The sequence below is a fragment of the Pinus tabuliformis genome, chromosome 2_1 (genome assembly GCF_031772625.1).
Source record: "Pinus tabuliformis cultivar Carrire ecotype Pingquan chromosome 2_1, CPIR1, whole genome shotgun sequence".
NCBI classification, from domain to species: Eukaryota; Viridiplantae; Streptophyta; class Pinopsida; order Pinales; family Pinaceae; genus Pinus; species Pinus tabuliformis.
In genome coordinates this window covers 619534613-619678791 of record NC_142299.1, presented here as the reverse complement: position 1 = coordinate 619678791, position 144179 = coordinate 619534613, and the positions used below count along the sequence as shown (strand labels likewise).

The 144179-nt window shown below is 36.0% G+C and overlaps 1 protein-coding gene across 1 annotated transcript; it reads right to left on the bottom strand.

The window, feature by feature from the left end:
* Window positions 1–50244: 50244 nt before the first annotated feature.
* Window positions 50245–133271, bottom strand: KINESIN-13A (P-loop containing nucleoside triphosphate hydrolases superfamily protein). Its single transcript, XM_089403075.1, has 15 exons — window positions 133000–133271; window positions 132665–132869; window positions 132127–132371; window positions 131698–131919; window positions 102882–103061; window positions 90835–90939; window positions 87829–87906; window positions 87459–87544; window positions 87114–87272; window positions 69617–69919; window positions 69283–69501; window positions 68532–69141; window positions 66094–66159; window positions 50801–51070; window positions 50245–50692 (listed from the first exon to the last, which is right to left on the bottom strand). Exons 3-14 carry the CDS (start codon window positions 132307–132309, stop codon window positions 50882–50884), a joined length of 2400 nt encoding a protein of 799 aa, XP_089259201.1. The 5' UTR covers window positions 132310–132371; window positions 132665–132869; window positions 133000–133271; the 3' UTR covers window positions 50245–50692; window positions 50801–50881.
* Window positions 133272–144179: the final 10908 nt, after the last annotated feature.

The window sequence follows — 144179 nt, the reverse complement described above, 5'->3', positions numbered from 1 at the left end:
TTTCTCTTTGGATCCGATTGAAAACCACTTTACCATCCAGCCTTGAGATCTGAAGTAACTTTGCTATCTTTCCCTGTAGACACTGTTTTTAGAACTTGATCCAGTCCTGTTTGCTTGACATTTGACCCCATAGCCCAATGGTAAAAGACACCCTTCTTTTCATCTAAGTAAGTGATCCCACCACCAAATCCAAATCAAAACCCAAGTATAATCATAACTAGCCTAAAATCAAATAATTAAACAAAGTTAAATCATAAAGAGAGAGCCCTCTCTGAGAATTAGGAAGGCTAGATCCTAATCTCCAAAGTAGGTTTGTAGTTACCTCTAATCATTTCTTTCTAATCAACTCTTGAGAAATATTGGAGAGATAACATATTGGCGACTATAATAGGGACTTCGATCCTCAGAGTAATAAAACTTTAACGAAACCTCAAATTTCATCTTTTTCCCCTTAAGGTCATTTTAAAGAGTTGATGTTAAAAAGTTTCAAAAGACAATTAAAAAATTAAAATTTTGGCTCCCAAAAGGCTCACTATACCAGGGAAAATCCAGATCCAAACATTGCTACAATAGTTGATGACCCTGACAGGATTTTAAAAAAACCAAAAAGGGTAGAAACTCAAGCAAGTAGCAGCCAATTAGTTAAAGCAAATTCACTCCCCAAGGAATTGTCAACTTTAGAGGAAAATCCATGTGATTTTTTGTTTGACCTCATTGTTTAGAACTAAATCAGAAAATGCAATTCATGAAACTGTGTTAGACCCTAATTTTATTCAATTCATTGAGTCAAAAAAGGTGCCTATACATCTAGATTTAGATAAACTTGTATTGGATACTTTTGACAAGCTAGAAGCTTTAACCTCTACATTGATAAGCCATATAGATGATGCCTACCTTCAACAATTAGTTGAATTAGCTGCCCTCACTGCTACTGCCTCTGAAATTTCTGCACAATCTTCAAATATTGTAAATACACCTTCATTTACTACCACCTCACCTATAATATCCACCACAGTTCATTCCCCTAAACTAGTTGTTCATCAGCTTCCTATCCCACCAAACTCATCAACCTCATCTAGTTCATCTCCATCCATTTCAAGCCCTTCCTCAAGCACCAACACTTTGCCCCCTAGTCAAGCCAAAATCTCAGCCATGGCAGATAGATATGCACCTTTGGTTTTACCAGCTCAGCTCCATGCCATGCCCCAAGATTATCAAAGCAAAATCTTTTTGTTTGATGCTACTGGTCAGTATACTTCCCAACAACATGTGAACAAAATGACTGACTATTTTGAGTTGCATGAGATTGATGAATCTGATGTCCAAATGAGGTTGTTTGCCCAAACATTAACTAGGGATGTTAAGAAATGGTTCAAATATTTACCTACTAATCACATTGCAGACTTAGTTTCTTTTCATATATTATTCATTGATAGATGGGAGAGAAAGAAAAACCCTATGCAAATACTTTCTGAATATGATAACATTAGAAGAGCTCCTAATGAGTCAGTTCAGGATTATTGTACTACATTCAATAGCATCTACAATGCAATCCCTGCTAATATTAAGCCTCCACCAGACCTAGCACTAATAAAATTCCCTAATGGTTTTGACACTGACATGTCATACCAATTAAGGGAAAGAAACCCTAAAACATTGGAACAAATGAAAAGTAATGTTGTTTGTGTAGAAGCCAATATATTAGCTAAGAAAGCTAGAATGGGAAATGAAAAAAGAGTTGTCATTAAAGAGGAAACTTCCACTTCTGATGGTAAAATAGATAGTTTAGAAAAGAATGTAGAAAGAATAATGGGTAGATTAGAAAACATGGAAAGAAAAACTCAGTGGGAGAATCAACAGCCACCCCCAATAAGAAACTCCAACTTCAGGAAGAATCCTAACACTGGAAAGAATGGTATACCAGATCAGCAAATTATACCACCCTTCCAGGAAAACTATCATTGCTGGGGGTTCACAAAACCATGAGGGAGAGGTTGACACCCATATAAATCTATTAGGGATAAAAAATGAAAATGTTGCTTTTCTTACTCAAGAAGAATAGGAATTTTACATGCTGCAACAATTGCAATCAGAATTTGGAGAGTCATTTGACTTTAAACAAGGCTATATATTTGCCATATATGAGGTTCACAAACAGTATAGACTAAGAATTAAAAAGAATAATGAAATTCCCACTAAGAGATCAATCCAAATCCAAACCAAAAATATAACAGAAGCTCTTGTCATCAAAATTCTACAAATCCTCCCCAGGGGAACTTAGGAGACTTCCAGCCCAAAAATTGTAGATATAACTTCATTTGAAACTCAAACTAAAACTGTTACTCAAAATACTCCAAATAAGACAATTCAAAACAAAACTGTTGAAACACAGACCGAAGTGCCTAATACAGAAAAAGAAGATAAAAACACACAGACCACATTTTCTAAGGAAGATTCATTCAGTCAAACAAAACTCAATTGCCATTCAACATTAAGACTGAGATAGAAAAATTGAAAATATCAGTTCCTTTGACTGAGCTAGTGAAAAATGAATCCTATAGATCACAGATCACTGAAACATTAAATATAGGTGAAGGAGAGGATGCTGTGAATTTGAATGATGATCAACCTGAGTTATTGTTTGGTCCTGAAGTAAATGGTACCCACCAACAAGGGGGTATCCCTCCTTTCTACATTAGCTTGAACATTCATGACAAAATATTACATAATGCTATGCTAGACTCAGGGGCATCCCATAACTTAATGCCAAAAGCAATCATGGAGAGACTAAACTTAGATATCACCAGACCATATAAGGACCTCTTTTCCTTTGACTCTAGCCAAGTTAAATGCCTCGGCCTGATCAAGGATTTGTGTGTAACTCTAGTCCAATGCCCAGCAAAGAGTATTGTCATGGACATAGTAGTTGTTGACATCCCACCCAAATATGGAATGTTGTTATCTCACTCATGGGGAGAAAAATTGCAGGGATCTTTACAATTAGATATGTCATATGCCACCATCTCTGTTTTTGGTCAACAAAGAAAAATTTATAAAGAGACCTTGATGAAATACATGGTGAGTAGTGCAGAAAAACCACAGAATTTCCCTATATACTCCATGCATTCTAATATGGACTCTTTCATCTTGTACAATTCAGAACATGACAAAAAGTAAATCACAACTGTAGAAGAAAAATACAAAACACCTGATAGTGAAAACATGTTTTATGAGTCTCTATGGCATTTGGATTTTGATGGATCTGTGAATAAACTAGGAGTGGGTGCAGGAGTGTGGATTCACAACATGGAAAACAATCATTCTGAGGGTCATGCATTTAGATTAAACTTTAAATGCACAAATAACATGGTAGAATATGAAACTCTAATCTTAGGAGTACAAATGGTTAGAAAACTTGGAGCCAAGAGAGTTTATATAATGGGAGACTCAGAATTGATTATTAAACAAATCAAAAGCGAATACTCTGTAAATAATCTGAGACTGAGCCAATATAGAGAGATTGTCCTAGATTTGATTAAAGACCTTCTGGAAACAGACTTTGTTTCCATTCCTAGAAAACAGAATATGCATGCCCATAGTCTAGCCACTTTTGCTAGTACGTGCAAATTGCCTTTTCAACCCAACCACCAATACATTGCAGAAGTGAGACATAGGCCTGTCATACCTGAGAATTTGAAATATTGGCAGATTTTCTCACAGGATTCTCAAATTTATGATTTCATGAATGCTGAAGGTGAGTTTCAAAATTGTAATATAGATACAAATTGTACAATAGACAATGACATAGATAGTGGGATAGATGTAAATATTTTAGATATAGGTAAACCCACTAATTTCAATAAACTAGAAATATATAACTTAGAAAATGTAGAAATAGAAGAAATAATGAATGATGATCCTGAAATTTTGAACCTTAAAAATAACTTTTTGCGTAAGGGATTAGTCCCCTTAGAGGATTTGTTTGATTCAAATGATGTAGCTAGGAAACCAAAAATGGAGCCTTTAAGAGCAGATATAGAAGAATGTAACATAGGAACTGAAGAAAGACCTAAGTTCATTAAAATATCAAAAGCCTTACCTCCAGATGAAAAGGTTAAATATATAAGTTTGTTCAAAGAGTTTCAAGATGTCTTTGCCTGGAGTTATGAAGACCTAAAGTCTTATGACACCAACATAATTCAACACAAGATACCTATCAAAGAAGATCATAAACCTTTTAAATAGAAACTTAGGAGAATTAATCCAATTCTTATGCCATCAATTGAAAATGAAGTCAAAAGGATGTATGATGCCCAGATCATAGCTCCCATTAGATATTCAGATTGGGTCTCAAACTTAGTCACTACTAGGAAGAAAACAAGAGAAATCAGACTCTGTGTTGATTTCAGAAATCTAAACAAAGTCTCATTAAAAGATAACTATCCTCTCCCAAAGATGGACCATATTCTTCAGAGGGTAGTAGGATCATCCAGAATTTCATTGCTTGATGGATTTTTTGCATACAACCAAATCTTAGTCTAACCAGAGGAACAAGCAAAGACTGCATTTACTACTCCTTGGGGTACTTTCATGTGTTTGGAAATGCCTTTTGGATTAATGAACGTAGGAGAAAAATTTCAAAGATCTATGGATATAGCTTTTGCCAAAGATATCCATGACTTCCTAGTTGTTTACCAAGATGATATCACAGTCTTTTCCAAATCTGATAATGACCATTTAGATCACCTGAGAAGAGTTTTCATTAAATGCAGAAAATTTGGTATTTCTTTAAATCCCAAAAAGACACTCTTTGGTCTAGAAGAAGGTAAACTCTTGGGACATATAATATCCAAAGATGGAATTAGAATAGATCCTGCTAGAATAGAGGCTATATTGACCATCACTCATCCTAGAAACATCAAAGAATTATAGTCATTTTTAGGCAAAATAAATTTTCTTAGGAGATTCATTTCAAACTTAGCAGAAATATTTAGAGAACCTAATAACATGTTAAGAAAATATTCAACACTTAAATGGACAGTGGAGGTAAAACATACTTTGAGGCCATCAAACAAGCCCTTACCAAAACTCTAGTCCTCATAATTCCTGACTTGCAAAAAGATTTCATAATTTTTTCTTTTGCTTCAGAACATAGTATTGCAGCAGTCTTGTTGCAAAAGAATGATCAAGGCTATGAACAACCCATTTCATTTTTCAGTAAATCTTTAAGAGATGCAACACTAAAGTACAACATAATGGAAAAACAAGCACTGGCTTTAGTGAAAGCTATTAAAGATTTCAAAGTGTACATCTTGTATTCACACATCATTGCTTATGTTCCAAATTCAGTAGTAAAGGACATTTTGACACAAAATGGGCCTGAAGGAAAGAGAGGAAAATGGATTTCCACTATTTTGGAATATGACATAGAAATAAAGCCTACAAAACTTATCAAAGGCCAAGGTTTAGCCAAACTCATGTCTGAATCAAACTATCAGGCCTTAGATAGAAATTTCATTGGTGCCTTAGATGATCAAGAAGAGATGGCGACTCCATAGATCAGTGAACCTTTTACAGATTCACCTTGGTATGCAGATATCATATTTGTTTTACTAAACTTACAAGCTCCTCCTGGTTTATCTATAATTAAAGCTAAATTTTTGAAAATGAAACCAATGAGATATTGTATCATAGATAATGCTTTATTTTGGAAAGATAATGGTGGCATTCTATTAAATTGTTTGCTAAAAGATGAAGCTAATAAAATTATGCAATAATTTCATGCAGAAGATTGTGGAGGACACTTGTATCGGAAAACAACTGCCGACAAGATTTTGAGGGCTGGTTTTTACTGGCCCACTCTTTTTGTAGATCTTAAGAAACGTGTGACCTCTTGTCATAAGTTTCAAATATTTGAGGGAAAGAGGAAGCTTTTACCTTTACCACTCAAACATATATCCACAGAAATGCCATTTCAACAATGGGGTTTAGACTTCACTGGGGAAATTCACCTAACCTCCTCAGCTCAACATAAATGGATTTTGACAGCCACTGATTACTTTACCAAATGGATAGAAGCCATCCCTTCTAGACAAGCCATAGACTCTATCATTATCTCATTCCTTGGAAACAATATCCTATCAAGATTTGGATGCCCCCGAAAGCTCATTACTGATAATGAAACTACTTTTAAATCCAAGAAAATGGTATAATTTTGTAACATATATCACATTACCCTGGGCCATTCCATTGCCTATTACCCTCAAGGTAATTGATTTGCAGAATCCTCTAACAAAATCCTTGTCAATATTCATTAAGAAACTGTTGGAAGACAACAAGAAGGCATGGAATAAAAAGCTGGTCAATGCCTTATGGGCAAACAGACTAACTACCAAAAATTCCATTGGTACATCTCCTTATCAGTTAGTATATGGTATGGATGTTGTTTTCCATCCTCTTTAGGAGTACCAGTGATGAAGATCATCCAGGAGTTGCAGGTAGAACCAAATGATATCCAGAGGAGGATAAATCAAACAATACACTTGCAACAAACCAGAGAAGAAGTCTATGTCAAATCACAAGTAATCCAGGATAAAATCAAAAATATTTTTGACAAAAAGACTAAAGCTGATGATTTTTACATAGGTGACAAAGTACTTAAATGGGATTCTAGAAGAGAAGATAAGGGCAAACATGGAAAATTTGATTTTCTGTGGCAAGGCCCTTATGTCATTTATGGTTACAGAGGTAACAATGCATTTTTCTTGAGAGAATTAGATGGAACAGATCTACCAGGAGGACCTGTCAATGGTAGAATGTTGAAGCATTACTTATCCATAGATTAACAGTAGTTCACTTTACTTTACTCACCATCATAAGTATGAATAACGCAGAATCACAGAAGAGCAGTTTAAAAGTTAACTTCAGTCACAATTTCAAAGGCTACTGGTCTTAAAGTTCTAGACATTTCACCAGGAAATTCCATCCCTGTGTGGAGCCACTATTAGGGTCCTATAATAATAGGATTCATAATTTTGAATTGGCTATGGTTAGTCTTGTAATATTGTACATACTTTTTCTTTCTGCAAAATGTTTTCCATATTAAAAATTAAAAAATGTAAACAGGGTATGTCCTAAAAGAATAATCAAAGGACAAAAAGAAAGAAAAAGATCAAAAAAGTGAAAAATATGAAACCCAAAAAGAGATTAAGCAAATCATGACAGTGTACAAATTCAAATGCCACTACTTTTTACCTTTTTATGCAAAATAAGGTTGTGTGCAACTTGTTAGAAATGCCACAATCCATGATGGTCAAATAGCTTAATCTTGACTTATTCATGATTTAAATTTTATGTTGATAGATAGAGAATAAAGATCTAGCCAAACTGTTTAACCTTAGCAGATAAATACTTAGGTAGAGAATAAAAATGAGCTCATCAGCCTAATCTGAGCCATTGGAAGTTATAAGGTTAGAATTAGATAATTTTCTTGTCAAAAGAAAAGCAAATAAAGGGTCAGCAAGCTCAAATGCACCCAATAAAATGAAGAAAAAATGTTAAGATAAATAAAGGGTAGGTAGAAGAAAGGTTACAAATGTACAAGGTTGCTGAGTCAAAAGCACATTTATCATGCTTAATCCTATGTTTCATGTGCAGGAGAATTTATGAGAAAGAAAAGATGTTCACAAGCCAGTTTAACTAATTTCCCCTCATTTCACTATGCCACCACATGCTTATTTGTTAATTTCCCCATTATCCCTTTGTCATTTATATATCCCCTTTTCCTTTGATTTCAACCCTTACCCCTTGGTTTCACACATTTCCCTAGTAATTACCCTTCAAAAATCACCCCCCTACCCAAAACCCATTTTCCCTAGTGTGAAATCCATTTCCCATTGCAAATATTACCTTCCCCCCTTATTAACTTCCATTTTTCCCTTCAAACACCCATAAAACCCCCTTATCCTAAGTTGTTATCCCACCGCATTATCTAATTAATTTCCCCGCTTTATATTTCCCCGACAAACCCTTTTTTAACCCACCAACCCTTGGTACAGTTAAAAAACCCCACCACATAACCCCTGGTCCCACTTTATTAACCCGCTACTTATATTTAATCCCGACCTTATACACTAATTAATTACAATTTGCTGTAATTAAACCCTGGGCCCCGCAAATCCCTTTCCTGATTCCCTCCGTGCAGCTTAACCATGCGACAGCCATCCGATCTCCTACCCCCAGATCCAATGGTGCGCATCCATATCGCGCGGGTTCACTGTCCGACCGATAGCAACTCGAGAGCACGCGAGGTTCGCAGTTTTTTGGGCATTGTTCTGCTATGTGGCGGCCTCGGGCTAGATTGCGTGCTCACGAAAAATACCACCTGTCCTCCAAAAGCGGTAACATGGCCTAGAAAACCACCTCCCTGCCCAAGCCAAAAAACTGCCCACTGTTCATTTATATTTTTCGTGCCAAAATGTGACCGTTACACATTAAAAATCCGGAAAAGCCCCAATTCACTCTTTTCGCTTGTTTTTTACTGCAACTGCTTCTCAAGCCATTTTGTGACACCCTGAACCTCTGCGACCAAATTGACCACCGTCTGCCACCTGAAGAAGCTCCAAACACCTAATTCAAGCAACCAGTTCACAGTTGAAGCCACCGTACCCTCTGCATTCACCATTGAACCCAATTTGCAAGCCAGACCGCCAAATTCCAGGTATTCTTGAGAAAAACCAGAACGACCCTCTCAATTTGAAAACGCACAGTTTAATTGAACCGTTAATTAATTAAAATTAATTAAGAAACGTGCCTGAATTGAGGAGAAATTTATTTCTACGTCCCAAACCCTGTTTGTAAACTGTAATTACCCTCCCATTGTTCCAAGGCTTCCAAACCTCACTTCTACAACCACTACAAGCCTAATTCATATCTCTACACCCAATTATGGCTTCCCAAACCTCTCTAGACGTGAGACCTCTACAAACTCCTCACCTGGACATCGACCACCTTGCATTAGCAGACAGAGATTTTAAAATAAAGGATTCCCCTGCTTACCTTCTAAAGCTCCACTGCTGGAGTAAGGATAGATTCTTAAACCAGAACGATGACATCCACCTTTAGGAATCTAATTTGTCCAAATATTTGTTTCCAGAAGTACACCCATTCCCAGACATTATTCATTTCTATCATGCTTGCTACATTCCTAGCCAAAGGGCTATTATCACCCCTAACCAGCAAGTGTTATTTACCATCACTGCAGAATCTATCAACCAAATGCTTCAGGTCCAACCAAGCCCTAATGAGACCCCATTGTCTATTAGAGACTTGCTAGACCTATATGTCAAGTTAGACCTGGCCAAAATAGCCCAAATTTTCAAAACTTTCATCATAGTGGAATGCCATACTCCCATAAGATAGTCCCCCTTATGCTACCACCATCTTTTCAGAGAGGGGAAGACAGATTATTACCATGCTCTCTTTCATCTTAGGATATACCATAGATGAGCATGTGGATGAGGTTGTCCTGACCTTTCTTTCCATATTTAGCCCAGGCAAGCCTCCTGTTGTTATTTATAACTATGCTCAGTTCATTGCAGACAAGATGCATGAACAGTTCACCAGACTACCAACTGAGAGAGTTTTCAAGTATTCTTCTGTATTATTTCACATGTTTTTATATTATCAATCAGATAAATTCCCTGTCAACATCCAAAAGCTGGATACCAAAGGAAATCCAAGGTCAGTTATTTATTGGACACCCTTGATCCAGAAATACTCCATTGCATTCACCTATAAGGACTTCATTGATTCATTTGTCCATCCAGTCATGAACATGCTAACCAGTAGTCCTCAGCCCAGAATCAGCCAAGAGATCAAGAGGGTCTTACAGTTGGCCAAGAATAGCAAGGTGGGAGACTGGTATCTGTACCAGAACCACACAGAGATTAGAATTTATGGATGCCAACTTGCCCCTTACAAATTGCCCAAATACCTCCCTATGAGGATATTTGCACTAGAATATTTTAGGCAGATCATCAATTCTGATGAAGTCAACTTCCTAGCAACTAGGAAGAAAACCCAATTTAAAATGAAAAATCAATTGGGCCCCTTCATTTGTAATAACAGAGAAGCTGGACCAGAGGCAAATAAGATTCTGCAACAAATGAAATTTGGAAACAACTTTATGTGGAAGTATGACCCTTATGGGGTCATAAATAAGTTGAGGATCAAGGTCAAATTGGGACCTTTCATCCATCATCCCATACCAGACATTGAGAGGTTTGCCAACCAATCAGAATGGTTGGAAAACACTCTAATTGACATGGATAACACAATAGTGGATGTAGAAAATACATTGATTAATGTAGAGAAACAAATTGATGAAAGTTCTTTCCTGCAGGTTCCAGAACTAGGGGAACCCATGAATATTCCTCCTGTTTTACAGACCCCGGCAAATGAGGAGAGAAACCCAAAGAGAAATAGGGAGGAGGATTCCCATTCTGCTATGTAAACCACATATGAGCACTTTGAGCTCAAAAAAAGACCCAAGCTGAATCCTGTAACTGAATAGGAGGACACCATTGAATCAGTGAAATAACTGACACTGATACAATGGTGGAAAGAAGCAAAGGCACAATAGCTTTAGGAGAAACACAGTAGCCCTCAACATCTAACACTTAGCTGATTGAGAGACAACTCAGTGTTGAGGTTTCTTCTTTTTCCAAGCGAGCAGATAAGGAAAAAGATATCAAGGACAGGTACAAGGAGATCAAGTTGAGAAATGAGAAATTGAAGGCTGAAACATATGCCCAATACTTCAAACACATACCAGCAAATCAAAGTAGGTTGATGTCAGCTTTTGACATCAAAGCAGGAAAAATGTAGATGTCCTTCATGCAGCCTACTGTTCAGCAGCTAAAAACATCAGCTGACTACCGAAAAACTAACTTCGAGGTGTTGGCTAGGGATGTTCATCCCATTGACCAGATTTAATTCCACAAGCAGGCAGGAGAAATGATCTACCCCACTTTGAAAAGAAAGGCCATGGCTGCACATAAGCTACAAATCTCCTTGGATAACATTACAGCCCAATATAAATTGGAAAAGGCCTCCTCACAGGCCAAGGACAACAGGATCAAGTCATTGGAGGACTTGGTAATTGAGCTGGGACATGATCCCAATGACATCAAAGTTGCTGAGAAATTGATCAAGAAGAAGAATGAGGACATTGCAGCTCTTAAAAAACAGTTGAAACTTCCTCATTCAGAGCACCCACAAACAAAATAGGTCCTGGAGAGCCAAACACATCAGGAGGAGATGATGGACCTGGTTCTACAACTGAATGATCAACTAAAGGAAATGGAAAAGGAGTTAGATAGCTTGATACAGGTAAAACAAGCTAGTCTAGAGACTGCCCCTGCCATTGTTATCCCAACAGTTACTACAGCAGTACCTTCCACTTTGGCAACATCATTAGCTCCTATAGCTCCAATGGCTACAACACTACCAGCTTCTACAACGTCTACATCAGCAATAGGGTCAACAGTAGCAGCTCAGCTAGGTGATGAGGCTAGTAGATTGGTCAAGGCAATGGAAGACATGTCCATTCAGACCACTAAAATGAACAAGCTCAAGGAAAAGGTAACCAATCTAGAGACTAACTATAAGCTTGCACAGATTATGCATAAAGAGAAGTGTAGAAAGCAACGAGGATGAATGAAATAATAAAAAAATTGGAGAAGGAATTGACTTTAAAATAACCCCTTGGACAGGCTAAGGAATAATTATGGGCCAATATCATTGACTATGTCAATGATATTTGGCCATCCATTCAAGTAATTTTTGAACTGATTGACTTGGTGAAGTAGGCTACAGAAGCCATACAGAGATTGAAAACAGACGTGGGAGATATGCCAGAGGAAGCAACAAGGATCATTCACTTCCTTAACTCCAAAAATAGGTATGAATTGCAGGAATTAGAGATACTTGATAGGACAGGTACAATACTGGAAGTAAAAAGGGTCCTCACCAAGAGGAGTTTAATGCTCAACCTTGAAGATAAGTGCCAAACCATGCAACTGGCTATAGACCGGTTCATCGTTAAATTTGAAGTTTTGAGGCAAAACGGTCTGCCCAATCCCTTGGTAATAAATTATAAGTTAATGACATAAGAGGACTACAATAAAAGAATTAGAGAAGTGGCCAGGGATCAAGTGAACACTTCATCTATGAAGGGGATGTCAACTGGAAAGGTCCTATACCAAACTTTTAGGAACTTGTTTTACCTCCAGCGTGAGGTAAAACACCTTTTTGTGAATAATCCCACTTTTGCCAAGGACACGGAGGCAGATGAGATTTATCGGAAAATGATAAATATCCAATTACCATATGCAGAAACATGGGAGAAATTGAATGACTTACTGTAGAAATACACAGTCAAAATGTAAAAATGTACAGTAAGGGTAAAAGGCACAGTAAAAGTATAATAATAGGTGAGCCAGATGAAAGAGTATCAGATAAAATTGTATCAGTTGAAAGATCAGAGTAAAAAGGGCATTCGGTGTGAAGACCAACAGCGAAGCAGAGATTAAAAGGAAAAATATCAGAGCTTAAAGACAGCACAACCTAATAAATAGGGACATCAAGCATCAGTTCAATAACTGTCTCTATCTTCTTGGATGAAGATATTTCTTTCTCCTAGATTAATTCCCCAGACAGTTTGGGATATTTTGTAAATTATTTTTGTATAAATACTTCATAATTCGAAGTATTGAGGGTGGATTTCTATACATTTGTAGAGTTATTTTGATCATAAACCTAAGGGTTATTGTACCAATTTTTCAAGTCAACAGACTAGACCAAGTAATAAAGAGATTGCATTATAGGATTCATGTGTTGAGATATTACAGTGAAGTATTTTCTTTGTCAAATTTGTTCTCTTCTTTTGTTTTTCACAAACTTGAATGCTATCTAAAGTTGAATGAATTAACTAGAAATTTATCTCAGAATTTGTTTAAGTACACTCTATTTTGAATAGCTAATCATTTACATGTTTTCTTCTGATATCCGGATCTGAGAATCCTTAATTGCTCTCCAATCCTGGTTGACCTCTTTCACTTTCTTCATAATCCGGCCTAAGGAACCCTTAATTGCTTTTTGGATAAGATTGAAAAACCACTTCACCATCCAGCCTTGAGATCTGAAGTAACTTTGCTATCTTGCCCTATAGACATTGTTTTTAGAACTTGATCCAGTCTTGTTTGCTTGGCATTTGACCCCATAGCCCAATGGTAAAAGACACCCCTCTTTTCATCTAAGTAAGTGATCCCACCACCAAATCCAAATCAAAACCCAAGTACAATCATAACTAGCCTAAAATCAAATAACTAAACAAAGTTAAATCATAAAGAGAGAGCCCTCTCTAAGAATTAGGAAGGCTAGATCCTAATCTCCAAAGTAGGTTTGTGGTTACCTCTAATCATTTCTTTCTAATCAACTCTTGAGAAATATTGGAGAGATAACAGGGACTACGAGACTGCCTTGAAAGTTATAAAGAAAAATGAAAGAGAAATAACAATGTCTAAAGAAAATGCTGACAAATACAGGAATGAATTTCAATCTGCTTCTCAAAAAATCAAGGAATTAAAAGAGAAGGTGAAAGGGAATATGTCCCTTGTTCAGGCCAGAGAAATCCTATGGAATGACATCATTCATAATGTTAGAAACATCTTGGAGTCATTTTCCATAGTAGAAGAAGAAAATATCATCATAAGATATTTAGAAAAACTAATTATGGAAAATAAACAAAAATGACAACAAAGAGCTCAATTTAGAAAGATAATGATTGATTTCCTTAATTCAAGAAATTCTCAGCAATTAAGGGAATTAGGAGTTGAATATAGAACTGAATATGTGTTTGAAATAAACAAAATGATTGTGAAGGACCTCTAAAGGAAGACAACAGAGACAAAATTATCAGAGGTTAAAGAAGTTGTAATGAAGTTCAATGTTGATTTTAATAAGAGGAATAGAGTAGGTTTGCCTTCATGTTGGGACCAACAAGGTAATTTATTACCCTGGGAAACTTATGAAACTTTGCTGGTTGAGACAAAAAGCAAAATTGGATCAACTCATGAAAGAACAACGGTGTTGAAGGGAGCTACTATTGTAAACTATTTGCAAAGGTATTTTCAACTATTATGGTTAATGAGAACTCTTTTTGTGGACAAACCAACTTATAGCAGAATCACTAACTTCGGGATGACACACACAATGCTTGTCAAGGGTCCTAGTTCAGATGGAGCCATGTGGAAAAAATGCAGAGAGTGGATGTCACCAACAACAACAAGTGCAGAAGCAGGACCTTCATCTGCAACTCAATCTCAGATCACCAAATGAAGTAGTGCCACCTATCATACAAAAGTTTTGTCATATATTTTGAATGATGTATTAATTTTTTCTCTTTTCATGATGTAAAGTTCGAAAGAACTATTAATTTTGAAGTAGTTTAGGAAGTTATGCAATTTTGGTAGTTGACAGTTTCTTAATTGTCCTTTTGAAATTTTGTATAAATCTAATTCAGAAAGAGAAATGAGGGTTCCGAGTTTTGGACCTCAGAAGCAGAAACTACTTGTATCTTTCAATCTTCATGTGGATTTGAATAAAGTATTTGAAGTGATTCCAGACACCTGTTGAGTACAAATGTGTTTCCTGTTATCTTCATTTTATGTTTTTCTTCATAGAAATGAGTAATGAAGTTGTTGGCCTTTAATTTTACAGTTCTGCAAAATTAGTTTCCTGTAAGTTAAAGTTAAAAGTTCCTTAATCATGCACTCCTCTTTTCTATATATCATCTCCTACTAATTCCATATTTCTTCTAAGGTTGAAAACAAAGATTATGCATTAAGCAACCTGTGTTGGAGACTTTCCACCGTCTTTTCTAACTGTTCTTTCATTAAATTTGTATTTAACATCAGAAGGCCACTTTAAATAATTGTTCCTATCCATTGAAGATCAAGAAGCATTGTCATTTAATCATAATTTTTGGGGTTTGAACAATGGGACAACAAACTCATATTTTCACAGTTTTAAACAAATGTCTTGGGCACTAACCTCTCTTCAGCCGGAGGTTGTCTTCCAAGGTACAACAACACCATCCGACTCAAACTGCCTAGATACCCTGACATTATTTTGCATGATGTTCTCCACCTCCCAAAGACACGGAGAAACCTGTTGTCCCTTGTTCACTGGCAAGGACATTCCATTAACATATTTGATGGCAAAGTTGAGGTTATAAAAAGTGTCAAACAATACAATTTCCATGACTGGAATAGAGGAAGAAAGATTATTGAAACTACAAGGGACATCTACTCGTGCACAAAACTCTACATACAGTTCTAAGTATAATGAAGGTTCATTTCCATCTAGTCTTTTATGGCATGGAAAATTTAGACATCTGAATTATGATAGTCTTCATTTATTGAAAATAAATGGTGTTTCTAGTTTTCCAACAATTCCAATGAAATTGAAGCAATATAGTGCATGTATCCTAGGAAAACATAACAAATAACCATTTCATGTTTCTGTTTCCAGAGCACGTAGAAAGATTACACTGATTCATTCTGATTTGTGTGGCCATATGCTTGTTCCTTATGCAAATGAAAATAAATATATGATGACTTTTATTGATGATTACACTAGGATGTGCTAGGTATATTTATTGAAAAGAAAATCTAAAGTTTTTGAAACTTTCAAAAAAATTCATGCATTGATTGAAAATGATGCACAATCTCATATTGATTCTATTTGTGCTAAAAATGGAAAAGAATATACTTCAAATGAATTTGATTAAAACTATCGTCGCCAACATGGCATTCAACATCAAAAAATTGTGTCATACAATCCTCAACAAAATGGTGTAGCTCAAAGAATGAACAAGCCAATCTTAAATATTGTTCGTTCAATGATGTTTTTCAAGAATTTAAAGATGATGTTTTGGGCTAATGTAATTCTATGTGAAATATATATTAAAAACATATGTCCATATCATGCTCTCAGAAACAATACTCCTTATGAAATGTGGTATGTCCACATTCCTTTGGTAAGGCATCTCAGGATATTTGGTTCCACTTGCTATGCCTTGATTCCTAAGGAAAAAGAAGCAAAATTGGTGCGAGTAGAAACTGTATATTCTTAGGTTACTCAGATACATCCAAATCATATCATCTCTACGATGAGGTAAATAAGAACTGTATATTGTTTAGAGATGTGATTTTTCTTGAATCTTCCAAGACTGACAATACTATTGAGTGGCAGCTTGATCGTTTAGACATATTTAGTCATGCAAAAAACCTTTAGGAATTTGATAATGAGATTCCACGTCTTGAAGGGGGGATCCCTATCCTTGATCAATATGTGGAATCTCCTTCTGAAGCACTCTCTTCCCCTCATGAAGTTCCAACCATTCTTCAGATCAAGAAGACACTTTGAGTGATGTGATTGAGGGGATTGGAAGGATCAAACTTGATGCAGTCCTATCTTATTCAACTAAGCAACCCAAACCATATCAAAAAATTCCTCCAAATTCGCTCACTAAAACACTTGAAAGTATTCATCTTGATGTTGTTGGAAAGACAGGAACTATAAGTTCCACTAGACAAAATGGAGGTGATGTAGATGATCCTGATTCAATTGATGATATGCATGTTTCTTATGATTATGAATTAAATTTATCTTCTAATTTTTAACCAAATTCCTTTAAATAATCCACTTCTCATGATGAATGGAAAGAGTATGATGCTCTCATAAAGAATGGAACTTGGAAGTTGGTGGACCCTCAATTTGGAACCAAACAAATTAACTGCAAGTGGGTATTTAAGAACAAGTATAAATCAAATGGCTCACTTGAAAAGCACAAAGAAAGGCTCATGGAAAAAGGATTTGCACAAAAAGGATGGGTTGATTATGGGGATACTTTTCCCCCACAGCAAATGGGTCACCATCTAGACTCTCTTTCCCTTGGCATATTAGAATGGATAGAAAGTTCATCAAACTTATGTAAAAACTACTTTCTTGATGTGGACTTGAAAGAAAATGTTTTTATGTCTCAACAAGAAGGTTTTGTTGTGAAGGGACAATAACATAAATCATGTAAACTCATCAAATCCTTGTATGGCCTAAAATAAGCACCATGAGCATGGTACAAAAAATTGACTTAGCATCTTCTAAAACTGAATTTCCAACACTTCAATCTTGATGATGCAACTTTATTTGTCAAGAAAGATGGAAAAATTGTTGTCTATCTTGTGGTATATGTAGATGATCTGTTTATGTCAGGGAACAATGAAAATGATATTGCATCCATAAAGAAATAACTGAAGAGAGGATTTGAGATGACATATTTGGGACATATTCATTACTATTTGGGCATTAAATTGATTCAACATACAAAATAAATATATTCTTCACTCAAAAGAAGTACATTGGAGAAATGTTGAATAAATTTGGTATCATTGAATGCAATCCTTTGTCCACTCCAGAGGAACAAAATTTAAAGTTCACATCCAAAGAAGGAAATGAATTTGAGGATGCAACTAAGTATAAACAACTTGTAGGAAGTCTTATCTACCTCACCACTACTAGACTAGACATTTCAATTGTTGTTGGAATCCTTTCCAGGTTTTTATGAAAAATCCCTATGAGGGACATTGGTATGTTGCAAAAAGAGTTCTAAAGTACATGAAAGGATCTCAAGAATTTGAACTCAAATATTCAGATGTGGGTGACTTCAACTTGATTGGATATTCTGATTCAAACTTTGATGGAAATAAGGAAAATGGAGTATCTACTTCAGGTTATGTTATGAGTCTTGGATTAGAAATCATCTCTTGGAGATCATGCAAATAATCAGTTCTAGCAGACTCCACAACAGAGGTAGAATATGTGGCAGCTACATAAGCAACCAAGAATATTATGTGGCTTGTGTAAATTCTTGAATATTTGCAGGAGAAACAAGTAAAATCTACTCCTATTTTGATTGAAAATACTTCTGCAATTAAATTGGCCAAGATACCCATATTCCATTGTCAAACCAAATACATCATTACAAAGTATCATTTGATTTGACATCATGTAGTGGCCAAGGCTATTCACCTATGACATTGTTCTACAAATTAGTAAATAGCAGACATCACCAAAGTGATTAGAGGAGAAAAGCTTGAAAGATTTAGAATGATGCTTGGACTCACAAAAACCCCTTCAGATTAAGGGGGAGTGTTAGACACCTAATCCTATGGGATTGGATGAAATTATGTAAATATGTAAATAGAAGGCTTAGAATAGGAAAAGACTCTAGAATGTGAATCCCAGGGGTCACCATTCTAATTGCATATAATGATGTTTATCTTAATGGAATTCATTCATTCAGGAGTTACCATCCTCGCCTGATGTTATTTGTGCTCCATTCGCTCATGCTTTAGTAGGTCGTGGATTTTATACATAATTGGTATTAATTTCACTAATATGTGTGCCAATCCATTTGCACCCCATTAGTTGATACTTTAGCTATTCATTTTTTAATTTTTTTTGTTAGCTAAACCCATAAGGTTTTGAACAACCATTACGCGAGGAGTGTTTTAAAATACACTATATCATTAATTGTTCTATGTCCCGTGGGTAATACTTTAGCAATTCATTAATTTGATAAGTTGATGGTATTAAATTTTCTATGATGCTTTAGTATGTTATGGATTTGATACGTGAGTTATATTAAATTTTCACTCCTATATGCACCAATTCATGTATTTCATTTACCAATACTTTAACAATTCATTGATTTGATAAGTTAGTGTATTAAATTTTCTTTGATGTTTTAATAAATCATGGATTTGATAGATAAGTAGTAATAAATTTTCACTAATAAGAGTGTCAATTCACTTGTGCTCCATCCCTTGACACTTCAACAATTTATTTGTTATTGTAAGTGGTCTCTTTTGTAAAAGGATTACTTGCCTTATTATAGTAATTAATGTTAAAAATTTGATTTTGAATGAAATCCCATCTTGTCTAAAGCTAATATTTGGTTAAAGGAGGGAAATATGGGATTTTTTATGCAAGAGCATTCAACCCAAGAGAAAATCATTGTAATTAAGTAGACATAGGGGGTCATGTATTTTTAGGAAGTTGGATTCCTAAGTGATGAATTAATGTAATATTAGGCTTTTGAGTGCATAGAATAGGAATTAAATTAGATAATGTGAGATGTTTGTAGATGCTCTCAAATAAATGAGAACATGAGTGGGCAATAATGACAAAAGAATCTAAAGTCAATTAGGACTCTTTAAAAAGTTCCATGATTCGAGGAACTAAGGAGAGCTATTAGGAATTAAATGGAGATTAGAAGTGGGCGTAGAGGATATAGGATTTAGGAGTCAGTTCAATAGATTTAGGAGTCGAATCAGGATTAGTTCAACGAACCTTTCTGGTATAAATTTAAGCCTACAAGAAGAGTGCAAGGGGAGGCCACGACATTGAAGAATAGTCCTGTGAGAGACAGAGAGATCTCGATTTTAATCAGTTGTTCATATTTATATATATAGAGGTTCATTTGGGAACTGTGTAAGTGTGTGAATGAATATCGAATGATTGAATTACATGTAAACTATGAATTTGTAGGTTCTGTGACAGGGTTGTAGGCAGAGTTCTGAAGAAATATGCAGAGGAGAAGAATGATTCGGAGGAATCATAAGGGATCATTGAATCCACTTGGGTGATCAGAGTGAAGCTCTGAAGAGAAGGCGATGTAAGAATTCGCAGAAGACAAGCTCAGGAAGAGTGCGCAGTGAAATAGCAGAAGACCCAGAACCTTTGAAGAAACCCGAACCACAAAGGGAAATTGAAGAAATAGCGTAAAAACATAAGTAAATGGAGAAACGAGAAGTGAAGAAATGATGAACAGCGACCGTTGGATCTTGAAGATCAACGGCCAGGAGCCAATCATAGAGGAGACGGAGGAATATCGCATCGGCGGTTTTGTAACAGTGAAAGTGGATTTTGGGCAGCCTCAAAACCGTAAGCGGTATTGAAGGACGAGCATCGATTCCACTCATCAAATGATGCGTGGTAGCGAGAGGAGAGAGGAAACCACTTTATCAGGTGGTTAATCCTCGTGCTTGTTATCTACCCGATATCAACAACAGCCGTCGGATCTGTTGGGTGCAGATCGACAGTGGAGAATAGGCGTGCAAGTTTAAATGGTCGGGAGTAATGTCAACCGTTGGATCGGAGGATACAACGGATGGTCAAGATTTGATCGGAGATCAGAGGAGGAGCAGCGCAATAGAAGTTTTTATATGGAAGGGCAGACCCGACGATAAATGTAAACGTAGGCTTATAAACTTTGAAGTCCAGCCTTATGTGTTTGGGTCGGAATATCAATGTATTCCTTTGTATTCCTATAAAGTGTTGTGTGAGTCTTTTAATGAAAAGGTGTGATTTAAACGTTCTGATAGTCGAATATCGGAGTCGGAAGGGGTGATGAGGCATATATGTGGTGTGACTGCAAGGACTGCGATACCCGATTGTGATAAAGGTGACCTCAGGAAGTGTGTAGAGGCCGTATAAAGGCAAAAAGGTATGTTTTGTGGCATTTCCTTTGTAAAGGGTTATAAAGGGAAATAGCACCAATGAGAAAGTTTATACGTTAAAACATATTTAACCAACGTTAAGAGAGGGAAAAGGTTGCATATGTGTGGTATAAGGGTTAATGAAGGTTATGGAGGGTTTTAAGTTCCGATAGAAAGGATTAATGAAAGGCTTTAATAAAGTCTTATATGAAGGCTCAAGGATTGATTAAAGTCCCGATAGAAGGTTTAAAGCGGGGTGATTGAGTTCCGATATAAAGGAACTGATGAATAGGGCCTTGACCATTGATAGATGAAGACTTGACTCCTTTGAGAGTTAAATACCTGGGACTAATGTGTTTATGCATTGTAGATGCATACTGTGGGGTAAGGGGGGGTAACCCTGGCATCAACTTTAGTGGGTGCAATATAGTCCAAATTGAGATATATTATTGTAAGTAGTGTTTTTTTTCTTTTCTACTTAGACCCACTTTAAAATTGAATAAGCTATATGCATTTGTACTTGTATGTAATAGTGTATGATTTATTTGATACTTGCAGTATTTTTTCTAGTGTAACACATTTAATTTGGAAAGCAATACACACATGGTATAACAAGGCATAACAAAATATTTTTTTATCAAAAGTGAGATCAAAATCAATCATCTATAAAGCAATAAGAATCTCATGTAAAAGCCTAGAATAAAATGGATTGGTTCCTCTAATGTTCATGGAACATTGCTTCATGATAAATTCAATAGTTTATCAAACAAGTTTGAGTCATCAATAAGGATAGAGTTGCAAAATCCTTTGTGCACATTGTTATAAAAAATAGCCTAAAATTTAATAAATAGGTCATTATGTTTTGTTATACGCTATATCAAAGTCAAAATCATACCCTAAACATTGTATGATTGGTAGTACCCAATGCCCTAAATGTAAAATAAGAACAAGAAATCAATATATAAAGAAAAAATACAAGCAAGTGTGACACAATTAAAAATTAAAATTGGGCAAAGGTGTGAAGGTAGGAGTGTTTGTAACACTTCAATCAGGAAATCAAAAAATTATGAGACTCCTTATATGAATCAGATAAATGGTTCAAGTACAAACAAATGCGACACGATTAAACACCAAAAATAGGTAATGTTTGTGAAAAAAATTAAAGAACCCTTAAATGAATTGGATAAACGGGTTGTTGATTTTCACAAGTAAATTAATCTCAAAGATGGAATGATTGAAGCAATTCAACTAAAATGAGCAACAAATTGAGACCATGATTAATGCAACATATGCAATAACTAAACTCATACAAAAGTTTGATGCAACTTGTGACAGAAAAGACCTTTGATGTTGTGACACAAAATACCTAATGGTTGATACAATTACAACAAAATATATTGTTGATAGTTATTAACTAGTCATGCGAAGGAATCATGTAGCAAATTGATGAAGATAAGTATTGTTAACTATGAGTCACAAGCAAAAGCATGATAGAAACAACAATAAATTTGAATTTGAAGAACATCAAGAATTACAAAAATATCTTTCCAAGATGATTGTCAAACTCTAAAATAAATTTTTATTGAACAATAATTGACATAGCTTAGGATATGACAAATGTAGTTGCTTTCATATTCCGGATTACTCTAAACTAGTTCAATTTGTGAGTGCCAGATAAAAAATTGAAGACTTCATAAATTAATGCAAAAGTTAATGAAAAAAGCTGTTAATGTTAATAATATACTTGACAAAAAACTTGAGTGCAACAATATCATCAAGTTGGCCATAAGGAGACACGGTGTTTTGATCTCCATCCTTGTCTTTATTTCGGGAAGAGAAATCATCTTTTTAGATAAATGTTAGGATAAGAAGAAGGTTAAGAAAATAGGTCATTAACAAAGTTACTAACTTAACGAGAATTGAGACATCAAAATGAGAAATATGCCCTTAAAAGCTCATATTTTTGCCTTAAAACATGAAAAAACACTCAAAAATTCAAAACTAGTGATGCAACATCACCCTTTTTCCATTTCAAGGTTAAAACTAAAAAAAAAATAAAAAAAAATAATAATAATAATAATAAAAAAAATTAAAAAAAATCAAACATGACATTACAAACCAAATATCAAGACTATGAAAGATATTAACTAAAAACAAAATGCAAAAGTGGTGATACAATATTACTTTTTTTTTATATTAAAATCTCAACATTTTTCAACCATGATATTAAAAACTAAATATCATGATTATGAAAAACCTTAAAATTCAGCACCTAAATTAGAGAATGGTTCAACTACGATTTTTCTATCTTCTTTTGAGATTAATATTATACCTCATTGGAAATCCTAGTATAAGACACCATGACTCACTTATCAATGAGGCATTAAAATTACAACATTATTTTAACTATAATCTATAAAATAATATTTTTATATATATAAAATCATTAAAAACACCATTTTTTTATTTAAAAATAAAAAAATAAAAAAAATTGTATATAAAATCATTAAAAACACCATTCTTCCTCTTTAAAAAAAAAAAAACAACATAATGTCAAAATTTTAAATTTTATAATAAAAAAATGAAAATCACAATTTTTAAAAGAAAATTCTAATTAAATATTTAAAAATAATAGTAATAATAAAAAACTACTACTATTCAGAGAAAAAAAAATTAAAGAAAGAATTTAAAAATATAATAACATCATTAAATTTTAAAAACGAAAAAAACAAAATGCAATAATCTAAAATCTATATTAAAAAAAAAACAATTTAAAAAAATAAAAAATAAAAATAATTACTATATATATTAATTAAAAAAAAACAATTTAAAAAAATAAAAAATAAAAATAATTACTATATATATTAATTAAAAAAATAGAGGAAAAAAGTTATTTAAAAAAAAAAAAAAAACAAATTAGAATAAATTTAAATATATAGAGAGAGAATTTAAACACCAAAATTTCTCTCTAAACACCACACAGCTTGCCTAACGTCGCTACACAAACAACACAATGGCTTGGCTAATGTGGCTGCACAGACAAGATAGAGGTCTTATTTGCCAAGAGCAATTGCACTCACAGCATGGGGCACCCTTTTCATTTGTGTGTGTGTGTGTGTGTGTATATATATATATTTTTTTCTAGAATTTTGTGTGATGTCATTGTGTTTGATATTTCAAGTGAATTTTACTCATTTTCTAGGATAGAAAATTCAAATTCATCTTTATGAGCTTTTTGTCTTTAAACATAAATGAAATGTTTGCCCAAAATATGACACCTCAACGAGATCACACAATATTCCGTAAGTTCTCAACATCATCATATTGTTCACTGTAAAAACCTAGATCTTGAAAACCTTTTAAAATCATTATTAGTATTATTATTAATCTTTAAATATGTATTTTTAAGGTTTTTTTATTTGTTTTTTTACCTTTTTTTTAATTCAAATCTCCATACTTTCTCTTGAAAATCACTTCTACACTAATTTCTTATACTCTTAACTAAAAAAAATGTTTTCAATTTTTTAATAATAAAAAAGTTGTTTTTACCTTTTTATATTGATTTCTCCCCAAAAATAAATAAATAAAATATTTATATTCTTTCTTAATTTATTTTTTAAAGTAAAATATTGAAAAAATAATCAATTAATAATTTAAAAAAACATATCAAACTATTTTTAAATTTGTTGTTTTATGTTTTATGTTTTATTTTTATTTTTAGGGGTAAATGTGGTTAAGGTCATAATGTCAATTAATTTGTAATTTTAATCATAGGAATAAAATAAATATTAAACGAACTTGAAAAGTTCTTTAAAAAAATTGAAAAAAAGAAAAGAAAAAAAGATAGACAAACTGTAGGTGATAATTATTAAGGTTTTTCACAGTCATTTATGCATGGTTGAAAAATGTTGGAATTTTAACCCTAAAAATATGGTAATGTTGCATCACCACTTTTTCATTAGAAGGTGTATTTTCATGTCTTTTATAGTCATGATATTTGGTTTTAATGTCATGGTTGAAAATGTTGGAATTTTAACTCTAAAATTACCAAAATGCGAGGTTGCATCACCACTTTTCAAAACAAATATAAAAAGCAATGTTAAATATAATATATAAAAAACAAGAACTGGGTTAGGTTCTCTTTAAGTTGGTAACTTTGTTCATTATGGTTGGATTAATTCTTACATTGGAATCAAGAAGTCAAGCAGTTGCATAAATCTTACTATTCATTTAAAACATAGGTAAAGACATTTCCATGGAGAAATCACAAAAGCATAAGGCTTTCAAATAGTTATCTTAGATGAAGATATTGGGCATAATTAAGGCCCAATTCTAAATGTTTTTTAAATTGAAACATAAGTCAAACATAAAGGTACTCTTTTGCACTCAAGTGAGAGTGCACATTGATTAAATCAAAATGGTTAATGATCAACCAAAACCACCACATTAATCTACTCAACATGGTTAATGTTCAACCAACAAAACCACGAGATGTAGTGACAAGTATTGAAGAATAAAGGAATCCAAAAGCTCAAGCTTGGATCCCTTCCACATATGTATAACCTTACATTTAACAGGGAGGATATCAATGACGATAGTAAGGCTCCAAGATTTGAAGTCCTATCAATGAATATTGTATTAGATTTTTGGAATCTTAGTAATTAGTATCCTCAACAAGACGCCTAAAATTCAATCAATAAATCTCATTAAACTTGAAGGGAACACTCTTCAAGATAAACAACAAATTGATAAGAATGAGATACTTTATTACTCAAATGGTACACAAGTTAATACATTTCCAATGACCGTTGGATTCAACTTCCAAGGTCTATTGGACTCCTCATGATGGTTCACATTCCTCCACACCAACCCTAATGGATTAGGTGTCTAGCATCCCCCCTCTTAATCCGAAGGGGTGATGTGAGTCTAAGAATAGAGCTAAATTACAAAGGTGTATAACAACCAATGGCTAGATGTGCTCTCTAAAATGGTGGTTTAAGGAAGACCAAAAACTAAATGAAGTAACATAAGCCAAAGTCTTCTACTAATGGTGATTTAAGGTTGTCACCAACTCTGGAACTTGGCTCGAAGCAATTCCTGAAACAATTATGAATTTGGCTAGAAGATTAATTCTTTAATAGAATGAAAATTCTCATTGAGGATGGTTTAAAGATGACTACAAATTGTCGAAATGGTAGCAGAAGCTGAAGTCTTCTTATAGTGGTGGTTTAAGGCTAGCCACCAACCAAATCATGCTCATGGAACATGAGTTTATCTCTAGCTACAACTCTTACTTTGGCACTAGTTGACTCTATTGTTGGAAGAATTATTTAAAGTGATGCCATAGGAAACACTTGCTCAAGAAGTCAGTCACATAAGAATGTAGAGGACTTCAATCCCTTTCCAATGAGTACTTACTCACCTTCTAACTCCTACTTGTTGATGAGATATTGCATTTACAAGTTGGGAAACCCATATTCTTGTCTCTCTTTAATTCAGCTTCCATGAGCCTACATGAACTCTAGTCGGCCCCTCTCCAAACAATGTGTCTATTCAAACATGAACACATTAGTATAAATATGGCCTCATTCGTCCTCATTTAAGAATCCAACTCATCCAAGACAAGGAAGATAAAAAAGAGTTCGGTCTAAGGTGAAGAAAACAAGTTCATAGCTCATGAATTTGGTGACAAGCAAGAGGAAAGAGTTCATTGTTGGATCTGGCTTTTGAAATATTTTTTTGGTGGATCTCTATTTGGTTTTTGGAGCATCTTGTGCTGGATTCGTAGCCCTATTTTGAAGAAGTTTCAGTGATTTTGAGCAGACATTTAGGAGCAAACATTTCAGCCCTGAGGTGAGACCTCAACCTTGAAGCATACTCCTGCAAATCTCGGCCCTGAGAAAGTGAGTTCCAACCCGTAGCAGACCTCTGTAATTTCGGCCCTATGGAGACCTATAAAAAGGCAGTTTCGACCCTCAATTACATACCTGTGAGAAGGCATACTCAGGCCTATGGAAGAGGTATACTTCATATCTGTGGGCACTTTGGGCTAGACTTCAATCCTTGAAAGAAGCCTTGAACTTGTGACATGACATTCAGACCTGTGGAAATATTTTGAATTTTGGCCTCTAAAAGTGTTCCTTATTTTGCATACTTGTTGACACTTCTTTGAAGACCATCATTGAAGTTGAGTTGAAGACCACTATTGAACACGCTTTTGAATTCTTTTTGGAGCAAATTGTGGAGGACCTATTGTGCAAACCTTGAAGCCAGACTTATACTCAATTTTTTTTGGAGCAACCCCTCTAGTATTCTTTGGAGTAGAATTGAAGACATTAAAGCCATCATTGGAGTAGTTATTGAAGATACTTTTGTTCGGACCTGAGACCCTTGTTGAAGCAACCTTATTGAAGTCTTGTTGAGCTGATATAGATCTCTTAATGGAACAAACATCCTTGCCTATACCTGAAGCATTATTGAAGAAATTTTGGAGAATTATTCAAGACATCCTAGGAGAATTGTTGAAGATATTTTGGAGCTTTTTTGAAGTAAGTATTCCTTGTAAAGTTATGGTTTGACCAAGTTGGACCTTGGAGTTGTTGAGAGGATTGGAGTCCTCATTTTGACCAAGTTGGAGTTTGGAGTTGTTGAAAGGATTGGAGTCCTCATTTTGACCAAGTTGGAGTTTGGAGTTGTTGAAAGGATTGGAGTCCTCATTTTGACCAAGTTGGAGCTTGGATTCATTCAAGGTTGGAGCCTTGAAAAAGTCAGAGATTTTGTTGTATAGGTTGGAGCCTAAAATTGTTGTAAAAGAGGATTAGAGTCCTCACTATTTTTTATCAATAAAATTATTTTTTTCTATCTCTTGTGTTCTGGTTTATTTTGTGATAAAAATATTAAATAACATAATATAACAATTGAAAGAAATATTGATTCAGCCCCCTCTCAATATTTCCAACAATTGGTATCAGAGTTAGCTTCTTCAATATTAGCCTAATAATTGGAAGAATGATTTTTGAATCACAATGGCCAGTAAATATGGTAAGGTCCCCCAATTTGATGGAACCAATTTTACCTTCTGGAAAAGTTAGAATGGAGTTCTACTTAATGTCTCTTGGATTTGAAGTTTGGAAATCTATCGCAGATGGATACAAGATCTCATCTCCTCTTCCAACAGATCCAGATGAGAAGAATGCATATGTAGAAAATGAAAAGGATTTTAATTCTATAGAAATTGGTTTGTCAGATTCAGAATTCACTAAAGTTTTTCATATTAAAACACGTAAAGAGATGTGGGACAAGGTCATTAGAATCTATGAAGGAGTTGAAAATGTTAAAAAGGCAACGCTCCAAACCTTTAGAAGGTAGTTTTTGTTAGAGTCCTATGTTATAGTACTCCATATCAAGCTTGGTCATTAAATTTTGTCAGTTTGTAGCTATGTCAAACCTTGTGACATCATTTGCAAATGCAAAGGTGTAAAACCTGTTGTGTTTCTTCCTTACACTGCACTTAAGGATTTTGAACTTCAAAAGGTCATGATTATACTCAAGAAAATTTATATATCACATGGAGTGTTTTAAAAGCTCAATTTTGCTTCCAACAAGTCATTGAGTTTATCACCTATTCTCTTGAGGCGCTCTAGATGTCAATAGGAAACTTGCTTCATTTTCACAGTTGCTATGGTTTCTTGTACCTTGACGACCTCTAGGATCTAAAAGTTTGCTTTTCTTGTTAATTTTGTGTTTAATACCTCAAAATTCATCTCAAAATGTTCAAGAGCATGCTCAACTAGTCAGTTTCACATATATTCCTTCATTGTTGCACTATTGTCAAAGGATATTAAATGGAAGCAATAGTAGTGTTATTTCTCTTCTTTTCACATGTAAGGGTTCAAAGGAATTTTATGAGGCTGTAAACATAATCAATCATCCATTTTTTCTCAGCCAATGTCTAAGCATGTGATCAAAGCCATGCAAAGACAACTCGTTGCACAAGTTCATTGTGCAAACGTATTTTGGCCATATCTCTTAAACCTTGTACCCGTTTGGCACAAAATATTTACACGTGATACATGGGGGTGAGATGAATAAACACATTTAATTTTGGGTCAAAATTCTTGACATTTTTCGAGAAATGAACACCATCATCTATAAACTTTTTTGTATTTTCTCAAAATTCGTGAGTCAGATTTAGCCCAAAATTTTTGTGGAGAAGAATTAAAATTATATTAAACCGTTCAAAAAAATGGCTCAATCCAGTTCATAGTTTAGGAGATATTTGAAAAAATATCAGTTGCAGAATTGTGTTGTGCGAATTTGCTGTGTTGCTATCAAAGGCATAAAAAATTGGTAGAAGATCAAAGTCTTGGCACTTTTTCCTACGTATGGGGGTTCAAAGAAGGATTTATAAGAATGTCATCATCATCCTTCAGCCATTTGACTCACTCAAAGGATGATCTGAAATATGTAAAGAGAGAATTTGTTGCACTTTGCTTAAGGAAAGAGAAAACACAACAAATGTGTTGCGCTTTTGCACACTAATCAATTTCGACTCAAAAACCTTTGGAAGTTGTTTTATTGGTCATGACAAGTATCTTTATCATTTTAGAGATTCAAGCCTCATTTTTTTAAGGAATTTAATGCATTTTGTTGAGAATATTCAATGTAATTAATGAGTCAAAACAATTCTCTATCTTTTAGGAAAGCAATTTTTAACCATTTCTATTTTGATGTATCTAGTTCTATCTCCTAGGGATGGTTGAGCTCGACTCCCTAAGTCCAAGGATGAGCTAATTGTATATATTTCATGAATTTTAGTGTAAAAGGGTGGATTGGCGAGTGTGATAGAGAAAAAATTGGTGTATGCTATAGTTTTCTATCTTCTATACTTAGTGATTAATGGAGAAGGTCAGAGTTGTTTCTTTCAAGGATTCTTGTGTCAACAATTTTTGGTGATGTGTTCTCTACTGTGATTATGTGTTTTCTTTCCTTTCAATTATCCATGAATCCGTTTTCTTCATTATTTGAATGAAATTCATATGAATACAAAATTCATCCAAGATAGGTGCTTTGTTTCATTCCTTTCAAATAATATCAATGTTTTCATCTGAAGCTAAGTGTAAAATTCATCCCTGCTAGATGCTTTATGCTTAGGGGACTGTAATTCTCAATTCCTCCACCATATACTATAATGAATTTAAAGATCCAGAAGTGTTGGCTATCTTTCCCTTGGTATAGAACTGCTCATTATCCCATCTTGATTACTGAGATTTATTAAAACAAATGACTCCATGCCCAATGGATGTCTTTATCGCTCTGCCATTAAACTTTTAAAAACATATTCCTGTCTGATCTTAATACCTAGCCTAAAACCTAAGCCAACCAGTATTCTAAGTGACTGAAGATTCATATAGGGAGAGCCTCTCTAAAGCTGGAAGGGCTAGATTCCAGTTTTAAAGTGGTTTGAGGTGACCTTTGGGTTCCTCTCCTTAGCTTGGAGGAATTACAAATGCTAACAGTTTGAAAGTATCAAAATGAATGAAGAAGAAGATATTGTTGCTTATTTTCTCTGGGTAGATGAACTTGTCAACCCTCTCAAAGGACTAGGTGAAGACATCAAATAAAAGAGAATTGTCCAAAAAAAATTGAGATCACTTCCAGGCTACTTTGATGCCCATTTAGTGCCATAGAAGAATTGAAATACTTGGACACCTTGTCCATGAATGAGATTCATGGAATTTTTATTGCATATGGAATGAGAACAAGAAACTCAACTCATGAAGAAGTCGTTTTCAAGGCATCAAAAACATCAAGAAAGGGGAAGAGGTGTGACTACAAAAGTGATGATTCTGATAGTAAAACAGAATTAACAACGTAAACTTTGAAACGGGAACTGATACGATTACCCGTTTTGTTGAGGTAGCAAAAAAATCAACCGATTTTGAAAAATGGTGATGCAGAATACATATATATTATTTTTTAGCATAGTTTTTGACACTTTAAAGTTTTTTTTTGTACATTAGTTTTTAGAATATTAGTGATTTGCATGCTGATTTTAAAAAGTGTTGATTCTACATAGACCCTTTTTTTTAAAAGGCTTTTTTTTTACTTTAAATTTTCTAATGTATTAAATGTGAATAATTATTTTCTAAATTTTACAATTTTTGAAATGGTCTTCTTCATATTTTCTTGTTTTTCTTTTAATTTTTTTTTGTAGTGAAGTCTTTTTTTTTTTTGCATAGTTAAAGAAAAAGGTTGATATTAATATTTATAATTATAGCATCTAATTTTATAATAATCTTTTATTTTTCTTATTATGGTTTTGTTACATAGTATTTAAACCATTTTTTATTTTTCTGATTGTAGTTTGGCTATATAGTATTTATAGTGTTTTAGATCAAAAAGTACTTCTATTTCTCCTTCTAATTTTATAGTAAGGTTTTTTTTATGGGAAATAATAATAATACAATAATATTATAATAATTATTATTATTAATTTTAATAATTAAAGAATATTTTCGGAAAAAATCACATTGCCAATATTTAGTCGACGCGTTTCGAACCAGCCAGTGTGGTTCATCTTGAGGACAAGATGAAGAGACAGATCTCAGGTTAATGAATTTCATGTCAAATAATAATAATAATCACAGTTTTTTTCAAAAAATAATGATTCACATAAAAATCAAGGCGAAAATCACATAATACAAATATTGAACATATAACAACATTAATTGAATACTTATTCTTCTCATAAAATGTCAAAGTCAAAACATTACAAGTATGACTAATTAATAGTTACAAAAAATGAGCTTGATTTCCAAGCATAACTTAAATTTAATCAACAATATCATGTAATCCAAACTCTTCATCCTCTAGAGTTTCATCATTGTCTTCTTCCACAATATTTTCTGTTTCATTTTGTTCATTTTGCTCTTCTGGTGGATCTTTGATGTCTGTGAATCTACCAATGTATGTCTGTCCAATCATTTCATCTAATAGTGGTTGAGGTTCCTTTATCTTTTTTTCCACACGTAATTCATTAAAATCATCTTTCCTCAACCCAATTTATTGCATCGCATCTAGAAGAAATTGAATAGCATTAATTATTTGCTGAATAAATTTTCACTGTACTGGGTCTTTTTCAATGGCAATACAATTTCTTCTTTTTTGTAGGCAACATGCTAGTGTTGTACCTAATTATCAAGCACAAAAGAAATAATGAAGTAAATTAGTATAATTCCATATAAATTAAGAAAGATGATATTGAAATTCAATTCTATATAATAAAACTTAGCTAAGCCTGAAAATAAATCCAAAACCCAATCTCTTTCATTTGAACATAAGTCTATAAGATAGTTAATCAATGACTGTGGTTTTTTTATAAATGTTAACTATCTCTCATTTTTCTTCTTTATCTTCATATGTTAGTTTTTTTCACAACATCATAAACCAGTACTTGGTAATGACTCTTTCCATCTACCCGATTAAGAAGCATAGACTTATAGCTATCATCTTTTGTTCAACTATTAATATGGATGAACTCATTGTCATTTATAATTGATTGATCTCCACGATTAAGAAGATTTGACTTTTTCTTGTAACATGAAATAGTAAAAGTTCAATTACTTGTACATAAATGATTTTTTTAACATTAATCAAACATACAATTTCAACGTCTTACCATGTAAGATGCATCCTTGAGTTTGTTTTCCCCTTGAAGCTTGTCAATAACATTGTCAAAAGTGTGTCTGAATGAAATGTCACAAATCTCCATAATGGTGATGATGTGACTTCTACAAATCGCGCAACCACTTTACTAAGAGCTTGATAAGTATAAGGGTCAATATCATAGTCAATGTTTGGGATATTGAAACCATGGGGAATATCTGCAATAACTAGGGAATAATCCCTTTTAGGTATGAGTTTAGCAATGTCTTAATAGTCACCTTGTATTACTTGATATTGAATAGTGTCAAGTCCATTCCAAATGAAATGAGTAAGAGTTGGATCAAGGTCAACATTCCTAAGATGTTGCTTTCTCGATATTTCGATCTTAATTTTTTCAATAAAGCTTCTAAAACTATCTAGTGCTCCATTTGCATCCTTCTTCATCTTTAATGAAATAAACAAATATATGTATTAGTTATAAAATAAAATTAGTATACAGATGATTAAAAATGAATGTATAAATCAACATACCTCTTTAAATGCAAGATAAAAATATTTTAGTGTTGATGTAGAACTTGAATCTAGATAGTTGCGTACAATACCATCCCAACTATCTTCATTCATTTGTTCTTGTATTTTCATGTAAACTTTGTGACTAAATAGATAAAGTAAAAAAATTTAATATAATGATATGTATAACAAATACTACCAAGAACAATATGTTATATTTAAAATAAAATTATAATATAGAAATAAGTAAAAATAATTCAACAAACTTAATTTTGAAATTCCTCACACATTTCATCCAATGATAATTCCCCTTACTTCACACGAGATAATATTTCTTTGACAAGTTTTTCACCCTTCACTCCTTGCAATGCTCTCCAAGGTGTGATAGTCATATCTCTTAGAAGTTGCTTCATTTAAGGACCTGATTTACTGCTGCTACATATCAATGGTTTAGAATTTTTGACCTTCTGGATTTTAATGCCAATGTTCTCCCACGTGCTAAAAATCTCATTAATAAATTCTCATATCTCTCCCGTTCTAAATGCCAGCTGTAAAATGCTATCAATATTTCTGAATATATCAGAATCTACTTTGTTGCCTTTTGAATTGATTTTTTCCTCAATTTGATAGCCTATTTCCATACAACATTCCTTTCGAAATTCTAGAGTAACATTTATCTTGTCCCCACCACATTTTTCTTCAAATTCATTATGAATAAATCTAACCCTTTCAATGAAAGTCATAGACATGTTATACTCATCATCTGTATTATGATCCCATATCAATAACTTTTCTTTTGTATCTAATAAACCAACATAAACAGATACATTTCGTTGTTTCAAAACATGGGTTATTAGGGTACTCCTCCATCAATTGCCTTTGAGCTTCTACACAATGGTCCCCTCCAAGCACATAATAATTGTATTCAAAACATTTTGACTTATCAAATGCTTCTTTATTGGGAACTTGAACTGGATCAACAAGAAACACATAATTAACCCCATGAGCATATAGATTGTACATCATCAATGTCTTCAAGTTGTCAACATGCAAGTGTCGTGGCTTTGTAATTTGATATTTAAATTGTCCTTCACTTGGCTTATAGATTTGTCTCATATTAAGCTAAAATGTACGACCACCCTCAATTAATTTTGTATTTGTTAAGTTATGTCGAATGGCATTTTGTTTTGTTTTAATAAGGTCATCCTCTAAATCAGCTCTTGGTGTAATGATTTCTCTGCTTTCTTTTGAATTTTCACTAGGATCTTCACTGGTGGCATTGACTATTTGAGAATGTTCAACTTTCATTTTCTTCCTCCTTTTTTCTTCTATATAAGTAACATTTTCATCATTAACTAGAACAAAGACATTCTTGGGCATCTTTACTTTTGGTCTTTTATGGCTCTTCTCCTTTCTAACATTGGTTCTAATCTCATCCTCAGTAATGGAAACATATTCTTCAACGTTAGTTTCAAGTTCCTCATCTTCAAAAGAAACATGTCTACCTTTTCTAGATTTATCCACTATAGACATTCTTTGTTGATCTCTTAGATATAGTTTTGTAGCATCATGAATTACTATTTTTTGCTTGTTTACCATATCTTTTTCTGACCCTGAGTAGAAACTATTGACAAAATTCATAATATCTTTCTCTATGAAATGAATGCCTCCCAACATAATTGAAAGATTTTCAATAAAATTCTGTCAAACAAAATATCATATGTTAATAAAAACTAAGTTATAAAAATATAATGATACATTTACAATAACGCAAAACACATAAATAAAAATAAAAATACTTACCATATCTTGTGCAATCTCATTTATGATTTGTTTACACATCTTTGTAGATTCCTTTGTCATGTCATACATTGACAATGAAAACTGATATCTAATCTTGCCATGTGACTTGGGCAGTTTTGCAAGTACATAAACAACTTCAGTGTCCGATATCAAACAGATGTCTAGTACTTTTCCCAGCACTTCATAAAGTCCACTATCGTTAGGGATATCAACATATAAATATATCTACGTATGTTGTTCGCCTTCTCTATCTTTCAGATACCATAAAATTTTTGTATGCTTCACTTCTTTTGATTTCTTCCAGTATGAAATCATCTTCTTATTATTTGAGGCACTTCATAGATTTGTAATTATTAGCTTAGGTTTGGTTCATTCAGCAGTGCTTTTTTAGGATCCACCTTTAATTTTCTCAGTCTTTGGTTTAGAAAGGTTCACAGGAATCTTCCTTGATGCCATTTTCTTGCAAAAAATATGCACATATATATAAATCAGTAAATTACCCAAAAAAAAACTAAAAAAATAAAAAATAAAAATAAATAATCATAAATCATAAATAATTTTGTAAAGCATAACCTTTAAAATAAAAAATAAAAAATGGCCAGCCCCTCTCGCCCTACCCCCGCAGCCCAACAAGCCCGTGGGGGTGGAGTCCTAATTCACACAGCCCGCTCCCACCCCACCCTCGTGGCCCAACTAGCCCGTGGGGGTGGAGACTCGATTTTGGCCTCCACCACCATGGGCCCATTGGGCCGCGAGGTTGAGGCAGGAGGTGGCTACCCCTCCCGCTCTATCCCCACAGCCCAATGGGTCTATGGGGGTGGAGACTCAATTCTAAGAATCGACTCTCACCCTTGGCGGGTTGGGACGTGGGGGTGGGTGTCGCCGATAAGCATGACCGGGCCCACCACGCCCACTGCAGACGTAGTGGCGTTCTACCTACCGTGGGGCAGTCGGGTAAGCCTGACTCATCTAAATTTTTAATTTCTAAAAAAAATATAAATTTCATTAATAAAAAGTTAAATATTATTTTACTGGAATATGTTTTTGGTCTGGTATTTTACACAAAGATAACAACCCAACTGACACATAACTACTAGTAAACCTATTGGAATTTAAGACTTGCACACAACAAAAGGGAAATTAACCTTTCAAATTCGATAACTTTCTATTGAATATGTTATCGATAACAATGTAGTTGCTCCACAAAATCGCTCCAAGTCTTTTAACGAACCTCAAAAAGCCTTGATGTGATGTGAGGAATAATGATAATGAAATTTATGATATAGCGGAAATTACGGAATTGTTTTACTGCATGGTGAATGTGGGATTAATTTGTTTTTATAAAAACTTTAACATATAAATCTTGTTATGGCGATATAGTAAATTATGATAAAATGAACATTACATAATTTTTTTACCGCATGGTGAATGTGGTATTAATTTTTTTTATATAAAAACTTAACATATAAATCGTGTTATGGCGATATAGTTATTTATTTTAAATGTGTGATAGAAGATATAATAAAAATTAAAAGAAACATTCAGTTCTCTAGTAAATGCTATATAGTTTAAGTAAAAACTTAATTTAGGTAAAAGATTTTGTTTACAATTTTAATTTAAAGTTTTAGTTTAAAATATTAATTGCATAAGAAAATTCTAGTTGAAATTTTTTAATAAATTGTAAAAGAAAATTTTGGAGGAAAATACATGAAACAAAATTTTTGGAGGGAAAAATTTCGGCTAAAATTTTTAGAGGGAAATTTTGGAAGGCAATTTTCATTCTTTAAGCTATATATTATCATTAGGAGATAGTGCATTTGTATCATTCAACCTCTTATGTTTGAAAGGCATGGATTCTTCTAATAGTGAAGTTTCGCTTTGTGAAGCATCAACATCTTTGTCACGTAACAACTCTATTCATATTGATGAATATAACGGAAATTATTCCACTATGAATAGAGAGTCAAATCTTCCACTTAGTCCTAATCCTAAGGACTATGAGAGCAGTCCTGATGAAGGGCGTAATGAATTGCAAATAAATAAAGAGTCACGATTTCCACTTAGTCCTAATTCTATGGACTATGAGAGCAAAAGTGATGAAGATTTTCAAATAAATAAAGAGTCGCGGTTTCTACTTAGTCCTAATCCTATGGACTATGAGAGCAGTAGTGATGAAGAGAATGATGAAGAATTTCAAATGAATAGAGAGTGACGGTGTCCACTTAGTCCTAATCCTATGGACTATGAGAGCAACAGTGATGAAGAGCATGATAAAGAATTTCAAATAAATAAAGAGTCGTAGTTTCCACTTAGTCCTAATCCTACGACTATGAGAGCAACAATGATGAAAAGCATGATGAATAATTTCAAATGAATATAGAGTCACAGTTTCCACTTAGTCCTAATCCTATGGACTATGAGCACAGTAGTGATGAAGGCCAGGATGAAGAATTTCCAATAAATCGAGAGTCACATTTTCCACCTAGTCTTAATCCTAAGGACTATGAGAGTAGTAATGACGAAGGACATGATGAAGCACTTAATCACTAATCCTAAGGACTATGAGAGCAACAATGATGAAGGGCACGATGAAGCACTTAGTCCTAATCCTAAGGACTATGAGAGCAACAGTGACGAAGGGCAGGATGAAGAATTTCCAATAAGTAAAGAGTCACATTTTCCACGTAGTCCTAATCCTATGGACTATGAGAGCAACACTGACAATGCACATGATGAAGAATATCCAATAAACATCGAGTCAAATTTTCCATTTAGTCATAATTCTAAGGACTATGAGGGTAGCACTGAAGAAGGGAAAGATGAAGAATATCCTCCAAGTCAGTATTTCAAAAGCACAGATGATCATAGTGAGGATAATATTCCTCATAATGATGATGAAAATGCTTATACAGATGATGATCCAATGATGGAGATGTTGCCAGCAAATATTGTATCGAGGAGTAGGAGCAGACCTTTTCGTATCAATCCAAGATGTTCTAGTTATACAAGGGGTAGAGAAGAATATCTCATGAGAAGAAGTTCTATCAGTGCTCTCATTTCAAGTGAATGTTGTCAAAAGAATTGCTTGAAACATATGGATTTCAAGTTTTCATTAGAGAAAAGGAAGATATATTTGTCAATGAATAAAAGCATGCAAAATTCATATTTACTGGGGTGCATGCAATCTACATTGTCATGTTATGATTATCATATTGGGTCTTTATTTATCTGTAGAAATGCTTTCAAAATGTTTCATTCAATGGGTAATTTTTGTCTGTCAAGAATCCAAAAAAAATTGGAAAAGGATCCCACATTGTATTTAGAAGTACGTCATAAACGACAATTTGGGTCATTATCAAATACTGCAATGTCATGGATGAAAGCCTTATTTCAAAACATGGAGTGTATGCCAAATAAATAGACAATACATATATCAGATAACTTCTCAAGACGAGAAATCTACAACTTATACAAATAATATGTAGAAGGTGTTGAAGGAAATGGTCGATTTATTACATATCAATATTTTGTGAAGATATGGAAGAAAGAATTCAATGATGTCTGTATTCCTAAGAAGACAAGGATGGGGATTTGTAGTACATGTGCTTCTCTTAAATAAAAAGGGGATAAATGTGAAAGCACAGAAAGAGGTAAGCATTCATAACATTAATTTTTAAAATTGTATAGTCATCAACTATGAAAACATATTTATTAATGACTTTCTTTTATGTTGTGTAGATTCCATTGTCAAAGAGCTTCAAAAGCATCGCGAACAACAAACAAGTGAAAGGAAAAAGTTGTACAAACATCAAAAGAAGTGTTATGATAATCCAAATAAATATTTGGGTTTGATCATTGATGGTATGGACCAAAAGAAAACACTTCTACCACATTTTGTTCACACACCCAAAAATTACAGGAGGAAAATTTTATTGAGTATCACTTGGTCGGTTGTATGGTCTTTAATGGGAAAATGTTGCCAAGAGTATACTTCAAAACTCCAAATATTCATAATGATGGAACTCTGACAATAACCATAACTCATGATGTGCTTTCTCATTGGTCTGGTAATCTTCCTGAAGTTTTGTATCTAAAATTGGACAACACTTGTCGTGAAAACAAAAATCATATTGTTTTTGGATATCTAAACATGCTTGTTGAATTAAGAATTTTTCAGAAGGTAAAGGTTGGTTTCCTTATTTTTGGGCACACTCATGACCATATTGATCAGATGTTCAGTCGTTTTTCAGTCACATTGAGGAGGAAAGAAGTTGGGAGCTTGCCATCATTAATTGAATGTATTAAGAAATCATACATGCCAAAGCCTATTTTTGATGTGTTGGAAGAAACTATTGACATGGGAAGGTTTATTCTGGGATTGAATGGTGAGGAGAAATGCATTGAACAACTTAATGACATTAGTTTCCAACATCAATTTCGTATCAAAAAAATTGATGGGAAAACACTAATATGGGGCAAGAAGCATTCAACTACTGCAGAGTGGGCGTCGTCATCAGGTTTGGCATTTTTGAATTTCATTTCAGATCATCCAATATTTGCGTCAAATATATTGTTATTACAATTAGTTGTTGAAGTTCATAATGCACGCAGGCATAATAGAGATATAAATTATTCTGATTGCCTGGAAGAAATTAAAAAATGTATTAGATATACATATGAGTACTTTGATATCGATGATTCAGTTTGGTGGGAGTATTTTTTCAATAGTCAAAGTGATATCATTTCAAGAACAACGAATGAAGATATACCTTTGAAAACTCCATTTATTTGGCCACAAAATGTGTCAAATGAACATGAGGAAAGAAACATTGTTGAACAACAACAATCTCAAGGTATTATTAATTCTTCACAGGTAAAGGAAAGAGAAATGTATATTGGTTCCAGAAGATCTCATGCACAACGTGAAACCATGGAAGAACTTTACAGGGGTTCAATACATGATATTAAGGAGTGTTGCATGATCGCAGTGCTAGCAGATGGAGATCCCAATGGCTATCCATGCTGGGTTGCTAAGGTTATAAAGGTCATTAGAAAAAATGAAGATGTTTCAGGTGTTGAAGTACAATGGTATGCCACAAATACACACCCATTCAATGGTGTGTATAAGCCAGAGATGGTGGTTGATAAAAAAATTGGCCAAAAGAGAAAAACAAAGGGTACAAATATAAATCATCGCCGCACACACCTCTTAAAATTGGAGGATGCTGACATACTTGTTTATGACTTCAATTTAACAAAGGGATGAACTCTTCACTTCAAGACGATAGAGGTTCTAAAGAGGTTATTACCATAAGAAACAATGTTGAGATGGGAGTCTGTTGAAACTAGTCATAGATCCAGAAGAATTTTGAAACCTGAAATGGTGGGCATGCATGTGGACTCAGATAGGGCACTAGCTGATGAAAGATAATAATATGGAACATCTTCGTCTGCATCCAGTCATTCATATGAAGATGTGAATTCTGATGGTGTGCAAGAAAATACGAGTGATTTTGAATAATTGTCTAAGATAGTTTATATAACTGATGTTTGCATCGTATCTTGAAATAAAAATTTTGATTTACATATGGTGTTAAATGAAGTTATGAGTCATTTTTATGTTTGTTGGATTATATATTTTAATTGTGATGATTTTTATTGTTTAGAATATCTACAATGCAACAATAACTTAGAGATATAATTTATGTTTCATTCAATCTACAAATATTAACATTTTCATTAATTTAGTCATGTAATTTGTTCATAATGTCGTGGTTTAAATGTGTTGAAAACTTAGAGTTTTTTAATTCTATGGTTGAAATTTTTCAAAAAAAAATTATCTTTAATGTTATGGTTGAAAGCAATTAGAATTTTAGTGATCTTTAGTGTCATGTTATTATATGTTTAACAACATGGATGAAAATGAGTGGAATTTTAATGTGTTTCAGATTCCATTATTTTATCTTTATCATCATTATTAAAAAAATGTTGAAAATATATTTGGAAAGAAAAATGTCATTATACCAGAAACATTAATGTGTTTTTTTCCTAAAAAGAATTGTTTTTTATGCCAAAAAAAAATATATATTGGTTTTATTGCCATTTTTCAAATATGTTGAAAATTAACACTAAAAAAAATATCGTTCTAGTATACACACTTTTCGTTTTTAGCACTGTTTTTCATGTTTTTTTGGGTTTTTTGGCTAAAGTTCTCATTTTGAGTTCATAGTTCATGTTTAAAAGTTTACATTGTTAATTGGAACAATTTGTTAAGAAGTTGAAGAAAGGATCCAAACTCAAAGGTAAGTACCCTCTCATTTGTTTTAAATGTGGCAAAATATGACATCACATTGCAAAGTGTCCTTCCAAAGATGACAATGACAATGAGTATGAACCTAAAAGGACATTCAAAAAGAAAGGTTCAAACGAGAACGTATTCTCCAAACAAGACAGTGATGATTCTAATGAGGATGATGATTATGTGGGAAGCAAAGAAGTATTATTCATGGCCTTCATAGATGACATAGATAAACTTGAAGAACAAGAAGGAAATGTGGATGAATTACTCATTAGTGCCATTGAAGGGAATGAAAAACTAAGGAAAAAGAACAGAAAATTATCACAAGTAATCATCTCTCTCAAAACCAAAAAAGAAGAAACAAAGAGTATATAGGAAGTATTAAACAACAAGTTAAAGGAAAAGGAAGAGACCTGCGAGAAATTAGACGTTGAAGTTGTCTCTCTAAAAGGAGAATTGGACAAGGTCAACAAAATCTTGATATTCAGTTCTCAAACCCTAGATGTCATCCTTAACACTCAAATACCACAACATGACAAATCAAGCCTTGGCTATATAGGCGAATCATCTAATTCAAGGGAAAACAGTAATGTCCATCATGAAGAAGAACCAAGAAGTTATGTTGATGTTCTTCACAATCATCCAAGAAGTGAGAAGCAGTTCTATCCAAATGACACATCAAAAGGACCTCTTCATAATATTCAAAGGAATGAGAAGTTGTCTTATCCATAAAAGAATGTCACATCAAGCCAAGCTTATACCAAAAGGTATCAAACTATTTTCCTTGGTCATGTTTTCCTTTGTAAATTTTTTGGTCATTAGGTTAAGCATTGCAAGGCTTATGGAGGTAATAATGTTGACTCAAGAAAGTATGAGACTAATTACCAAAATAAGACTATTGATTCAAGGAGACAAAACCATATTAGAACTTACAATTCATTTGCTCCTTTTTTAAAATATAGTCTAGAATGCTCCAAAAGCAATAATCGAGGTCATGAAGCACAAAATTGTCCACTAGAACTAAGAGAAAGGGTATGGAGAAGGAAGACTAGAGAACCCACCCCTGAAAAATGTGGCCTAGCTTTGTGTGCACAAAATAAGGAAAACAAATGGTTTGTAGATAGTGGATGTTCTAGGCACGTGTCTGGTGACCAAAAGAAGTTCATCTCACTAAACAAGAAGGATGAAAATGTGACTTTTGGAAGTGGATATGCTAAAATTGCTAGAAAATGCACAGTAAGTCTCATAAATGGTAAAGGAAAAGCACAAAATGCATTATTTGTTGAAGGACTCAAGCATAATCTTCTAAGAATCAACCAAATATGTGACCAAGGACATGATATCATCTTTTGTACCAAGGATTGTGAAATAAGAAATTTTTCCTCAAGAAAACTTGTGGGAACATGAGAAGAACAACATACAATGTATCAATTCTCAGCGAGATACAAGAAAGATGTTATTTCAATCAAATAGATGAAATCTGGTTATGACACAAGTGATTGGGACATCTAAACTTTGATAATTTGGTGAAAATCAACAAAACTCAAGCAATGAGAGATATCCCCATAATTTCAAAACCTAAAAAGGTTATTTGTGCACCATGCCAACATGGAAAGCAAACAAGGACCAACTTCAAGACAAAGGAATGCTCATCATCAAAGCCTCTAGAAATCATTCATGCAGATTTGTGTGGGCAAACCAGAACTCCAACTCTACAAGGAGAAAGGTACTTTATATTATATATAGATGATTCTACTAGAACAATGTGGGTGTTTTTCATAAAAATTAAGTCAGAAGCACTAGAATGTTTTAAAACCTTCAAAGCCACTGTTGAAAATGAAAGTGAGCCAAAGATCAAATGTTTAAGGAAAGATAGAAGTGGATAATTTACCTCAAGGAAATTCAATGAATTCTGTGAAAAACATGAAATCAAAAGGGAACTATCTGTTTCCATGACTCCACAACAAAATGGAGTGGTTGAAAGAAAGATTTGTACAAGAGATAGCAAGAATAATGTTATTAGCAACTAATTTACAATCTAAATTTTAGAGAGAAGTAGTTAGGGCAACAATATATACTAAGAATAGAGCACAATTCATGGCAAATAGTGATAAAACTCCATATGAATTATGGGAAGAAAGACTTGCTTCAGTGAAATATTTTAGAATATTTGGAAGTGAGTGTTTTATGAAGATCAATGATGATTCACTAGGCAAGTTCAATTCTCAGGTTGATGAAGGAATCTTTCTTGGATACTCTACAAGAACTAAGGCCTACAAATGCTACAACAATCAGTCGCAAAAGATAGTTGAAACTATTAATGTAAATATTGATGAGATTATTCCTAATAAAGAAGTTGAAATCGATGGAGAATATCCTATCCTTGGAGATCCAGAAAAAGATGCTACAAGGGAATCAAATGAGTCGAAAAATCAAAAGGAACCATCTCAAACTCCATCAAAGGTAATGTTCGTTCAAAAACATCATCCAAAAGATCAATTTATTGGTGATGTAAATGGTGGTATACAAACTCAAAGAAAGATGACAAATACAAAAAAAAATGAATGATATTTCCTTTTTATTCACAATAGAACTAGAAAATTTCACTCAAACAAGGATCCTCAGTGGATAAAAGTAATGGAAGAAGAGATCCATAGAACATTAGAGAAATTTTTAGGTCTAAAATGTGCTTCAAAACAAAAATGTACAACCAAAATAAACTTTATAAGAACCAATAGGATTCAAGATGATGATGTCAACCATAGGGGATGATCTGCCATTTTTGGAGTAAAATAGTGAAAATATTTTAAAAAGTTTTTTCTTTAATTATTTTTTCAACTCGTATTTTCAACTTATCTCCCTACGGTTTTACTCAAATTTCGAGTGGGAACACTCATTGGATGTTGTAATCGCGTTTTTCATGTATTTCTCATTTGTCGTGTAGCGGGGTCTATCGAAAGTATGCAACATGGGTACTCCATGGATAAAAAATTAAATTATGCATCCAAAGAGTGCTCCCACTCGAAATTTGAGTAAAACCATAAGGAGATCAATTGAAAATACGAGTTAAAAAAAATAAAAATAAAAATAAATAAATATATTTCTTTTTTCCCTCTAAAATGTGATGATGTCATCTAATCTCATTTTATTACTTCCACTATTATTTTATAATATTCCTTAGGAGGTCTATTTTAGACCTCAAAATTTCTCTAATGTTGAAAAAAATGGAACATGGGAGCTAGTATGTCGTACAAAGGCTAAGAATGTCATAGAAACCAAGTGTGTGTATAAGAATAAAATAAATGAATATGGACAAATCATCATAAATAAGACAAAGTTGGTATGCAAGGGATACTCTCAAATTGAAGGAAGTGACTTTGAAGAAACCTTCACTCTTGTTGCCCTGTTAGAAGCTACGAGAATATTCTCGGCATTTTCTTCTTCTAAAGGCTTCAAAATTTATTAAATGGACATAAAATAATTTCTAAATAGTGACCAAAAGGAAGAAGTATACATGGTACAACCAAAAAGGTTTGACTTAGCAAAAGGAAAATAATTTGCTTGCAAATTGAAGAAGGTCTTGTATGGATTAAAACAAAGCTCTAAGAGTTTGATATGTTATACTTGATCACTATCTTCAACAACAAGGTTTCAAGAAAGGAGTCGCTGGAAGCAATCTTTATATGCAGATGGACAAAGACAATATGCTAATCACACTATTATACGCAGATGATCTGGTTTTTGGGAGCAACAATGATGAAATGAGTCATAAATTTGCTCAAAACATGTCAAAAGAATTTGAAATTTCGATGCTTGATGAGTTGTCTTACTTTCTTGGACTTCAAGTAACTCAAACAAAAGAAGGTATGTTCATATCGTATGCAAAATATCTCATTGGGATATGCTTAAGCGATTTGGGATGGAAGAATCTGCTATTATGAGCACACCTATGACTATAGGTTGCAAGCCAAGTAAGGATGATGAATATCCTATGGTGGATGTTACTCTCTACAAATTAATGATTAGAGGTCTTTTATATCTGACAACTTCACGACCATATATCATGCAGGCAGTAGGAATGGTAGCAAAATTCCAATAAGCCCCTACGGAATCTCATATGCTAGTCGTAAAGAGAATCCTAAGATACCTGAAAGGCACCCTTGATTTTGGGTTATGGTACCCTAAGAGCACAAATCTTACCTTGACAACATGTACTTATGCAAATTGCGGAGGAAGTGTTGATGATTGAAAGACTACCATTGGGAATGCTTGGGAGATTGTCTTGTATCTTAGCTTAGCAAAAAAATAATCATCTATATCTCTCTCCACAATTGAAGCCAAATATATAACAAAGGATTTTTGTACACGGATCCTATGGATAAAGGAATCCTTGAAGGATGTCAATATAGAAACAAATCATCCTATCACCATCTACTATGATAATACCAGTGCAATCAACCTCTCAAAGAATCTAGTCATGCATTCAAAGAAAAAAACATATCCCAATCACTTATCACTTCCTCCAAGAACAGGTTGCAGAACAAAACATCAAATGGAGTATGTCAACACTAAGGAGAAAATTGCAGATATCTTCACAAAACCCCTACCTCAAGAAGCATTTGAACATCTTCGTCAAAAGATGGGGGTCATCTCTCTTGCATCCCATTAGAGAATATCTTTGCTATTGATGTCAAAGGGCGAGAAAATGACAGGGGGAGTAGCACGATCACTGGGGAAGCAACATATGAGGAGATTGTTGCCATCAATAACAAAGGGGGAGATTATTGGAAGATTATTGTTATTGATGTCAAAGGGAACACTTACTCAAGAATTCAATCACATAAGAGTGTAGAAGACTTCAAGCCCTTTCCAACGAGTACTTACTCGCCTTCTAACTCCTACTCATTGATGAGATATTGAATTTACAATTTAGGAAACCCATATTATTGTCTCTCTTTCAGTCGACCTACATGAGCCTACATGAACTCAAGTCAACCCCTCTCCAAATGATGTGTATATTCAAACATGAACAAGCTAGTATTAATATGGCCTCATTTGTCCTCATTTGAGCATCCAACTCTGCGAAGGCAAAGAAGATACGAAAGAGTTTGATCCGAGGTGAAGAAAACAAGTTTGAGTCCAAGCTCCTAATTGAGTTTGAGTCCTGATTTTGACTAATTTGGAGCTTGGATTTGTTCAAGGTTGGAGCCTTGAAAAAATCAAAGATTTTTTTGTACACGTTGGAGCCTGAAATTGTTGTAAAAGAGGATTAGAGTACTCTATAAATTTATTTATTTTTCTCTCTCTTGTGTTCTGGTTTATTTTGTGATAAAAAAATTAACAAACATAATATAACAAATGAAAGAAACATTGATTCAACCCCCCTTCTCATGCTTTCCAGCGTTTAGCTCTAAAATTTGGTTGCAAGCTTTGGTTCTAGTTATGGGTCAGACTCAATATGACTTCAAAACTACTGACTAACTATCAATTTCCCCCATCAACCCCGTTAGATACAAGGTGAGAAGATGAAAATCTCTCTACTGCAAGACATGTCAATACTAGAAAACAAACTCTATTGTATGACTAATAAATCTTCTTGGTTGTTAAAGACCATTGCCAATATATCTTTGCTCTTGTAGGAGGCTTCTGTCTAGATCGTTTATCTAAATCATAAATATGTTTTCCACAAGACTCACAAGGGTGAAGATCAAAACATTGATCTTTCACGTGTCCAACTCAATCACAATGTTGGCATTTGATAATATGAAGTGGCTATGGAGCAGGGGAAGATAAATTGTCCTAGAAAAAGCCAACACTCTAAAACTAGAATGGAATGTGAAAAGTCACACTCTTTTCATATCCAACACTGACATCGCAACATTGCATTTGAGCCCCCTTCTCTTGATTCTGTGGGAAAATAGAAAGAAAATACCTTGTTTCAATTCTATACTTGTTATTGATGACTTCCTCCCAAAGTTCGAGGATGGGCTTGGAAAGTGCAAGCGAAACTTCTTTATCTTCTTTTCAATCTGCTCCTAAAGCGGTATCATCAAAATGATCATGTGTTGACTATTGGTGGGAGTCCATCTCTAAATCAAAAAGAGAATTGTTCTAAACAAGGACCAATTCAAATGTTGACTCTTTTGTTGTAATTCATGTTACAGTGAATCCCTTGACAATCACAAAATTTAAGATTACATTCTTTTGAGTTGTCATCCTTATCTTTTGATGAGAGTTGTCATTATCAACTTATTAGTTGTTAATGAGATTTAAATCTAGAGGTTGTCAAATATTTCCCACCAAAATCTTGTCTTTAATTAGCTTGAGTTCTATTTCATAATAAATAATTGTTCCAAACTTGTAGAGGAAATGTCACATTTCAATTTGGATGCCAAATCTAGATTAAAAGGAACAATTCCAAACAAATTGCAAGTATAAATAACAACACATCAAGATAGCTCCATAAACTTCAATTGCCCATAAGCGCTCAAGGAAATAGATGTTAGGCAAATGGGTGAGAGGGGGGGTGAGGGCGTCCTTGTATAATATTATTTCAAGGTTTAAGTAGGGTGGGAGATTAGATTTTTGTTGTCGTTTATTGTTTTATTCATTTTTTTAGCTACAAGTAGGCATGTGCTAGTTCAAAGCAACAACAATTACATTGATTCATTTATCTTGTTCCATATCAAACTACTCGGTTTAAAACACAACCAATCACTAAACCAATTTAAGAGCCAATTCATCATCCATTAAGGTCAAAACATCTATTTCTACCCTAGTTTGACCAATTTTTAAAACATTTTCTTGCATGGAATTACCACTACAACTATTCCAATAACTAAAAACAAAAAATAGTACATGTACACTCAAGGTTGGATTGTACTTGCATACAAGAGTAATGGAGCAAGGCTTTTACAATACACAGTGAAAATATTCAACAATAATGATATAAACACCCAAACAAAAACCTGACCTAAGGCTTAGTCATTAATGAAGTCGTCAAGATCTTATTATATGTAAAAAATGCATTTTTACAACATTACTACAAAATCATGAGCATTTATATAAAATAGCTCTCTACATTGAGGTCAGAGGATTTGTATCATCAATCATACACCTAAAAATGTGTCAACATAAGAATTTTGGTCAAATATATTTAAACAATGAAAAGGAAAATGACAACCTCCAATAAGCATTATAACTTTCACCTTGCTCAATGCTCAAGTATTTTCACATTCTATTCAATGATCTTTATCCTCACTTGAAATAGAGTCTCAAACCTACTAAAGACAATGGCATTCAATGTCCCAAATTCAATTTTTTTATCATATTTTCTACTTACCTAATCAATTTCCCTCAATTCTTACCTTTCTTAGATCATCTCACTTTTTCCTTACTCTATGTTAACCACGACCATTTTTTCATTCACATATATCTTAATTTTAATTTGTCATGTGTTTTAATCCTCTCCATGTCTCATGTTGTTCACATTTAATTCCTTTATTCTCTTTGTTTTGTTCAACTTTAAACTCCCCTGTGTCTTTCATATCCCTTCCTTTCCCATAGCTCAGTTTGTTTTCTTTTTTTGTCTATTTGTTGTCTTCAACTCTTCAATTTTCATCTTTCTTTGCTTTAATTATTAAGGCTTGTGTCAATATTCTTTCCTTAATGGTTAAGAACATGTTTCCTCCTAAATAATAGGTTCAAATCTAGAAAGATAGAGCACGTACACTTCCTTAAACTTTAGCAATCAAATAGTTGCGGAGGTGAGTCTCTCGCCACACAAAAAAGATCGAATACACTAATTTGATGTGTCAGTTGGCCATGTCCTTAAAATTAGATTATTACTATTGTTTTATATATCAGGGTCACATTAATATAATTCACTAAAGATTTCAACTATTAATCTTATTATTTTTATGCCAGTATTATTCTTTCCTCATACTTCACCTAAACCACATTCATTTAATTTACTAAATATTTTTAATCGTCTTTAAACATTGTTAAAATTTTTTGTTGATTGATTCTTTAGATTGTCTTATATAGGTATTGTATTTCTTATTCAGCAGCAATTCTATCTTTTCCTGTTTGTGCTCTAAACACAGCCAAATTTATACCTAAAAAGTATAATTCCGTTGCATCTTATATTGGCTAAAAGCAGAGAATTCGAGAATCCATGGACAAAAAGTTTCCGTCACATCTTATTTATAACTGATAAAAGTGAAATTAATTATAACTAATAAAGATAAAAATTCATTTATCACTATGTATTGCAAATACAAGGAGTCTGAATTAGCACAAATTAGTGTAAATAAGTAAATTAAATAACAAATCCAAGCATGACATTATAAGAGTAAATGGCATGGTACTAACTGCCCTTGACCACGTGCTGGTTCCCATTAAAGCTCTTCATTACATAAGAATGATAATAACAATCAAATGGTGAAGACATTAATATTTCGATTAAGACATTAAGTGAAAAGGAAAGTTTATTACTAAAACCTCATCATGCTATAAATTGATATTGATCACACAGTCGGCACAAGTTTACTTGGCTTACAGCAATTTATGTTGCAAAGGTATCATGAGAATCCAGCGCATCACAAAGGTGTCGATTGTTGTTAATAATGATCCTTCAGCATGCAGAAAGTTATTTAAATAACTTTGTCATTTGATTACACGTCCTGTGCAAGTCTTCCTCCTTGCTCCACACAAGCAATCCTTCGTGCATCAGTGTTGGTGTTTTATGCATCAGTGTTGGTGTTTTAGATCAATTTCCAACGGTATCAAGCTAAGAATGGAAATAAGAACCAAACTAAAGGAGTTTTATTTCTCATTTCAGATTTAGAATGACAATAAACCATGCCACGTAAAAGCATGTACAAGGTTGAAGCAACGTCCAACTTGAGAGAGGTCGACGGAAGGGGGGTTTACAATCAAGTTCATACTTCAAGAGAAATGGATGTTTTCCTAAATGGTTTAAAATTATAAATGTTTATTATTCATGTGTAATGATTATTATTCAATACTTTTACCACAGTGCAATCATTAATGAGAACTCACCTTCATGTACGATTTGGGAAGTTTAGTTATGTTTCAATGTTTTATGCAGTACTAAAGCCACTAGCTCGTCTCATTTTCCATGGATAAGATTACGAGGAGCAAATGTAAATCCCAATAGAATGTTTTACAGAATTTGCGCTTTAGTTCAGTCATAGACGACTAATCTAACCTCCCATAAACATTTTGACACAAAACGTTATATATGCAAAACTGAAGTTCTATATTCAAAATGAAAAAAGGAAAATATTTAATCGAAAATAAAAATTGCAACAAAGAATATATGCTAGAAATCTGTTCAAGGATGGCCACTCCTACAAGTTATCATTGACGATAAAATTTTCAATCCTTGGTTCCTTTATCATAGTAGTGTGCAGTTTCTACAGAAACATGTAAAAACAGTTACAAGGTTACAAGACATAATATGACGCTATAGTTTTCACCAGAGAAAAGCTCCTGGCATATTAATAAATTTGAATGGGAACATTGTAAAGTCATGAATCCAAGCACCTTAATTGGGGCTTCCACCTTTCTCTGAACAGATACATCTTGCATTCCCAGTAGAATAACAATAGGAAGCAATAAGATTAGGAAACACACCAAATTTCACAATTTAGTATACGCAGAAATATTGCATGACAAATCAACTCTAACAATCTGTTGTGTTGCAGCAAGAGATTTCATATACAGCTGGCCTTCAGAGATATGGATTCTCAGTCAACATCTCCATCTGACAAAAGAAATATAGATGTTAACATCATTCTATAAACTTACGATGTAAGTTTCAGAATGCGAAGACAGACCCTCCTTGAGGAAGCATCTTCAGTAATAAAATTACCTTGGGTATGATGCCAACTGCAAAATTTACCACCTAAGAAAAAATCAGAGCTGAAAGAATGGTTTCCAAATGTCTGATGGATCATCTCAAGGACATGTTCTTTTTCAGGCTAAGTATCTCTTGCTCCTTGAGACGGTTCTGAAACCTTGCGAGTCGAGCCTGCAAGCTCACCAGACTAGCCGCTTTCCGTGATAACACAATACTTAGTTTGGACACATAGTCATCTATGAGGCTGCCTGGTTGCTCAACTTCTGTTAAAATTTTCATTTCCTGAAATCAAAAAAGCCAAAAAAATAAACTTTTCATTTATATTCTTCATTGACATCAATCTCCTACCAAATAGATGACCTTCCATTGGTACATCATACATCTCAATATCCTGCCAATAAAATGAGCTTAAGGAATTCACATCTTGAAAATTCAGTAATATTAAATGCACGTGTAACTTTAAATCTCATCACATGTTTTTTTTCAATGCTATCCATAAGAATACAATGACATTCAATTTATCACATGCAATGATTAATCAATGTACATAATACAAAATAAATTACTTTGTTCACATCCCCACTCTAAACGATTCCATAGAATTCACTCTGGCTATGGTTAGCAACCGATTAATCAGAATAAGTTTACTCTGTCGACTTGAGGTGAAGGCACATTCCTGAAGATTATGAACGTGGAAATACAATAAATATTTAACAAACACAGTACTTTGAAAGGCTAGGTAAACTACGATATTTTGAAATAACAAAGGAGCTTTCAAGATCCTACCTCCCACAGAAATCTATAAAAATATCTGTTATTATATCAACACAAATCCCACTACAACAAAGTTAATACAAGCCTAAATTTTAAAATAGATACATTTGTACTTCAAAAAAATGAGGCAAATTTAACAAACTCCAACAGAAACCCCTTAACCAATTTAGAGCATTATACCATCCATTGAAATATGACCCTTCCCTAGAGTCTCAATATGGCAAGTACAAATTCTGTTTTGAAATCTAAAGCGCCAATTATATTCTTACTGTAAAAAAGACCCCAGATTATGGCACACACAAAATTGGCAAGCCTAGAAAGAGAACGTTTTTAACGTAGGCATAAAAGCAACTGCAAAATCCATTCACAACTGTTACATTTCACTTTCGAAATTGACTGGAGATCATTTTAGGGATCACTAATGTGTAGTTAAGCCCCTCCACATTCTTTCAATAGAACTCCAACCATTGAGAAAATTAAACAGGTGCCAGTCTACGACACATGAACACACAGATATGGTGTCCAACATGGGGCAGTTAGCCCCCAACATGGTGTGCGTGTGTGAGAGATACCTACAAATATTAAAATTAAAGAGATGAAAGATAGACATACATACGTAAATTTTATGAACATTTTGAAAATAAAAATAAATCAATCACATTGGAACATATTTATTAACAAGTCATGACACATCCACATTTTTTTGAATTTTTATTAGAAATTACAAAAATATTTGACATGTTGGGACACATCATTACATCATTAGTGTCCAACATGCATGGGAGATCTCATGATAGAACATGACGGCATCGTTCTGTCCTGCTTTATCAAACACATGGACATTACACATAGGACTATGAGGGCATGTGTTGTTTCCCAAGTGTCAGCATGGGAGTACAGCTGGTCCAACTCCCTTTAAGGATAGTACTAATAAAATATGTTCTCTCCTCTCTCCCAATGTCACTTTGTTATGTGTTATCTACACCCCTAAAGGGTGATTCAGAGAAATAGGCCAGCCAAAATCCTGTCGGCTATCAATAAGAAAGGGCCATGTGAAAATTTCAAGTCAGAAATCCTATTGTAGCAACTGAAATTTATTTTTCTAATTGTTAATTAATTTAATTTATCTATTACAGCGAATACTAAATAATTCACACTGCAACTTTCACAAATAAAACTACGAAAGAAAATAGCATTGGAAACTGAGAAAACCTAGCACACACAAAATTTATACGGATATTTTTGGACAAATGTCCCCAGAAAAACCCAACTTGGGAAAATCGGTGCAACAACTGAGGGTCTTATTATTATGTAGCAGTGAAAAACTATGAGTACAATAATTTGGATGCCCAAATCTGGCTATCTTGCAAAGAAAATAATGGCAATATCTAGAGGGAAATTACCCTCACTCTAGGCAATTTTGCCACTAGACTGCCTCTGAAAAGAAAGTCATCCAACTAGGTTTGTGCAGGCCCTGCGACAACTGCTGCCCAAATCGTTTGCTAATCAAGTCGTCATGCCTGTTGCTAGCTGGGAAAACGTATCACCGGCACTTTGTAACCTTTGTCCAGCCTCTGGAACTGAAAACATCTTCCCTCTTCAACGAATTGAAATGCCCTCTGAGGCTTCTACGCTAGGACTGCGCAACCTCCTGGAGAAACTTTGTTGGGTCCCTATAATACTAGTGATTACCCCATTACTATTGTAGTTATACCCCTTATTTATATTGTTGTGCCCCATAGAATCCCTCTATTGTTATTTTTGTGGCTTTATATTATTATTGTTAGGTCGGCTGGATTATATTGTGACTCCCTAGACTCCTATATATAGAAAGGAGGTTTTGTCATTTGTATCATCCAAGAATTGGTCATTTATGTAATGTAAAGGAGGTTGCCCCCTCGAAGAGGCTGAATTCTAAGGCGTTGATCTATCTTTTCTATCTTTTCTTGAGCTGGTTTCATAACATTTGGTATCAGAGCTTGGGATTCTAGGGTTTCGCTGCTCCAAACAGGTCATCGTGGCAATTTTCGCTATAACCTTTTTTCTGTGACGTTTCAGAAGTCGCAAAAAAAACCCATTTGAGAAGAAATCGCGCTGAACCTTGGGTCCGAATTTCAGAGCTTTTCGCGCGATATTTGCGGAGATATGATCTGAGGAAGTTGGTCTTTTTGCAGACTCCTGAATTACTTTCAAAAAAGGTGACCTGGGGAAAATCGTCATAACTTTCTCTCTGGGGATCGGATTGAAATTTCGTAAGAAGGTACAGAAAGAGGACGGACTGTAGTTTCTTGTGTGTGTGTTTTAGATTCAAAGGTTGAAACAGTGACTCGTGGCACGTCGTACAAGTTCGCTGTACTGAACCAGTCTAAAAACAAGTCACTGTGGGAGATTTCACATAACTCTTCCTTGGAGAATCCAATTTGGCTCAGACTTGTGGCATTGGAAAGAAGACGCAGAAGGCTACTACAGGTAGCAATTTCAGAATTGGATGATCTGAAATTACAAAGATACATCAGATTCAATATCAGGCTTCTATAAAGTGAAAAAAGGTGTGTAGTTTTTTTTTAAATTTTTGTGTAAGCTTGGTTTAACGGAATTCAAAGGGCATAGTAAAGCATTATTATCGGTAACTGATGCCCCGAGGAAAGAAAATGCAAACACCTAGTAAGGAACCTGAAAGCTCTAGCATGACTCATGAAGAAGAAGAAGAAATGCTACATGATATATCAAAATTACAAGAACAAGTGCAACAAATGTCATGCTCACAAAAGCTAACAGAAGCTAAGATAAGTGGTGTGGAATCTAAGATAAATGACGTGGAATCTAAGATAAAGGGCATGGAAGGTAAGATGAATGATTCGAAGACAGATTTGAAGAGAGACATGGCAGATTTGAAGATAGATATGAAGACAGACATGGAAGAATTGAAGAAGTTGCTACAAGAAAAGGTCACTAATGGTGAAAAGGTAGTAAAGGAAACTCATGATGAGAACAAAAGAAATGTTAATCATGATTCCATAGACGCTAATGTTGGATCGAAGAATCACCATATTCCAAAAATCGATATGAGGAAGTTTGATGGCAAGGATCCCGCCACATGGATATTACAGATGGAGCAATTCTTCGATCTCAATAATGTGCAAAATGCACAAAAGGTACGTATGGCAACTATATATTTGGAACCAAATCAGTTTGTATGGTATCAATGGCTTTGCTCTCGTAAACAATTTATCACTTGGGCAATTTTTACGGAAGAATTGATAGCACATTATGAAGATACAAAAAGCAACACTTTTTTTAGCCAATTGATAAGTCTCAAACAAAAGGGTTCAGTAATGGAGCACATTGAGGAGTTCCAAAAATTGAACATAAGGGTAAAAGATATTCCAGAGGAGCATAGGATTGATGTGTTCATAGGGTCTTTAAAGGATAATATCCAACATGATGTTCGCCTTTGGGAACCTGATTCATTAGAGAAGGCATTCAGGTTAGCAAGAAAAATGGAAAGCAAAATTATGGCAACCAGGAAGCATACCACTCACAACTATAAAGATGGAAGTGTTGTTGCCCCTAGTCTTCCACAACCTATAAGGTTGACACCACAACAATTGGAAGAAAAAAGAGCAAAAGGGCTTTGTTACAGTTGTGATAGCAAATACACTAAAGGTCATAAGTGTGCTGAGAAGAAATTATTCTACATAGATTGTGAAGAGGAAGAAGAAAAGGAGCAAGAAAGGTCAAAAGAAGAAGATATACTTCAGGAACAAAGCCTAGATGAAGAACAAATAAATCCGACCATATCTTGTAATGCATTGGCGGGAATTACCACTCCTCAAACCATCAAGATAGAAGGACAAATCAAGAAGAAAAAGTAATAGTGTTGATTGATTCAGGAAGCACCCACAATTTTATTCATTGTAGGGTAGCAAAAGAATTGAATTGCTTCCTATATCCAGCACCAGAGTGTCAAGTGATGATTGCAAATGGAGGAACAATAAATTGCTCTGGAAAGTGCCATAATATCAAGCTATCCATGGGAGAATATGTATTGACTAGCCCAATGCTTTCCATTCCAATGGGAGGTGCTGATGTTGTACTAGGAGTCCAATGGCTACAATCCTTGGGTACAATAGCTTTTAATTTTCAAGAACTTTTCATCAAATTTTCTACGGAAGGAAAGGAAGTTGAATTAAGGGGTATTGCAGGGAAACCAGGAAAGATAATCAGCTCTAATGGTATGACAAAGCTTCTAAAAAAGGAGCAAAGAGGTGTAATTGCACAATTATGTTCGCTAGATGTTTCCACATTGGAATCATCTATTTCTCCAGATCTCCAAAAAGTCTTGGACAATCATTCCAAGGTATTTGAGACTCCCAAGGGTCTCCCACCTATGCGTGATCATGATCATGCTATTCATCTGATTCCAGGAAGTGTTCCTCCAAACATCAGGCCGTACAGATATCCCTATGTCCAAAAAAGTGAAATTGAACGTATGGTTGCAGAAATGCTAGAGGCTGGTATAATTCAACCGAGTCAAAGTTCTTTCTCAGCTCCAGTAGTATTGGTGCACAAGAAGGATGGATCATGGCGCATGTGTCCGGATTATAGGGAGCTCAACAAGCTCACTATTAAAGATAAGTTCCCCATTCCTGTTATTGATGAATTACTGGATGAATTGCATGGATCAATTTACTTCACCAAGTTGGATCTTCGTTCGGGATATCATCAAATCAGAATGAAGATTGAAGACATTCCGAAAACGGCATTTAGAACTCATGAGGGTCATTATGAATTTTTGGTCATGCCTTTTGGCCTTACCAATGCACCTTCAACATTTCAAGGTTTGATGAATTCAATTTTCAAACCATTCCTTAGAAAATTTGTGTTAGTATTTTTTGATGATATACTAATCTACAGCAAGTCTTGGAAGGATCATGTTGAACATGTTGACAGGGTGCTACAACTATTGGAGGAGAAACAATTATATGCAAAAAGATCCAAATGTTTCTTTGGAGTCCAGGAGGTGGAATATTTGGGTCATATTGTATCTCATGAAGGAGTTAAGGTAGACCCTAGCAAAATTAAAGCCATTAAGGAATGGAAAATCCCCACATCCATAAAGCATCTGCGAGGATTTCTTGGGTTGACAGGGTATTATCGCAAGTTTGTTAAGAATTATGGGAGAATAGCAGCACCTCTAACAACATTATTGAAGAAAGATTCATTTTCATGGACTCTGGAAGCAACAAAGGCCTTTGAACATCTTAAAGAGGCAATGTGCCAAGCACCGGTCTTAGCTACACCGGACTTCACAAAAACCTTTATTGTGGAATGTGATGCTTCAGGAAATGGAATTGGTGTTGTTCTAATGCAAGATGAAAGACCCATTGCTTTTGAAAGTCGTCCAATCAAGGGAAAGTTTTTAAGCAAAGCTATTTATGAGAAGGAAATGTTGGCAATACTCCATGCACTTAAGAAATGGCGACCCTACCTAATGGGAAGACACTTCAAGGTAAAAACGGATCATGATAGCCTTAAATACTTTTTAGAACAAAGATTATCCTCTGAAGAGCAACAAAAGTGGGTCACAAAGATGTTGGGTTATGACTTTGAAATCATCTACAAAAAAGGGAAGCAAAATGTGGTGGCAGATGCACTCTCAAGAAAGGATGAGGATGTGGAAGCATTGTTGTGTGCCATTTCTATTATCCAACCAGATTGGATAAACGAAGCAAGGGAGGAATGGAAGAATGATGAAGAAGTGTGGGCACTTATTCGAAAGCTACAACAAGATTCCAGTACTTCTGATACATTTAGCTGGCAAAATGATTCGTTATGGTACAAAGATCGCTTATACCTATGTAAGAATTCCCAGCTAAAACAAAAGATTCTTATGGAATTGCACACTTCTCCCTTAGGAGGGCACTCAGGATTTTTAAAAACTTACCACAGGGTTAAGAAGGAATTTTTTTGGGATGGCCTTAAATCAGATATTCAAAAGTTTGTGGCGGAATGTTTGGTTTGCCAGCAAAATAAAGTTGAAACAATTAAGACACCGGGTCTATTACAACCTTTATCCATTCCAAGCCAATGTTGGGAGGAGGTTTCAATGGATTTTATCACAGGTTTACCCAAGTCTGAGGGAAAGAGTGTCATCATGGTGGTAGTTGACAGACTTACCAAGTATGCACACTTTTGTGCATTATCACATCCATTTAAAGCCAGTACAGTTTCTACTGCATTTATGGAAACAGTTCAAAAGCTACATGGAAACCCAAAGATTATTGTAAGTGACAGAGATCCCATTTTCACTGGAAATTTTTGGACAGAATTATTTTCTTGTCTTGGTACTCAGTTAGCTCATAGCTCATCTTATCATCCTCAATCTGATGGGCAAACTGAGATAGTAAACAAATGTTTGGAAGGATATCTTCGTTGCTTTGTATCTGATAAACAGACACAATGGGTCAAATGGTTGCCTCTGGCTGAATGGTGGTATAACACTTCCTTCCATACAGCAACAAAAATGACCCCATTTATGGCACTTTATGGGTATCAACCACCATCCATCACATCATATTTAAGAGAAAATTCTAAGGTTCAGGCAGTGGGAACATCAACAACAAGTCCTCCAACTCTTAAAGGATAACCTCGTGTTGGCACAAAATAGAATGAAACAACAGGCAATCAACATCGCAGTGAAAGAAGTTTTGATGTAGGTGATTGGGTATTCCTACGGCTACAACCATATAAGCAAATGTCCCTAAAGCAAGCTAAGAAGGATAATAAATTATCACCAAAGTATTATGGTCCGTACAAGGTGTTGCAAAAGATTGGTACTATGGCATACAAATTGGAGCTTCCTGCAGCTTCTCGATTGCACCCAGTTTTCCATGTTTCATGTTTAAAGAAGGTTATAGGTGACAAGCTCCCAATTCAAACAATATTGCCAGAACTTGACGAGGAAGGAAAAATTATATTGGAACCGGAAGCAGTCACAGAAACAAGAACTCGACAGCTACGAAATCGATCAATTTCAGAGTATCTTATCAAGTGGAAGAACTTATCCGCTGAAGATTCCACATGGGAGGATGAGAATTTTATGCAAAAGTATCCAGAACTACTCAAGCGTTGAGGACAACACTTTTTTGAAGGAGAGGGGCATGTTGGGTCCCTATAATACTAGTGATTACCCCATTACTATTGTAGTTATACCCCTTATTTATATTGTTGTGCCCCTATTACCCCCATATTGTTATTTCTGTGCCCCATAGAATCCCTCTATTGTTATTTTTGTGGCTTTATATTATTATTGTTAGGTCGGCTGGATTATATTGTGACTCCCTAGACTCCTATATATAGAAAGGAGGTTTTGTCATTTGTATCATCCAAGAATTGGTCATTTATGTAATGTAAAGGAGGTTGCCCCCTCGAAGAGGCTGAATTCTAAGGCGTTGATCTATCTTTTCTATCTTTTCTTGAGTTGGTTTCATAACAAACTTTGGCCTCTTTGCAAATGCATTCGCTAGATTTGTAAAACTTCCTCCAAACTCACTGTCCTTGCCCCTCATTGTTTCTACTTCGATCTTTGGCTTTCGAGCAACTATTGTTGCTCTCTGGAAATTGATCTACCAAGGAAATCAAACTTCTCAAGTGTCTTTTTCATTGTTTTTTCCAAGTGCCCATCGACTTCTTTTTATAATCCTATGTTGGGACTCCAACAACTAAGATTAACACTTAATCAAGGGCTAGGATCATTTCAAAGTCGATCCATGTGAGTTTCTAGAAAATTCTCACATTGACTTAATTAATTCCGATTAATTAACCAGTTTTCCCAAGTTTAGACTTGGGAAACGTTAAAAAAATAAGTTAATAATCTAATTAAGCCATCTCTAGGTGGAATTTCCATAAACAATTTCTGAGTTATGGAGATCTCATGTATTCTACCCTCTCCACAAAGTTTCGTGATTAGAACACATCTGATGCTACAAAAACTAACACTCCCTCTTAGCGAGGATTGTGTTCTAGTGCTGCACACCCTGCCACAACACCCTGTCTCTGTATCACCTCATGTCACGTTGTTGATATTTGGCCACTACCCACCAACCACTGCGTAACTCTGATGTTGCATCTATGTTCTTGTTGACATTGCCATATTGTTGCCAACTTTACATCTGCATTGCAACTCCCTCTCAACTGTTGTTGTTGCAACTGCAACGACAGCAACTGAGAAGCATCCTACATATTGAATCAACTGTGTTTAGTATGATGCATCTGTTTCTCGAGTCTTGACTGCTACTAGTTACTGCACTGTCCACCAAGGAATATGCGTTGTTGTTGACTCTGCACTGCTGCCAACTCTGCACTTCTGCCAACTCTACATTGTGCTCCTCAGCACCTAATTGTTACTAGTCTACAACTGTGACTTTGGAATCTAACTACATCTCTGACACTGATCCATCTTGCTACTGAATATTGTGGGCCCCTGGAGCAAAGTATTGAACCATGAGGAGGACACCTCAAAGATCATACCCAATCTCTGCAATGTCTGGGACTACAACTCCAAGTCGCCCCGCCTCACTCTTGGATCTAAGTAAATTATTTTTTCTAGCTTGGGTTTTGGGGATTTTTAGTGTTTTGTATATATTTGGGGTTTTGGGGTTTTGAAATTTAAATTTTTTATATTGGGTATTTGGGTTTCTATTCTAAATTTTTTTTAGGATTGAAGAAGAAATTGGCATTGGAGACCTCAAAAACCTATACGTCTAGGCTTTTCAGGCTATTTTTGCAAGTTGTTTATTTTCAAATTGTGGAAATAACTCATTTTTTGAAGGCCCTAGCCCTTACCCAACCTAAAAAGCTAGGTCTAGGATCTATTTTGCAAGCATTAAGAATGCCATAAGCCCTATTAGGTCTAGATCTCATTGCAAACAAGGGTTTTTTCAAAAGATTGACATTTTATCTCTAACAATTTGTTTTGCAGCAATTTTGGCTCAAATCTTGTGTTTTCATGTGCCAAGTACATTGGAGAAATTTTGGCAAATTTGGACAAGTAATCTACAAGGCCTTGGGCCTAGGGTTTGCTCTCTAAACCCTAGTTTTCTCACTGTTTTGCTACTGTTGTAATTTTTGTTTCATAACAGTGATACATAAGCCCTAAAATCACATTTAGTTGGTCAAAATACTCTAAAATTGCAAAATTTAAATTTTCTAGAAATTTGGCCACTTGGGCATCAAAGATCTAGCTTAGATCTAAAATTTTGTTTGCTGGAATTTTCTGCATAAATCACTGAATCAGATCTGTAATTTTCTGAATAATTTACCTTAAAAGGCTCAAAAACTAAATTTTTCAGTTTTGGCAAATTTTTTCCAGTTTTGGGCATTTTGGGCACTTGTTGTAGCATCAATAACTTACTGATTTGCTGATTTACTTGCTGCTGTAATAAGTTATATCAAATCTGATTTATTTCTGAACACTGCATCTTAAAGTGGTTTAAAACTCATATTTTACTTTGGCAAGTTGTTGGGCATCTCACTGATCATATCTAGTCATCATTAGCTTATTGTCTCTTGGATCTAAGGTGTTTTCCTTACTGTTGTTATAACTTTCTTACCGCTGTCATAACAATCATTTGTTACATCTTAAGAGGTCTGAAAATCATAAATTTACATTGGCTAATCATTGGGAAATTTTCTGTTTCATATGCTTGGCAAATTTAATGATTTAAAGAGATTTTCCTACTGCTGAGATAGGACTAATAAGTGCTGAATTTCTGAAGTATTACAGTTGATCTAACATTGGCTTGTCTTGAGTTGAATTTGAGAATTTGTTAACTTGGCACTTAGTCACTCAAGCCCTAAATCTTCTAATTTTGTCTAAAGTTGTTTAAGATATTGTGGTTATAAGCATTGATTGAATCCAATTGAGCGTCTCTTGATAGTTAGCATTGAATAATAAGATCACAAAATATCTTGTTGAGAATCATCTTTTGCAATTGCGGTTGACATCTTGTAACCATTGGTTAATTGATAATGGATAAATCACTCTCATTTCTTATCACAAATTGTTTTAGCATCTTGTGGATTAATCTATAATTGAAAGTTTGCATTTGTATCCTTAAGCATTTATCTTGTTTAAGGTTGCCATATCATTATTGTTAAGTAATGTTGCTATAAGATAATTTACATTAAGTACTTAAAGAGCCCAAACAAATCTTAAGACTAGATAATTTCACTTATCATCATTGCACATGCATTCTAAGAACTAGTTTCATTAAAACTTACCTCCAAGCATAAGTTTGGTTGATAGAATCATAGGGCCACCCTTCTCACCTAGCTTGAGGAGCTTAGCAACTCTTCGGTGATTAACACAGTGACCTTGCATCGTCAAAGCCACAGTCTCTACAGTGCTGAAGGCATCAGGTGATAGGAGCCTAACAGAAGGTATCGTTAATCACAACTTTGCCTACTTCCTGTTGGCCTCCTTCCCACAGCTTACCTTGTAGCCTAGCTTCAAAACAATTAAGGGAAGGTTACATCTAGACTAGGCATATAATTAAAATTAACCAAGATCCTTGCATCACACCTAGATCCTAGGATTTGCATAAGCATATAGGTTAGCTAATCATACAAGCAGTGGTTGTCCATCTGATTACTTGGTCATAATTTATAATAAGCAAAAACTCGACTCCATAAGGCATTGGTCTCAAACTCTAAATCTAATCAAATCATTAATCTTGCTAAATTTTTACCAAGTGGTTAGGCCACTCAATTGTGTCTCCTCGGCAAGTTGGTTCCCAACTTGTTTTCCTTCATCTCATTTCCATAGGGACTACCCCCCATAGCCTATTGTTGGGAGACAGCTAGAACGAAGAGGTCGAGGATCAGGGTGACAGCCCCCAACCTGAGCGTTATTGTGGTGTCTGTACAGTCTAGGCGAGAATAGGACTATTTTGAATATGGTTCACTCCATGATGTTATTCAAATATGTAAAGCTAAAGTTCTGCGCTATCAGAATTCTATGTGTAGTATATATCAAAGACAATTGTCCATGCTCTCAAAAATAAGATTCCTTATGAAATGTGGTACGACCGCATTCCTTCAATAAGGCATCTTAGAATCTTTGGTTCCACTTGCTATGCATTGATTCCTAAGGAACAAAGAGGCAAGTTTGATGTAAGGAGTTGAAAGTGCATCTTCTTGGGGTATTCAGATACCACCAAACCATATCATCTTTACAATGAGGTAAATAAGAAGTTTATATTTGTTTAGAGATGTGATTTCTCTTGAATCTTCCAATACTAACAAAACTATTGAGCAGCGATTTGATCATTTGGATGGATTCAATGATGCAAAAACATATTATGAATTTCATAACGAGATTCCACATCTTGAAGGGGGGTCCCTATCTTGGATCAACCTATGGAATCTCCTTCTGAAGCACTGACTACCCTTCATGAAGTTCCAACAACTTCTTTATATCAAGAAGACCCTTTGAGCGATCTGATTGACAGGATTGGAAGGCTAAATCTTGATTTAGCCCCATCTCAATCAATAGCGCAGCCTAGACCATCTCAAAAAGATCCTCCAAAATGGTTTATTAAAACACTTGAAAGTGTTCATCCTGATGAGGTCGGAAAGACAGGAACTAACAGTTCCACCAAATGAAATTGAGGTGATGTAAATGAATTTAATTCAGTGGATGATATGGATGTTTATTATGATTGTGAATTAAATTTGTCTACTAATTTTAAACCAACTTTCTTTAAGGAAGCTACTTCTCATGGTGAATGGAAAGAAGCATTGCAAAAGGAGTATGATGCTGCCATAAAGAATGGAACATGCAAGCTAGTGAACCCTCCATTTAGAACTAAACCAATTGGCTACAAGTGGGTCTTCAAGAACAAGTATATATCAGATGGCTCACTTGACAAGCATAAATCAAGGATCGTGGCAAAAGGATTTGCACAGAGAAACGGACCACAGCAAAACCGACCACCATTTGAACTCTCATTGCCTTGGCAGCTCAGAATGGATGGAAAGTCCATCAAATGAATATAAAGACTGCTTTGTTGAATGGACACTTGAAAGAAATGTTTTCATGTCAAAACCAGAAGGTTTTGTTGTGACGGGACAAGAACAAAAAGAATGCAAACTCATCAAATCCTTGTATGGCCTAGAACAAGCACCATGAGCCTGGTATGGAAAATTGATTAAGCAACTTCTAAAATTAAATTTCAAACACTTTAATCTTGATGATGCAACTTTGTTTGTCAAGAAAGTTGGCATAATTGGTGTATATCTTGTGGCATATGTAGATGATTTGTTGATAACAGGAAACAATGAAAACTATATTGCATCCATAAAAAAAGAGTTGAAGAAAGGATTTGAGATGATAAATGTGGTCAACTTCACTACTACAATCTACTTGGGCACTGAGGTGACCCGATGTAGTGTCCCAAGGTAATTTTCGTCCTTAAGGTTCTAGTTTGACTAGGGTTTTTTCCAAATAAATAAAAAAGGTCACACACAATAGTGCACATCTATTCATCCATTTAACAATAGATATCATTGAATAGCATAAAGATTTCCAACAACAAGTATCTCTCGCGACAATATAACTCTTCAGCAAGACAGTAAGTTAGGGTTGACGGCCCAAAGAACATTCAACTAGTAATTCACCATCAATACTATCAATATGCAATAGATCAATACTCTAATTGCAAACCACACTAGAATTATTCAATTATGTGATTCTATACTAATTTATAGCTTACAGGTTATCTACTGCTGCTACAGTAATGATGCCCTAGCATGTCATCCTGTTGCCCTAAACAGACCTGTTGTCCAAGTCGTTTACTGTCCAGAACAAGGGCTTTCCACCTACCTATACCATACTAACTAGATCAACACGTTACTCCTTGTTTTTATTCAGCACTGCACAACCTGCCTTTGCAACTAATTCGTTGTCAGAATGAGGGCCTACGACAAACTTGGCTCTGCAGTTGCGGTCCGGCAATCTGTGGCTTGTGGTCAAACCACAGAGGTAATGCGTAGTCCACAGATTAATGCCTCGCTATCCACATAATTTGGAACTCGGTAACTCAGAGAGGGCCTTCTGTTCCCTTGTTCTTCTTCAGCTAGTAATTTGGCGGCCCTGTTAAACCACAGAAATACAGAGGGCCTTTGTTGTTTGTAAATGTGACTTATGTTGCCCTTTGAACAGAGAGTTTGGTGCCCAAATAAACCATAGAAAAGGCCACTCTTTGCTTGCCAAACTATATCAACGATGCTCCAAAGAACATGCTACAATAAAGTGAAGAAGAGAGGAGTTTAGCTAGGATGGAATCTCTCACCACAGAATCTAATCAAGAGAGAGCATTAGCTAGGGTGGAATCATCACCACCGAAACTAATCAAAGAAGGGGTCTTAAAACCCTCGAGCCTGGGGCTTGATGAAAACAGAGATAATTCAATCCAAATTGATGATAAAAAGTGATTCCAACTCTCTTTTTTTAAAGGTTTCCTCCTGGGGTTTTCTCAAATTTGAGGGGTTGCAAGTGCCACCCTAAAGCTGGACCTTTTTCCCTAGCCGACCCAAAATTTACCCAATGTTTCCCCAAACATTGGATAATTGGTTTTTCCACCTGTTGGAAATACTGAGAAGGGGTGTGAATCAGTATTTCTTTCAATTGTTATATTATGTCAGTTAAGATTTTATCACAAATTAAACCAGAACACAAGTAGAACAAGAAAGTAATTTTATTAATGAAGATAGTGAGGACTCCAATCCTCTTATACAAAACATTAGGCTCCAACCTGTACAACAAGAATTCTAATTTCTTCAAGGCTCCAACCTTGAATGAGGACTCCAATCCTCAGCCACAAATCCAGGCTCCAACCTGGTCTCAATGAGGACACCATGTGTGTTAGTTTAGTTGTTGTAGATGAATAGCTGGAAGAAAGTAACTTAACTGTAACTCTTTGACAGTGTGAATTTCAGTTAAAAGTGTTAAGTTCTGAAAGGAAAAATGATCAATGTTGACCCACATGTTCAGTATCACCAATTCAATACCACTAGGAATCTACTTTTAATGGAACCATTTTCTACCATTTAAATGTATGTCAGTTTATATCAAATGTGTAATGCTGGAGCAAAAACTTAAATTAAAACATTCTAGGCAAAGATTACTTTGACATGTGATGAGATTCTCGTTCATGCAATTAGTTACAACCAGAGCACTGCCACTCTCGTTTGAAATGATTAGTAATTAGTTTCATATTTTAAATTTGAAAGAAAAGACTGGCGTTCCAAACTTGATATTTCCAGAAGACATTTTATTTTCACTATTTTGGTCATTTTTTAGGAGGTTATATGTATTCATTATCATTAAATGATTTCTTCTTGAAAGCATTGCAAACACTGATGTGGCTTTAGAAAGAATCCAATGAGGACATCACATCATAATCCCCCCTTTTAATATATTTTTTCTGAACGAAAATCAATGCATCATGATTCAAGGCAGAACTCACCTCACGCACTAAATCCATTGTATCTTCAATCTCCTTCCTGTGGGCCGCTATTAAAGCCTCCTCCTCCTGGAAAAATACAAAATAAAATAAGAATAGTTTGTATGAAACAATGCATACATTAGTAGAATGTAATTTCTCAAAAATGCGTAATCTAAGAAAACATATAAATAAAATAATAAAAAGAAAACGATTTCCTTTAGGATGGACAAACATAACATTTATTTTGTTTTATTAATTTTCACATTAATTGCTATCGACCAATGTTGCAAACATTGGCATCAGCAAGGGTCCAGAAAACCAAAAAAAATATAAATAACAAGAAAACATCTGTAAAAATCGGCAAACATCCGCAAAATTAATATACCACTAAAATATCTGTAAAAATTGACAAACATTGGCTAGGCCAAAATTCACAATTTTTTCAGCAACAAAATCAGAATCTTTGCAACACTTCTATAAACCTCCAACCAATGTTCTTGATTAGTCACCCACTAAAGAATTAAAATAATGTATCCTCAAACATTTTTAACATGCTACCGAAAAAGGTGTGCCTACAAAGAACTCTCTTTGGAAGCAAACAAGTAAACAGAATAACAATTATAACATCTTAAATCATAGTATTTGTTGTGTTTTGTTTACAATGCCTTCCTCAAACTCCTATAATGTCAGGGCAGATCTTATATCTTTTAGATCTTTACCCTTCCTAGTTACGGGGAATATGGTTGAGTCGTAACAGTCAGCTGTTGTGGCGAAGGATTTTTCTTCATTTCAGGTGGCAGTTAAGGTTTTGCGTCTTTTTAATTGCTGGAGGAGGTAACCATCCTGGTGCCATGTAAGATAGAGGATTTTCAAATTGATAAAAGCGTTAGTGGGCCTTTTTTGATGGAGCTTACCCATTGCTGATCTCTTTGTGCTGCCTGAGTGTTGTTCTTTTATATTCTGAGTCATTTTTACACTATGAAGACTTGTGGTGGTCAGGGGACTAATAATCTTGCTGAGCTGTTAGCAATTGAACTGTTGATTAAAAAAGCCATTGAAGCCAGTTTTTCCTCATTGCAAGTTTTCAGTGACTCATCTTTTGTGATGAATTGGGTGAACAGTTTACAGGAGGTTCATAATTTGCATTTTTGAGGCTTGGCTGACAGCCTAAATGAAGCAGTGGTAGTGTAACATGTTTGATGTCTTTTCTATCAAGCATATACTCCCAGAGTTCAGTCAGAAGCAGATATCAGTCAAAGGAATGCTTTGTTAAGTTTGTTTACCTCCAGGTGAGATGCACATTATGGAGAACTGGGAAGGTGATTCACACAAGCTACAGTTGGCTTTATGGGCTTAACTTTTGATATAGATTATAGTGGAATGTTAGGCATTATTCTGGGATTTATTAATTTTGTAATGATTGTTTATGTATAAGGACAATTGGGGTATAACTATTGCTGATATACAAAAAGTTGGCCAGTAAAGGAAGACTTTCAAGAACAGCTTCAGGCAGATGGGAGATTGGTGATCAGTTTGGAATATTGTAAGTAATGGACAGGTTCTGGCAGTTGGGGAAATGTCGAATGCTTTTGCATGTAAGGATTGTTATTTTATTTCAATTAAATAAAAATGTATCTTTTTCCTTTGAATCATCAGTAGAATGTAATTTCTTGAAAATACATTAGCTAGGAAAACATGTAAATCAAATAATGACATAAATACATAAAAAGTATAAAAATAAAGCAAATCCCTTTAGCATGGACAAACATGATAGTATATCTTTTTCTGCTATATTATTTCTCACATTAATTGCTATAAACCTGTAACCACAAGTGCTTGATTAGTAACTGACCAAAGAACTAAAACAATGTATCCTCAAACATTTTAAATGTGTTACTAATAAAACGTTGTTGGAATCACAATTTCCATTACAGCAAAACCTGCAGGTGTTAGTAAACAGATGCATCGCCAGAGTTAACAGTTCCTCGAGAGGCGGTTAAACACATGTCGTGAAACACACAAGGAGCGCTGGATTATCCAATGCCCAACAATCTCCCCCCAGCGCGAGCCGGGGGTGTTTTGAACTCGATACCTTTGGCTCTAATACCACATGTGGAATCACGAATGCAGTTACACCAAAACCCTCAGGTGCTAGTAAACGGACACATCACCAGAGTTAATGGATCCTCGAGAGGCGGTTAAGCACATGTCGTGAAAATCACAAGGAGCGCTGGATTACCCAATTCCCAACAAATGCAAAGACTCTTTCGAAAGTTAACAACTAAACAAAATAACAATTATAACATTTTAAATAATAGTATTTGTTGTGGTTCGTTTACCATGCCTTCCACAAACTGCTATAATGTCATGAGATTATACAACATTCAAAAAATGAGTAGAAAATGGTACTTGAGAATAACGCAAAAAATATCTTTCAAGCACGAAACGACTTTCTGTACCTGAAGTATTGCATTTATATCATTATCATAATCAGTTTGTACCCTTTCCTTGAGTCTGGGAGCATTGTTATTTGAAGCAGGATCTTCCTTAAATTGATGCTGTTGCTTTCTGGCAGCATTAAATGCCTCAGACTTGCCATCTTCTTTAGATGTCCAGTTTATCTGTTTGTCCGGTTTTTCATCTCTGCTTGCCTTCCGACGTGTTGGGGAAACCTTCTGCACCTTCTCATCCCCGTATGTATCAAAAGAATTCATAGCTGAAGAGGAGGACTTTTGACTTGTAACAGGACCAGCAATACCCTCTTTCATGTTAACTCTATTGTTTTCAACCATACCTGAAAACCCACTTTCCTCTCTGCTATTAAAGGGATAACTCGATGACAAACTAGAAGGAAGCCTTCCAAGTTCTTCAGATTGACTGTAATATTGAGGATTGTCCACAGACCTTCTACCAGCATCTACATTTGCTACAGTTTGGTTATAATCAGAATACTCCCTTGCATCCTCCAAAGGCAAAGGTGGGGATGAAGACAAATCCTTTGGAGGCAGAGCTGAACTACTTGTACTTTGATCCTTTTTCATATTACTGCTCTTTGAAAGCCCTTTAACCCTGCATTAATACCACCATTTTAAACATTGAATTGTTTCAGGCTTCAGCACGTAAAAAATGAGAAGACCTAAACTAAAAATGTGGCTGTCATCAAGACAGTGACAAAATCATAGAGCTTCCCAAAAAGGAACAAAAACAGACCTATCTGCATATCTCAATGTATTAAGTGTATGCTCACAAGAACCCGAATTAGGAGAAACGCATGATATCATAACCGTCCGTGAGTTTCCTACAAAGGAATCACGAAGCACTTCCGTCAACTTGCTTCCTCGAAATGGAATATGAATTTGGTCATTATCCAAGGCCCGTATACACTCTTTTAGAGCCAGAAGGCTCTTGTTGATTTCCGCTCCCTCCATCCTGCAGATGCAGTACAAATGACAGTCACCAAATTTAAGAATTCAAGCATAAAGGCAAAAGACCACCACACATGTTCATTAAAAGAACAGCCAAATGAAATCAGATTATTTCAAACCTTGTTTGGCGATCATTGTCTGTTGTGTCTGCCCCACGTTCACTTCCAGCAAGATCAATAAAAGATAGCTTCCCAACTATTCTACCACCCTTTGACTCTTTTCCTTCACCATGCTTCTTAATTGCAAGCTGCAAGATAGCATGAGACCTGGATGACTCTTCATTAGCTCCAGTTGAACCTGTGCTTCGGGCTCCATTTCCTTTCTCAATATACTCCTTTACACATTGAATGTCTGAGACTTCAAATTCTTGCAAACCAACAATGCAAACTTGTTGCCGGGCATCCTCCCTCATACACAATTTCCTGGTCAATTTTACAACAGACAAGGAATTAGTTATCCATTTATATGTTCGTATCTTAGTCTTCAGGACATTTCAGATTCTCTGAAGCCAGAGATACCACTGATTGAGGTCATGTACTTAGACATGAGATAATCATCCAATAAATCTATAATGTATTCAAGAATCCATTAGGACATTCACAAAATAATCAATAAAACCATAGACATGTGGGTGAAGAAAATATTATTGCATGATAAATGGTTGAGGCATAGAGCTTTTGCAGAGAGACATAAAGGCTGAGGCAGAGGCAGAGTCCACAGCAGAGGCAGGAGCAATAAGGCAGCAAAATTAAAGAAGCAATTCACAAAATTCTAGAGGTTATTCTTGACCTAGCAAGCCCAAATATTGTAATTATTGTGAAAGGAATAATCATACAGAAGAAAAATGTTTTCTTAGGCAAAGGAAGGAAGTTGAGAATATAAAACTCGAGAAGGTAATAAATGAAAGTCAGAGTTAGTAGAAATTGGAATAACTTTGAAGAAAGCAGTGAAGGCATCCAACAACGAAAACCTGAAACACTCCCTTTAAATCCAAACACAATTATCTGCTTCCCAATTTTCAGCATATTGATTCTAGAGCGACCAAACACAACAAAAAGGAATATTTTTCAAATTTGAAAAAGAAGTAATTATTTTGTCTGATAGTAGAATACACCAGGTACAATGCAGCGGAGAAGTTTGGATGAGAGTTGAGGCGACTATGTCGAAACATATAAAATATAAAAAATGTTCTTTTTTTAACCAAAAAATTGTCTTCTGATAGCAAAATGGCAAATAATAATTCTATTGTTGCTATTGACAAGAAGTAGAGCTTAATTAAAGGAATAAACAATAAAATTGTAGCTATAGGATTCCACACTAATAACATGTACAGATTTGGCAGTGTTCCCTGCAAACAAAAAGCATTCTTAACATAATCCAGTTCACGGAATCAGCGTTGGATAAGAGGGATGGACATCTGAATTACTTGTATCTTATGTTTCTTGAAAGGCATAATATGCAAGTGAGCTACAATGAATCCAAGTGGAGAAAGGCCTTTGTTTGATGACAGCAAAATAAGGGCATCACAAGTACTTATTTTATTCATAGTGATGTCATTGTTGATTTCTGGTAGCATCAGATGTGCTCTAACTCTCAAAATTTGCAGAGAAGCTTAGACACATGCATTCTCCAATACCCAGAAATCATTTTGGGAAATTCCATCCGGAGTTAGTTTTATTAAAATAATTAATTATTTTTAATGGGACCCTAAGTCTAAACTTAGGAAATTAAAATAATTAATGGGTATTAATCTAAACTATGGGTGTAACTTCTAGAAGAAGATGAGGATCAAGCCAAAATGATCTAAGCCATTGATTAGAAGTTAATTTGGGTCGTTGGTTGTCCAACAGAAAGATATAAGAAGAGGCTTGAGGGGCACTTGGAGAACACAACGAGTGAAGATCAGAAGATCGATTTTCTGAAGCAGAGCAACTGTCAGAAAGAATTTTGAAGTGATTTTTTGTAGAGAGGGGCAAGGATAGTATCTGGTGTGGAGTCTTTTCCTAGGCCAGAGAGTACAAGGCAGAGAGGACAGAACGACATCCAGAGAGAGGCTGATTCTGGCCGACACAGTACTGACACAGTGGCATCGCAAAACCTAGATGGAGATCGAATTTTCGGCCGAGTAAATCGAGTTTTAGAAGACGGGAGCCGGGGTGTGAGACTAGGAGGCTAGAAATCAAAGTTTCTGGGCAGCAAAGGACCAAAAGGAAGAGCAACGCAATCCCCAGCAAACGTGACGCAGAGACTGCGTAGGGTTGACACAATTCTACGCAGAAGCAGACGCAGAAGGGTGACAGCATCTCACTACTCGTTTTGTCCAGTTTCTCTCTATATAGGATAGCCAGTTGAGCATCCAACAAATTGTACTAGAAAAATTACTACTGCTTAATATTAAAACCCTCAGTTGCAGCACTGGTTTTCCTACACTGGATTTTTCCGGGGACTTTTCTCCAAACATAACAGTGTAGATGTGTTGTATCTCTTTCATGTTCAGTTTGTTGTTTCCTATTAGTTTCGATATTTACTATAGGAAACAATAAGTAACTTGATTCAGAAATTATCAAGTAGGAGAAACTTAATCAGTTATTGCAGTAGAAATTTGGGCATCCAAATTTTCACAGTCGGTTGTCTTGTGAGAACTCGGTCCACTGGAGGTAAAAATATTTTTTACATTCATTGGTGATTTTTCAAGAAAGATTTGAGTGTATTTTTTGAGAAACAAATCACAGATATGTGAACCTTACAAACAATTAAAACAATAGTTGAAAAAATAAGTGGGCAAACTATTAGATGTTGCAGAGCGATCAAAGAGATTTAGTATGAATCAAAAGATTTTTGTCAAATTTTCTACAAACATAGCATCAAAAGCCTAACACCAGTTGCATACACACAACAGCAAACTGCCATAGTGGAGCATAAGTATAGACCAATTTTGGTGTCCAAATGTATGTTGAAACAAAAAATCTAACTAATCCATTTGGGTTGAAGCATTTTAGACAAAAGTATTTTTGTTGAACTAGAGTGTTAATTTCCTAAACATATAACCCCACAATTAGTTCCTAGCAAATTTATCACAGATATACTTAATAAATGCACAACTAGGTTCTTAACACAATCATTCAGCAGAAGCAAAATTATAATCAATCTCAATCACCCGTGACAAATACAAATGTTGCCCAAGCAAATCAGTTCTTCATTAAATCTTAATCAAACCCTACTTGAGCTCTTGTCCTGAGATAATTGCCCAATTGAAAAATCTATAGTTACAACATTCCCTGGATCTGATCCAGCAGATCAAACACTAGATCTATCCTTGATCTCCTTGTCTGATCTAGAACTCTTATGTTGCACCCTTGCACCTTCCTCAAACCTGGCACACTTGAGTATCACACTCCTCTCTTGCGAAAATCCCTCTCTCAATGGCTTGTGTCGCTGTAAGGTGTCTTTCTCCCATTCTTAGCCTTGCTTTTATAACTTTATATTGAGCTAAATCCCTAACCCTGACCTCCAAAGTGATTGACGACCGAGGTTAGACCTCACCTCTCTTGATATCAACAATTGAGATTAAAACATAATCACTAAAGTAAATGCTTTACTTTTCCTAAGTTTCTTTAGCTCAATAGCCAACATAATTAATTATGTGTTATTCCTAAATTAGACCTATGCTAAGTTACAATGAAAGCTTACTCAATACTTGAGCAAATGTCCTACTTTGGGCTTAGCCCTGTGCAAAAGTACCTGCCTAAGCTACAAACATCAACATGAATTCCTACAAAAGTTGACATCTCAAAGTTTCCATGAATAATTGTTATGATATGGTGGTTGTGCAATAGTGTGTTGGGCCACTTTAGATGGTGTTGTGTGTGATAGTTAGGCACCAATGGATGTTTTCCAACATAAAAGAGTGATGCTTATGTGAATCAACAATGTGAAATTCGACGCTGCATGATTGGAACTAACTACACCAAGGATTTTCATGTTCGAGCTCAAAATGAATTATTGTTTCCTCAATGAGTTCATGCTACTAGTGCATATTGAATACACTGTAAGAGATTGTTGTTGCTTTATAATTTAATTTTATACATAGTTGTTGTATATCTAATGGTTTTCCTAAATGGAATCCCACATCTACCTGAGTTTGCACTGATGACGGTCACGTTAGAGAAACCTGGAAGGGGGGAGAAATGCTCATCTCCACAATGTTAATAAGCAAAATCTCTTATCTATTGGAAAGCCTGACAAAGATGTTCCTCCATGTTCACATATAGAAGCCCAACTCCAAACTCGCCATGCCAAACCGAGTTGTTGCACACATGTCTAGGATGACTAGTTTATGTTTTTTGTATTGTTTAATTACATTGGACGTATGGAGGATATTTCAAAGGACACACAATGGTCATCATGCCTCGCTTTCCACTTCACCGCATAAATGGAGGAGCAGAGGCAACTACTACACCAACTCCTTCCACATTTGGTAATGTTTATGAAGAGACGGCAGGATTAAAGGTGAATGGCCCTATCTTGCAAACACATAAGACTTTCCCAGTAAAGGTGGGACCTAGAATACTTGGTAATATTTTTTACGGGATTTAGAGGACTTTGAAAGCGATTGCGATGAAGTCTAGTGATGTCTATATTCCTCATGGAGTGTTTGTGCCAACTTTGAACAACGGCACAACCTAGGATCTTCAGCACAAGAAGCTATTTGTTGGAGATGTCTTCAATGGTGGTGATTTATATGTGACAGTGTTTGAGAATACTCTGATGGAGCACCGAATCATTGTTCCTCCTGGAGCTATAGGCAAGCTTATAGACATTGCAACACCTGGTCATTACAACATTCAAGATACACTTATAGATATAGAGTTTCAAGGAATTAAAAAGAATCTTACAATGCTTCAGACTTGGCAAGTGCATACAACTATACTCGTCTCTACCAAGCTTGTAGCTCACACACCTCTCTTGACTAGACTGCATGTTCTTGATGCTATATTTCCCTTTGTGTTTGGAACAACTGTCCTCACTCAAGCTCATTCCAAGTATTCAAACTTTGATATTGTTGTCTATGTTGGTTGTGGTGAAAAAGGAAATGAATTGGCTAGCTCTCTAATGGATTTTCCACAACTGACAATAATTTTGCCTATGGATGAGAAGAACCCATGATAAAACACGACTCTTGTGGGAAACACGCACAACATGCCAACGACAGCCAAAGAGGCATCAATTATACAGGGATCACTTTAAATCATACATAGCTTGCGATGTTTGTGTTGCCCATATATTTCATGCCCACAAAGAATTTATTGTTAACGATAGTGGTAGATGGTACAATTAGGAACTCCTATAAGGATTTGTATCCTCAAGAAGTATGGTTGATACCTAAGTGTTGCAAAGTTGGAAGGCAAAAGAGAAAAGCTTGACAAATTTATCATACAAATTTCAGCTCTAGTTATGTATATGTCAATGATGCATTTGGTTCGTCAGTGCCAAATAAATGGAATATCTAGTCGATGGTCTGCTTTGCCTATAAGTATTGCTAGGAGCCTGCACATGCTCCTCAGCATCCCTCAATGTTTGCTCCACCCATCTCGGCTTCCTCATGGTAGAGCTTGAAGGATTATCAACTTCATCCTCTGATTTGTTGGCTATGTCCCTACTGGTGTTGTTGGTCCCTGCTTAGCCTTAGGAGTCTCTCACTCTTGCTCCTCTACCCCTGTTGACTCCCTCTCATGAGATCTCCTAAGGGTCCTACTCTCATCAAATCTGACATCCCAACACAAGATCACCTTTCTCTCTCCTAGAATATAGACTCGATAAGCTTTGAGACCTTGTTGTTGCCAACAAACAAGCCCCTCTCAGATAGATAAGGGCTCCAGCTTAGTCCTCTTCTGTGTAGGAAGTTGGAACATGAACATAAATTGGACTACCAAACATGTGCAAATGATTCACATCCGATTTCACTCTTGTAAATATTTTCTCACGATTCATGTCTTCCAATACCCTATGAGGACTCATGTTTTGCACGTACACAGATGTATTGCAAGCCTCCACCCACAAAAACATAGGCAACTCCTGATCATAGATCATTGCCCTCACTGCTTTCATGATGGTCCGATTTTTCCTCTCAACAACCCCATTCTACTTAGGCTTGTAAGGTATTGTGAGCTCTTTCTTAATCCATGCCTCCGTTCAAAAAACCTGGAAGTCGTTAGGGGTATACTCGCCCCAATCACCTGATCTCAACACCTTAATCTTCTTCCCTGTTTGGTTCTCCACAATAGGCTTGAACTCCTAAAACCAATCGAAGGCCTCATCCTTGGTCTTCGGGATGTAGATCCAAGTCTTCCTAGAATAATCATCTATGAATGTCACGAAGTATAATAACCTTGTGATCGACATTATAGACATAGGACCACAAATATCAAAATGCACCAAGTCTAACACGCCCTTTGACCTAGTCTCGTTGTGAGGATACGCAACTTTGGCTTGCTTGCCAAGTGCACATCCTTTATACACTCCATTCTACTCCGCCCGGATTTCTGGAAAACTAATAACCATCCTTTGCACCATAAGAAGAGCTCTGTAGTGTAAGTGCCCCATCCTCCTATGCCAAATCTCACTCTGGTTACCACTCTCATGAATGAGAGCCTTCACTGGTTGTCCTCTCAATAGATAGAGATCCCTCTCCCTTTTACCAATCATTTGCTTCTTACTGAAATTGATCCCCTTCGGCCCAACAATCGCTTTACCTCCCGTAAAGTTGACCTCCAATCCTCTGTCTTCCATGGCCGAAACTCAAAAGGATATTTTTCTCCAGCCCTGGTACATATAATGCCTCATTCACCTCCATGATACCCCCTGAGTCCATCTGGAACTCGATACTCCCAGTGCCCTCGACTACATACTTGACCTTGTCACCAAGCTCCACATTTACACCTCTAGGCCCCCTGGTCATGTTGGTGTAGAGTTCTCGAGATCTTGTCATATGATGAGATGCTCCACGAACAAAAGACCTCTGGTGATGGTTCCAGAAGGGCAACATACTAAGGTGATTTTTTTCTCAAACTTCTCGGCCATCTCCTCCATCTATGCAATAGTTGTTGTAGCAGTCTTATCCTTGCCCTTCTTTTTGTTAGGACACTGACTAGAAAAATGTATGAATTTATGACAAGCAAAGCATTTTACTTTGCTCATGTCCTTTTCCTTCTTGTTTAGTGAAGACGCTCCTCCACCTTGGTTCTACTTGGCCTTCGCTTTGCCCTTTTTCTCCTATGCAACAAGAGCAAGCTCATCTTTCTCTTCTCCACCCTTTTGTTGTCCATTGGTTAATGATTTTTCCCATATTTCCTTCTAGGTGAAGTCATCCCATAACAGACTCCTATCAAGAAGTTGTTTACGAGCAAGAATCCCATCCACAAAAGTAGACCATTGTTTTACACACCCCTTCAGAGCAACTTTGACCAGCTCTGAATCATGCACAATTCCCCAACAGCTCTGCAAGCTCACCATAGGCCTGTTGGACCTCATGAGATAATATGTCACAGTCTTAGATCTATTCATTTTAATAATATCTAATTTTTTCTGCAGCACCAATTTTTTGCTCTCATTTGTACTCTAATAAAGGTTGGTCAGAGCTACCCACATGTGTCTTTTGACATCCTTCCCTGATATGTGAGGAATTATAAGATCCCTTGCACCATCCAAAATTATGCAACTCGTTTTCATATCCTTGGTCCTATGCTCTGCTGCAAGATTCATATCTGAAAGAACATGCACATCTCTGCTCACTTAATTCATCTTCAAAATCCAGTAAATTTTCTCCATCCAAGGGCTAAAATTTGATACCCCATCCAACATGTATTCGTATCTCAAACTGCTCAATGATGCCATCTCCACAAATCAACCACAGCCATAAAACCCAACTACATAATTGTAAGAAATAATTATGCTATTGCAAGAAGGAAAAACTTGTTGTTGCAAACCCTCATGATCTCAAATCCACCTTTCATAGTCTTCTAGATAGCTTTGATAACATGTTAAATTTCTAAAACCATCCAGACTTATTCTCTCACGAGAATTAAATTTATCCCCACCAATTTATTACTTACCCAATTAATTATTGAATCACTGAAAAAGAAAATCATTGGTATTTTTAACTTCTAGAATTAAATATATGCAATGGAAATAACAAGAGAGATAATCACACATTGCAAAATAGAAATCACCCACAACAATTCTCCATCATTTCATCATCTGGATTGACTAATAGATATACAAGGAAAAATACAAAACCCTGAAACCTATAACACAACTCCCTTAAAATGAATTTGGCCCAACATAACTCAACCTCAACGAAATTAACCTCTGGATGAAATCGACCTGTAGAACTTAACCCAACAACTCAACCTGTGCCCTCCTTGCGTGCCACTGACGTGTTAGTTTTTGTAGCATCAGATGGTGTTCTAGTCTCGAGACTTTGTGGAGAGGCTAAAACACAAGAGTTCTCCAAAACCCATAAATCGTTTTTGAAAATTCCACCTAGAGATAGCTCAATTAATTTAATTGACCATCATTTAAATTCTTTCCCAAGTCTAAATTAGGAAAATTGGTTACTTTGATAGTAATTAATTGAGAAAGGTGAGGATTCTATAGAAACTCACATAAGATCGACTTGGAGATGATCTCATCCATGAATTAAGTTTTAATCTTGGTTGTTGGAGTCCCAACCGAAGATTATAAGAAGTGGTCAATGGGTAGATGGAGAAACACACATCACAGTGAATGAGAGCCAACAGTGTAAGTTCCTTGGGCAGTTCGAGCTAGCCAACAGCAGAGTTTGAGATAGAGAGAGGACGAAGGTCTAGAGAGGGGAAGAGATAGTGATTCAAAGGAAGATTTTCCAATTCCAGAGAGTAAAGAGAGGAGGCCAAATTATTTTTCCTAGAAGCAGCGCAAGGCCTACACAGTTGCTTCAATGAGCAATTCAATTTTGCTAGAGAGGAGGTTATTTTAGTTTCTAGAGGTCGGGGGGTATTCTAGGAGGCAGGAGAGACACTTTCCCAATCAGCGACAGGCAGGACGGCTTTATTAGCCTCAGTTTCGGGCTAAGCATGTGACAAGATGCGCAAAGGTGACACAGAGGGTTTGGACAACTTGCTTTTCAGTTGTCAGTTTAAGCGGGGATTGCTTGGAGACGAAGGTAGATTCCGTGAAGTGATTTTGCTAGTATTTCTCTCAAATTGGATAGCCAGTTGGGCATCCAAATCTATTGTACTCAAAATTCAGTGTTGCATAATAAAAAAACACTCAGTTGTTGCACCAGTTTTCCCATATTGGGTTTTTCCGAGGACATTTGTCCAAAAATAAGAGTGTCAATCTTTATGTGTGCTCTAGTATTTCTCAGTTCCTAGTTTTGCTTCCACAATATTTTATTTGGTAAAGAAATTGCAGTGTGAATAATTCGTTATTTTGTCGTAAACAAAACAAATTGCATAATTAAATTTTTTTAGTTAAAAGAATTAACTCCAATCGCTGCATTTCAAGGAATTTTCACATGATGCCCACTAGGGAAAACTTGGCCATCCAGGCAAATTCAATCTCCCTCTGGCAACTGCGCCCTGCAATCTCCTTCTACTCATCCATCCTGGATTCGCACAAACCCACTCGCACTTCTCCTTCTCTATGCACTAGTCCACTAGCCACTCACACTTAGAGAAAAATTCTCTCTCTTTGTGATGACTTGCTCACACAATTTGTGCTCTTCATGTGTCTTCACCTCCTCACTAGGCTTCCTTTATAATCTTTATTGAGTCCAAATCCTTAACCCCAATCTCTTTTCTAGAACCATCTTGGCGATCAACAATTGAGATTATTTCTAAGTCACTTAAATAATTAAATTATTTATCCTTAGAAAATAACTCAATGGTCCACAATATTAAATTTTAATTTAATTTAATTATTGTATTTTTCCCAAGTTAGACTTAGGAAAGAAGACATAAATCACTAAAAAAGGCAAATAATGTCTTCCACATGCTAAGACACCAAGCCTATGTAAAAGACCTTTCGAAGCTACCACTCACATCAACTAAATAAGCATCACACAAACTTGATAAACACCATGTGAATCTCAATATGTAAGCACCTGCTGATAAATATTGCAGTCATGCATGGAATGCAAGTCTGGGAAAGTGAGAAGAGCAACTTCAAGTGGTGGAAAAAGCTCAATCAAAAATAGAAAATGGAAAAGAGAACGAATGCAATGGTACTATGAGTTGTCAACAAAATCATGGTCACTATTCCCAATTTGATAGTCATTAATATGACAAATTATGTTTTCAATTTATGGTGTGTATCCATAAAGGTATTGAAGTCAATATATCCAAGGAATGGACAATATGAAATGTCTTCATATGTGTTTTGACCAACTTGTAAATGGGAGTAATGTAAGAGGGAGTTCCTCAAACAAGGAATAGCTCTTGGTGGAACAGAAGGGGTCAAAACTGTGTACCTTTTGGAAAGTGGTCAGTGATGGCAAGTAACATTCAGTCACCTAACTTAATGTTGCAAGGATTCGTCCATATTGGAATTAGGCACTCCAATACTGGACAAGCTTGTTTTGGAGGTACTGATTATGGATGACAAAGATGGAGACACAAACTATATACATGGCTTTAAAGGAGCACAAAGAAATCAGTGAAGGAAAGCATTATGGTTCTACAGTAGTTGGGTCAAAGGTTAAAATTTGCATAATGTAATTGAGCATAAGGCTGTAAGCTCTATATAGGCCTGCATACCCCTGTGTTGGTTATGGTTTGGTATTCAACAGTGGTTTTATGGAATTAGACTCATAGCTAGAGGCTTAATGTTCATTGTTGAGTTTCTATGAAAGGGAGTTTATTCACCAATATAAGGAGCTGTTCACACTTATGTGTTGGGTGAGCCATCCACTGGCTATAGACACTGGGAGATGTTGGACCATGTGTTTTAAAATCAAATCAAGTGATATTTGAGGAACAGATGTCAGTAGATAACAAGGTCCATCAATGGCACTGGTTAGTTCTTGGAAATTGCTGGCAGAGTCGTTTGCCCATTCAGCAGGAGTTTATCCAGGAGTTGAAAGAACCATGTTGTTGGAGGACTTCCTATTTAGATCAGTGGTTACAGCAGTTAGGTGTCCATGTATTCCGGTGAATGGTTGTTCGTCTACATGGACTTTAACAGTTTGTTGTTAACTCTATTCTCGAGGTAAGACTCACCAACGTGGGATCATCTTCTGATCTGAATAGGCTTTTGTTACAGTAGAGACTAAAGAATAATGAAGATCTCAATAGACAAGAGAAGTACACTCATTAAGGGGAGTATTAGAATAGTTGATATTATGTGTTAGTATGTAGTCACATAATTTATTATTGTATTGGTTATTGTAGAGTAGAGAATATCTCTATGTGAATAGCTTTGTTCAATGGTTTTAAGAGGTTGTTGGATTAAATCTAGAATAGCTCCTAGTTTAGTGTGTGGTTGTATTCCCTCAACTAGTTATGATTATGATAAGCTAGTGTGTCTACCTTTAGGCAAAAGGCTTCATGCATTTATATGCATGAAATCAAGTTGATGTAGAAAACATGCAACACAATTTGTTGTAGCATCTCTATTCTCTTATTCTTCTGATAGATAGGAATAGAAATAAGTTGGAGGGAAAAGGTAGGAATTTTATATTCATTGATTACAGCATTAATCAAAAGAATTAAAGTTATATGATCAATTAAGATGTAAATTTTTATTAGAAACTTTTGCAAATAGAAGCTCCACAAGTAGAATATGAATAAGAAAGCAAAACTCTGATAACATACAGAAGAGAAATAACTTGAAGGGTAGAATTGGAGTTCGAAGACGAGAGAAAAGGAAAATTGGCCAGCCAATTTTAAGAGAAGGTTAAAATAGTTTTCCAAAATACAAAGCCAGATGAAAGCCAGAAGAGATGCAGCATGGAGAAAGTAAGAAGTCCAAACCCCCCTACAATGGAAATCTTGCTTTGACACAAGGAATTGTGATTCCCATGATTGCTTTTCTTTTGAAAAAGCTAGTAAAAAATAGGAATGGAGTGATGCAATACAAGTAGAAAATGATACTTTATGGTAATTGAGGCTGATGAGTTGTAAATAGAGGCATCGGACTAAATCCAAAGGTAATGGATCAGTTGATAAATAGAAAGCAAGGCTAGCCACAAAAGGATGTACAACACAACTTGGATGTCAACTTCATCGAAGGGATGTCAAAAGAGTATTTTTAATGGAGATTTGGAACAGGATGTGATTTCAAAGGGAAGGAAATGCTAGTATGCAGGATGGTCAAAACATTGTATGGATTAAAGCAATCCCCCAAGCATGGTACAAAAATAATGACCACTATCTCAGACCATGTGGATTCAATAAAACAATAACCAGGCCATATATAAATTTTGTAGTTTGTGTTGTCTAGATTTTTGAATCGTCCCAGGATGGCACATTGGAATGCAACAAAGAGAGTGCTAAGTCATATGAAAGGAACTATGAATTTTGGGCTCTTACTCTAGCATGAAAATTTTATGTTGAATAACTTTTAGGATGCATACTAGGAGTAGGCAGGGGAAGTTGATAAAAAAATTTAAATCAGGTCATGGTCTGGTAATGTGATTTATTGGGTGACTAAAAAGCAAACCAACACTTGGAGAAAGTGGTGATGCAGATCGGTTATGCAGGATTTTGTGTGATCTGAAGCATCAACAGATGCAACCAACAACTTTGGGGTGCGACAACTCGAACCCAATAAAAAAAGACAAGGAAAATGGTTTTAATTCAAAGATAAAGCATATAGAGGTTCTTGTTCAGCTAGGCATGCAATCAGCTCCAGTAAACAAATGACAATCACATAATTCTCGAACCCATCTTTGTGTAGTTCCAAGCAAAGTGCCCCTTCCAACACTAAGCCGCCTGGCATGTAAATAGACAGTAGATGATATCTGCACACTCGTATAAGGGCAGGCAGGCTCTTGCACAGAATTTGTATATTACGATTTTTATATGATGCACATCCCTAACTTCTTCCCTACTGCAAAAGATGTTTCTGCCATCCTCTACTAGGTTTTGGGTAACATGACAGCTGTGGACAATAGACATGCTGTGCTTATCGACCTTGTACCAAATTTCCTGACATAGTGCTGTATTGACTATATTGCACCTAAATTCAGCATTGCAAGTAGCATTACATGAGACCTCATCTCGAAAGGATAAAGCTCTAGGCCACAAGCAGTTAGTTTTCAAGTGAAGTAGAATACAGAAGCATGTAGTCATTTTGTCATGTTGCCATGAAGATAATCTACAAGTTTCAGTTTTAATTGATTCTTGCCTAGACCAGGAGCTTACCTCAAACAATAGTCTCTCTTCCTTTACAGTAAAATAAAGTTTATTATCCGACAATTTGATGTCAAAATCAGTATTCCATCAAGTTTTCATCAAAGTCTGATTTATATGAACAACAAGACAAAAGCATTCTGAGGCATCATCAAAAATTAAATTTGCAATCCTCTAGCATAACAAGGAAAAAGCATGCCAACAATGACATTATAAATCCAGCTTCTAGACTTTGAAGTGCATCGATAGAAATGAGGGCACTGAAGCCTCCAAAATGTCTTAGATTACGCACAATAAAAAATGACACAAATATCCTAGAAATAGACAACTTTCTTCTTAAATTCCTCAATGCCATTGAGGAGACATCACCAGAGAAATAGTAGGCCATTATAAGGTTGTCCCGGACGGAAAGTCAACCTATAAAATTTAAAGGATCTAAAATAACAGAACAAATCCAAGCCAAACCAAGCTCTATGAAGATATACAAGCTGCACATCACAACGGCTTCAAATTTAAGAGGAAGACAGAGTCCTAAGGGAGTCAGCTTTATTAGTAACTAGCAAAAGATACAATTTTCCACGGGGCGTGTCTCCCTTTGGGGGAAACCTGAGGAAACACATGGGGAAACGTCTCCCCAATGTGGGGGATGTGTTTACACGAAAAGGGGACATCTAAGTGCATCCCCTCCCCCAGAAGGGGGATTCCTGGATGCTCCCCCTTAGATTTGGTCTATCAACCCATGAAGATGGAAAAAAAATAAGGGATAGAGCTTTGAGAATTCTACAACCTTGGTAATATTAAATTCTTAAAGTAAAAAGATAGAAAAGTTAAGATAACGAATAAATTTTTAGCATTAACATTAATTCTTTAAGGATGTTTGAGAGTGTTTTCATAAGGAGAAGGTAGAATTTCATATCCCATTCAAAATTCAACAGACTTAACAGTTTTCAATATTTCAAGATTGGCACAATTATAGCAAATCAACTGGATTGCACAATGATGAATTTGCATGGGATGAGATGTTAGTTTGGGGATGTTATCATTATATTATCTTTATATTTTATAATTTTAGAAATGGGGACCTCGACATCCCCCCATCCCCGCGGAATTTTCCTAAAATTTGGAGGTGCTCACACACATACCTCTTATGCATCTCCCTGCGTCCGCACTACCCTACCCCAGAAACTTGGTGGAACATAGAAAAGATCCCATTGCAGAAACACCAGAAATCAAATCTTCACACCTTACAAGGTTGATTCAGTTGCAAAATTGGCATTTAAATTTGTGAGAACCTACGATAACAGGACAAATCCAATACAAAACAGATTTATGACGATATGCAAGCTGAATGACACAGTGACTTCAAATTGAGGAAGCAAGCCTTAAGGTAGTGGTCACATTGAACTAGAGTTTTACAGATGCACTGAACATATCATTCAGTACACCACATTCTTGAATCTAAATAAATTTCCCTAGTTCATGAGAACCAAGAATGCTGAAAGAACAAGCAAAGAATAACACTAAATCACATTTCAGGTTAGAAGTCAGCAAATCAGAAAGTTTATTTACCTGTACAATAGAAGTACTCAATGTTTAATTACAAAAATTAGACCCCCATGCTTGTGGGCAACAAGAATACCGAAAAGATTGAGAGGTCTGATGGTCAAATGTTCATGTTTATCAAAATTATATTCATTCATAAACATGCATCTTAAAAGATATCATATTGCTAGGTGGTAACAAAGAACTCAGCAAAAAAGATTCAATACTTCTAATGATGCACTGTTAATTTTAGGTATGTTCTATGCTGATAACAAATTTACTTCAATTTTCCATATTAGCTCAATATCAATTCCAGATTAGCAATCACATTTAGCATGATAGTGAAATGCAGATAGAACATAAACATAAATCGCAGAAGACAAGCCAAGACAAGAGGACACAAGATATGGCGCTAGCCAGGGACAAACCCCAATGTGGGGAAACCCTTGATCAATTCTTCTTATAGGTTTTTCAATAGTTCAGCACAGAGAGAGAGATAGTACTTCTTCCATTGATCCAAGGTGACTCCATCACCATGCTGCTCCTCACTGTGTTGCACCCAATCATCATTTGCTGCATAGCTCACTGTTTAGAGGATTCTCTATATGCTGCACTGGATGTCATTCTAACACTAGATGGGCAGCCTTCATGATAAGACAGTCCTACCTATCCTCACATATTGGCAGCAACATCAAACTTGCTGCTCAAACCTTGTTTGCCTATCACTGTTAGTGACTGTTTGGTTAGGGCATATGGCTGTAGCCTTTGATTCTCCAACAGACTCCCAAACAGCCCTTGAAGGACTGTGGCATACCTTAAGAGAACCCCTCCCTTGCTGCGTTGATGCCTTAGGGCATATAACAGCCCTTTACTGCCCTACGCAAGCCCAGTTGTGGTGCTATGGCCTGCGGCCTAGCACAACAGCATTCAGTCCTTAAGACATGTCACAATCAACATGTTTAGCCCTCAAGCTCGGCCTAACAGCTAGCTAAGATGACAGCGTTAAGGTCTGCCTTTAGCTATGTATAGAAGTCTCTTTGCTGTGATGATGCCTGCGGCTAGGGCACATTTTGCATCAGTTGTGGCTCATCTATAACCCTTCCTTAGATTTATGGCTAGGGCTCCTTTAAGGCCTCCTTATGACTGCAGATTAGGGCTGCCTTGCTGCGTATAGTAGTTCCCCTAAACAGTGGATAGATCTCCCTTCTTTGCTGCAGCTAAGTAGCCTCTTTTGACTGTGGTTAGGGCATCCTTTAGACAGTGTATTAGGGCAGGTTAGGGCAGCGTATAGGAGCAGGTTTAAGCTGTGAATAGGAGCCTCTTTACTGCAGCCAGATCTCCTTTCTTGGACTGCGGCTAGACCACCCTCTTTAAGATTGCGGCTAGGGCAGTATTAGGTCTCTTCATGACTGCGCCCAGCCTTCATGCTTAGACTCCTTTCCTCCTGCGTCTGATTGGAGGACATTTTGAGGCAGCTTTGACCACCGTTGACTTTCTAGTTAGGGCTCATTTGGCAGATCTGTTTTGGGCTTATATTTGTCCTCTCCCTCTCTCTCTGCTGAACTATTGAAAAATAATAAGAAGATTTGATCAAAGGGTTTCCCCACATTGGGGTTTGTCCCTGGCATCCCCCACATCTTGTGTCCTCTTGTCTTGGCTTGTTTGCTGCATATGATTTTATGTTCTATCTACATTTACTGTCAATGTTTATAAGTTGATGTGGTTGCTATTGGATATAATTGGAAATTGCCAATGGGCCGCTACAGGAACATTGAAGTAAATTGTGCTTAAGCATTGAACATACCATTGTTATCAAAAATTAACAATAAAGGAGATTTGTAAAAATTAAAGACCCGTGAAGACAATGGAATAATTATAATTCAGGAACTTCCATACAGGTTCAGTGTGAAAATCAGAGAAATAGTTCGAGATATTTTTCAAAAGTAATTCTATTTTGTAATTTACTTTAGTGAAAAAAAGTGAGTTATATTTAGTAGTTGAGTTTAAAATTGTATCTCATGCATAGGTTAGACAAGAAAGAATCTTAAAAATAAATCTTCCGCTAAAAGTATAAAGACAGGGCAAGGTAGAGGATTTCAAGATACTTGAGCAGTTGAGCAGATGATGGAACAGAAGGGGAGAGAGAGCAGGCAAACCAGGAAAAGACATTTCCAGCAGCATTCAGTCCCATACATCAGTTCCATAGTTTTGTACAAACAGTATTTTATGGATCTATACATTCGTATGGATATTATCATACTGATCTTTATATTCATGTGGACAATTCATATATGTGTCCATAGAGTTTGTACAGCCATGACGTGCATCCATACAACAGTCACTTCACTCAATTCAAGGTGTTTTTGGTATTCATGCAGTGTTTTTATTGGGAGGAGTCTGGAGGTTTCCTTGTAAGTTTTTTTAAGGAATGTAAAGCTGAATTGGAGGAATTACATGTGTATGTGTGAAATTAATATGTATGCTTCCACAATTTAATTTCTTCCTATTATGGACCGTGGTATTGAAGCTATGGTCTGAAATTTAATTCAGCAATAATTAAATTCAGCAATCTACTTGTTTGATTGAGATCATACAGACATTAGTCAGCTAGCACTTGAAATTCTCACAAAAATAACTGAGGAGGAGTTTGTACAGAAGCTACAGGGCCTGGTCATGTTCATACCTCCTGTCGCCAAGAAGATCATATAGTTTGCCCCCATATATCTCAAAGAAACTAAGCCACAAGCGAAACCCTTGCTCTCGATAGAAAGGTCTGTTCATCAACTTAAGTATATCCTCTGAGGCTCTTAGTGGCAAAGGCTGCATTGTAAATGTCTTTCCACTACCTAAAAGAATAAAATTCCAGTAGATTAGTGACTGCCAGAGTACAAACATCACAATTAACCATAGGTTCAACCAGAAACAACTAAATCACAAACAGACAATTTCTAGAGTAATCATTATCATATAGACTTTCATATTAACCTATGACCTCTATCAATACCAATACCTACACAATGCTGAAAACTTGCCTGTTTGACCGTATGCAAAGCATGTAGCTTTTGTACGCTGAAAGATGGTTGGAACAATGGGCTCCACAGTAACTCGATAAACCTACCCATCACAAAGTTCAAACATTGTCAATCACAAACGTAACTCTGCAGCACAGCAGTAACACAATCACAAACGTAAACTAGACACCAAGGCATCTAAAGATAGGATGAAGACGCCAAGTTTTTCCTTGTAATTTTAATCAAGGTTATAGATATTGCAAGAAATTATATGAAAGTTAACAGTTACAGTATTATGTTACAAATGACGAACTGGTAGAGCTAGAATAAAGGTGAGATTATATGAAACACTGAAAGTGAACCCAGTTTTAACAATGTAAAACTTACTTCATCATTTGAGACACGTTCATCTAAAATAGCATCAAACGCGAAATCATGTTTCTCCACATAAGCTGTCAAATCCACCTGCAAATCAAAATTAGTATTCTGGGTCAAATATGTTAGACTAGATTCCTAAACCACAATCTCAACACTGCTCTCATATTTACACCCTAACAACATTCCTTCATTGCCCTAATTCCTTCATTGACACCACAAATCAAATTGTCCATCAACTGTTATTCACTAGGATACAGAGGTTCAAGGCTCAATGATATGCAAGCAGGTCAAAGACCTATTTCCCCATTTTGAAAAACATGAGGTGCAAAGGAACAAAATGTGCTGCAAATTACAAACAATCACTTCGAAATCTTTATTCCCTAAAGCATGTAAAGGTCTATCAATGGCAATTATATTTTTGAATTTTAAAAAAGAAAAAAATAAACTTACAACTTTCGAATTCTTTATGGAGAAAGAAAAGAAGATATTGCTTGCCAGAACTAACAAGAAGACGCCTCATAGTAAATGGTAACTAAATAGATGTAAATGGTAACCAAAGTAAACAATGGAATGCAACACAGCTTTGAAGCAGTACCATACAAGTCGAATGGTGAAATAATCAAGTCTTGTATAATTTAAGTGAAAAGAAATCTCCCCATGCTCATCAACTACTAGATACACCAAACAGAGAAACAAAAAATTGACATGCTGGTTTGAAATAAAAACTACAATGTAATAATAATCAAAAGATGCAAAAAATAAAACTCCTGCACGTTCTTCTACACCTACACCGAGATATTCCTAACTGGCCCCACATTTTTCACAGACTGCCCTCTTCTGATATCTGAAAAGTGCATTAAATGGAGTTTGCCAAAGAAATTCTAAGCAAGTCTCGAACAGAACCATTTGAATTGAGCCCAATTATATTAATGTTGTAACCACATAACTATAAAACTGAACACCTCAGTCTATTTACAGAAAAAAGTTTGCAACTTCCTTCACCATAAAAAACGAGCATCTCTCCCACGGTGAATGTAAACTATATACTGCCCTGCGCCACTCCCAGAAAACCTTTTGGCGTGCCCTTTTTCCTCAATTCCATATCATTTCGCCCAATCTTGACCCCCAAACCATGTTCTCCCACACCACCTCCCTTTATGATATTCCTGGCCAACCTCCCACCAGCCATCTCCCCCCTACCCCATACCCCCCCACAACCTTCTGACTGTCACCTTTTCTCTGAGCAGGACATTAGGCAAGCAGTCAGAGCTATCTGTATGAACAGAGCACCTGATAAGGAAAGTCTCCAGGCCGAATTCCTTAAGCATTGTGTCTAGTCCCTCGATTCCCATATCACTGAATTATTTGACCATGTGGTATGTTCAGGCTTTCCCACCACTTGGACCAGACACATTATCAATCCCATCCACAAATCTGGGAGCAGTTCTGTTCCAAACAACTATCGGACTCATGGTGGGTCATACACATTCTCCAAGCTTTCTGCCACAATTCTACACCAATGGCTCTCTGAGGAGCCTAAGGACAAGAAGGTTTCTTCCCCAACTATCAGATGATCGAGCACATCTTCACACTCCGAGCCATTTGTCATTGCTCTTAGAAGGTTTAATTGCTTTGTAGACTTTCAATACGCATTTGACACAATACCAAGGGAGATATTATTCCAGAGACTTCATGACATTGGCATATCTAAGACCCTTCAGTCCCAAGACCCCTCAAGGTGGCACACAGCATTTCCAACTTCACCTAGAGTACCATCCGGGTAAAACAAGGGTGCCCCCTCTCACCAACCCTCTTTGGGATCTATATCTATAAGATGGAGTATTTCCTCCATCAGCATATCCGACAGTGAAATAGTTGTCTTCTACATTAGGTGTTGATGTCTTTGCTCATATTTGCCAATGACTTGGTCTTGCTAGCCTCTACTCTTGAGGGCTTATAGAGACACATTGGTGCCCTAGCTAGTTTTTGTGACCTCTGACAGCTGACAGTCAACCTGGGTAAAACTAAGGTTCTAATCTTCAAAGCATCGAAGAGCTCTCTTACAGACTTATATTTCTGTTAGTTCCATGACAGCAGGTGCCCAGCTGGAATCCCCATGGTAAGCCATACTAATCTACACTGACAAAAGTTTACTAGAGATATTATCCACAAATGTGGAGAAACATTCTTTAGGTCTCCCACAATATTTTCCTTGGAGAAAAATGGACTTCATTCATTCTGAAGAATGAGTGGCCATGAAAAGAAGGCATCAATCATTGAATCAATGAAATGAGATTTGTTTCAAAGTCATCATTGTTTATGCAATTGATTGATAATGCCTTCATGCAAAATAACTAGTAATTGCATCAGATACTATACATTAACAGTTGCCAATCTAACCACGTTTAACATCCCTAATAAGATAGAAGAGAATCCAAAGAAACAATAAAATAAGATGATTCCATTAATGTCCAACAAATGACCACAAAAGTTAAGTCAATGGGACTAAAAGAATACATCCACTGTAAATACATGGAAGTGTGAAAGCAAATTGTAGTTCAATACCAAAAGCAGAAAAGACAAAGAACTAACTGTCTAGCTAAAAGCTAAATATCTAGCCAAAAGAAGGTATAAAAAGGAGAAGCAAGTGTAATACAGTCTTGGTGCTAAAGAGTATCTATAGTCAATGATTGTCCAAAGTGACAGAAACAAACAGGATGCCTCGCAATATTAAACACATCAAAATCTAGATAAGTCATATGAATTTACCATCTCCCTGCACAATTAATTCTGAAGGCACCCATCAAAACTCGAGAACTTATTGAAAATTGTCTTTCCCAAACTAACAACATAGTTTCTTCAATTAGTTCGAGCCTAAAAGAGAATATTCATCAAAGATATAACGGACTGCTATTTTAAAGTATTCCATCAAAAGAAAAGGCCTTTACTAGAAACAAATATTTTGGCAGAAGTACCAAGTGTATGCAACATAAGTTCCTACAAATGGGAACAAACCTTCAACTTTGGTTCGTGAACACTTAACCAGACATTATCATTAACAGTGATAATATCTTCCTCCTTCCTCGCCAACTCCCTTTTATTCAAAGGTCTTTTCCTAACCTGCAGCAATATGGAATTAAACTAAGTTTAAAATTTTAAAACACATAAATAGTAATACCTAAAAAACAATTGAATTGAACTTATAATCAAAATGAATAATTTAATACATTTCAGATAGTGGAGACTCTAGATCTTAGCACCCTGAATGGTTGGAAAACAATTTGCAACAACCATAAAAATCTAAAAATATGCACATCAAAAATCAAGTCTTTTGATTTAATATTAGCACAGGAAGTGAGAACTGCAAAACCACAGAATCATATAACACCAAGACCTAATGTTCATTCTTTATCAAATATTTGCACATGTTATCTTGTAGTTCTTCACTGGATGCTTCTGTGAAAATATATCCTTCCATTCTGAATTTGTCTGTTCAGGTGGTACCAAATTTATCATCAATAAATATTTACTTGGTAAAAGAAATGCCACAAATATATTTTCTTAAAAATAGAAGTGATGAAAGTCTTAAAGCATTAAACGCTAACTATTGAAGAAAGAGAAAATTTTGTTTGAAATAATATATACGAGATTATAGCGAAAAGGTGAACATATTGACTCTAACAAATATGTATTTTAATAACCACAGAAGCTAACTGAATAGGTTATGAAACATCAAGTAATAAATATTTTGGAGATAGCATTATTGAATAAAGCTGAGTGTAGTTGTTCAAGCTTGGTCAACATATTTAAGCTGGAGATAAAATTAATTAAAATGGGTTACCAGATATTGTGTAAAGATAATATGCTGTCTGAAATGAGGGATATACACCTGATAGGCATGTCATATGGAAATTCCTTAAAATTTTGAGCTATTTATTACAATACTAGGAGATGAAGGGAGAAGTAAGCTCAAACTTTGTTACTTTGTATTTCAAAAAATGTATCAGCTGACTTATTAGATTTTACAGTTATATTGATTCACAGACTGATCAATTCACCTGCAACGAACAGAAAAGCAGTTTAGGTCTGCTCACAAAGAACAATCCACAAACAAGGAATGCTTCTTTCATAGATTTCTTAATTGTTACAAGAACATTGGACTACAAGATAAGTTGAATGTCAAAATTTTCTGAAGACCACAACAGCAACGACTCTTGAATTTTCTGACTATACTAAGTCACAACAAAGACTAGAATATATCTATCTTAACCCCAGATATATTATTCACCAATAGCAGTTCTTTTTCACCTGTGGATACTATTTAATTAGAAAATGAGAAAAATGCTTTATTGTCTCTTTGACTAAACTGCCACACTATGACAGGTATGCCATGCTGTCAAAGTCACCCAGGATTTGCACATCACCTCATACACATCCACACAGAGGGGTTTCAATGCAGACCTCAATCCTTTTTCACCCGTAGATGTCAAAGTCACCCAGGACATGCACCTCACCTCATACACATCCACACAGAGCGTTTTGAATGCAAGTCTCTGTGTTAATAAAGCCCAATCACACCTCACTGCTTGCGGCTAGACCACACTCTGGTGGGCACCATCTTAAGCATATTGAGATTTGCACCTCACATTTTAAATCCCTCTCGATGTGTAATAAAACCAAGGTTAAGATGGATTTGTGCTAGTTTGTTTATGGTTGTTGTTTAAATATAATAAGTAAGAAACAACATACATCAGTTTTTCCATGTTGTAGTATTAAAAAAAAGAGTCAAACTCTTTTTCAATTTATTTTATTAGCATTGAACACATGGACAATACCCCCACCCTGCACCCACCCAGGCTGTAGAGTGCCTTGCTTCTCTAGCTGCAATCTTCAAAATGTTTCTACAATATACTACTCCTCTAGAAGTCCAATTAAGCTTGATACTTAAAACTTTTGTCTTTAGAGACTTTCATGAATATGCCGATACATACAATAGCTTGGATTTGCAAGAATAACATTACCATGCATCAAAGGGAGCAAATTAAGTAAAACTCAAAGACTTGGAAGGAGAACAAGAGGGCAATAGTTTAAACTAGTAAAATCATCATATGTTGATGGAAATTTGAGGGCTTAAGAGTGTAGTGTCAAGGGGACACAACATCACCTTTCATCCTAGCCACACTCGAGGCCCTAGGATTGTGGCCCTAGGATTCGATCTCTTCTTTCTTAGAGTCATGTAAACTTATATCAGAAAGGTAGTAGCATGTTTTTGATGACCACATGCAAATGGAAAGAAGTGGGACATTTTCATACATGTGGCAAGGATGTTTATTGTCTCCTACATTTTACATGATGGTAGCCAAGGCCTCGGGCTACTTGATCTCTAATAGGGTGGGTGGATATTTGATTGAAAATATACCCCTTCCCAAACAAGGACCAACGCAACATGTCCTCAAACACTTTGTTGCAAATTAAGAGAAGTCGTGGCTTTTTTCATCAACATCGCAAGGGTGACAATATGTGTTAGTTCCTACACATTTCCTAATGGCAACAACAGAATTGGGCTACCTGATCTCTCAAAGGGTGGGTAGAGATTTTGTGAATTTTATATAACAATGGTATGTTCTATGTTTGCAACAATAAATGCAGAAGACAAGCCAAGACAAGAGAACACCAGAATTTGGCTAATGCCATGGAAAACCCCCAAGATGGGAAAAACCCTTTCATCAATTCTTCTTATTATTATATCAAATGTTCAGCAGAGGGAGAGAGTACAATAAAGTCAAAATTGACTTGCCAATAGATGATCAAAACCACTGTCCAAAACAGCCCTGTCAAATCTGCAATTCAGCCCTCCGTCAATAACAGTCAAATCAGCCCTAACCAGAAAGTCAACAGCAGTCAAAGTCTTTCCAAAAGAGCTCGGTCAAAGGAGAGAGGAACTCGGCCTCTTTTGCTGGTCAAAATCAGCCCAAAACAGCAGTCAAATTTGGTCAACCCTATGGTCAAACAGGCATGTGGTCAACATAGGTCAAAGTGCTCTTTTTGCCTTGGTTTCTGTGCCCCAAAACTCAGACTGCCCAAACAGAAATTCTCCCAGAAAATCGAAGTCAAAAACTGCCTAGAAAGTCAAACTCAACGCTAGTCAAAGCTACAGACAGGTTCAGATTTTCGGCCCTGTAATTTTCATCCTCCTATTTCACACGTGTGAGAGAAGCGTGCAATCTTTGAGTTGTACGAACCAATTAGATGAGGAGAGAGAGATATGTTGAGTTGTGATGATGCCATATGAGGATGGAGGTCACTCTTATTTATACAAGTCATTGGGGGTCAAAAGACACCTTTTGGGCTTCATGAGCCTACATGATGGTGTAGCTGACCTTGACAATTTGCACATGTGCGGGCTTCACTTCAAAAACACATTTCTCCTTGTCCGATTTGGATGATATTTAGGTCGATTTTGGTCCTCTCGAAAAGAGAAATTCAATGCAACAAATATCTCCATCAAATGAGCTGTCCAAAGTGGGATTTGACCCTAGTTGCCAACTTTATCACTCCCTCTCAACTAGGGAGAATTCCACCTTGCCACTCTCCACTGACTAAATTCAGTCCACATATCCAAGGGTGGAACCCCAATCAAACTTGATCCTGGACAATCAAGTTGTTGAACATCATGCATCCTAGACATAGGGAGTACAGCAATACACGATGCATCCATTTGTAATGTTATGGTCCCTATCCTCTTTTCCCAACTCATTGGCCAGATGAGAGGTACTTCCCAAGAGTCCTGGACTACATGGGTAGGATGTATGTTGGGGCATCCGCAAGAGAAGGTGAACCACTCATGCTCCTCATATGCCATAGAAGAAGGTGAACCACTCATCCTATACATATATCATCATCCATAGGAGAAGGTGAACCACTCACCCTATACACAACGTACCTATAGGGGAAGGTCAACCACCCACCCTATGGTCGCACATAGCTCCAAGAAGTACCCCAAGCCGCCAAGAGTTCCCGAAGCTCAAAGTCCAACTCAAGTGGGACCTTCATGGGATGGTCCTTCCACTACTCCAAGTCTCTCTTGGAAGGCTAAGAACTTGACCTTCCCCAAGGGCTTCGTGAGGATGTCAGCAACTTGTTCATCTGTCTTGATGTGTTGGAGCCTTATTTCTCTCGTTATACCATATCTCGAATAAACTGATATCTAATATCAATGTGCTTGGAGTGGTCGTGGAACACGAGATTCTCTGAAAGGCGAATCCCACTCTGGTTATCGCAATAGATAACGGTGGTATCTAGCACGTGCTCAAATAGCTCATTGAATAGCTTCCTCAACAAAACAACTTCACAACAAGCCATACTAGCTGTAATATATTTGGCCTCAGCGGTGCTTAGAGCAACTGACTCCAACTTCCTGCTCATCCAAAAAAGTAGAAGTATATCCCAATGAGAAGCAACATCCTGAAGTGTTTTTTCTATCCACCACACTACCAACCCAGTCAACATCAAAATATCCATGTAGCCTATTATTCCCGCCAGTGTATTTCAACCCATAATTGATTGTGCCACAAAGATATCTCAAGAGATTCTTAGCAACAATCCAATGTATGTGATGAGTATCAACCATAAATTGACTCAAAGTATTTACAGCAAAGCATATGTCCGGATGAGAGTTTACCAGGAATATTAGGGCCCCCACAAGTTGTCTATATTCAAAGGGATTTGACAATTCGGGCCCAATAGCACTTCCACATAGCTTCCTAGAGTTGAGTTCTATCGGAGTAGACACAGACTTACAATCCACCATATCACATCTCTCTAGCAACTTCACAATGTATTTTCCTTGGGAAAGGAAAATCTCACCTAGCTTTTGCCAGACCTCCATGGCTAGGAAGTAATGCATCAGTCCTAGCTCCTTCATCTAGAACTCAAAAGTCAACTCCCTCTTGCATTTATAAATGAGAGGGTCTGCACCTATCAAAAAGAGATCATCAACATAAAGGACCAAAATAAGAGGCGTGTCCTTTTCAACCTTGAAGTATAGGTTTGGACCGACGTCGCTCCTCGTAAATCTCAACTTCATAAGATAATTATCAATCCTTTCATACCAAGCCCTAGGGGCTTGCGTCAACCCATGGAGGGCTTTCTTTAGCTAGCAAACATGTAAACATGTGTCCTTCTATCTCATATTTCAAAGTTCAAACCTAGACCTCTATGGCTAGGAAGTAATGCATCAGTCCTAGCTCCTTCATTTAGAACTCGAAAGTCAACTCCCTCTTGCATTTATAAATGAGAGGCTCTGCACCTATCAAAAAGAGATCATCAACATAAAAGACCAAAATAAGAGGCGTGTCCTTTTCAACCTTGAAGTATAGGTTTGGACCAGTGTCGCTCCTTGTAAATCTTAGCTTCATAAGATAACTATCAATCCTTTCGTACCAAGCCCTAGGGGCTTGCGTCAACCCATGGAGGGCTTTCTTCAACCAGCAAACATGTAAACATGTGTCCTTCTATCTTGTACTTCAAACCCTTGTGGTTGTTCCAAGTAGACTTCCTCCTTAAGCAAGCCATGCAAGTAAGCAGTTTTGATTTCCATCTGATGTAGGCTCCAACCTTGGTTGGCAACGAGAACAATAATGGATTGGATGGTGGTATATCGTACAACCAATGCAAATATTTCATCGTAGTCCACTCCTCCCTTTCGAGAGAAGCAACGGGCAACGAACCTGGCCTTGTAATTTTCAACACTTCCATCAGCTCCATGTTTAATTTTGTAAAACCATTTTGAGGTGACCACGGACTTGTCCTTAGGTCTAGGCACCACATCCCAGACATCATTCTTTGTGACTGATTAATTTTCCTCATTCATCGCATCCTTCCATACTTGGTGTTTTACAGCTTCTTCGAACATGCATGGTTCAACTTGAACAACAGTACTCATAGCAGCCAAATACCATTGATATATGTTCAGCTTCTTAATTTTGCAAAATGTCCCCCTTGAAGTAGTATGTCTTTCAGCGTCTTCAAGAATATCCTTGAACCATAGAGGTCTTTTCCTTGAGGTAGAGGGATCAATAGGATACATTGGACCATCAACATCGTGCATAGGTTCATCTTGTTTTTTCAGCAGCATCATCATCGTTCTTCCTTGGGATAGGGAGATCTTTGGCTTTCCCAAGGGCAATGTCTTCATCAAAGGTAACATCACGGCTTACTTCCACATCCCTTTGACTAGGCACATAGATCTATATGCCTTTGAGTTTTAAGTGTACCCAACGAATATACCTTTTTTCCTGGAAGCTTCCAACTTATTCCTTTCCTCTTTAGGCACATGAAAGTATTCAAGGCAGTGAAAGATTAAAAAATGAGAAACATCAGGTTTCTTACCAATGAAAACTTCCACGAGTGTCTTGAAATCCAAGGCTTGATGCGGGCTCCTATTTTGAACATATACAACAGCATTGGCAGCTTCTCCCCATAAGAATTTCAGTAGATCTTAATCATAGATAATGGCATGAGTGGCTTCCATGATTGTTCGATTTTTCCTTTCGACAACGCCATTCTACTTAGGAGTGTATGGAACAATTGTCTCCCTCTTAATGCCAATCTCTCTACAAAAATCATTGAATTCATTTGATTCATATTTGGTTCCATTGTTGGTCCTCAACACCTTCATCTTCTTCCCTGTTTGATTTTCCACCAATGCCTTGAAAGAACAGAACCATTTGAATACTTCATCCTTTCTCTTCAAGAAATAGATCCATGTTTTGCGTGAGAAGTCATACACAGATTGCATAGTATACGTATCCTCCCAAGGACGTTACGAGCAGGGCACCAGGTAGGTCAGAATGGACCAATTGAAGAATATTGATTGTCTTGCTTTCACTAGAAGGAACTTCCACCAACATGATAGAGACCATCAAACCTGAATCCAAAAGAGGTTTGCACATCCAAAGTTAAGACGGATCTAGGCTAGTTTAATTATTAAGTTGTTGGTTTAAGTTCCCCGTTTAAATAGGCTATATTCCACATGAATACCATGAGTCAATACCTTGGGTTCTCATAAACCTAGAGCTCAAAAATCGTTGATAACTTGACCAAGTCAAGTTTACCTTAACTACCCAACAAAAATTAATAAAAATAATGTAGAATTTTAATTTTAATTATATTAGTTTGAAGTAATTTTTATTTTAATGTAGCCTTATTTTTATTTTCATTTGTATTTTTATTATTTTTGTATTTTTGTTTAGATAACAAGACAAGACATTACAACATCTCTTCCATACTAGGTGGAGAGCGCCTCTCAACGCAATGATGTTGATCTCACTTGATTCTTTGAGTGTGTTATATTATTATTCCAGGTGCAGCCAATATCCCTTAGGGGATGATATGATGCTTCTCCAACTCTTCATAAATTGAAAACTACCACTTTGATGATTATGTAGAGCACATTGACAAAGGACATTGGACACCTTGATAGAGGATGTTGGCCTTGAGGGTGACTTGGCACAGTTGATGACATTCCCTCAACCACTGGACCTTGGACATTGGTGATCCAAGCTCAAACATTGCTCAGAGGTTAGGTGGGACAAAGAGATAGCAAGATGCCCACAAGCTAGCATTGTACCTTTTTTATGGATGTTGCTCTTTTCCTGGTGATGATGGACAAACTAATTAGATCATAGATTGCTCTCTCTCGACCAATGACTAGTCCATCTCAGAATCCCAACCAAAGTGCCCTTTTTTTAAATGCCATAGAAACCTCAACCATCTTTTTCAGTTGTCTTCATCAGGTCAACTTTGAGTTCAGTCGCTAAGTTTTCTAGCAAGCTCTTCCTTGCCACCATTTAATGTAAGCGAGGGGGACTCTTGGGAGATAAATTGATTTCAAATATCAAGTTTCACGTAGCATAGCAACACACTAGAATGGTATACCTCGATAGCTAAAACAAAAACCTCAAACCAATATTGAAAAAAAATATTAAATAAAATTTAAATAAAAAAATACAACCAAAATATTGATGTAGTAGTAATTGGCAAGCCTTAAATGATATTTTGAAGTTCACTTATCCCCTCATTAGAGCTCCAATACAATACAAATCACTCGCCATCCAAATACATAGCTTCCGGTACTATATTTTCTATCTATCTAAAACCCTAACCACCTTTCGAGCCTTCATTAATGGGGCTACATCAAGTACCTAGTTGGCCTTCCTTAATGAGGCCTCCTTGCATTATTGACAACAGACTCCAACTACCTAGTATACCTTGTTCAACAAAGTTGGCCACTATACTTTACTAACAACCCACTTCGTTAACTACAGGAATTAGGGGAAGACCCCAACATATTTCATATCAGCAAGAAAATGAATGCCATTATATTTAATCAAGCTTAACCTGTATGGTATTTTACTTAGATTGATAATTTATTGTGTTTTGCCAATCTCACTATCCTTATCAATATATAGGTCTAGACATTAGAGTTGCTCATGTTGCAATTGTGCCAAACATTAGATTATTCGGGTAAGGCGATTTGTACCACGAGCAAAAAACCACCCTCTTGATTCCCCTATATCATCCACACATTACATTTAGCGACCACCCAAAAATTGGAGGTTGAGGCACAAAGTTGGTAGAGCTGTGTGGGAAAAGACTGAGCAACACAAAAGTTGTCCTCATATACATCCTTCTAGGCCTTTGAACCATAAGCCTTTGACCCTTACCCTCAGAATCTTGAAAAATGAGAAAGACAGATGAGAATGATGGATGACATACCAATCTCTAGGAGATCAAGCTGATTAATGATGGTCAAGGGGCCCGCCCTAAATGACAATGATAATCCTCTTCCAAATGTAAGGCTAAATAATTTTCATGGATATTTCTCACTTTTTTTGTGCCCTTAGGTCAGTACTTTACGGTTTTTATGCCAAGTGAGTTTTATGGACAATAGACCTATTGATGTATGCCTTGGCATCAATTTTGACCAATGTTTTTAAAACCGTTTTGAAAAACCGATAACTGGTCAAACCGGCCGGTTAGATAGCTGGTCGGTCTGAACCGGCCAAAAAACCCGGTCCAACCTTGCATTTCGCCATATTTGAGGCCCTAACCGGTGAAAACCGGCCGGTTTAGGACGGAACCGGCCGGTTTTAGGCACGCCCAGTGAAACATGCAAAAAGGTGGATTTTGACTGTGGTTTAGGGGTTTTGGGGGGGGGAAGTAAAGGTGTTTTCCCTCCAAAAGGCTATATAAATGAATGTAAGGGTATATAAATGAATGTAGGCTGTCTGAAAATAGAACCAGCCCAAAACACCATAGAACCAAGAAATTTTAGCTGTGATTGTTGGCTTAAACAGAAAGAAAGATATGGTGCACCTTAGAAGAGCAGCAAAAGAATACTTGTAGATTCCACCAGTACCCATAACTGTATAGACATCAACTAAGCTAAGCAACTGAACCTAATTGTGTACCCCACTCCATAGTTAAAATCATTGATCGATAAAAGGTCAAGACAGTAAAAAGATTCCATAAAGTCATGGTTCAAATACAAGAATTGGAACATTTAACACAACTCTATGCTCTTCAGCTCAATGAGATGGGTAGGGTACTAGGTGTTGAATAGTTGATGCAGTGGGGTGCTTATAACATTAACCTTGAAGAATAGTTCAAGTAATTTAACTAGAAAAGACAACATTATGAACTATATGGGTTGAAAGTTCCCATCACAAATGATCTACAACTAATAGAAAGGGGGCAAGAAACACAGACAAACATATAACCGCAAAGAAAGTATGTTACCATGGATTATCAAGGTTTCACATTGAATAACTAGGCCAAAAGACTTTAGAATATGATGTGCACACTGCAAAGGAACCTCACCATCACTCAAATCAAGAACTGAGTCAAACTCCCACAACCAAATAAAGATGATGCTACCAAGAAAGCATGCTCAGCAAGAGAAAATCTCATTTACTATGCTTTGAGAACAAAACATTCTTAAGAGGGTGGCAATGTAGTAGGAACAGTACTAATTATGCCAATGAAAGGTCAAAGGCCACACACCTCGTGACCAATCACTGTATATCTATACACAGTCAAGAGGCCCAATGTTGATATCATTCTTAATAAATTCTTATCAACCAATCATTATCCAGTATTTTAATTTACAATTGCAGATATACTCTATCAATCTTAGTAATAAACAAGGACTATTTATTCCAGTCTCCATCCATGAGGTGGTTATGGGACCCCACATCAGTGCTTACAGCAACCTTAGTCACCTAAACTAATTTAAAATAATGGTCAGCTCTTAAACCATAGCAATACAAGTAATGACGGTGCAAAAAGGCGAATTTTGACTGTGGTTTAGGGGTTTTGGGGGGGAAGTAAAGGTGTTTTGATATATTCACCTTTACATGGTATATAAATGAGCAAACTTTGCATATTTTGTCTCTATTGGCTTGGAATCATGGTTTTACATCTTAAAAATAGTTTTGTTTCATTAAAAATTAATTATTTAATGTATTTTTTTAAAACCGGTTCGTTTAGACCAAACCAGTCCTGGTTAGACCGGTTCCGGTCGGTAAACCGGTTCATTAGGTGGACCGGTCCGGTCGCCAGTTCCGGTTTTAAAAACATTGATTTTGACAGAGGACATATGCTCCTGGGAAGCTTTGATAACTTTTAAGGCTTTTAAAGCCAGCACATTCGTAGCTTCTGGTGGCTGTCGTGCAGCCTACCTTTTCTTAAAAAACTTCAATTTGTACAGATTTGATCATCTTAATAGTTAAAAGAAGCATTTTATAAAACACAAAGTTCATATCAGCATCTCTTCAATTTCATGCTAATATGCTTGCTAAATTCGGATTTCAGGACAATAAATTCTATACAAAACACATTGTTCATTAAGGCCATAGCATTTTCACATAAACATAATAAAACAGCAACATCACAAATATATACCCTTACAAAACATCTAATTTCATTGCTCTAGAACCTAAAATTATTTTTCCAAGCGGTAAAATTGTGTAGCAAGGTGATAAACTTGTTGAGTAGATAATATTGATGCATTTAACATTTGCTGCTCAGGCACCACCCTCCATTTGTTAGCACCAATAATAATGGTTTAAAAATTAAGCTTAAATCACTGTAAACATTAAAGTGCCAGCCGCCCTAAAATTTACCATGCAGTTTAAGTGGGAAGGCTAGCTAAAGCTAACAAATACTCACTGTACCATGATTGAAGTTCTAAAAACATGTTTTGGTATTAGCAGAAATACAGGAATTTTCCAAAACCATTGACGCGCACACTTACAAAGTTTGTTAATACAGTGATCTACAAGGAAAAGCCATTTGGTCAAAATGAACTTATAGTCAGCAGATCACAACTTGTGTGACATAATGAAAGAAAGAAGTTTGTTTCAACCTAGTTCTTTTCAGATTTACGAAGCTTTCCTTAAATAGCTTCAACTTTCAAATATTACGAAGCAAGGACACTTTCCTCGAATGGGATGTATGTAAAGTAGAGTCTAGACAAATGTAAACAATGATTATAAAAAAGGGAATTTAGTAAACTAAACCAAAATAATATGATATCATCCAAATCCGACGATGAATATTTTCATCATTTGTAATCTATAGCAGTATCAGAGCCATATTTATGACATTGCGATGGGAGGTTGGAAGCTCTAAAAGCCTGACTCTTCAAAAAACACATTCTGGAAAAATGGTAGTTCTGATTGCAATGGCCACTTTTGAAAAATAAAATGTTACAGAAAAGAAGTTGGATGAATGTATCGAATAATAATGGACAAACTAGACAAAGTCTTTACTGAGAAACAAATTGACTGATAGTTTGTTTGCCAGTAACAAACTCAACATACTGTAAATGAGATCCTTTTGACAAACATACATAATGAAAAGAAAAAATAATGAATTGCAGGAACAACCCCAATAGATCTTCGTGTTGCAATATAACAGAACAAAATATAGATACTACTAGAATAGTCAAGGTAACTACAGGACGAACTTCAAGATTTCTGAAAACAAATGCACCATACCACAACTTTAATCTTTGCCAAATTGCTCTCCTTTCCACTCGGCTCTTTGTCAACCAACGATGATTTGAAAGCATTATCCATTGGTGCCTTTAGTTGCTTGCCAATATCAATCGTTGTACCAGAATCCTTCTCAACCATTTGGAGAAATGGTGATGTTTCAAAAGGTTCTGAAACTGCATGCTGCCAAAAGAAACAAAACATGTCAACTTTGGATGAAGAAAATATTATCTTAAGACTAGCCATCACCACCATAATCGAATAATACAATTGTAAAACTAACTCTTACAGATATACTACTGTAAAACATGTGATAATCAACATAACGAAATCAATCAAGCTATAATTAATTCTAATGAAAAGGCAAACTCTAATGGCAAGCACAGAAATGTTTTTTCAAACATTACAGTTTCAGATGTAAAAGACAAAAATAACTTTATCATTGCAAGAAGGAAAGTAAAACATCATATGGACAAACTCTTTGATATTTATTCTCCAGAAATTTATCAAACTAGAAACTCGATAACTCCTTGACCCATGTAAAAGTAGTTCTTGTTTTAATAATTACTATATCACTGTATCTAATGACAAGACATATAATTTTTGTTTTCTTTAAATATATAGGTGACAGGAAACAAATGTATCTAGCCTGTTTCCCTTTTAATTAGACCAAAGGCAAATGTGCCACAAATATATGAGATGATATAAAACATGACTAGGCCCAAACAAATCGGCATGGGTTGAGCTCACTCTGGAATCAAAATATTAACAATAAAAAAGAAAAGTTTCATATCTTTACCAACGATTAAGATGCCAGATATTCTCATTTAAATTGGCTGTTGTCTTTTATAGGTAATGAGAACTTATTGGCACACTATGCTTCTAAATATTCCTTATACTAATTACACCTCATACTTATTCTTAAATACTGTCCTCCTTGTGGGCTTAAGGGTTATATAATCAAACAATACAAATCCCATATGTTTGCCAATGTATACAATGTCCTATGTTCTCCATTTAAATTTGTTGTTGTCTTTTATCGGTGCTTAAAATTTGTTGTTTTAACCTTAGTCGTTGATCTCAAGTGAGGTGAGATCTAACTCGGGTATTAATCACTTTGGGATTAGGGTTAGGGTTAGGGATTTAACTCAATGTAAAGTTATAAAAGCACAGCTGAGAAGAGTAGAAAGACACACTACAGCAACATAAGATTGAGAGAGGCATCTCGGTGAGTGGTACGTTAGGTCCAACGGAGTGAAAAGAGGTTGGAGATCTTGATATACAAGAAAGATCAAGCACCGATCTAGGGCAGATCTGTTGAATCAGATCCAGCTTAACCCTAGAGATATTAAGCACCAGAAGGGAAAAAATAGTGTTGAAAAGGTTGAACATTAGGATGGCTCCATGGTAGACGTAACTAATAAAAGGTTGTATCCTTTGGTTTAATTACTTTAAATGGATGTCAATTTTTTTTTCCATTTTATTTTATTACCATTACACAAACAGTTTAAATATATTCTACTCTGAGCACTAAGAGCACCATGTTTCTTTAGTGCAAAAGGATATGAGGTTAGGATGGCTCTATGCTACCTTATTTCTTTACTTAAGGTAATTATCAAAGGTCAACTCTTGCCCCCGAGTAGTAGATCAATTGGTGATGGTTGTGTTATGAAGTATTATGTAAACTGTGAGATTTGAGGTTCAAATCCCCCCCCCCAATTAACTCGCGTCTACGATAAAGGCATACATAAGCACCTAGAAGTTAGTGGTACCAATCGAAATCAACCTGGTGCCGCGCAATTATGAAACCGGCCCAGTTGTCGATTCCTCTACATACAAAATAAAAATAAATAAGTAAAGGCCAATGCAATCTGGAGGCTTAGCTTTTGACAATAAATTGATGTCGTTTTACCAACTATCTTATTATGTTTACACAAAAAGTTGAGATCTCTTCCACCCCAAACTATAAGAGACCCTTATTTCCCTCAATGTTATGATTACTATTCATTATCCTAAAATATGTGTTAATTATTAAAGGACATTTGATAATAGAATGGGCAATCACATGTATCTTTTTATCTCATGGACCAATAAAAAACATACATGTTGAGACGATTGAGAAGTGAATGTCTCCTCATTGTTAGACTTCCTATATTTTCATTAATCTAAATTATGCACATTAAATTTCGCTAATAACAAATGTTTTGAGATCCATTGCAATATTGTACACCATTATAGTACATAATACTAAAATGCTATTTTCAACCATGTAGCTAATGATTCTATTAAGTTATGAGAAGTGCTAGTGATTTACATTAAAACTCTAAAGCAAAGGGTTGCATAAAGAGGATAATAAAAACTAAGGAAGAAAAGAATGAAACTAAGGTGCACGACACTTCGAAATGTATAGGGATTTCAAAACAATATGGCAGGAAACCACAATCCCCAAAATGTTAGGAAATAAGATAATGAAAAGATCAATATAATTAAAATGATAGACAAAGGCAAATTTAATAGAAACCTCTAGTACATAATAAATCCCATACATGATTCCCCCCCCGGCCCGCTGACGTGATGGGGGAAGGGGGCCCGCACTCAATCACATTTGTTAACTTTGTTCAACTACTTTTAACTACTTTTGACCATTGGATTTCGGCAAGGGCTCTTGACCAAGATATGGGCCAAACCGCACCTCTCCACCGACAGATTAGAAATTGCCACAGGCAACAAAATTCATGCTACATGCAAGCCAAAATCCATTTCTTTCTTCAAATCAATAGTAGTCGCCAATGTATTATGGCAATCATTATCAATGTTGTTTTTTTTATCTTTCAGATGCACTAGTAAAAAATTGTTTTTATAATCTTAAGGATAATGCAGTTCACGCTCTGGTCTGGTTTCCCACTAGGCAGATCAAAGACTGACAATTTTGGACCATGTAACCTTTAGCCAAATGTGTCTAACTTTAGAAAATAAATAAATAAATAACTCCCATACATGATTATTTTATATAAAATCTTAATTCAAGCTCATAAATTAGCATATATGTTCCAAAATACAAAATAACCTACCCTTAGCTCTCAAATTCATCAAACTTGATCATTTCGACCAAAAAATGTTGATGAGAGCAACGTTCAACAATAAATGGTGATATACAGCTTGAGTGGGCCTAATGGATAAGAGCATGTGTTTGCTCCTAAGAGGTCACAGGTTTTAAACCAAAGGGGGGTAGAGTATGTATGCCTTTGTAGACTTAGCAATCAAATCACTACACAAAGGTGGGTCCCTTGTCCCACAAACAAGGCAGTCTGATACACCAATGTGGTGTCTGGCTTGGTCGTGACCTTAAAATTGGATAATAATAATAATGATAATAAACAAGTGGCAAGTGCAAGGGGATCATTCTTGGATCCCGATGAAAGCAAGAAACAACCTTTGAGTAGGGGTTAGAGAAAACAACCAAAAAACTAGGTTGAAGAACTTGCCCATTTTCCATGGGTTGAGAATCCTTGACTCAATATGTATTAGGAATCTTCTCGTTATTGGAGACTCAAAGATTGAAATTTACCTTGTGAATAATCCTTCTACTCCAGCCTATGCTAAGCTCACCAAGACAATTCTCAAAACGCAAAAGCAAAAGGGAAGGTTTTCAAATATTGAACAATTTCATATGCTAAGGGATCACAAATGTCAAGAGAATCACCTAGCCAATATTAAAACTATCATGAATTAAGGAACATTGAGGGTAAAAGATGAGATCTCTTGCTCTCCCATCTAATGATATTTCGATGGTATATATCGAACAATGCATGCCTTCCCTGTACCAAATGTGGTAAGTCCTGTTTCAATTCATAACATGCAATCATATTCCCCTCATCCACTTTGTATGTTCGGATATTTTGGTGTTAAAGTGGCACTGGGTTAATCAATTCACAACACTAGTGAAAATTTATCCAAGTGGGATTATGAATATCATCATTGTTGATCGCTTGGGTTTGGAATTCAACCAAATGGAATTGCATAGGCTCAACCTTTGATTCCTAGGAAGCATCAGATCCCAAGTGAAGCCTCTAATTGTCAAATTAGCGCTAAATTCTCCCAAGACCAGTCATTGTGGCCTTCACAAAGATTGTGTTTATGCTTTGAATTTTAAATGAAATGCATTCATCAAAGGGTCCATAGTCTCTGTGTCCCGGGGTTTCTTTTGAAGGAAAAGTGTTCTTTGCATTAGGAGGAACCAAGCAGACTTGTGAATTTCCTTTCACCCAACATTCTCTGGAGCATTTGTTCTCTTGCCCTAAGGCATTGAGATCAGGCTACATGAAAATATATAGCTTTTTCAATTCTAGGTTTGTTGTGGTTATGTTTGGGAATAAGGCTTCTGCTTTTGGTAAATATGTTTAGGATTTTGGACTCTTGAGTTTGTCTGTTGTCTCACACTAGACATGTGGTTGCTCCTTAAGAGACCAATTCACCATGGAAATTTAAAAATGGCCCTGTTGTTGGGATGTATGAATACATTGGCAAGAACTATCATGGGCATTTCCCTCTTCACATATATTACCATATTCAAAGGATTTTGAGGCATGAGTACTTAATAGTAGGTAACAGTATATCAACTTTTTCACTGACAAGGAAAGTGATTGCACAGGAGGACATCCACAACAGTGTATGTGCCATCGTAATGGAGACTTATGATACAACAAAAATGACAAATTCAGGCACAGGAAGCTGAAAGTAATTTGCTCTGCCATATGCTTACAAAAGTGAGTATGGATTCACAGTCTACAGCCTCACATGTAAGAATGTTAATAGAATCAGCACCAGCAGAACTCAAATAGGAAGAGATTGTCCATCAATTACATGCAGCAATACATATGGATGAATTGAACTTGGTAGAAATCTTATCATTCACCAGGAGGGAAAGAAGAAGCCCACAACAAACATGTGTTCTTTTTAGCATATTTTTGTTTCATGTTATGTAAATCAAAATTGTTTCCAGGCGTCTACCAAAGGATACATACTAACAGGAAAGTTGGCACATTCTCTGCGAAAGATAAGAGTCTTCTTTTGTAAAAAAAAATTGAAAATTTTGGACTTAGAATGAACATTTTGTTGCATGTCAGCCTACCTAAGTTGCACGAAACAGGGAAACGGGTACAAGATTCTGAAACAGTCACGGGTATGAAAAGTGACCCCCCCCCCAAATTTTGGAAATGGGGAAACGCAATAGATATATATATATATATATATATATATTAGAATTTAGGACATTTAAGAAATGTTATGTGCAATCATAAAGCATACATGATACATTATAATTTATTACATTTAAAGTTTAAACATTATGATTAAATTTACATCATATTTACTCATGAATGATCACATAATGAAAATAGCAATATCAGATTATCCGAAATCAACCTTTATTATATATCCAAATCTCAAAATCAACCTCTATTATATATATGAGGCTGCAAGTACAATAAAGACTATGAGGTTGCAAGTACAATAAAGACTATGAAGCTGCAAGAACTATAAAGACAAAAGACCACTGCTCTCTTCCTATTTTCTCCCTTGCTAAAATCGTCTGTCTCCAAGAGAAACTACTTGCTCAATTGTGTGATGAGGGAATGAGGCGAGAGTCTTTTTATAACTTGAGAGGCATCTAGAAGCATCCAGAAGATATTTTATTCGCCCAATAAAAAATTAGAATTGAAAAAACAAAAAACAAAAAAAATCGCAATATGAAGTGGAAACTCTGTCGTACAGCCTGGAAACTCCGTTGTACGGCCTGAAACTTGTTTCCAGTCGTACTGGCCACGTTTCCCTAGGCCATAAATTCATTTCCAGGCCATACGGTACGCATTTCCGTTTCATTTCCTAGCTAAAACGGACCTGGGTGCAACGTTTCCTGCAACATAGCAGCCTACTTATTTTTATATTTCTATGCTAACTAATGCAGCTGCAACAAATTATTAATACAACATATAACCACTTTTGGTAAATATTAAAGATGATGCAATGGTAGAAGACTCATAGATACTCAAAACACAAAAGAAAGGCAATAGTCAAGACTTTCAAGATCCAAATCCCATTTTATAAGCCTCGCTTGTATATTCATCACTCTTCCAAGACAGTGAAAGTTTCAAATGCACATATAAAAGATGATATGTTCTCACTCAACTCAGCAAACCCAACCTGTTGCATTTCACAAAGTGAATAGAAGTGCAACTACTCCAATTTCTCATTGTTTATGATGAGCTCCCAATTGTGAAAGAATGATATTGGCAAGTGTTTGCAAGTGTAAACAATTTGCACCACAGTAAATCCACATGATGAATGTAAACTTTCACATGCCAATTCTTGCAAATTGCATTGAGTATGAATTGGTGATGTCAATGCATGTGCGTAACCCAACTCACGTTGTGTTTTGAGTGTTTCCATCTTGTGCCTTGTTTGAATTCACTCACGAGTAAAAAATCTTGATGGCCACAATGAGCATGTTTTCATCTATTTAACCAAAATGGTCACAATTAAAAGATCCCAATTGTCAATAATAATTCCTATAGTGCAATGCCCATGAGGTTGAAACTTGGAACTCAACCCTCCAAAAGAGGTCTCCCTTTGGGCAACATAAATTAGATCTTTAATGACAATAATTACAAATCTAAAAAACTTACCCTAATGATAACAACTACAAATATAAAAGGTTGAGTTCAACAATAATACCCTAAGACAAACATCTACCAAATCGAATCTCAACAACCTCATTGACCTTCTCCATGTGATGTTACCTTGTTGCAATCTAAAATATCAAACATAAATAACATGCAAACGGAGATCCAAAACCAATAAGGATTTTTTTTATAAGGTAAGCGAAATAGCAAACCTTTCAAAAACAAATTCAAAAGATTTCTAGAAGGAATATGCCTTACCCAATAACTATGGTTGCAATTGCGCATTTTAATGGTAGTTATAGAAGGAAAAGACATATGATTTGACCAACAAATCCTGCCATTATTGCACCTTTAAATAGCACATGTTGTTGCTATTGCCTCGAATCCCCCATAGGTTGCACTTATACCCAATCTTCCTGCCAAAATCTTATTAGCCTATCTACCTCTAATTGTAGAAATGAACGATCCAAGCAAGCACATTCATCAAGTCAGATATCATTAAGCTACCTACCTCTACTCACTAATTAATTTAGTCACCTCCCCTTCAAATCCTTTAAAAACAACCTTAACCTTCATTCACAATACCCTTGACATGTAGAATGCCAACCTTGAAAGACCCTAGAATACAGTGAATTCAAACCTCATTATAAAATTCCAACCAACAAGGATCAACATCAAGCCCTCTGAGCCAAGATATCCTCCCTTCCACAAAAGATATACTTGGATGTTGAGCTTATTGCACGCACACACCACACATGCACACATGCACATACACACACACATACACATGGACGCGTGCACACACACACACACGCGCATGTGCACACACACAGAGGCGTGTGCATACATACACACACATATTTTTGTTGCCAACAAGTGCATGTTGTGGCAACGAGTCAAGAAAGAAAACAGATTGTTATTCTTAACCTAAAGTGAATATTTGAGACTCTTCCTCCTAGTGTGTCTTGACCTTGGCTAACCAAATGATCCCCATCAACACTAGGTCATCCTCAAACTTGTTGCTTGTTGGAAATGCGATGGCTCAATTTTGTAATCCCTAGTCATTTTTAAGATTAATGTATCCTAAGACCTCTCTTTGTCATTAAGACCCGTGAAGGCCCTAAGAACTCACTCCCATTGTAGCTTATCATCAGATGTCAACATTCAAGCCAAACAATTGCCATTCCAAGAATGTTGGTTTTTCTCAACTTATTATTTCTTTAGTCAACTGAAAGCACTCCTCTCTATAATATATATGCTTCAAGGTAGAAAAATCTTCTTATGCACACTATATTGATAACACACGTGGTTAATAGAATAGCAATAGCAAGTCGTTGCAATTTTGAAAAAAAAAATGCAAGACCGAGCATAATAAACGCAATGCAACTTAAAGGATGACAACCACTGAAGATTCACCAATATCATTAGAGCCATGTGTAGATCATATAAAAGAATATTGACAAAAAGAACACAGATCTTATATAAATGAGATATTAAAAAAATTAGACCAAAAGAGCAAGCATCTTATATAAATGGGATATAATCTTTATATAGAAAATCATATTATAGCAAACAATAAATTTCACGAAACACCTAACATGCTTCAACATAGCCATAAAGGAAACATACTCTCCTATAGTTCAAAATCTAATTTCAAAACATCAAACCAAAAGTAAAGCAAAAGCATTGATTTAATTCTAATTTATCTTGAAAAAAAATAATAGTTTTGACAATCAACAACCTGATATATAGTTCCTTGGTTGAAATCCAAGAAATGAAAAAGTTGAACATAAGTAAAAGCATCGATAAAAATAAGGCTTATCTTGAAGCAATTTAAAAGCAATCGAAATACTCAAGGAAAACGGGTGAGAAACAATCAAAAAGGAGAATGGGATGAGAATCAATCAATATATCTTAACAATGAAAAAAAACAAATTAGTTGCTCCTTTTAATGTGCTTGAAGAAGCAATAAAATATATTGATAAAGAAACCAGATTCGTTTTTCAAGGACAGACTACATATAAAGTAGTGCTTTAAGCTACGGAGATGAATGGGTTCAAATTTTTTAGGGTATTGATTCTATCAATCGATATTAATTGGAGTGTTCCATTTTCTTATCTTATACTTTGATTCTATATCTATGTATTTGTAAAATTTTAGACTAGAAGGCATCTGTCATCTTCTTCAGTTCTATATCATAGTCTGCATATTATATTTTTCTAAAAGAAATTTGAATGTCATCTAACTGTCAGTTTCACAATGTAGATTATGTACATTTGATGCAAGTCTCTTGGAAAGTTCGCAAGGAGAAGCCCACTGGTGTTGGAAGTCATTGTGGAAATTTAAAACACCTAGAAAATCTAGACTATTCTTCTTGTGGAAAAATTTGAATGTCATCTAACTATCAGTTTCACAATGTAGATTATGTACATTTGATGCAAGTCTCTTGGAAAGTTAGCAAGGAGAAGCCCACTGGTGTTGGAAGTCATTGTGGAAATTTAAAAAACCTAGAAAATCTAGACTAGAAGGCATTTTCAAACAAAATTCTAACGTGGGATGTGCTCAAGAAAAGTCGTGGCAAGGACCAAGCTTTTTTGTTCGATGGAAAGGTGATGATTTAAATACTCAACTTGATGGACTTTCCTTTCATCAAATACTATTGGAAAGATCTTGTGTTGATGATTACAGCAGCGGGCAGGTACTTCTGCATAGGCTAAGTGTCAAGCATGAAGGAGCAGTCCAATACCTCTCTAGGTATTTGTTTAATTTATTAGGAAAAGCATAATTTATGGCAACTAGGCCGTATTTATTGCAGAGAGGAGGCACAAAATGTAATGACCCTTAATAATAAAAATAATAAATAATAAAAATAATAAGTAATAAAAATAATAAATAATATAATATAATATTAAATAAATAATAAACAATAAATAAAAAAATAGTGATAGTAAATAAATAATTTAATTACATGCTCTAAATAAATATAAATAAGAAACAAAACAAGAAAGCAGTAAAAATCAGTAAAACTATCAAAAAGTAAAAACAAAAGAATAAAACAAGAAAGCAGTAAAGTTGCATGTTGACACATGGAGTGTGTGCATGTGGTTCCCCTTCCAATGTTTGCTCTATTTAATAGATGAGGAGGAAGATGAGAGGCATTCCATGATTCCACCATCCATTCTCTTGGGAGAATAGTGTTGTGAGACAAAGGACACCCTGGCAATAGTACGTTGATTGAGGGCTCGGGGGTGGCCCGTTGTAGCAAGATTTTGTGCAACTGAACCTACGATTGGGTGGAAAGTCATCCCCAAAACCTTGTTGCGGTTAGCAGACTTCAACTGAAATCACACGTAAGTGTCTCTATTTATAGTTTTGAACTTTGATGTTAATTAGTTGATAATTGCATGTTGATTATAAATTACTTGATTAATCTAATTAATTACATGTTTATTTTGGGTTGTTACATATGGTATCAGAGGTTGGGTTCAACTCTTAGGGCCTATAGTTCAATCTAATGACTTGAAGCTTTCGACTCTAGTTTCCCAGATGTCGCATCTGGGTGATCTCCATAGGCATGTTTTCTCTTTAATTACATTACATAGTTGCCTTCAATCATTCAACCATTCATCATATCAAGACCATGCCAAATCCCACCCATTATGCACAATATAATTGCATGAATTGTTTCGTATTGCATAACATCAACTCGCAATGCTGACGTTAGAAATTTCATGTTGTAGGAGCAAAGTGAAACTTTTTCGTTGATGCTATATTTTGAGTATTTTATTGACATCATTATGAAATAGAATTTAAATCTTTTATTTTGGATCTTTAGCATAATGAACATAGAAATCATATATTGAGAACCATTATCTTGTAATTACAGTATAATTCAACATTTTATTTATTCATAAAATTTAATTTTGACTGAAATAATCTTCAGTCGATATTGCATGTATCTCTTCTCTATAATAGATTTCTTTCATTTAATTTTCAGTCCAACCGGGATCAATTTCATAAGAACATATTACTCTAATAAAATTACCGAATTTAGAAATATATGCTCTCTTTTATTACTCACCAGTAATAGAAAGCCGATTCAAGAGCATATTACTTTGAAGAGCTAACAGCGAAACTAGGTTCAAACCTGGCTAGCAGCCTCATACTTCTATCGGTGTCTTCTCTTCTCTCGCCATTGCCATTTAGCTTTTTCTGTCCACTGCCTTCACAGCTTCAATTTTTCCTTTTAGTTTGAGGTCCTGCATATCTGGATTCTGAGTTACCGTAAGGGCTTTGATTTGTTGTTCCGGCTTCTATATTTGGTGCTCCAACCCTAGGCATCTGTTTTTTGCACCATCTACTCATTACGCCCTTCATGTGATTTAGAGTCCTCTGAGAGCTTGTACTCCACAAAACATTTCAAAAGATCTTTGGCTATTAACTCCATCTTTACATGCAGATGAATTTCGAAGATTATCTCCCTCAGTGATGACCTTTGAATTTCTGTTACCAGACAGGGTCTCCTCTTCCTCTTTTGCGTGTTTTCATATTTCCCTAATTCCTGGGTCATTGCCATTGTTAACGAACGTTTTCTTGTTGATTAAGTGTGTTGGGTCTCAACGCGTAGTCTAAGGTTCAAATTTCCCGGAAAAATAATGGAAATTTTGGTAAATTTGTTAAAATCCGGTGGGTTACAATTGTCAAGATATACCTAAGTGGGTTAATAGTGGTTTAAACTTTATATACCCGTATTTCTTTAATTGAATCTTCAGATTCCTGTTGCTTCGGTTAAATTGATGTATACATAACATTTTTTTTTTAAATACATGTTGAGCCGATCCACACAGGTTTTAATTTCGAAATTCAAAACGGGTCAGTCTAAAAAAAACAAACTTATGATATTTATGGAGGGGCACAATTTGACCACCTGACCTCCTCCACACTATTTTTAAAATTTTACCTCCTTTTCTTGACCAGCAGACTTTATACGGGAGATTCTTTCGAATTTTGCAACTGTTCTCACGTACATCGACACAACTTGATCATTACCCGATGAATAACAACGTACATCTATTTTTTGCTGCCAAGCTTGAAGATTCTGATAATGCTTTTGAATCGTCTGACTATATTCCTAGCTTCAGTTGTGCTACTTGATTTTGCCTTTGTTCCCATAGGCCTCTGTTTTTCTTTCACGATATGCCCCTGAAGAATTCTAAATTTCAAGCAATTCAATCCTAGAACTGAGGCAGAGTTGGGAATTCCTCCATGCTCTTATAGTGACTCTACTCTCTTCTCCTCTAAGACATTCTGCCTCATTTAACATTGATGTAATTTTTGAGGAACTAAATAGTAAGAAACAGTTTACTAAGTCTTTTAATGATACACAACATGATCGGTTTTCTTTGTCAATGATCATTTTCTCAACAAACAAAAAAAACAACGTTGTGACCCTTCGCATCTAATGGTCATGTGCTTTTCTGGCAGTTATGTATTTTTGGTTGAATAAAAGGTAAAATGCCATTTAGCAACTATCTTTTAGTGCCTCATGGTTTGCTTTCTTCTCATAGCTTGATTTCTCTTCGTCATAGGTTATTTGTGCCCTTCTAGCATATCATTCTAGACATTTATAGCCATATCTTTCAAGAATAGACCCGTTGACAATCGTCACATAATTTTGCATTAGCAATCATCACAAGCTTTTAGCTGACTCAGTAGCTTCGACCTATAATCTACGAATTGTGATGCAGAGACTCACTGCTAACAATGGATATAAGTATTTGGTTTTATAGTTGAAATCACAAGTAATGAGTAGTGCTTTTTACCAAAACCCACATACAGCCAATTTTATTGTAGCCTTTCATGTACTTAATTTGGTTTTGAGGTTTGCACAACACAACTTGAAAACAAGTAATGAGTGTTTTCTACCAAAACCCACAAGGATGCCAATCAATTTTGTACTTTATGAAAGGGCTAGTGCATTCTTTAAGCTTTTCCATATATATTTCGAACCATGGTCTTTCTTATCTCATTCAGAGGATTTATTGCTTTGAATTAATGAACTTTGCATGTCTTTCGTTAATGTGGCGAGGGAATCCTTTTTATTTTGATGCTTTCATTCCCTACGATTACTGCCACAAATGCTTTCTTTGTGCGGATGAAACACAACCCACGATTTGAGCTTTTTGAACACTAGCTTTTCTTTTTGGCTCACCACAGCGACAATAATATACTCTAGTGAGATTATTTTTCACTGCACTTAACCCCATCTCTTTCAGTGAAGGGTTCTTGTTGTTTGATAATTTTTGACAGTTCTGTATGAGAAGCAATATTTTCCACTAAGATCAAGATCAGTGTTTTTATTTATGTTTACAGTGGTCTTGAAGATGTTGGCTATTATGCATACATTTCTGAGCTAAGCTCTGCAATGATCTGTTGCATAGGACTCGCTTCTCGTCCCAACGTTAATGAATTTGGGCCTTATTGAGTTTGCTTGACACGTTGAATATGCTTTTGAAGCCAATATTTGCTGTGATTTCTGAGGACTTCCAATGGACTCCAACTTGAATTTTATGGACTGTAAAGAAATTGAACCTTTAGAGGCGCCCATCTCTCCAATGATTTCCCAAGTGTTGCAACGGACTTCAATTAAATTGAACCTTCACTAATTTGTGTCTTTAGTATCTTGACAAAGGTTGTTTCACTGTATTCTTTATATCAATTTCTGAAGTGAATTAAGGTCCAAGCCCGATTGTGACACTTGTTTTGAAACATTGAGTATTAAAGCTTGAAAAAACATTAAGACAAATGTTATTCCCTGTATTCTGTCTGTGTATTCGAATGTGGTGGAATATCCCAGGAATGTGGTGGAGCAAAACCTATATGGCAAGGATCAAATCATTGTAATCATCTCTTTTTGATACTGGAATTCCTTTAGTGTGTTTTCTCTCCAAAACAATTATACCCTTTGGCTGCATATAATTCAGGACTTATGTTTGTCTCCATAAATCTTAATGAAGGAGCAGCTGGTGCTATGTCAAACCTAGAAGCTTTAACACTAAATAAGAATCTCCTGTACTGCCCCATTAAACTGAATTTACTTATAAGAACTGCTCTCACATAAATTCTTAAACATAAATTCTTTCCTACATCCTCATGGGCTATAAATTTTGAATTCTTGCTATGGTCACACTTAATAAACTTGTGGATGGTGATAATCTACCCATAATTGACAATGTATAATTCTCTGAAAGATCGGTATATTTTCTGTCTATCAGCGTATTTTCACATGAATTTTTCCTTGAGAATCCTATGATACCATGCTATGATGTTAAACATATCTTGAATGATGGTCATTTCTGAACATTGTAAACAATTGAATTTCACATCCTAAACATTCATTTCTTGTGATTGAACAATACGCCAACTGACATGATTCGATCCACATTGGATGGAATTTTCCCTAAAAATTTTGAGCACTATTGATATGGTATACTGGCATGTTTTTGTGGAGGAACAAATCTTTAATGCTGGTGTATTTTCTTAACTACTCACCACCAGTTCATTTTACAACACAGTTTACATAGTGCTTGAAGTATTTGGATAATTGATGTTGACATTTGTAATATCGTCACCATTTGAAGTGCTCTAAAATAGTGAAATCTGTTCCAATTCACAATGGTATAAACTCTGATATCTTATTACCTTTAGATGATCGTTGTTTATGTGGCAAAATTGTTGACTCTGTCCACTTGCATCTGTTCATTATTTTATGGTTTCAATCTGATCTAAAAACACAGAGATAACATTCCTTGAATGTTGATCATATTATTCACTATTTATTTGGGTTGGATTGTCCTTTAGCGATATGTATTAACATTTATAAAGCTGGAACGATCTTTGTTTTAAACCAATTGTTGCATTTGCTTGTCAAGATCATCCGTTTTCATATGCCTGCAGATTTCATGGTCTCAATTCCTAAATTCCTTTTTATGATGCAACTGGATATAAACAGTGGTAATTAATTTGTTGACGCCAATTCTTTTGGGGAAGAGTATGTAAATTTAAAACAATTCCTGATGGCATTTGTATGATGATAATGCAGTTTAATATTTGCATCACCTCTCCGATCAAGGCAAATGTTTAAATGGTTCAACAAATTTCAGTCCTATGCACATTTCTTCTAACTAATCTATGGAACACTAGTATACTTTATTTTTTTTGGCAACACTAATGGATCTCTAGATCAGTTGATTACTAATAAATTCATATGTGAATGATCTCTTAACACAAAAGTGACATTTACTTTTCAATGCATGGGTTCCATAAGCATATATGATATACTTCACTGTACTATGTTCCACGACACATTAATCGCATGCAATGATCTTTCGATATATCTTTCTGATAAATTAAAATAGTTGTAGTCCTCTTACATATGTTCCACTGAAGACAACACACTTTTGTTAAGGTTAAAGTTGTATCATGAACTGAACATGTGAATAAATGAGACCTTTACTTTTAAAACTTTAGGTAGCTTCATGAAATACACATGTAAAATATTCTAATAAATTTGATTTTGCACTGCAATTGTCGTTCAAATTACATGTATGTACTCATTTACTACATTTGCATCAACTTTCTTAATCATATCATTTGGATATTAAACATCATCAAGCTACCATTGAAATCTCCTTCATTCTTGAGTGAGTCAATTGGGTTAAATTGCAATATATATATAAACCACATGATGATATATTTTAGTCTCAGTGTGAAATTTAACGATGCACTTAGATGATTATACCTATGGTGTAAATGGTCAACTTCCTAGTTGAAAGAAGTGGAAATGATTATTGAAAAATTAATTGGTATGTTGATGAAAACATAACACTAATAACACTGATGAGATAACATAGATCCTAGATGGATGTTGAATAATCTTAGTTCATAGTTGAATGTTTGTAAAGTAAATGAAATTGATTTCTCTGATGAATCATGATAAGAATGCTTATAGAGTATTATTCTATATTTGATAAGTATTGAGATGTTTCTCACATTAATGATGTTTCATGTTATGATGGTATGAGGGTGATCATGCACATGTGGTTCATATTTATATAGTTGTTAAAATAGTGATGATATATCCTTATGATGATGATGATTGTGTCAAAGTATATTGACATATTCATTTACTACGTGATGATAGGTATTTAATGTTGAATACTCATGATGGATATGATATGCATAACGTGGCATAGGAATTATGATGCTATAATATGAGGTTTATTGACATGTGGTTCATTTATTATGTGAAGTCATGATATGTCTTTGATGCAAATATGTTGATGATATAACTTATGATGGTATTTCATGAAGTGAAACATGTGATAGTTGCGTACAAATATATGACATGCATGAGCATGCAGTTCGTTATTATTCATAATGTTGCGATTAACAATGATGAATGTTACATGATGACATGCAAGATTTTGCATGTCGATTATTTTCTATGATACTATGATGGTATAGCTAATGCATTGGTTGCATGTTGAGGTGTGATGATTGACAGGACTCCACAAATGGACCGAGAGGGCCGATCTATTTGATGATCTCGTGCAACCCCAACGCACGAAGGAGAATAAGTAACACCATATGGGCTGGGGACAAACTCAATCAACACTACATATGCCAGTGGTTCCTTTGTCTTATGTAGCTCTTGATGGATAGCTCTTGAAGGGCTATGGGACCATCTTGAGAAGGCCAAGTGCCTGATGTTCTAGGCTAGGTGCCTAGTATTGTATTGGGATGCCGAAGTCTGGTAAGGGTGTAAGGACTTCGATGCCTGGGGTTGTGCGCCTTAGGAGTTGTGGAGAGAGTGGCCAACCTTGCGAGATGCTCAGTGACATTGAGCACCGTACCGGATGCTTGCCTCGGGGCCTTGGGGGCAGATGAGGTCTGAGTCAGGCGCGAGCCTTGGGGCCAGCCTTGGACTAGGATACAGACCGAGGAGGCTTATGCTTGATTCCAAAAGTGGGAGGCTTATCCCTGATTCCAAAAGTGGAAAAAAGGATAGATATTCCTTGGGATTTCCGGGGTGTTGTGAAGCTTTCGATGCCTGTTGGTTATACTAGTTCAGCAGAGGGTGCCGTGACTGTTACATAAGTAATAAATAACAAAATAAATGTAATGTCCCCTAATAATAAAAAATAAGTAATAAAAATAATAAATAATAAAAACTTAACTTCGGGACGAAGTTCCTTAAAGTGGGGGAATATGTAATGTCCCTTAATAATAAATAATAATATAATATAATATAATATTAAATAAATAATAAACAATAAATAAAAGAATAGTAATAGTAAATAAATAATAAATAATAATAAAATAATTTAATTACATACTCTAAATAAATATAAACAAAAATAAAACAAGAAAACAGTAAAAATCAGTAAAGCTATCAAAAAGTAAAAACAAAAGAATAAAACAAGAAAGTAAAGAAAGAAACGTAGGGAGGTCGAGTTGCTGAGCACCAATTTTGCAGAGGGTTGGGTGGCGGCGGGGATGCAAGTTAGGGCCAGGCTTAGTTCATGAGGATCATTCAATGCGTGGACCATACAAAGGGAAACTAGGAGAGAGGAGGTCCAAGTTTGTAAATTAGAAATTTTTCAATGGACCAAGTTTTCCAAGGGACCAAGTTTTTCCCGGGGGGGGGTTCCAAGTTCTATTGCTGTCTAAAATTTTGTAATTCTCTGTGGGTCATTTTCCCTATAAGGAACCCCTTATATATTATGAGAAATAAAGTGACGAATAAATTGGAGGGCTTTATAATTTCAGGGGATGTGATTGATTTTCTACTTGTACTGCTGCTGCAAATTTTATTGTTAAATACCAGTATATTTTATTCAGCAATTCAAAAAATAATTTACAAAGTTAAATAATTTTTTCTAGATATAAAAATTGCTTGGAATATAAATCAGATCTGGTATTCGGGAATTTAACATTCCTACTTTTGTTGGAGGTAAAAGGAAATGGGAGGGACAATCTCTGACTGGAGTACCGAAGAAATCAATGGAAGACACAGCCGTGACACATCAGAAGGCGCTCTCATGTGGTTGTGTAATGTCCAGGTTTGGAAATACTGAACTTAGTCCTATACCTGTGTAAATGCTTTGCAAAGATATTTTTTAACTATTGTCTTGTTCACACCATGAGATAGACAGGCCATCGTGATTTGAACATTTGTAAAAATTGTTATTTTGCAATTAATAAAGGAACCAAGACTGACCGAGCATGAAGTCCTAATGGGGCTATGATACCACAAGAGGGTAAAGGTGAGGGCATCTATGGAATTTTACATGCCTAGAATCTTGTCTCTTATTCTACTCATCTTGTCATTATTGTAACCTTCACTCTATTGAACCTAACCAATAGTTTAATTTGGAGATAAGCTCTGTACATGGAACCAACTGCTAGATCTAGGCCATCACCTCCTACATTCTAGGATATTTGTCCCCACAAAGAGAAATTGGTTTAATACTCGTACTTGCCATTTTTCACTCATGCAAAAGGACGAAAAAAAAATGAATTGGAAGAGTTGATGTTTTAAGAAGACAGAAGAGTAGGAAACAGTTTTTGTTTGAGAAAAGAAGGTTACAATAGCATGAGATGGAGCAACTAGAAAAGGAAGCCACTAGAACCATGAAAATAGCAAGGAAAAAAAATCTATTGGAGTCAAATTTTAATAGACAAAAACTAGAGGGAGGGACATCTAAAATACTATTGGGCAGAGAACTAAAATTTCTCCTTGTGTTGTATGGGACAAATATTGTGGGTACCAAATAACTATTCTGTTTACAATAACTCAACAATCAGATACTTGGTTAGTATTCATCTTGATCCTGAGGTAGAGAGACTACCCTAAGAGACAACCTATGATTGGGTGGAAAATTGCTCTGTCTTCAAAACAGATACATACTTCATCTTTTGTCCAAAAATTTCTCATTCTTTATTATATAAGAAATAATTTAAACTTGAATCATTGCAATTACTTTCCTGTAAGCTCTGTAGCTCTAAGTCTGCCTTTTATCTCTTACACTTTTCATGTTTAAGGACTAGTTCTGATTTGGAATAAATATCAAGGTAAACAAAAAAAAGTATGTACATTTTCTCCCAATGACTCCCAAGGCTATAGTCTTCACTGCACATCCCTATTATGCCCACCCATTGCCTTAACCATAGTTTTAAAATCAGAACAGGTTGAACTGCAACCCTGTCAAACTAGCCGGTTCATTAGGCTCAGAGGTCAACCCAGCCCCAGTTTGGGCCAAAGTAAACCCCAATTTGGTACCAAACCGACCATGAACCGGCTACTTTGGTACCAAACCAGCATGAACCAATATGAACCAACCAGTTCCATCGTAACCCAGCCTGATCATTGACAACTCACACATATGTGGCCGCAAACCCACACAAAGAAGTTTAGTGTGGCTGTGAGTGGTTGTTGGAAAAATTGGGGATGTTTCCCTCCAAAAACAGCCCATCCAAGCCCATAAAATCATACCTCCCCTCTCATTTGCCTCACACATCTCGTTTGGAGTTCGATTTTTGAAGGCCGTACTATCTGGCACAAAAATCGAGGTCAAAGGGTTGACCGTTTTGCTGCTGCGTTGACTTTTAGCTTGCTGCCCCTGCGTTGACTTTTCAGGACAGCGTTGACTTTTTGTAGAATTGACTTGGGTTGACTCATCTACTAGTTGGAGGGATCTTGTGACACATCTGGGCTGGCTGACCAAAGGAGACTTTGCTGGTTGAAGCATCCTGTTGACCGCCGAAACGAACACACACATTTTTCTTGTTTCTGATTTGTCTTCTGTAAGATCTGCTTATATGTTCTATCTGCATTTTGCTTAACTACTTGTATGATTGCTGTGAGAAAAGTGAAATTGCTCTTAGCATAGAACATCTACAAAACTTTACATGGTATCAGAGCTGAGGTGAAGACAAACTCTATCTATAGCAATCATCATCGAAATAATCATGCCCTAATCGAAGTCAATGGATGCCTTTGTGTCGCTGTACATAGAGGATTATATACGCTATCAATGATATACGTTGTAACGGAAAGATATACAGCGCAGCTGTAGAGGATATGTTTAGGCAGTAAAGGAAGCCGCAGTCATAAGGACATGAGGCTGCAGTCATGAAGAGTCAAGTCGTAGTGATGAAGAGGTATCTGCAGGCTTAAGGCTCTGGCCAAAGTGCGAAGAGGAGTATTTTTGTGTCTTTTGTTTATGATCTGATTGGCCAAGTAAGGAAGGAGGCTAGCTGAGCTTGTAAAGAGGAGTTCTGAGCATAAATGCAAGGGTTATTCTCTATGCACAGGCCGTTGAGTGATTTTGAGTTTTACAATGGGACAAAAGTCTGTTTTGAGAGGACCGAGAGGCCCAGCAAGGAGCAGGAAGAAGGCCGCAGTACCCTTGACCATCAACGTAGGAATTAAAGAGGTTTGAAGGCTGTATAGTGGGCTGTCGTAGAAGCCACAGAAAGCCCTAACCAGGGCCGAAATTTAAGGGTCCTGTGCATTGGTCAAAATGTAGTTGTGGACAGAAATATGACGTCTATCACAGGTATGTGCTTGTCTTTTATAATGATGAATTTGCCAGATACTATGGTCCAGATTAGACAGTTTGCAATTCTGGTATAATGGGCTGTAAGAAGATGCTTGGTAAAGCTCCAAGTATAGTCCCTTGAGAAGGACAACAAGGGCTGTTAGAAGGTAGATGATTTGGAGTCTCAAAAATGGATATATGGAAGAGCTTAAGGGTAGTCAAGTGGGCTTATTATCAGACCCCATCTTCTGTACATATGACAGTGAAATATGACAATATGACAGAGTTTTTGACAGTGATCTTCTGCACTCATTGTAGTGTCACTTACTCTTATAACAGTTATGCATAGCAGTGATATTGTTCTCTTAACAAATGGAGATGATATATGGAAGAGATATTTGTTCCTATGACAATAATGTTTGGGCAGCGACTTTAGTGATATTGGGACAATGTTTCTTGATGTATGGAAGTGATTCTTGTATGACAGTGATTTATATGGCTGTGATGTGACAATGTTATATAGGACAGCATGATGATGATGCATAGGCAGCATTATAAGATCATGAACATGAAGGGCTGCCTGATTTTGGAAATAATCATAAAGGTGTATGTAAGGGCTGAAGGAAAACATACAAGGGGACCTTTCCCCTCAAGTGTCACAAAGACATCTGAGATATTGCAACTGGTCCATTCTGATCTTTTTGGTATGTTGCCTGTAACATCCCTGGGGGGATGTTCTTACTATATGACATTTACTGATGACTTCTCTCGCAAAACCTGGATATACTTCTTGAAAAAGAAGGATGAGGCTTCCATGTGGTTCCGTACCTTCAAAGCCTTGGTGGAAAATATGACCGAAAAGAAGATCAAGATTTTGAGGACTGACAATGGCACTGAATATGAGTCAAATGAGTTCAAAGACTTCTGCAGAGAAGCTGGCATTAAGAGGGAGACTACCACTGCACTCTCTCCACGTGTTTGGGTTTTGTGGACAGAGCGATCTAGAGGAGAATCCGCAGTTCTAAAGAGCCCTCATACGCTGTCCCAAGAGGCCCTTACACGCTAAGAATAGGAGCCCTAAATCTGCAGTATATTGGGCCCTAAATCTCTGTTTTATTGGGTGCAGGTAAGGGCATTTCCAGTGAAGGAAGAGGGGACGTTTAGGTCACTCCTATGACTGTTTTGGAGTGAAAATTAACCAGCAGAAAGGCCTCAATAAAGGAGACAAAATTCTGGGTTGATTTGAATATTATGTGCGGGCTGGAAACTCTGTTTCAGCAGGCCGTGGGTACAGGAAGCCACCTGTGGTAGGCCGCAGGCCCTTACCCCACTGAAAAGGCATTGCGTGGGACTGTTTTGGGGCTAGATTGAGCCCTAATCAACAGCGTGGATGCAGAGGACTTATACAAGGGTAGCACGTAGTTTTTGAAGGCTGTTTGGTGACTTGGTTAAGGGCTGTTGCAGCATATGGATGCCCTAACCAGTCACAATTAGGAGCAGCAGCGAAAACAGATTGGAACAACAATTTATGCCTTGTGTTGGGTCAAGGAATTTGATCAGTTTTGGATCAGATGGTTGGGCAACCTGTGGGAGCAAATTTGGAGGCTTGATTGGGTGATCGTAAGCCTCAATTAGTGCAGATCTGACTGTGTTGTAGTAAAGTGATGATGCAAAGGCAGCATGGGTAGCATGCAGCGTGATGATGCATAGACAGCAAAGTAGATATGAATCTCCACTAGGAGTATATTACAATGAAAAGACCAGATCTGTCATTCTTGTTGATTTGGGGTAGCAATGTGATGCTGTATAATGAGAGCAACATTACAGTCATTGAGGTACAGATCCATGATGATTGAGAATTGACTATGACGATATATTTGCACCTGTGGCTCGATATACCACCATCCGATCCATCATAACCCTTGCTGCTACGCAAGGATGGAGTCTTCATCAGATGGATGTCAAGACCGCTTTTCTGCATGGTGCAATAAAGGAAGAGGTGTATGTAGAACAACCTCTGGAATTTGAAGTTCAAGATCGAGACACTTATGTCTGCAGGTTGAAGAAAGCCCTCTATGGGTTAAAGCAACCACCCAGAGCTTGGTATGAGAGGATGGATAGTTACTTGATGAAGCTGGGCTTCACTCGAAGCAATGCTGATCCAAACCTTTACTTTAAGGTTGTGGAAGGAAAGCCTCTCATTCTAGTGCTGTATGTGGACGACCTCTTCCTGACAGGTGGTGACCCTCTCATTCATCAATGTAAGAGGGAGCTTGCTGCTGAGTTTGAGATGAAAGACCTAGGACTGATGCACTATTTCCTAGGCCTAGAGGTCTGGCAGAGACCTGGAGAGATTTTCCTTTCTCAAGGAAAGTATATTGTGAAGCTTCTGGAAAGATTTGGGATGGTGGACTGTAAGTCCGTGTCGACACCAATGGAACTCAACTTTAAGAAGTTGAGTGGCAGCGCTGCAGAGCCTATCTTGGCCAATCCTACTGAGTATCGTCAACTCATAGGAGCTTTGATGTTCTTAGTGAACACCCGTCCGGACATATGTTTTGCAGTGAATACTTTGAGCCAACAGATGGTTGAGCCTCATCATTTTCACTGGGTTGGTGCCAAGAATCTTTTGAGATATCTTCAGGGCACGATAAACCATGGGCTGAGATACACTGCTGGGAGTGTGATACTCCGGGATATACTGATGCCGATTGGGCTGGCAGTGTGGTGGATCGTAAGAGCACATCTGGATGCTGTTTCAATCTTGGTCCTGCTTCGATCTCATGGATGAGCAGGAAGCAGAAGTCGGTGGCTTTGAGCACCGCGGAGGCCGAATACATTGCTGCTAGTATGGCCTGTTGTGAAGCAGTTTGGTTGAGGCAGCTCTTTAGTGAGCTGTTCCAACATGTGCTAGATACCACTGTAATACTCTGTGATAATCAGAGTGGGATTCGTATGACTGAGAATCCTGTGTTCCACGACCGATCCAAGCATATTGATATCAGGTACCACTTTATCCGGGATATGGTACAGCGAGGCGCCGTAAGGCTCGATCATATAGGAACTGATGAGCAGGTCGCGGATATTCTCACTAAGCCCCTGGGGAAGGTCAAGTTCCTAACCTTCCGTGAGAGTCTTGGTGTCGTGGAAAGACCCTATGATGTGGGTCCTGTTGGACGATGAGCTCTGGGAGCTCTGGGGGGCTTTGGGGATAGCTTCTCGAAGCTATAAGCACTCATAATGCTTCTGCCCCACCCTTGTGATTATTGAGCTGGTTCGCCACTCATTTAATCTGTGCCCCGTATGCATCCTACCCATTGAGTTCAGGGCTCATGGGAAGTACCTCTCATTTGGCCAATGAGGTGTGGAAAAGCTAGAGACTATTAGCAAAGACTGATGGACGCATCAGAGATTGCCGTACTCTCTATCTAGGATGGCATGGTCCAACCTCTTGATCTGGGATCAAGATTTGTGAGGTCTGGGACCTCTGGACTGATTATGTCAGTCGGGGAATGATGTCTTTGTGACTGACCCACTTCTGTTCTGAAATAAAGAAGCCAGCAAAGCAAGTTTCGGCGGGATGACTCACGATGTTAATTGCACTAATAAATGGAGTTCTCCCTAGTTGAGAGGGAGTGTTAAATTTGGACAACTAGGTCCAAACTCCATGTTCTGATGCTCAGATTAAGAGGCTAATATTTTTGTTGGATTCCTCTTTCTGAGAGGTGTAAAATCCATATAAAAATAGTCTTAATCCGATGAGCAGAACTTATATTGTGAATTTATTATTCTTAATAAATTATATGTGCAAGGTCAGCCAGTTTTGTAATGTAGGCTCACATGCCCAACAGATGTGTCACACACCCTCATTGATGGATATATATACAGGAAAAGTTGGAGAGAATTTTATCACAACTCAACTCACATCTTCCTCTCTCATCTTAGAGAGTACGCTACCTGGAGGACGAATTTCAGCCACACGTGGGAAGGACGAAGAGGACAGACCGTACGGATTTTCTGCTGCTAGGGTTTCTGTTGCTAGGGTTTCGCAGAAAGTTTGACCAACGTTGACTTTGGTCAACGCTTGGTCCAATCAAGCTGAAAATTGGTGGAAAGTTCGATTTTTGAAGGCCGTACTATCTGGCACAAAAATCGAGGTCAAAGGGTTGACCGTTTTGCTGCTGCGTTGACTTTTAGCTTGCTGCCCCTGCGTTGACTTTTCAGGACAGCATTGACTTTTTGTAGAATTGACTTGGGTTGACTCATCTACTAGTTGGAGGGATCTTGTGACACATCTGGGCTGGCTGACCAAAGGAGACTTTGCTGGTTGAAGCATCCTGTTGACCGCCGAAACGAACACACACATTTTTCTTGTTTCTGATTTGTCTTCTGTAAGATCTGCTTATATGTTCTATCTGCATTTTGCTTAACTACTTGTATGATTGCTATGAGAAAAGTGAAATTGCTCTTAGCATAGAACATCTACAAAACTTTACAGGGGTTGATCCCAATGCAGATTTGGTAGTGCCAGTGGAACTAGAACTAGTAGTTGAATCACGCAAATGAAAACAATCATTGGGAAGCACTAGTCATGCAACTCAACCAACTCGTGCTTCTGTTAGGTCTAGTTTTGCTGCTGCTGCTGCTACTACTACTGAGATTGCAGAGGATTCTAAGGAGTCCTCGAACTCTGAGTCGGGTGATGTTTATGACATAATGTAGCTCCTGTTGATGATCCCATATCTAGCAGTGGTAATGAGTTCGATGAGAATTCATCATGTTGATCATTGATATGTAGACTTGTAGTAGGCTAGTGGCCCAGTAGCTTGTATCATTGCTTTTGGACTCTAACGGCCATTTAGAGCCTCATTTAGAGGTGGTGCATAGCAAGAGTTTCCTAGTTGTCACCACTTCATCCCAACCTAAAGCAAAAAATCGTGCCTTCGTAGTTCAAATGTGTAGACAAAGGGTTGTTCTTCACTCTGTAAGTTTGGATCTGGAGTTGCTTCTCCATGAGTATTGACTCTCTGCGCTAAGATGCAGTGGGATCTAGTTGCTAGCGGAATCTAAGTCCATAGTGCCACCAAGTTGATTCTGCGAGAACATGGTCCAAGAGTCCGTTATCGCTCCAAAATAGCAAAGTTTCAAAGAGCTCCTCGCATTGCCTTCTCTCAATGGGTGGTCTTTCCAATTCCATTTCTACAAGTTACTACTCTCTACCTAATGGTCCTTCAGTGGGTCAAACATGTACTGAGCAAAGCAGATTTGCAAAAAGGGCAAAGCAATCCCTTCTCTTGATTTGCAGTGCTCTTCGACGAAAAATCACATCAATATCGTTCAAGAAAAAGGGCTAACTGGTAAGTTTACTGGCCTTTCACACAGTCATAGCTCTGTTTTGGACTAGATTTGTAAAAATTGAGCAGATCACAAGCCATTTAGTACTCTATATTGTGGAAAAGGTTTTATGCTTTTATTTTGAAACCCAAGTGGACAAGGAACTAATCTTGAAATTAACCCCCTACTTCATGGGCTACAGGGGAATGTTTCTTGCTCAGTAGAATTTAGATTGTCATACATACCCCTCATTTGTTGGGGTGATAGTAACTTTAAAGCTATTGGAGACAAGTACCATTATTTCCTCTTCTTCCCCTTCCTATTCAAATGTTTTAAAAAACAACCTCTGTTCCTCCCCTCTAACAAAAAGTAGAAAGGATCAAAGAAAGAAAACCCCAAAATCTGGTACCCATCACTCTCTTGACTCCCTCGGATCTAGTGGGGGTTCGATCTCACTCTAATCTTAGAAATGTTTTGTTTTTGTATCATTTTGTGGAAGCAATTTATAAGAGTCTACTCTTCTACTCAAGAAGCAGAGCATTTAAGTTTTAGAAGGTTTAGTGTTGGATCTAACCCCTTTTTCATTTTGTCGGGAGGGGGTGGTTCATTGCCCTCTTCGTTTTAGAACCTCTGGAGAAATTTTTCATGTAGCATTCTGTCCAATGTAGATCAGAAGTTCAGCTGTGGTTCTAGCTACAGATTTTCATAATATAATAAATTTGATGCCTAATAAGAAGTTATTAATTATATCACTGGAAGGGATGCAGTTTTCATATGCTTGGCATGTAAGCCCTTCGGATCTCTGTCTTTGCCAATATGAATTCAAATAGCACTAACAAAGAGCAGCTACACCTTTTTCCTTTATTCTCATGTACTTAGCAGCTGGAAAATCAATCTGAGAAGCAAAATAAATATTCTCATATAAACTAGATAGGGGTTACATTCCCACCATACGAAACACACTAGAAATGCAGATTGGGCAATTTCATCCTCATGAAATCTTCTTCTCTCTGCTTGGGGCCTCTAGTTATGAGGCACGTGCTTAAACTACATTGTCGGCATGCTTAAAAATGCCCAGTGATTGCCAGCAACCTCACTATAAGTCAAATTGCAATTTGTGTGGACGATATTGCTTTTGAAATGATGGTCAAAGTTTCAAACAGAGAGTTTTCATTAATTGCTTTGGTTGATGCAAGCTGTTTGTAAAAAAGTTTCAACCAAAAAATATATATTGTTTGCATTTATTTTATCATTGCATATTTTGATATCAAAGCAATCATGTCTATATTGGAGGCTAGCCATAATGGTGAAATATATACATCAGATCCGTGACAGTGCTGTGAACGGTATCAGACAGTTAGTAGCAGCTTATCAGAATAATTATGACATATATTTATGAATGTTTATATGCTAACATTGCACTTGTTTATATACATGCTCACCCTTTGCTGTTTTCATAGTAATGATGATAGTGTTCTTACAATGCCATGAATTCTGCCGATGCACCCCCTTCAGGGCAGACATTAATTTCCGTTATGGACTTCTGGTACTTGTCCCTGAATCCATCAGCGATGATTTCTTCAGTTACGGCCAGATCTCCATGGGGATTTTCAGTATTTAATGCTCCTCGTTGGTTTTGGTTTTTTAAAGTTTCAAGAAAAGAGTTGTTTATACCTCATTGTGACTTTATGGCAGTGGCCAGACTGCCGCTAGTTTTTCTTGACGGGCTGTGTACATATTGTTTGGGTTATGATTTATGGCTGTAGCAATTACTGCCACCACTTTAGTAAACTGCTAATTGTACAAATTATTTAATTCATGGAAATCTAAGAAACATGTTTACCCAAAAAACTCTTAACATTAATATTATAATTTATAAGTATAAACTAACAGTGCAATGAGAAATTACATAGCAATGATTTTGATTTTGTGCTGGGGCATCTGGCTTGCAAGGAACAGGGGAATTTTTCAGGACCCCCCTTCTTGTCCAGACCGTACTGCTTCTCAAAGCCTTGCAATATTTGCAAATCTTCCAAAAAAATCCCAGGTCAGTGACCCGAGAATCATCTCTGAGGAAGAGATTGACAAAAATATCCCCTGGGTTTTTTTTGACAGTGCGTCTCAAGGAGAGGATAAAATCTGTAGGGCAGGGGCTGTCCTCTACTTTTATGATTCTCATTATTTCTCAATGGATATGGGTCTGGGACATGGTTTAAATAATTTTGCAGAACTTATGGCTCTTAAGCTTTTACTGCTCTTTGCAAAAGAAAAAGGATGTATATCTCTTCAAGTTTTTGGGGACTCCATGCTTGTGATTAATTGGTTTTCCAGAGTCCATAGGTGTCACAACCAGCTTCTGCTTCCATTAGTTGAGGAGCTATAATGTATTAAAGCTACTTTCGATAATATCTCTTGCAGGCATGTCTACAGGGAGCAGACCCAGACTGCAAATCAGCTTTCTAAAGAAGACCTTAAGAAGAATTTTGGGCAGTGGTTAATAAAGGAAACAAAGGAAGCTGAAATCTCTGAATTCTACCATCGCCCTTTTTGCAGTCAGTAGTTTTGATATATCATTTTGTTTTCTGTCACACTCTGGATGAAAGGCCTTTGAAATCTTACATTTATGTATGTATCACTGCCCTAAGGAAGACTTCTTTTATCTGTCAGCATGTTTTTTCTATCGAGGTGTTTAAAACACCTATAGTACACCGAACTCATTCCTCACTTATAGAATGCACCGGGTTAATGCATCAACAGAATGTAATTTTGTATCATTTTCTTAATGAAAAAAATTATGCTTTCTTTTGAGGGAAATAAATTATAAATTATAAGTATAATAGTAATAGCATAATTTAAAGTCACCTGCTAGCCAGACAACAAATTGGCTTATGAAACCTCTTGTTTGTGGGACAAGAAACCCCTACCTATGGATTAAATTGCTTAGTCTATGGAGATGTACATAGACTAACCATAGATTTAATTGCTTAGTCTATAGAGATGTACATAGCCTAACCCTGTCCAGATTCAATGCTGTGGTCTCTGTGGAAGAAACATATGTTCTTGACAGTTAGGTCCACTCAGGTTGGACCTATATAGAGGTGCTCATTAGAACACTTTTAGATATTTTTAAGAAGCCAGCATGCGTTTAAATTGCGTTTCTGTTCAGACTGTAATTTTGGAAAAAGCGTAAACAGTGCTCACCTCACTAAACAACTCTGTGTCATCCATGGCATGCAGATCCAAGAGCCCTGCCCCAAACTCCCCCCGCAACTCAGGGGAAAGGAAGCCATCCGTAGCAGCCAGTCCTGCAGAACTCTGAGCTGTAGGAGTGATTGGCTCAGATCCAGACTCTGCACCTAAATTCATGCCCTTGAAGAACTTGAACAGCTTCTGTTTTTCGTCCAATGATTGTGCCCCGTAACCCTGACCAAAGTTTGGAATGTCCACCAAAGCTCAATAATCTAAAATATCCTCTTAACATCCAAGGGACTGGAAAGTTGCATTCTATAACATTTTGATGATCAGCATGAAGGAACATAAATCTCAGAATGATTTCGACTGCTATAAACATTATGTGGCAGTAACTAACCCTAAGCGAGTAAAAATACAAAATCCAGGAATCAAACTGACCTGCATTAACAGATTCGGTAGGAGACGGTGATCCATGCCCGTAGACGCCATAGGGGCCAGATGCTGCAGACCAGCGGACTGAAGCCAGCGAGCCGTGACTGGATCGCTGGAATCGATCGAGCTCCCCATGTTGTGCAGGGAAACCCCGTAATCATACAGAGCCGCGGCGCTGCTCTGCGGCATCTGGCCACCAATGTGGCGATGGGCTCGGCGTTGGGGCGCCAATGCGATGTTCTAAAGCCCCTCTGTAACAAAATAGAACACAGATCTGAACTCAAATAAAAAATTATAAACGGGATCGAAAGACCCCGATACACAAGAATTAAATCAAGCACCTCATCGATGCTCGCGTCGCACAAATAAAATGAATAGTAATTCTTCGCACAGCAGTCTTCTAGGCTTTCATTTAAGGTTAAACAAATTAAAACGATTAAAATTAACTGAAGCCCGCCTGATCTTCAAGCAGATCTGGAGCTACTCAAACAAATTTGAGAATGCATAAGTTTATCTCAGTTTTGCTCGAATATTCACAGAGTACCTCTTAAAAAATTGGATGGAGGGCAAAATAGACCAAATCTGGCTCAAAATGCACCAATATCAACTCAAAACATTTGAAACTTCAGAGAACTGCGACCAGAGGAAAACAAAACGCGATAAATTCTTCCAAATTTTCAGACCTTCGCCCTCTGCATCTAATTTAATAGGGCTGCGAGTCTGAATGGGCCCGAGCTGTATGACGAACCCTGAAAATATAAAATTTACCATATCAACTCAAAAGATCCACAGTTCCACACCAAAAAAGAGACCTCACAGACAAAAGGCCAACATGTACGGGATGCCACGATATAGTTGAAATCCAAACAGAGAACGTACCAAATCTTCACCAAAGGATCCAACAGAGTCGAAATTTACAAAATCTGGGCCTAAAATGAGCCGAAATCGGGGCCTATTTGCTCTAAATCTACAGCATTGGGACAACGGTGCTACATCAATGGAGCGCCGGGATGATCGGGATGCATATGCGGCCGCCAAAACGTGGCGTTGTCGGACACGGCGAGCTCCGTCGAGGGTTCTGTCCCGCAAAATGATCGCAAACCACGCGGGAGAACACAAAACATCCAACCAGGCCACAGAGTGAGATTTAAGGAAATTTTTCACGTTAATTCCATTGATATAAGTATTCCGAAGAAAAACATCTAAAACAAATAAATAATGAAAAATATTTCAAAATAATAAAGTGACCTTGTAACATTTGAAGGAAAGGCCAGATGCCAAAAACAATGGAAGACTTTACAAAGGTTATTTCAATTTAATTAGATGAGAGTAAGATTTCGCACCGGAAACAAAGGACTTTGAAATGGCTTGTTTATTTAATTTAATTTGATGTAAAAGAAATGTTCATGAATGATGATTGAATTTGGATGATGGTATGGAGCATAGTGTAAAATTATTTTGTTGGGTAAAAAGTTTATTCTGTAGAAAGGAAATATGTTAATGGCTTAATGCTTAAAGCTATTTCGTAGGAGTGAAAGTTTATCTCTTACGGCTTATTAATTAGTGATTTTAGTTGCAATGATTTTTCTTGAATAACAGTTATGAGTCAATTTGTATTCGCAAATGGCAACGAATAATGATTGTCCTACTACTACTTTGACAACTAAATTATGATAGATTTTTTCTCTAAAAAATAATAATAATAATTTAAATTTAACATTCCCCAATTGTGGTGTGAGTTGGACACCATGAGGTCTACCCCTGCCCAACATTTGATGTGAAAATCATGAGGCAATCTTCTACCACCCTCCACATGCACAAAGCACATGGAGAGGTAGCTATACGCATGAAGCTCTTTAATGCGATCTTCGATGGTGGCAAAGACATTAACAAGGTGTTGGTTTTCAGCTTTTTCCTTAGCAAGTTTGGTAAGTTTCCTTTTCGTGTGTTCTGTTTGATTTGGATCAGGGGCGAGTTGCTCATCGTCTTGGGGAAGGAATCCCTCGTGAATCTTCATCGGGTGCTAATTTAGTCTCTATTGGTTCAAATTTCCTCTGACTGGTATGTTTTTCGTCCCAATTCTTCTATTCCTGCTCGTATGGCTCACTCTCTTTGTCTACTGGCCTTCGAAGCGAATGGTTATATTTTAAATTTTTGGGTGTGGAAGGAGATATATCTGGAATTCCTTGTGGTGGTGACAGAACTATGTGAGGAGTCTCTTGTTTATTGTGTTCCTGTATCAATGGTCTATTGAATCTTGTTGTCGCACATGGGTCTATGTTAGGTATGGTCTATGGGCCACTCCTGGTTCTTTTACTGTCTCTGCCCCCGATGCAAGGGATTTCTTTATGGTATGAATATAAGTGGGTTAGGCCTGGAACCTTCAGGGTTTTGGTATGTGAAAGATTATGTTCTTATTTACAAGCTCAGGCTTATCAGGCACAGTTGGGTTAATGTGTTGTTCGGGACCTTTGTTTCATGTTGGTCACCTATCAATAACAAGCAATTGAATTGGTTCCTTTTTTCGTTCTCGTCCTCTTATATGGTTTCATTGGCATGTGCATTGTTCTGGAGCGATCCCCGGAAGCTTCTTGCTCCTGTGTATAGACTTCGTTCGAGTCGGTTTCTAGGGTTACAGTTAGTCTATCACACGCTTTGCAGGTTCCTCGGCAACATGGCTCGTGCCGCCTCTAGTAAAGGAAAGGCAGCTTAGGGATCTCGCGCCCGAGGTAAATAGGGGAAAACATCCCCTGCGGCCAGTCAACCCAGTTCATCAAGTGGTACGGTTCGTGGGCATAGGTCAGCCTCACGAATCATTAACGAAGTGGCCCAAGCATACCATTTGGGCAATTCTGCCCTGGTTAGACAGCTCATTACAGAATGGGAAGAGGAGCTCAACCAGAAAGCGAATATTTTGGAAATTGATTTGGAAGATTGGCAGACTTTGGTGCCAAACCCTGGTCATTCTTGAGGAAGATCCACCCAATACAAACAAACAATTCATTTATATTGGATGATGAAGAGCCTACTAGCTAAAGCCCTGAAGCAATTCCCAACAGACACACCTTTGTCATCTCATGGGTACCCAGATTGTAGTAAGGAGTTTCAGAAGATTCAATTCCAACTTCAAGAGCAAAATGATTGCCTCAGTCGCATCAAGCAGCATATTCCATGTATCCCTCAAACCGAGCTACGAGGCTCCAGTGCTAACGACCATGCTCCTGTTGATTCCGCTGAAGATGAATAATGCGTTGGTGCACCCCTTGTTTTGGTTTTTCTATGCAGTTGTCTCATACTTTTCATAATGTTTACAATTATGCTTATAATTATCTAGATTGTAAGAAGTATAAGGACACTCAGACTTATTTAGTGTGGTTTGCTAGACTCATTGTCTTTTGCTTTTGGTTGGCTTATCATACCATTAGGTGGTTAACAGATTTCCCAATAGACAAATTGAAGCCACCTAACAATATAAAATGTGGATGTAACCAACTTCTTTTTTACAAAAGAATTAATAAAAAAATCTTACCAAACTTATTAAAAAACGATTTAAATTTAATATAAAACAAATTATTATAATTAAATTAATATAAAATAAATATTTATATTTATTTAATATTTTTTAGAATAAATATATTAAAAGCGAAAGCATTTAAAATTATGATAATACGATGAATTCCATTCGAAACTGAGTCACGAAAATCGTTTTGCATATTTTAAAATCTTTTGAATATTTAAAATTTAAATAATATTTATTATTTACTATTTCAATTTTATTATATATTTTTAAAATTCAAATACTATTTAAACTTAATGACGTAGATATCTGCTCTCGCTCCGGATTTGAATCTATAATTTTCTTAAAATAAGGAAATGTGCTTCGTGCTTCAATATTGAATTTATGACGTTTAAGCCAAAAACTCTCGCTGACATTTTAAGACAACTCTCTACTTCAATGTTAGGCCCACAGGCCCACTCAATATTTTGAATAGAATTTGATATCTAAACATTTTAAGACAATACTCTACTTCGATGTTAGGCCCACCCGATATTTTGAATAGAATTTGATGAAACTCTACTTCACTATTAGGTCCACTCGATATTTTGAATAGAATTTGAACTGTATTATATGGAAAAGTTTAATTTTAGGTAACAAACCTAATGCGTTGTTTTCTAATTTAATAATGAAGGAAATCAAATTTGAATTATGGTTTAATTAATTATGGTTTAATTTAACTTTATTATAATTAATTTAAGCTTTATATTAGAATTTTCAGAATAATACTTAATATGAATTATATTAATTTAAATAAAAAATGTAAAGTATTTAATTAATTATTTAAACTAGTTTATTATATATTTTTCCCTTAATGGGGAAAAATATATAATAAACTAGTTTAAACTAGTGTACAGGATGCTTTTTCTTGGTGGAGCTCTCAATGCCCTGCTTGGCGCTCCCTTTTTGTCATCTCCTGCTGGTTCCTATGGTCATGGAGGAACGACTGTATATTCAACAACTCAAGCAGGTCTCTGGCCTCCATTTTGAATTCCATAATGGGCCTCCTGCCCCCTTGAATTCTGAACATGCGCTCTCGCTTCATCTGGAGAGTTCTTTTGCTGCATTAACTGTCATAACTGCCTTTTGGTTTCGGGCTCTCAGGTTTTCTTTATCTGGCTTACATCTGGACTTCTCATGTTTATGCGGCTTCTTATGCTTATTATGCTTATTATCCTTTCCTCTTCATATGGATCCATGTCTCGGCAGTCTCTCTGTTGGACCGCTCCATCAAGCTATTTACAGCTTCTGTTTGTATTCAGATCTTTATATGCCCTTAATATAATCTATTTTGATTTTCTTTCTGAAAAAAAAAAAAAAAAAATAAATAAATAAATAAATAAATTATTTTTCCCCAAAAAAAATCGTAATTTTATTAATGAAAAAAAAAATTAAATGTTTCATATGCATTTGGTACATTCATTAAAAAAAATTAATAGGTCTCAACATAAAACTTTAAAAACAATCATTGATTATAATATTCTTCTATTTTCCCTTTCTTCCTCTTATTCATTTTTACATCCTTCCATACCCTTTGTGGTAGGTTAGATGATGGCTAAATAAATTCCCAAATCATGGGTAATCTCCTTTTCCAATTCAAAGCTCTTAAATACATGAAGTCTTTTAGTTCTAGAAATCCCTTCCTTCTTTGTTTTTTTTTAATTTCAAGTACTAGAGAGTTGGTGTGACTACCATTTATGTGTTATGGCTTTCAATGATGATCTCCTGGAATTGTCTTTTCATTAGTTCATCATACTATTCTCAACATTTTTATATTTCATCGTTTTAAAATAGATTCAACTAAAAAAATAGATAACTGCAATTTGAATTAGTTTCAGCATTTTTACATTTAAATGTTTTTAAAATAAAGTGAATTAAAAATGTAAAATATATTTTAAATGTTTTAAATTTGAATTAAATGCTTTTAGGTTATTTCCCATATATACATATATATATGAACTAGAATTCTAAAAGACAAAATATATTTGAGCGTTTTAAAATAGATTCAATTAAAAAATAGACAACTTCAATTTGAATTAGTTTCAACATCTTTATATTTAAATGCGTTTAAAATAAAGTGAATTGAAAATGAAAAATATGTTTTAAATGCTTTAAATTTGAATTAAATGTTTTTAGGATAGATATATTCAAAATGGACTAGAATTCTAAAAGACAAAATTAGTTGGGGGACAAATTTCCTCCCAGATTTGGAAAATAATTTTAAGAAAAATGGTTGAATCAGTTTTCTTTTAACTTATTCCTTTTAAAATAACACAATTGAAAAGTTGTATAACTACTATGTTTATCACTAAATAAATAATTATAATAAAACTTGAAAAAAGAAATAGAGTAATAATCTAAATAGAAATAACAAAAAGGAGAATGTTTTACATAAAATATAGTAAAAATCATTTTGAATTAATGGAATTACAATATTAAAATTGCAGAGTCTAATTGTAATGAAGGTATTTGAAAATTCATCAATTATTCCCACTACCGGTGAACAATATGATAACGCATGTGAGGATCCCCATCTCCATGCAATCACCACCTTCGATGATCATGAGACAATGATAAATGATCGGGCTAGTTGGCACGTGCATTAGCTAGATGATAAGAGTAATTAAGGGTAATCATTTCAATTACACCTTACATCCTCTAATGATCATCCCAACACACGAACATTATTGTGACCATGTCTAAGAGCACACCACAATCAAGATTGTTGTCATTTCAAAATTATTGTTCAACAATCTTAAAAATTATGTGAATTTGAAAAGACACCCTCTTTTGTGCTTCATTTGGGTAAGTTGCCTGATTTGTATGTGTAAACTTGAAGATTTTTAACAATTTGCAAGTTAAAATTATATGTGTCTTGGGTAGAGGATCAATTTACTAAACACATAAACAAGTAAATTTTAACCAAATTTTACAACCAAACAGAGATAAATAAACATATTTGAAATACATAACACAAAGCATGATAAAGGAGTTCACCCCTCTCTTGGGCTACATCTCTTGGTCCAGCTTCCAATGCAAGGCCTCTTTCATTAAAAATGCTCAAAAGTGTGTTTACATGCTTTACAAAGCTCAAACAATAGAACTGATGTCTCCAATGGATCCAACACTGTCAAAAACCCCCATTTTGGTTCTTTTTGCACCTCATTTGGCAAAAAACTAAGTAAGTTATGATTGTTTCTTCCTTTTTCCCAATTTTCTGACTAGTGATCCTACAATTCGCCCCAAACCTGGCTTGAGTACCCTAAACGCGGAAACGAGGCCTACATTCCCGCTCGACAGGCAAAATTATAGGCAAATAATTATGTCATTAAGCCCCCATCTTCGAAAAATTAGGACCACATGGGGGTCACATGCCTAGGGGTTGGGACTAATCGCCCACCACTTTCGGTTGGGCCCCCAACGGCTAGGTCGTGGTCACCATGCACCCATAGGACCAGGCCTAGTGTCGGATTTTCTGCGCTGAGGGTTGATTGACGGGCACATTTCTTTAACTGACGGTGGTTTCATGACGGGTCATATGACCCCGGGGTTGGCCCCCTCTGACTCCTGCCTCTGGTCTTGTGCTGGCTCCGGCTGTGTGTTGTGGCTTCAGCCATGTCCATGGGCTGGGCTAAGGCCTAGCCCCTTGGCCCCCCGCCTAAGGTCCCGTGGCACTGGGGTGGCCAGGGGCTAGGGCTTAGCCCAACCCCCTCCCCCTAATGGCACTTTACATAAACACTAAATATTGCTTGTTGTCGTAGTTTTATAAGAAACATGTATGGCACAGTGGTATGAGCATGTAGTTGTTTGATGAAGGTCACAAGTTCGAATCTTGTGGAGGCAATTTGACCTCATACAAAATTTTGCACGAATGAGTGGATGCCACGTGGCAGCTACCGATTGGCCCACATGGCACTCCATCATTAGGCCACATCAAAAAACTCTTAACCAATAAAAATTTTCCATTCCACAACCAATCAGAACGAGACAAGTGGCAGTCAATGACTGGTCCATCAAATACTCAGTCAAACCCAGTCAACGTACGGGTTGCTGACTGGGTGTACCTGCAACCCAAATTCCAAAAATTTTAGTTGTTTGCCAATTCTATCAAAACGCGATATCGGGAGAATACGATATCAGTTTTGAGTGAAACGAATTGCGTTGGGTTCAAATTGCCAAGATCTATCCAGTCGTTCAGGTTTTGAGCTTAGTCGCACACTTTGAATTTTGAGCATTATTTTGATTCACTGGATCATTACCTTAAGTATATGTGGTTTTTTTGTAGTGTCCTCTAGTCCAATAATGATCTCTCGTTGATTTCAATCTTCACCAAAACCCCTCACTCTCTCTTCCTCAGCTCACCACTGTTCCATTTGTATCCTGGTCTTCTGGACTTATAACCTATGTTTTGTTATAGAGCTTAGCTTCACTCCCTTCTTTTCAAGTGTGTTCTTGTCTAGTGGTTACTGAAATGCCAAAGTGCTCTAAGACTCGCTTCACCCATTGGCGTTTTCAATACTTCTCATGCATTTCTCAATGCCCCTTCCTCGATTCTTGCAATGCCTCACCATGGTTGCTCTTACACTCATCAGGGAAGTAGAGGAAGGAGGGAGCTTCTTTGCACGTAGGGCCAAACCAATGCAAAAGCCTCAACAACCCACTACTATGAGCATACCTCTCGTGCAACTAGGGAAGAGATGGGCATGACCGAGTAAGAAGTTAGAGTTGAGCAACGATTTCTTTCTAATATTGAGGTAGAAGAGAATGTGGGGCAATGGATTCCAGACACTAGGAACACAGACTCCTTACAAACTCAATACATGTAGATAGTGGATATCTATTCGTGGTTCAAAAACATCATGAAAAAACTTATAGTCAAGCATGACATGGATGCCCTATAGATGCAACTCACCAAGTTGGACAACAAAGTCTTAATGCTCATTGAAAATTACTAATTTAGAATTCCACATCAGCATTAAATAAGAGTGCAATCCAACACCCACCCTCATGGACTTCCCCACTGCTTAAATGATGTTTCTACTTCTCTATTTTTTGAGTTTTTTTGCGATTAAGCAAGCATGTTGATCTTATTCTTACTTTATGTTCTATCTCAATTACTAGTTTTTAAATAAGCTCAAACTCCATTACTTACACAAACACTATATGTTAATTGGTCTAATAATTTTGACAAAAAACCTATGATTTTGTTATTGATTTAGTTTCCCAAATAACAGACCAATAACTACAAACTTATAATAATTTACTTGAAATAATATAATTCAAATTAAAAAATAAATAAAAAACAATTTCATCAAATTCAATATCGATAAAAAAAAAAAAAAAAAAAATATATATATATATATATATATAAAATAAAATAAAATTATAACTAAATTTCATTTAATTCAAAATTTTAATTTAAATAAAATTTCTCACCTAAAATTCCATTGATAAGGAACAAGAAAATAGAAATAAAAACATAAAAGTTTTAACTCTTTCAATTTTAAATATAATGATATTTAAATGAAAAAAATAATATATCATAAACTACATAATAAATTAAAATGTCTATCTTTTTAAATTTTTATACACACCTATAAATAATATTTTAACTTAGACATTGATTTCAGCATACCATTTTAAAATGGCTTTGCAAGAAATTTTTTAAATTAAACATTGATTGTATAACATTTTAAAATTGTTTGGTAGGGTAGACCTTCCTTGGCCAACTTTGTGATTATGACCATGTGGCCCTAAAACCAATGGAAAGTTGTGCTTTGTGTGCGTGCTCAGACTAGATGAAATAGTAGTGTAAAAATACAAAAAGGAAAGGTACGCCTATTGGAAGTGTATGTGGTAACCACCACACCCATGGTTGTTTGTTATCTTACTTATTACTCTTACAAATTTAATGATGTGCTTTTGTTTTTCCCTTTCAAACAATATTTGATGTAAAGGTACAAAGAAAAAGTACCTACTTGAAGGTATATGCTGTCACCACCACCGCTAGTTGTTACCGTCCGAAACTCCTCTTACACACCCATTGATATGCTTTTGTTTTTCCCTTTCAAATAAAATATTTGATGCTTTCTTTTAAAGTTATATGGTTTTTAGGGTTGAATCTTAGAACGATGGGATGTTTGTCTTACCCTATCATACTTATCTTGTGAGTGTGAAGCTTAAGTGATTAAAACGGTTGGAAATTAATCGATAGATTATTTATTGTAAAGTATTTCAACGTTAAATATTTTTATTAATTTAGTGAAATTATGAAAATGACGATTAAATTGAGTTGAAGTTTTACCCTTATGAAAGGGAGGTTGAATTATCGTGCTATTGTGAAACAAGAAAATTATATTTACTTTATGGAAAAGTATTTACTTTCCGAACTTGCACAATATGGTATATTTCCGTTGGTAAAACGTTGCAATGTAAATTTGTATTTTTTCACTTGGATAATGTGATGTATAACGTTTTGTTTGAATTGATATTTTGAATTAAAAAATTGTTGATTAAGTTTGGTTTTAATTATTAATTATATTTTAATAAATAAAATAATAATTATTTAATTTTAAAATTATTATAAAGTTAAATAAATTAGCGTAAGAGATTTTTTTATTTATTTATGGAATTTGTGATTTTTTAAAATCAAATATATATTTTTCGTCATTAAATATTAATATATTATTAGGCCGATAGGCCTTTCCTATTGAAACAGACTTTCGTCGTCCTTTTCAATCTCACGTTGACACCTGGACCGTCTACACTTTTGATCTCCGTCTGACATTTGTGCACAGTTTTTTAGCGCGACCCGTCTGCTTTCCACTGACATCTGTAACGCATTTTCAGGTTTTTAGCGCCACCCGTCTCGTCATGGTCTTCATCATCCTGTCTCGTCATGCTCTTCATCATCCTTCAGACGAAATGGTAGGAATTTCTGTTACGGTCTTCATCCTTCATAGGTATTTCTGTTATGGTCTTCGTCCTTCATGCAGAATGATATCCATTTGTGTTATGGGCGCCAAAAACCGATGGATTCCTTCCTCTCAATGCAGAGATGGTAAATTGCCCTTCTCTCTCAAAATCCAGTCACTTCAGCTGCGGAGATCTTGAAACACGCACAACCTTACCCCTAACACAGAAGCCTAATTCGATGCATTCGAGCAGTGAGCAGGAGCCTTATTCTAGCGGGGAAGAGCCGAGCATATACATACAGTGCGCGTAGGCAGTAGGTATAGGTATGGTTTCTTGAAAGATAAGAGAGCAGTTCTTCTATTAGTTTGTATTTGAGTAGTTTTTCCATTAGAAGAGCCTACTGACAAGGAGACAGTACAGATGGAGTCACGCTCCAACCACTACTCTTCGAAAGGCATGCGAATTCGAATAACTGCCCAAGAAGCTGCTGGTATGGTGCGGGGACTTTTCTGAAGAAGCTGAGTTTGCATTGCATGCCACAATCGCCTCGCTTTAAAGGCAAAGCGTAGAGATCAACGTTTCAAGGAAAAGCGTAGAGATCAGTTGCCATTACCTTTTAACCCTCTCAATTCAGGTAATTCTCGTCTGCTTCAGATATGCATGTTTTTAATGTTTAAAGAACACGTTCTTGCTGAAGGAAAATTGACAGAATTCATTGTATTTAGTTAAGTTGCAGTAACAGCTTTAGTTTCTCCAATTCGGATTAATTTGATAATATTTGGTTCAAATGTTGGTGCGTGAGCATTTCTGTGTTTAGTATTTGGGGAATCATCTGCTGAAAGAAAGCTCTAGGGAAAGGCAATCTGTTCAGCACATTCGTAGAAAATTTTCTTGAACGTTGTGGTCTTGATGTACACTGCAATAATCCGTAGGTTCTGTTTGTTCGTAGATTTAGGTTTATTTCTAAGAACGAATATCCAGTAGTGTTTTTGAATTTTTCGTTAGGTAAAGAAATTAAGAATTCGCGGATTCTTTTTTTCTGTTCTGGTCAATTTGCTCATGCTACATTCGACCTGACTGACGGGTTTTTGTATAAAGACTCTTATTCAGGGTAAATATATTGGAATTTGCCACAGCATAGGAATCTGCGCACGCGTTTGGAGCCTCATTTTTTCGGTATCTGTGTGGGTCTATTTTTCTTTCAGTCATGAATCAAAATTTTATATTTGAACGAGTCGAACTGTCCACTATAAAAATTAGTGACAAAATCGGTATAAATTTAGGTTTGCAACCGTGGAGTTGTTGTTAATCTCGTTCAGAAAGAAATCTTGCAAAGTGCGTCGACTGAGAAGTTCGGCTCCGTTAGCTTTTCAGATGGTAGAATTTTATAAAGCTTCTTGTTGTCCCGTGTGTTGAAATTGGATCCCCAAAAGCCACTCGAACCGTGTTTCTGCAAAATAACCATCATATTTTGATTGATTGAGCGGTTGTAGAATTAGGTTTATAAAATGAACCCAGATTGTCAAAATATCAATCGTAGTACTGAATTGTGAACTCTGACACTTTGTATCCTCGGATTTTGGCAACT

Bases quoted from the DNA above. Each gene is read 5' to 3' on its own strand.
- KINESIN-13A (XM_089403075.1), bottom strand. From the start codon at position 132,309: ATGCCGCAGAGCAGCGCCGCGGCTCTGTATGATTACGGGGTTTCCCTG. The intron at 87,273-87,458 runs GTTTTCAGCATT...TCTTTTAGGTAG, and splicing joins GCATACGGTCAAACAGGCAA to TGGAAAGACATTTACAATGC. The intron at 66,160-68,531 runs GTACAGAAAGTC...GTATTTTTCCAG, and splicing joins ATATAAATGCAATACTTCAG to GAGGAGGAGGCTTTAATAGC.